This window comes from Lemur catta, chromosome 1, assembly GCF_020740605.2.
Source record: "Lemur catta isolate mLemCat1 chromosome 1, mLemCat1.pri, whole genome shotgun sequence".
In the NCBI taxonomy this organism is placed as follows: Eukaryota; Metazoa; Chordata; class Mammalia; order Primates; family Lemuridae; genus Lemur; species Lemur catta.
In genome coordinates, this window is record NC_059128.1 from 210,632,748 (window position 1) to 210,752,853 (window position 120,106).

At 41.8% G+C, this 120,106-nt stretch overlaps 2 protein-coding genes across 2 annotated transcripts in view; one reads left to right on the forward strand and one right to left on the reverse strand.

Moving 5' to 3' along the window:
- The window catches only part of LOC123646694 (nmrA-like family domain-containing protein 1), an 11,666-nt gene extending 3,010 nt beyond the window's left edge, over positions 1-8,656 (forward strand). The window contains exons 3-5 of the mRNA XM_045563984.1: positions 339-588; positions 3,695-3,885; positions 7,937-8,656. Of these exons, the coding sequence (XP_045419940.1) occupies positions 339-588; positions 3,695-3,885; positions 7,937-8,143 (648 nt within the window). The 3' untranslated portion in view covers positions 8,144-8,656. The remainder of the gene's footprint in view (positions 1-338; positions 589-3,694; positions 3,886-7,936) is intronic.
- Positions 8,657-55,576: 46,920 nt separating this feature from the next.
- ETV5 (ETS variant transcription factor 5) lies at positions 55,577-116,079 on the reverse strand. Its single transcript, XM_045539864.1, has 13 exons — positions 115,903-116,079; positions 112,719-112,837; positions 112,495-112,582; positions 112,315-112,362; positions 112,171-112,221; positions 88,711-88,840; positions 87,514-87,789; positions 76,522-76,781; positions 74,421-74,480; positions 68,008-68,076; positions 67,665-67,834; positions 61,525-61,626; positions 55,577-58,091 (listed from the first exon to the last, which is right to left on the reverse strand). The coding sequence occupies exons 2-13, from the start codon at positions 112,761-112,763 to the stop codon at positions 57,870-57,872; spliced, it is 1,521 nt and encodes a 506-aa protein (XP_045395820.1). The 5' UTR covers positions 112,764-112,837; positions 115,903-116,079; the 3' UTR covers positions 55,577-57,869.
- Between the last annotated feature and the right edge of the window lie 4,027 nt (positions 116,080-120,106).

Consider the following 120,106-nt stretch of genomic DNA (forward strand, 5'->3'; position numbering starts at 1 on the left):
AACTGTTCCCTGACAGTTCCCACCCGGTTGTCTCAGCTTCAGATGGGTTCCTGGGAGTCCCTTCTCCTGTGCTCCCCTCCCCAATTTCCTCCTCTACCACCCCCCGCAAGCCCAGAATCCCGGGTCTCACGGCAGAGGGCTCAGCATCTCGGGGAGGAGCCTCTGCTCGCTAATGCTGGTGGCCTCTCAGTACTTGCATGTATTTCGATGGTGGAGGTGGTTCCTCCCGCAGGGATGATGGCGCTACGGAAAAGAGGGGCTGGAGGGGACCCAGCGCCTAACCTCTGTTCATACGCAAACGCATCGCTCTGTATAAAGGACCTCCTTTTGTCCCCCAGGGGAAGACGGTGGCAGACGTGGCCAAGCGCCTGGGCCTGAAGCACGTGGTGTACAGCGGCCTGGAGCACGTGAAGCGGCTGACGGGCGGCCAGCTGGCCGTGCCGCACTTTGACAGCAAGGGCGAGGTGGAGGAGCACTTCTGGGCCGCCGGCGTTCCCATGACCAGCGTGCGCGTGGCCGCCTACTTCGAAAACTTCTTCATGGCCTGGAAGCCCGCGAAGGCGCCGGACGGCGATTACTACACCTTGGGTAAGTGGAAGGTTGCCGCGGGCAACTAAGTTAACTAAGCACCGGGCCGCCCTCTCCGCCCCTCCCGCCCGTTCCCTCTCCAGTGGACGCTTAGCATGTGCGCGCCTGCTATGTGTTTAGCTCTGAGTGAAGTGCTGGGAAGGATGCCAGATGCTCCTGGAGACTTCCTCCAGGCAGTTGCTCTTCCAGGGCAGAGAACTGGCTGGGCACAGGAAGCACAGAGGTTTATATTTCCAGTGTTAACATTCTGACCCTCCTTATGTAAACACTGCAGTTACTATGTGAACTTCAGCCTCTGCTCCTTATGTCTAAGAGGAAAGCTGGACAAGACGACTTCTAAGGACCCTTCTAGCTCATCCGTCTGACCTTCCGAGCCAACAGGGAAGGAAAGGCTTTTCCTCCTGACCTGGGTCCGGCGGTCAGAATTAGAGCCTGGAGAGACTGACCCCACCTGCACGGAGTCTGATTTTGCAGGTTTGGGCTGGGGCCTGGGAGAGTAGTTTTAACAGGGACTCCTGGTAATCCCAAGGCTGCTAGTGAGCCGGCCTGCATTCCCCTGCCCTTTGGGGACACTTTCTTTGGCCATAGTCAGAGATGGCCTCTGCGGAGTAGAGGGAATGTGGGAATATCCATGGCAACAATTCAGTCTTTCTTCCTTGGCACTTAATTAAGGCTCATCAGAAGCCAGGTGTGGTGGTGCATCTGCTGTCCCAGCTACTCTGGAGGCTGAAGTGGGAGGATTGCTTGTGTCCAGGAGTTTGAGCCTGCCATGCACTATGATTGCGCCTGTGAATAACCACTGCACTCCAGCCTGCACAACATAGTGAGACCCCCATCTCTTAAAAAAAAAAAGAAAAAAAAAAAGACTCATCAGGGGCATAAGCAGTGGCAGTCAAAGTAGACCTGAACTAGAGCCAGGATCGCCTGCCATACAGCACAGATGACTTAGGTGACAGTTCAACAAATGACTAGGAAAATGCATAAACGTGACACGTCTCTTCACGCCATTTCCTTCCTATCCCCCTACTGGGTTTCAGAAACCAGCTCACCTGACATTTCCCAAGTCCTGAACTAGAGCACTGTAATCTACGGATTAGAGCAGCCCTGGGTAAAGAGGAGATACCTTAAATTTCTCCTAGTACCTAGTCCCATTTGGAGGCCCCAGATCTGAAAAACTCAGCCTCAGGTTTCCCTGAGCCTCATTCTCTACTATAGGAATAGTTAACATTTACTAAGCAACTGTGAGGTGCCAGCACTGTGCTAATTACTGCTGTTTTACAGATGAGGAAACTGAGACACAGAGTAACTTTCTCAAGATCACCAATAAGGCAGCACCAGGATTTGAACCCAGGCCGTCTGGCTCCAGATCCCATATTCTTTACCACTGTCTCTTAGTTATTTTAAAACTGAGCCCAAGACCCTTAACTCTCAAATAAAAATAGACCTCAGAGTCACAGCAGACTTGACTTTGAGTGCTTCAAAAAGCTACAACTGCTTTACAAATATAAAATACAATTATAATTTAATCTACAGAAGGAGCAGACATTTTGCTTACCAAGAAATTCAGGCAGGAAGATGATTTTGCTGCGTAAGACAAAATAGGGTATTTAGTCCCTGGCTGCTAAGACTGAGGTCACTTTTACATTGGATTGAAATTCAGAGACCTTGATTCTTGTCCTGGCCTGATGCTTCTAGCTGTGAGGCCCTGGGTGAGTCTCTAGACTTAGTTTCTTCATTTAAAAAACAAGAGCACTGGGCCTAGATCGTTTCCACATTGGATTCTAGCCCCACAAATCTAGAGATCTATGAGGGGCCATAACACAGTGTAGGAAGGACACGGGCTTTGGAGTGAAGGATGTGGGTTTGAATCCGCTTCTGCTGCTTGCTGGCCAATAACTTAGTACTTGGTAATTCCTGATAATTCCTCTGTTTCAAGGTTGTTTCCAGGATTAAACTAGCCAATATGTTCATTCACTCAATAAATATTTGAGGGTCTACTATGTGTTGGTCACTAGGTAGTCAGTAATGAAGAAAACAGACAAAGCTCTGCCCTCATGAAGCTCACATTCTTGTGGAGGAGATAGACAGTAACAACAGCACGATAGATGAGTAAATATATTGAATGTTAGAAGGTGGCAAGTGCTACAGAAAAAAATGGGGCAGCGTAAGGTAGACATGGAGTACTAGCAGTAACAATTTATACAAGATGACCAAGCGGGTCTCTTTGAGTACCTTTTTTTATCCTTAAGAGAAGGGGTCTCACTATGTTGCCCAGGCTGTACTGGAATTCCTGGGCTCAAGGGATCCTCCCACCTCAGCCCCCTGAGTAGCTGGGACTACAGGTGCCTACCACGGTACTGGGCTGTCTTTGAGCACCTTCTGATGAAGGTAGATAGTGAGCTTTGTGGGTGTGCAGGGGAAGACGTGACATGAGCTGACTTTAGTTTTTACAAGATCACTTTGATTTTGGTGTTGAAAAGAGACTGTGGAAGAACAAGGGTGGAAATAAGGAGACCAATTCTGTAATAATCCAGGTCACAGATGATGGTGGCTTAGACCAGGGTGGTAGCAGTGAAGATGGTAAGAAGTGGTCAGATTTTGAACATACTGTGAACAGGATTTCCAAAAACATAGGATATGGCACGTGAGAGAAGTGTCAAGGTTGACTCCAAGATTTGTGACCTGAGAAATTGGAATGACAGAGTTGCCATTAAATGAGATGGGGAAAATTGTGGTGGGGGCAGGTTGTGAAGGAGCATAGAGTTCATTTTTGGGCCTGTTGAGTTAAAAATGCCTATTAAATAGCCAAGGATGCTGAGTAGGAAGTGGGACATGTAAGTCTGGAATTCAGCATAGGTATCTTGGCTGGAAATATATTTATTCATACTTTACACACTGCAGACATTTAGTAAATGATTGTCCTTTTTAATCAATATGCAGACACTTTGGTATTTTCTCAAACAAAACCTATGTGTGCGTAGATTGTGGCCACTTGGCTTTACATTGCCTTCCTACACCTTTTGTTTAAGGGATTGATTAGGTTGGTGGGACCTACTGAGGATGCGATGTAATTAGCTATTTTTATCTTGTTTTCTTTTTAAACTAGTCCTGCCCATGGGGGATGTGCCGATGGATGGTATCTCTGTTGCTGATATCGGAGCAGCTGTCTGTAGCATTTTTAATTCTCCAGAGGAGTTTATAGGCAAGGCCGTGGGCCTCAGTGCAGAAAAACTAACAGTACAGCAGTATGCTGACGTTTTGTCCAAGGGTTTGGGGAAAGACATCCGAGATGCAAAGGTGAGTTCCTATGAGACATCAGTGTGATCACAAAAGTCCACCTTGGTTAACATTCCACTAACATAAATTCTGGTACAGATTTAGGTAGGATTGAGTTTAGAGTGTCAGAAGAAATTAAAAAGGACTGCAGTTCCACAAATCTATCTTCATTGCTTGATGCAGCTGAATCCCTCCCAAATGGCTTTATTTCTTTGGCTTAGGGTTAATCAGCTTGTTAAAGTAAGATAACTTTTGGGTGAAAAGAACTTAAAATCCAAAGACCGAGATACAGCTTTTTCACATGCGCTATCCCAGCCCCTCTCATAAGCCCTCGCTGCTCTGACCACTTCAGTCTGCCAGAGCTAGCTGGGGTGGGGCCAGGCACTTAGCTGTGAGCCTCAGCTTCCTCATTTGTAAAGTGGGGGAGGCTACTATGTATTTCAGGGTGTTCTTGTGAAATTTACAGAAAATATGTGTAATGGGCCTGCCATAGTATTTGGCACATAGTAGAGATGTATCGAGTATTTTTTATGAACCCAGTGCTACTTTAAGGAGTTTGCGGCAGAGTTGGGGTGAAAATGTTGATGCACATGAAGTCACTGTGATCATGATAACTAAGACATAATCCTGTAGGTGGTTAACTGTGTTTTTCAGACTGTCTGTGCTATAGGTGACCAGAGAAGGCTTCATGGAGGAGGTGGGTTTGATTGGTCATTGAGGGAGGACAAAACTGCATACAGGTGGAGGGGAGCAACAGGGCTGGCCTGGCTAAGTGCTACAGAAAACAGGAATGAACTAGAGGCAGTATGGGGAAGTAGACAAACCCTGTCTCTGCTCTTATCTGTGTAAAGAATCTTGGCAATGTACTTCTCTCAGCCTCGATTTCTTCATATGTTCAAAAAAGTTATTCTACTTCTCTTGTAGTATTATTGTGAGGATGAAATGAGATACTCATGGCAGGTGCTTGGCACTGGGTCTGGCACTTGGTAAGCCCTCAATAACTGACCATGCTATAAATCATGCAGAAATGGCCTTGAATAGAGTGTGGCTAGAACAGACTTCTTACAGAAAAGTGAGTCTATGGCCATACCACCCCAATTTTATATGATTTCGGAAACTAAGCAGGGTCGGGCCTGGTTAGTACTTGGATGGGAGAAAAGTGAGAATTGCTGATATTGGGCATTACCAGCTATTTTCTCAATCAGGTGTTCATAAGAGGAAGGAAAAAGAGGCCAGGCACAGTGGCTCATGCCTGTAATCCCAGCACATTGGGAGGCTGAGGCAGGAAGATTGCTTGAGGCCAGGAGTTGAAGAGCAGCCTGGGCAACATAGCAAGACTCCATCTCTACAAAAAAGAAAAAACAATTACCTCAGTGTGGTGGCACATGCCTGCACAGCTATTCAGGAGGCTGAGGCAGGAATATTGCTCGGGCCTGGAAGTTTCAGGTTACACCATTGTACTCCAGTCTGGGCAATAGAGTGAAACCCTGTCTCTATTTTAAAAAAAAAGAGGAAAGAAAAAAGAGAACAGGCTGTTTTCAGGATATAATGATAGACTGAGTAGTTGCAACAAAGACCTTATGACCTACAAAGCCTAAAGTACTTATATCTAGCCCTTTAAGAAATGGTTTTCGACCGCTGTTCTAGAATTAGGGATATAAGGTTGGTTCCTGTTTGCATCAGCAGCTCTTGGTCCTGTGAGTCTTGAGAGGATATCTAGATTCCCAGTTCAGCTTCAGCTACTGGAGTTGTGAGGAGGTGAAGAGATCTTTTTTCTGTTAAACTACTGTAGGTGTCAATCTAGCCACCTGCAAAGTCCCCTGTGCCTCGGTGCAGACTGACTTCTCAGTGACCCCTTTCTCAGGGCATTTGCATTTGGGTCATATATTGGTTTTGTCATGTGGGGTTTGAACTCTGCAAGGAAGGAAAGAAAGAAGAAGGAGTGTGGGTGTATGGGATACGTGTGTGTGTGTGTGTGTGTGTGTGTTTATTCTCAGAGGACGGGGTAGACATTGTTCTGGATGACTGAGAACCTCACAAGCATCTAGTATACCTGGTCCCTGAATGTTATTTCATAATGCAGCTGAAGCTTCTCTGGCACCAAAAGTTCTAGGGCATTGGAGGCTGAAAGCTCTACAGAGCGGTTAATGCTGTTCTTGCTAACTAGTCTGACTTGAAGCACTGCGCAAATTCTGGGGAGGGAATGCATCTGGCCACAAGGTGGCGCTCCAGCCCTGGAAGTCTGACTTGCACCTGCCTCAAGTGGTGTGAAACTGTCGGTCTGGCTGGAGCTGTCTAGTCTGAAAAAGAAGATGGTTCTTTCAGAAAGTGAGACACAGCAGAACTAATCTCTTTCCTTCAAAAATCTGCAGTAAAAGACCCCCATATTTTACTGAAGCATATTAGTTATCAAAGTCACAGAATGGAAGACTGACTCCAGGAGACAGACATACTGGAAGTCATTTTCTGTGCTTCTCACACAGACACTTTTACTTCCAAACTCACTTAAAGTCTAAACTTTTTTTCTGATTTAAAAAATGACAAATTATTAGAAAACTCAGAAAATTATGACAAAGAAAATAAAAATCACACATAGGTCAATCTCTCAGAGATAGCTACTGCTAAGATTTGACATATTTTCTTTCCTTTTTCCTGTATATATAAAAATATGGGCCAGGCACGGTGGCTTCTGCCTGTAATCCTAGCACTTTGGGAGGCTGAGGCGGGAGGATTGCTTGAGCTCAGGAGTTTGAGACCAGCCTGAGACCCCATCTGTACAAAAAATAGAAAAATTAGCTGGGTGTCCTGGCACACACCTGTAGTCCCAGCTACTTAGGAGGCTGAGGCAGGAGGATCGCTTGAGCCCTGGAGTCTGATGCTGCAGTGAGCTGTGATGACGCCTCTGCACTTTAGCCCAGGCAACAGAGCAAGACCCTGTCTCCAAAATATATATATGTATGTGTGTGTGTATTTACACAAAATAACACTAAATGTACCATTTAATATCTGTCCTTTTCACTTAACATTATATTATGAGCATTTATCTATTTTGTTAAACTTCTTCAAAAACATTCATTTTAATAACTGCATCATATTCTTAGAGTAGCACCACAATTTATTTTACCATACCTCTATTTTTGGACATGTAGTTTGTTCTTGATTTTTTCTTTATTGTGAATGGAATGTGACAATCATTGTTTTACATAAGTTGTTTGTGTCTTTTAAGGCCAACTGGAATAGAGAGGTCAGAGTGATCTCTGAGGGCTAAGGACAGATTATACTGGATAAGATAGTTAGAAATGATCTTTGCTAATTCAGCAGGGGGATTATCGACCTGTTAATGTTAGCAAGGGTTTAAGGAGTGGATTTCAAGGCAGCTCAGGAGGTGTGGGATGGGCTCCATTTCTGCTGGGGCCTCACCCTGGCAGAAGCTGGGATGATCGAAGGCAACATACAAATCTGTAACCAAGAGGGGAGTGAGGATGGATGAGACATCAGCCAGGTGAGAAGGAGGGCCTGGTGCCAGATGAGGAGACTTTGACACCGAATGGCAGGCCAAGGCGGTGGACTATTTCAGAGGGCTGCTGGGGGAATCCCACGAGGAAATGTAGACGAAAGCACTATGCAGAGGTATTCGAATGAAGGGGGTACAGATCTACTATCCCTTATCCAAAAGGCTTGGGGCTGGAAACAATTCAGCTTTCAGAATCTTCCAGATTTTAGATGGGTTATTGTCTACATATATTATGTAACATCACCAGTAGGGGCTGGGGCAGGAACCTATAACCAAACACATCTGTAGCTCTGCAGAAAAATATTTGAATATTCCCACTAAATGGAATAAAGACCATAAATAGCTTCCTATAGTTCGGATCAGGTTTTGCCACCAAATTAGTTCAAAGAAGTCAGTGTGCTGTCAAATGGCTCATGGAAAAAACTTCAGAGTTTCTTGGATTTGGGATTTAGGTTAAAGAATTGTGGACCTGTATCATCATTAAGGTGAATGGTATCCTTTCAGAATATTTTAAATGTGGGCTCTAACATTTGCTGCCTTTTTATTTGTTCTTAAAAGATCACCCCAGAAGCTTACAAGAAGCTGGGATTCCCTATGGCGGAGGACATAGCCAACATGTGTCTTTTCTATCAAATGAAGCCGGATCGTGATGTCAAACTCACCCACCGACTAAACCCCAAAGTCAAAAGCTTCAGCCAGTTTATATCAGAGAACAAGGAAGCCTTTAAGGGCCTGTGGAAAATCAGCAGCACAGACAGGCCCTGACCACACCGCCTTTCTTCCCTGATCTCATTCCTCTTTGCAACACAACATTCACAGTTACAGAACATGCTGGAATGCAATTATTTGCAATGCAAAAGGATTTCCTGCAGTCCTCTCTTCAGTAGGAAACACTGCATCGGTGATGTGATTCACATTTAACTTTCCAGCTAGTGATAAGGGCAGTGCACCTGTTCGGTTAAATGAGAAGCCCCAAATTCACATCACCAATTGTAGCTCTCTCTCTCCCCAAGAGCCAACTTCCCTCAAAAAACCCTGACCTGAGGAACTTGGAGCTTCTTTCCTAACATGAATGGGAGGCCACTCAGCCTTCTCCTGGGTGAGTGATCTCAAGCCCTGGCTCTGAGATTCCCCATGGCAGCTCCAGTTTTCTCAAAGGCATTGCAAAACTCTCAGTGAACTTTTAAGTCATTGGAATTTTAAAAAATGAATATATTTGTAGAGAACTTTCTGGAGAACATGGTCTTCAATGAACAAGCACAAGCACTGGAAACTCAAAAATTCAGTTTTGCTTCAAAGTTGGAAGTTCATTCTCTGATTCATTCATCAAATCATCTATTGAATCATCATTCAATTTTTTATTTATTCATTCATATATTCTTCATTTGTCCACTGCACAGACATTTTTTTTGTAGCACCAGCACTGGTGGGACATTTGTGGACTTTGCCTCCTTCCTATGTGTTTTCTTACTGGAATGATCCGTTCTCCAAAGGCCACTGTGGCTCCTTTTCAGTTTGTGGTTGGGTTTGTGTCATGCCAGGGCAAGAAGGGCCATCCACCCATTTAGCTCCAAGTGAAACTCAGAGGATCTGCAGTGGGCGAAGGCCAGGAACCTGGAGGCAAGGCCTGGCAGGGAAGTGGAGAGAGGAAGTGACGGGGGCTCCACACAACCTTTGCATATCTCTGGCTTAGCATTTTCTATACCATATTGCAATAATCTTATTTACTGTTAATAGTTTTCTTCTTGGCTGTAACTTACATTTTTCTTTATCCTGGTGCCTGGTACATAATAGATGGTCAATAAATGCTGATTGACTAAATGAGTGCATACATTTAATCAATCCTATCATTATAAGAAAAGAGAAAAACAGGTGCATAGGTTGAAGGGGGAGCAGAGATAAGAACTAGTAATGGATACTTTAAGGGTGAGAGATTGTCCGCTTCTGGGATGAGGGGAACCCCACTACCCAACGTGTGGTGCTGGGAGCAACAGAGCAAGGACAGGGATGGTGGTGCCCATGTGAGAGGAGACAGCATCCTGGGATCTGACTCAGGGGAAGGACACTTGGGGCTGCCAAACGTCAGCCTTTTTTCTCCTTCAAGGCATCAAAGGGTAAGTGTTTGTTGAATAAATGATGTTGCAGATAACTATCAATTCTTGGAGGAAATCACAATCAAAGTACATTTGAGGACCACTCTCCTTTTCAAAGCACAAAGCCCTCTAGCAATAATTTCTATGCAACTTAAACACTCATCCTTGGGAAATGGGCCTGGATAAATTTCTAAAAAGGGAAAAGAAAAAGAAAAACAAACCCTAAACTAAAAATAGATGGCATATTACTCATCTGAGTGGACCACACAGGAAGAATGGCTGCTGTTCCCTAAATAAACCACAGGGTCCCCCAAATTGAGAGCAACTATAGGCCCAAGGATCCCCTGGCCCCATTGTGTATTCACTGGGAGGGTGGATCGGTTCTTTCAGTCTGGAACAAGGCTGGGTAGCCATGGGCCAGCCCCAACCGTTGTTTCTGAAAAGTATGAGAAGTCCTTTCAGGATTTAAAACCAAACTTTACAAGCGGCCAGTCTGAAATGAGACCATGCACTTTAGGGACCTTGATCTCACATAATCAAGAAGGTAAAAGAACTTCAAAGGTTTGTGTCTTAAAATGTCTTTTAAGACATTTTAATATTTGTTGAAAGTGGACACGAGATTCCACCACCACCCTCTCCCCGTCCTGCCCAACAGTCTCCAGGCCAAGGGAGAGAACAGATTCCCTTTGGAGTTGCTCAGGGTAGAGACTTAGGACTCAGGAGAGGCTTGGGAGTAGGAATGGGGCTGTGCATCTCGGTGATAAAAACCGCCCTCTGTTGTCCATGAATGGGTTGGGGTGTTGGTGTGGGGTGAGAGAACAGAAAGATTTCTCTCTGGGATTCTAGAAATATCCCTAGAAACTCAAGCTATGAAGTCAGATAATTCTGGATTTGATTGCCTCTGCCACTGACTAGTTGTAGGAACCTGGTCAAGTTACTTGGCTTCTAGGCTTTAGTTTCCCCATCCTTACAAGGGGCTGCTGGGAGGACTAAAAGGTCGAAAGTATGAGAAGCACTTTGTGTAGTCTTCGGCAGATAGTAAGTGCTCAGGAAACAGCTGTAATTATTCTTGAGCATAATTCCTGCCCTTGCCTCTTTCATATGGCTCTCCAAGTTCTGAGGTGCCCACCAGGCTGCTCTGCATGTCCCCTGACCTGCCCACCCAGTCTTCACTTCCTGGACTGCAGGCTCATCATGCTCTGACCGCCACTGCCACCAGGTGTCTCTTCTCCCGTCCCACCTCCCTTCTCCTCCCACTAGATGGCAGCCGAGTCTAGCATGAGAGTGAGTCGCTCCAACCTCATCCCAGGTAGATTTTTCCAGGGGCTTTTTTTGGGACAAAGCCAAAGGAGATAGTTATATGGTGCATATTATAGCCTATGTGTCATTGGTCTCCCTCCATGGTCATCTCAACAGACATGCACTGGGCACTTTCTCTAGGCCTGGCACTGGGATGAAGAGCCTTCTCTGTGCCTGATTTGGGATCAGGGGAACGAAAAGAAGAACCAGAGCATTATCCAGTGGCTCTAGTTCCAGCTCAACTCACAGCAGAGGGAGCCCCTTCAGGCCAAAGGTGAGCCTTCTGCTAGGGCCTGCTCTTCACCCGGCAGCAGGGGCAGAGCCTCACTCCGTGTGCTGATGCTCCTGCATCTGGCTTCTCCACCTGCCATGCTGCCTGTCATCCTCTCTCCCACCAAGGGACCCTTGCAACTCTGAGGTCCCATCGAAACTACACTAGAGGCAGAGACAGTTCACCAAAAGGAAACTGGGGCACTGTTAAAAAAAAAAAAAAAAGAAGGAATGCACACCTGGTAGCCTTCAAACCTTGCTCTCCAAAGTAACAGAGTAGAACATGCTGGCAATACAGTCATGTCTTGGACCTCTTGCATAAGTGAACAGGAAGGCAATAACATGAATTTTAAAACATAGAGTATAAGTTGCTGTAGCATTTTTGAAGGGATACTCAGCTGAGTGTTGCAAGAGGATTAAAATTGTGCACACCTTTACTTGGTAATATTTCTTCTAAGAAACTGTCTTAAGTAAATAAACATAAATATAGATAAAAATAAAAATTTGAGGATTTTATGTGAACATGAGAACAAAAAAATGGAAGTAACCAAAATGTTCAACTGGCATTTAAGGAATAGATAATTAAATTATTGAAGTGTTAAAATTCCTTTAAATTTTAAATTCTTTAGAACTAGCATTTGTGAAGAATTTTTATTGAAAAACTTATAAGTGAAAAATACTGTACATAAAATAGCATTGTATCTGGCCTAATCCCAATTGAGAAACTATACATGTACCTAATAAAATATTGGAAGGAAAAACGCCAAAACATTAATAGGGGTTTTCATTGAAGTGAAATTTTGGTTGACTTCTATTTTTCTTCTTTTAAGTTTCTCCTTTTCCCCAGTTTTCCATAATAAAAATATATTACTTTAATGTTGCCCTTTATGTAAACAATCATTTTTAAAATTTAACAAATATTATAGATTGTCTTAATTCTTCCTTATGACACATATAAAAATTGTTATTTATGAGTGTTTGCTATGTTCTAGCCACTATGCTAAGAGCTATGTATACATACTTTCACTAAATCTTGTACCAACACTGTAAGCAAGATTATCTCCTGATTTTACAGGTAAAGAAACATACTTTAGAGAGTTTAGGTAACTTGCTCCAAATCATACAGCTATTGGGTGGTAGAGCCGGGTTTTAAATCTAAGTCTGTATGCCTCCATTTCCATGAGCTTTCACCATATCAGAACCCCAATCTCTATGCGGTTCTCAAGTTATGAAAGGATTGGATCATCAAATTCATTCAGAGTTCAGTTGTTTGGAATTTGGACATATTTTTCTTAGAAATAATATCTAAATGCTAACCTGCAACACTGTATAAAGATCAACTCTCCAAAGCTGGTGAAACCACATCTACTCATACACTGTGAAACCACGACTTTCAATAGGATGTTGCTTGTGAACCCTGTCTCCCAGCTGCACACACGAGAGAGTAATGAAACTAACACTGGGGTGAGGATGAGGCAGTACTGGGGGGCTGGGTCACAAAGTTCGTGTATGTGTACAGAAAGAGGAAGCAGAGACAAGGTGTGCCTCAGGGTACAGGCAAAGCCCCGGATCCGGTGGCTGAGTTGGGAGCAAGGCAGAAGTCATGGGGGTGCATGTGGGAGCCCTGCATGGGCATCCAGCAAGCGCTCAGGAGGTCTTGGGGCGTCAAACCCAAATGTTTGCAAGAGCGGGGCTAGTAAATGCAGGAGCAAGCCAGATGTGATTCAGAGGGAACGGTGGTCACCATGCCCACGCGAGACTGTATGACCCACCTGCAGGCATTAAACATCAACTTTAATAGAAACACAGGGACAACCAAACGTAACTTGCCCAGTTATTACTAAAATGGGGTTCTCTGACCTCAGGGATTAACCCCTGGGCCTTCTGATTTTGTGGAAGGGCAGGGACTTGGTGAGGCTGTTGTGGGTAGGTGGACCAATCTGGAGGGGTAGGAGCCTCACAAGACCCCAGGGCCCCTGCTTAGCAATGGGGAAATACTGGGCTTCGGCCGTGGGGGTTGAGGGGTCAAGGAGCTTGCGGCAGTTGCTGCTCCCATTGTGTGTCATCACAGATGAAGCATTCCAATTGCTTTTAGCCAATGTTTGGCCATGGGGGAAGAGAAAGAAGCCAGGAACCAACATTTGTTGAAAACCACACTGTTTCACAGTCACTATTTTATTTAAGCCTATTATTTTCCTGAAAATTTCATGTATGTGGCAAAAACTAGCTAGATGTTTACCAAACCTGTTTCCTTGTCTTCCTTGGTGAGCAGCTGGACCTATTTCCCAGTGTTCTTTGCAATTAATTGCAGCTCTGGGGCTGTTCCAGACACGAGCGCGAGAGTGGAAGTCATGTGTGACACTTGAGGCCTGGCATAAAGCGCTGCCACGTGCCTCAGTCCTCCATCATCCTCCCCTACCTTTGAGCTAATGTCCACGAGCCTGATAACCTTGGAAACCATGTTTAGAAAATGGTAGAGCCCAGGCATCTACACTCCCTCTTGGAGGAGAAGGGCCCATAGATTACGAACACCTGTTTTGGACTTTATATGAATGACAAATAAACTTCCTTTCATAGAGGCAATTTACATTTTTTTGGTGTGTGTTTATTACAGCAGCTAGCATTGCCTTAATCAATATAGTATTTTTATGCCCATTTTATAGAGAAGCAAACTGAGGCTCAAAGAGGTCAAGTAATTTGCCCAGGATCACACAACCGAAAAGTAAGAATTTGAACCCAGATTTATCCAGCTCCTATGTCCGGCTCTTTCTATGACAACATACTGCTTCCAAGGTAACCAATAAATTCTGTAGTGCCTACTTTGTGGCTTCACATCCTATTGTAACCCACCTCCCAATCTGATGAGAGCCTCCAAATTCTAAGCAGGTAGGAGGAAAGAGTTGCGGTAATGGGGGTGAGTCGTCAGGATTGCACTCTAATATCAAGCTGCTTAGGGGGAAATCCGCAGGCGGCTCACAGGTCCTCCTGAGAGCCAGGTGGGGCCGCGGGCAGAGAACAGGGCCTGCAGCCCCCAGCCTGCCAGCAGGGGCCTGAAAATCCTGGGGAAGTTTTTGATTCCCAGTGGCACTCTTGCTGGTCCTCTTGTTCATTAACATCTGTGTCCCTCCAATTTGGGCTCTGGCTTGAACTCTGTGAACTGCTCAAAGAGCCTCTTGCTACCTCTTTGTTCAAATAGACAATGGCTGCAATAACAAAGAGGAAAATCAGATGCAGGTGAAAGTTTATTTTTAACATTTCCGAGGCCAAATGAGGATTTAACATGAAAATCAGAGCTCTCACTTCCGCCTGCTCTCTCCAAAAGTGGCTCGGGTGCTTTTAGCTGGCCAGGACTCCGACATGCTTGGATCCCTTCCAAGCAAGTGCACCACTTGATGAGGTAGACAGTTCAGTCTTTCTGAGCCTTCTTTTGGCAAGAAATAGACATTTTGTTTGGAGATAAGGTTAAATGCGGGCCCATCGGGTGTGATCGGCTTAGGAAGCCAGGCTGCTCTGGCCACTCCAAATATATGAGGTTTCTCTACAGTTCAGTCAAATCAGACTGAAGCCTGAATGAATGTGTAATAAGGTGAAAATTCTTTGAAACCATTAGGCTGAAAGCTCCCTTGGGAATGAACTGCTAGCTTGCCCCTCCTCTGTGGCCCCTATGGAGCTCACAGATAGCAGAAACCCGGAGGTTTGTGAAAGAAAGAGCAAGATCTGCTGGGAACTGGTATACCTGGAGCATCTACATTGTGCACAGTACTTAACCCCTTATCTCATCATCACAACCATCGCCTGAGCTGAGATCGTTATCATTTGATCAGGGAGGGAACCTGCTCAGAAGGGTGAGGAGTCAGCCCATTAGTCGCAGAGCACACCTGAGATTATTCCACCCCCAAACTGATTTTCCTTCCATTGTACCACACTGTGAATGAGCATTAGTTTTTTTCCCCGGATTTTCCACCTACCAGGGGATGGCAGAAATGTGCAGAAATGGTTCTGTGCTTTCTTTTCCTAAGGACCCCAGCAGCAGCAGTTCTCCTGCAGAAATTCAGAAAAGAGAAGTTATGGGTTCACGAAAGCCACGATTGTAATAAAATGTTTCCACAAAACAAAACAAAACAAAACAAAAAATGAAATGGCTTGCTTGTATTTTTGTGTTTCCCTTTAAACTAAGTTGGCTTTCTGAGATAAACTGCTCTCCTTTCTGTTCAGTTCTTCCATTGGCAGGTGGATTGAGGAAGAAAGGAAGACTCTCATTTTTAACAGGCCCACTGTCCACGTCCAGGAGCCCCTTGGGAGCAAGATACCTGGTGAGTGTGCCCTTTTCTTGCTTGTATTTTATTTTGTGTTTTTCTCCGTGAAGCAGGGAAAAGAGGGGGCACTGACAGGAAGGGAAGAGCAGAGAAGGGCAGGGTGAGGGGGTAGAGTGAAAGAGGATATCCGGGCAGGGCCAAGGCTTGGCTTTAACGCTAGCTCTGCCAGAGGGGTAGGGCTGCCGGGGCCAAACTGGCAGGCTGGGAATGGTAGTCCTTCCTGCCGCCTGTCTGCTCCCTCTCTGTCCCAAGGCTCCTCCCCAGTCCTCTGCCTGACCAGTGCCACCACTCTCCTCTTTCCCAGAGGAAGAGGCACTCACTGAAGGTTATCGAATTGGTTCTCCCCAAATCCCCATGTCCAGGCAGTACCTCTCACTCCAAACTGCCCTGTGTTACCCCATTTTCATCACCTGCAACTTCAATAAAGTTCAAGAAAGACAAAGTCAAGGACAAATTTTCTCCCTCAAATCAAATTTCCTGTCTTTCTTCTCATATTTAGCAGGGCCATTGCCCACGTCCAGGAGCCCAGGCTTAGGTTCAAGGTGGAGTCTCCCCATCCCATGAACTCTCTTAGTCTCTCATTCACAGAGTCCTGTTGTCCTTTCTTCCCAATGCCTCTTTTTTTTTTGAGACAGAGTCTCACTCTGTTACCTGGGCTAGAGTGCCGTGGCGTCAGCCTAGCTCACAGCAACCTCAAACTCCTGGGCTCAAGTGATCCTTCTGCCTCAGCCTCCCGAGTAGCTGGGACTACAGGCATGTGCCACCATGCCTGGCTAATTTTTTCTATATATATTTTTAGTTGTCCCTGTAATTTCTTTCTATTTTTTTAGTAGAGACGGGGGGTCTCACTTTTGCTCAGGCTGGTCTCGAACTCCTGAGCTCAAATGATCCACCCGCCTCGGCCTCCCAGGGTGCTAGGATTACAGGTGTGAGCCACCTGCCCGGCCTTCCCAATGCCTCTTACATGTCTTACTTTTCCCCACTCTCTGCATCCCTCCTAGCCCAGAGCCTTGTATCTGCCTCTTGGCTGGTCTCTGTATAGACTCTTCCCCTTCTAAACTATCATTCCACTCCATTCATTTATTCATTCCTTCATTCATCACAGGAATATTTGTTGAGCACCTACTAAGTACCAGACACTGCACTAGACACTAGATGTACTGGTAACATGGACATGGTCCACTGGGGAGGCAGGAATTGACAGGCAATTACAGTGTCGTGGGGTGAGTGGGGCGATGGAGAAAGCCCTCAGGTGAGGCCCCAACCCGGATGGGGAGGTGCTGGGGGAGGTGTTAGAGAGGCTAAATACTTCTGCCAGATTCATCGTCCTAAAATAACACTGTTATCCTGTTTCAGCTAAAATTGGCCTTCGATTACTTTTGCTTCTTCAGGTTCCAACTTGCAACCGGAGATTCGAAGGCCCCCTGTGTTGGCCCAGCCTCATCCCCAGGTCTCCCCAGTGGTAGAAGAAGTAATAGAAGCAATAATGGCTAAGACGATATATATCCCAGGCCCTCTTCTAAGTACTTTTCCTATCTTGACTCTTCACAACATTCTCTGTGAAGGAGGTACAGGTACTGTCATTGTCACTACTTACAGAAGAGGAAACTGAGCACGGGTAGGCTGAACGGTAGAATCTGAGTGCAGATCCAGGTAGCGTGGCTCCAGGCCCGGCACATGTGGCCATGAAACCACGTGTGTCAGTATAACCTGTCTCTGTGGCTCTTAGACTCCCTGCCATACACCCTAAATTCTCCCCGAGGGCCTTTTCTCTCTGGTCCTCTGTCTCATGGCCTCAAACTCCTTCCCTCAAGCTATCCTGTCACCTCAGACTCTCAGAGTATTGGGGTGACAGGTGTGAGCCACTGCAGCCAGCCAGCTTTCTCCTGGGAGTGCCCTTCTCTTTCTTATCAAACTATTTTTTTTTAATAGAGCCTCCCTCTATGGAAAAGGAACTGGGTCTGGACTCAGTTCTATGTTCAAATCTTAGTTTCCAGGTGTCAAATCTCTTCTCCTCCCTGACTCTCAGTCTCCTTAGCTCTACAATGGGAACAGTACTATCCCTCTCGAAGAGCCATTCTGAGCATGATGTGAAAATCATGCATGTGAGTGTGCTTCACAAACTCTAGAGTCCTATACAAATGTGCAGGAATCCCCATCATCTTTTCCTCTTGTTTCTCAAAGTAAGAATATTTGTATACAGTCTGAACTTCCCTATACCAAAGTTTGCTTGCACATTCCCTTGGGGATGTGACTATCTTTCTAAACCTCAGCTTCCTCATCTGGGAAATGGATATACCATCACCTGATTTATAGGGTGATTGTGAGAATTAAATGCAATAGGATTTTTAAAAAGAATTAGACACATAATAGACATTCAAGAGTGTGCATTGGGTATGCCCCCAAACCTTGACTTTTCTCCAGCAGCTGTGGATAAATAATTTTTGCCTCTGATTAGAAGGTGGCAATCCACAATTGTGTCTTCTCTCTTCCTCTATTCTTTTTGAGACAGAGTCTTGCTTTGTTGCCCCAGCTAGAGTGTAGTGGTGTTATGATAGCTCACTGCAACCTCAAACTCCTGGGCTCAAGCGATTCTCCAGTCTTGGCCTCCTGAGTAGCTGGGACTACAGGTACACACCACCATGACCAGCTAATTTTTCTATTTTTGTAGAGATGGGGTCCCGCTCTTGCTCACGCTGGTCTTGAACTCCTGAGCCCAAGCAATCCTCCCACCTCAGCCTCCCAGAATGCTAGGATTATAGGCCTGAGCCACCGTGCCTGGCCACTCTATTCTCTTATTAATAATAAATGAGTGGCACCTGTCTTCTTGGAGATTCTGATTTAATTCAGCATCAACAATGAATTATTTGTTTACCAAAGAAAAATACTTTTCATGCTCGTTTGACTGTGTCATCCATATGCACTGCCACCAGCAGCCCAAAGCCAGTTCTGAAGCAGAACATTTTGCGAGCGTAGCAACACTCTGTGACCCTTGGAGTGCTTGTTCAGCTGAAATTACTTGTGTCTGGCACAGACCTTCTCTTTTGATTTTGGCAGAACTTCAGCGAATGAAAAAGCTGGGTTAGTGTCAGGGCTGGGATTAGAATTTGGGACTCAACAGATCATACTGTTAACACTTCTCCTCTTTGCTAACTTTATGAAGTTCAAGAAAAGCTTTCTGGGGAATGGCACCAATTTATTTGCCAAAAGCTGAGATGGGCCAAGGAAGATGTAGTCAGCATTTGGAATCTCCTTGCCTTAGAATTTAACAGCCAAGGAGGGAAGAAGGACATGCTGGGAGCTGAGGAGTGGGGGCCATGTGGGTGGTGCTGGAAGGATTCAGGCTGCGGAGCAGGCTTGGCGGCCTGTGATCCCACCCCCACATCGTTTCCAGCCTTGTCGTTCTGTCCTCCAACACGGGACCCTGTCCGGACCCTCATCACCCTCTCCAACTAGAGCCACATTTTGTGTTGCACCTCTTTGCTCCACATTGATATGCTCAAGCTGACTCACCTCTTAGCAGCAGAGGTCAGAATTAAAGCAACCTAGCACCTCACAGTGCTGAGATACCATCCAAGGACAAAGTATGCACCTCTTTCTGGAAAAACAATCAGCTAAACATCTTTCTCCTGAAAGAGCAGCCTGAGCACTCCCTTCTAGGCTAGTCTGTGGTCAGAAAGTAAAATTCTCTGTGTCAAGCATGTTTGACGGGCCAGAGACATGCTGGGAATTGAGAGGTCCCTAGCCTCTTATAAACAGGCTAGGTCAGAGCCCAAAGGAGAGGGCTGTGATATCGTCCATCAGCTGCCAAGGGAACTCAACTTACTCTAGTAATTCTCTCTCTGATCTTGTTCCAGGCTGTGCCAGGAGTGAGGGTCTGTTGGAATGTGGGAATTCTGACAGGTTCTAGTAAACAAGGTGCGTGGCAGTCCTGGGGGCCTGGACTCTAGGTTTAATATTGGGCCCCTGTGCAAAATCTATAAGAAAGGCCTCCTTCTTAGTTGCAAAATAGACAGCTCTTGTGGAAACTGCTGCATTTCAAGGCCTTTTCTGTGCGAAGGTGGGCATTGAGATGGGTGAAACTGGCTTCTGTAGTCCCAACTGGAACTTTCAAGGTCAGCACTTGGTTATAACCCACGCTATAGCTGCGCTTATGACCAAAACCTGTGCATCTCTGCTGATGACCCAGGAAGGGTCCTGGCCGTATATAAGTAACAGCCCAGAGAAAGGAAAAAGGCTTTCCTAGCTACCCAGAGCTCTGGGGCCTGATTACAAATGTCTTTTGGAGGTAGCCTCAAGCCCATTCAAGAAACTCTGCTTCAGTACCTCTGTATGCCAGGCACTAATATGACTGCTGGGGACACAATTGCAGGTAAGATCTAGACTCTAGTTTCAAAAGCACACTAATTGCAGCAGGAGGGGTGAGGAATAGGACTTATCAGTTATTACCCTTTTGTTTGTACATGATGAAAATGCTGCGTCCATCTGACTTAAGCAAAGAAAGAGAAGAGGAACAGGAGGGCCCAGGGGACAGGGGCTCAGCACCTAGTTTTTCTCTTTCTGGGTTGACTCTATTCTCAGACACGCTTTGCCCTTGTGTTTGCAAGATGGTTCTTAGCAGCTGCTGGGCTACCTATCTGGCTCATGTCTTATGGGAAATAGAGAATAGTTTCTTTCCCAGGATTATTAGCAAAAGCCTCTTAATGCATCACTGGCTCTAACCAGGTCACCTGACCATTTCTCAACCAATCATTGTGGTGGGGCGGGGAGAGGAGATGATCCATTGATGAGCTTAGGTCTAGGTTACAGCTCGATCTTTGAACCAGGGTAGGACCTCAGCTAAAGCCATAGGCTGAAGGTTGGGGAGGGGAATAATGTTATGGGTAACTGGTTAACTGGCTATATAGGTTATACTCACTGCCTGTGCCTGTCTTAACTCTTTAATGTTCTACTGCAATGATTAGACTAAGCCAACCATAATATCCAAGTAGTAAGAGCAGATCGAAGGAAAACACCCAGGTCTTTGGTAACATTGTTCAGGTGCTGTATCAGCCAGCCCTGGAGCCCACTTTACCTCTGGTTATGTAAGAGATTTAATTTTGAACAGTTTTTTTTTTTTTTTGAGACAGAGTCTCGCTCTGTTGCCCGGGCTAGAGTGAGTGCCATGGCCTCAGCCTAGCTCACAGCAACCTCAAACTCCTGGGCTTAGCCATCCTTCTGCCTCAGCCTCCCGAGTAGCTGGGACTACACGCATGCACCACCATGCCCGGCTAATTTTTTCTATATATATTTTTAGTTAGCCAGATAATTTCTTTCTATTTTTAGTAGAGACGGGGTCTCGCTCTTGCTCAGGCTGGTCTCGAACTCCTGACCTCGAGCGATCCGCGTGCCTCGGCCTCCCAGAGTGCTAGGATTACAGGCGTGAGCCACCGCACCTGGCCAAATTTTGAACATTTTTAATTTCATTTTGTTTATGTTTTGAGTCCAATGTCTGCTATTAATATTTTTATCTAAAAGAATTCAAATTGGTACAGGCTCAAACAAACACATTTGGGATTCTGTATTTCATCTGGGTTCTCTCTGCGAGCCGGCTTTAGTCCACCGGCAGGAAGGCTCATAAGTGACGGGCTCCATACATACATCCTAATTGCTCTGAAAAATCATGGGGAAGGGCTCTGATTGGTCTGGCATAAATATCTTGCATGCCCTTTGAACCAATTATGTGCCCAGGGGCATGATATATTCTGAATGTTACACTTCAGGTTAATTATCTCTACTCTTAGATTAATCAGCCACGGGCAAGTGTTGAAGGAGAAAGAGAATAGACATTGCTCCTGGGGGTGGGTGTCCTACTGCATCTGTACCTACCACTACAATGATATTCAGAGCACGGTCCCCAGACCAGCAGTATCTGCATCACTAGGGAAATTGTTAGAAATGCAAATTCTTGGACCCTAACCTAGACATTCTGCATCAGAAACTCTGGGGGTGAGGTCCAGCAATCACCTCCAGATGTTCTGATGCACACTAAAGTTTGAGAACCATTATATCACTGTCATACAAGACCTGAAACCAAACACCATGGTGGTTCGAAGAAGCAGCAATAATATTTGGTCAGAAAATGAGGAAAGCCTTAACAAAAGAGGAAGTCTTTGAGATGGGTTTTGAAGATTGGGTAGATGGCTTGAAATGAATATAATTTCACAAATAATATTGTAATTACAATGAAATTTTAAAAATCCTTCACCTAGACAAATCAACTGTTTCCTTTTACTTATGGTCTTTTCCATTCTTGGTCCATGAGCAAACATACATTATTTATTTGTAACTAACACAGATAAAATTTTTTATTTTATTTTTTTCACTTAACATTTTCCTTTATAATACACTATGGTTTCTATTACATATGCATTTTAGCCATTTATACTAAATTTTGGGGAATTCAGTAAAGAAAATTTTAGAAGTTATCTATGGACTCACCACCCTAGCCCAATAATTATTATCATTTCCTTCTAGTCTTTTGCTTATGGAAATTATTCTCATAATTGGGATCATATAATATGTATTATATTAATACAATATGTATTATACATACATACTTAACATTGTAGCACAAGCATTCTTCTTCCTTCTTAAGCAGTTTCCATAGCCACAATTTTCATTATGCAAAAGAATCCAGCAAATAAATTGGTCATGATTTATTTAACCAATCTCTTATTGTTGGACATTTTGTTTGTTTCCAGTTTCTGCTGCAATAAACATCATTGTGTATGAAGTGCTTTTCCCCACATTTTGAGTTATTTCCTTAGAATAGATTTCCAGAAGTGGAATTATAGGGTCACAGGATACAAACTTTTTTTTATGATTCTTGATACATTTTGCCAAATTTCTTCCAAAAGGTTTGTACAATTTATATTGCCACCTGCAACGTGTGAGAGTGCCAGCTTTCCCACACCCTTGGCAGTTTGGGGTATTTTAATTAAACATTTTTTTTTTGCCAATTTAACACGGGAAGAACTTTACCTTGTTTTAATTTGCATTTTTATTACTTTACCTAATATTACTTAATAAATTTTTTTCCCATGTTGCTTCAAAGTTTTTAATAAGCCCTTTTATGGTTGCCAAGCTCTTTTATGGTTGAGATTTGATGAGTGAACCTAAGGGCAGGGCGATCCAGTTAACAGACCACCACGAGCAACCGTAGAGGATCAGGAAAGCCAAAACATGGCCCACCCTACTGAACTCATTGTTTTCAGCACCCTCCTCCTTCTGGGCTCCCCATCCCAGGGAATAGCTCCACCAGCCATCTGATTGCTCAAGCCCGAACCTGGGTGTCACTGTTGATCCCTCCATTTTCTTCATCACCAACATCCAGTCATTAACCAAGTCCCTCGATTTGCTCTCAAAGCAGCGTCTCCATCCTTGCTGCTACTCCCTGAGTGCAGGCCATATCATCTTCTTCTGAGACTTCGCACACACCTCCTGATGGATCTTGTTTTCCTCCAAGCCTTGCTCTACATTGCAGGCAGACCTCTCTTCTTAAAACCCAGCTATGATTCAAGTTTGTTTTCCTTTTTTAATAACTTCCCACTGCTTTCAGGATGAAGTTTCGAAATTCCTTAATCCATTTTACGAGGCCTCTGTGCTCTGAACCCTCCCCTCCTCTTTTCTGAGTAGTACAATCAGAGAGTTGTGTACTCTGTTTTCCCATAAACCGGCCATGTGTTGACTGTGCCCCAGGCCTCTGGGGACCACAGCCACATTTTCAAAATGGCTGACTGGGGCTGGGGTTAAATGATGGGAAGCATTACCTGGTTCACATGATTGGCCTCACTAACATGCCCTGTATCCAGACCAAATATCTGCTAGTGCTTTGCCCCAGAGCTACTCAAGGGAGCTCCAGAGTTACTGCACAAAGTGATTGTTATTGGTACAAGTTGGGGTTGGGGTAGGTACAGGAATAGGAAGCAGGCATTTAGAAACTGTTATATTATAGACACTTGATAGAGTAATTTTATGTTTAGAATATAATAATAAAAAATGAGTTTGTATTTTGTGTCTTTTAAAATTTCATTTGTCTAATAATTTGATTTTATTGTATTTTATCAAAGTATTGGTCTACAATGCAATGAATTGGAAATTTAAAAATAAAATCTCTTTGACAACAGAGTTTAACTTGAATTCTCTTGGAAAAGTTCAGTCTGGAGCAAACAATCTCCCCATAAGTTTATAAATGCACTTTCTGATGTAAAGAGATATTTGAATTCCCAGCTGAGAGTGTGTGCATCAAAAATGGAAGAAAATCACAAAGAGAAAGAAATCACAACTTTAGTTTATATTTTAACTGTTCATGATTTTCATGGAGGAACTGGTTAAAATAGAAAGTTCTGGCTTCTGACCATCCAGTCCAGATGTAACAGTACGTACTTGATATATTGAACAGGACGGTGACTTGGAACACTTAAGAGGGAAATTGGTTTCAAGCACATTCCTCCTGTAAAATAAGGAGGTGGGATAAAAAAAAAGTTTCAATGTTCCTTTTAGCTCTAAAACCATGTACTTTCATGATTCTATACTTGACTATTAAGTCTTAAACTTTTATAATGAAGGTACTTGCTGGTATATGACATGGAATAACAAGAGGGCTTAAAAAAAGAAGTAGATGGATAACCATTATTCATAGCCATTGTTATTATTTTTTACTTTCAACAAATTCAACAAATTTTTAATGGAAGGAACTGCCAAATACTAGATTATTTATCAGAGACTTGGGTGTTTCACCACTAACTAGCTGTGTGACTGAGGATAGATGGCTTCACTTGTTTGTGCTCTCTGCTTTGGGGGCATTGAGGGGATTGAACTGTGTTGCCAACATCCCTAAAGTGTCGAGGGGTGCAGGGGATAAGGATGAGGAGCCAAGCAGGTTGGGTACTTCTTGGAAGTTTCCTCACCCTCAGCCAGAAGAGCTCCAGTTTTTTGTTTAGAGATGGGCTTTTGTACAAGATGTTATTAGAAGAAATATTTCACTGCCATAAAAAGGTTGGGAAAACTATTAGGCTATGTGATTGCCAATGTCCCTGGTAGTCTTGTCTGGCTATTGGGAATCGTAGCAATCTAGTGGTAGACGCCTGAATTGCAGGCACAGTGTCTATCTAGGTGTGGGGGTTGAAAACTCAAATGTATGGAAGACAGACAAGCTATGTAAATGGATGAAGAGGCTGGGTGTAAGCCCAGAAGGAAGCAGTGGGGACTGTGGTGAGCTAGGAAGTGCATGCCCTGTCTAAAGGGAACCTGAAAATTCAGCTCCTGCCCATTGCTGCCATGTGGAAATGTGGGCATTGCTCTAGGGTGTGTGCATCCAATGTGTATTCTGGGAGCTAAATGTGACTTATCTGCCTCCAAACTGTGGTTCACCTTAAATTCTTAGACTTTTTTTAACGCTAAATAACTAACACACATGAACGAGCAGGCTAGTAGATCTAATCATCTTCTGAGCTGCCTAGCACATTATCTGGCACGTGGTAAACAGACTATGGATGTTAGCTGTCATTATTATTATCATCATCATTATTACCTAATAATGATGTAGCAGACTTGGATCTGTTAATAATTGCAATGGAATTGTAACATAATTATACAATTTTGTGCTATTCAAATTTAATTCCTTTAAAAGCCATATCATAAAACTGGAACATTTTGGAGAATTACTGACAACAGGAAAAAGGAAATAAATGAAGCCTCACTGTGAACTTGAATCGTAGCCAAGGTAGGTCCTATGCTACTCTGCCAAGTGTGGCCCTTTAGGCTCGTCATGGCTTACAATGAAAAACGTGTGGGTGTCCAGCACCATGGAGCACTCAGCTGTGCTGGCCCTGTGTGCATCTCACAGTCAGCCCTCTTCCAGCAATGCTCAGACAGCACAGTCACTCTGAGAGTCGTGTCTGGAGTTCTGGCTTCTTTCTCATTTGCATCATTATTGTAGCTTTAAAAGGAGTTAGAACATCTAGAGAAGAAGGTCCCCTTTCTTACTTTTTCCCCTCAGAATCTTTCATCTCAAGTTTATAAATAAATGTGCTTACTCCAGCTTAACTTGCTTACTTATATGGGATGTAAATGCCCAGAAACTGATTTCAGATACCACCGTGAAATCCTGTCCTGGAACTGGCTCTACCTTTTTTTTTTTTTTTTAAAAAAAGTTGTAAAACAAAACATAAAAGGAAATTAAAAAAAAATTCCCTTAGTGCCATCAGCCTAACAAAATTGTTGTATTTCTCTTCATCTCCTCCCATATATGTTTTTTTACGTTAAATAAACGAAATAAATCATGACTTTATTGAACTTGTTAGAGGCTGGTTGGGAGTAGGTGGTTACAAAAATGAGTTTTCTCATAGTTTCATAGTCTCATAGTTCTCATACTTTTTACTCTCTGGGGAGTGGTGGTACCGAGAGGTAAAAAAGAATCTTAAAACGGAATAAGGCAAGCAGAGGATGACAAGGGTGGGGGTGCCTAGGAAGAAGGACTTGTAAGAGGAAAGGCTGATTCATACCGACCACAGAACTATTTGGCCTAAAGTTTCCAAAACCCCTCTGAAGCCTGTTCTAGCTGTAGCTGGATCTGAGAGCGTGACTTATATCTACTATATGTATACAATTTGGTGTTTTCCTTTTATTAAATTTTATATTAAGAAGTAAAGCATTTTTATGCTGTTACAGAGACTTTATAATTATTTTTCACAATCTACTGAAATGTTTCCCCTGTATTAGGTATGTTTGCTAGATCCAGTTTATCACTAATATAAATAATACCGTGACAAATATCTTTATACATATAGTTTTTTCCTTCATTAGAGTTATTTCCTTAGGATAAATTATGTGAAACCGGGAATGCTAAGTTTAAAGAGATCTTTGTATTTGACTTGTGTCACATTGCCGGTTATCTTCCGACAGGTTTGTACAAATTTACATTCCATCAGAATAAGTGGAGTTTTAGTTTTCCTGCAGACTTCTGAGAATTGGATTTTATAAATTTTTGTTTTCATTGTTTTAATTATTGTGTCTTTGAAAGTTAATAAAATAGAGGATCTTTTAAAACTGCTTGTTTATTATTTTTATTTTTTCTTGTGTTAATTGCCTATTATGCCTTTCACCATTTTGTCTAATGGGGTTGAGGTGATGTTCTTATACTAATATATGTATCTCTACCTACTTTTATATAGTATATACACCCAACATTTTACATAGGGTCTGGCACATAATATTTGCTCCAAATTGCTTGTTGATATCTTGAAGAAAGAGAACATTTAAGTAAAAGAATTGAATGAAGCAATGTGCTGCAGTGATACCACCATTTTGAATTTCGAGAACTATAGGAGATCTGAATTTTCTTCTTTCAGTCAGGAAGACATAAGGAAAACCTCTGGCTGACCCTGTAGGGAAGCCTGGCAGTTGGAAAGCAGGACTTCCTCTCTCTCCTGGGGCCTCACCCAGGACTCTGAGATCTTACTTGGAGAGTCCCTGGGGGTCTGGGCGGGTAGCTGCTCTCCTTTGGCACCACTTTCTGGGCAAAAGCTTCCAGTGTTTGGATTTTATTAGCCAATAAAATTAAGGGAAAAATGCTGGAAAAAAATCACAGCACACTGTTATTACTCTTGTGAATGAATAACATAACTTGCAACTAGACTATTAATGGCTAAATGGATTTTCTGTGCTCCACGCCAAAACACATATCATAGAGTTGCACAGAGATGGTATCCCAGTTAATAAAAACAGTCATGGGCAAAGGACACACAGTCCAACAGAAGGGGAGCTGACTGATGCTAGGTTTCTGGAATTTTTGGATTTAACTGTGATTTTATTTTATTTTTAAAAATAAAACATCTTATTAAATAGTTGCACTTAAATGTTATTACCAAATCCTAACTCTAAAAAGTGTGTTTATTGAGAAAATTTTTGGAGCTATAAATATGTAGATGGAATTTTGTGAGTTATTTTGAATAATTTTCAATATTGTATTGTCAATCAGTTTGATCCAATTCTAGTTTTCCCCTAGTTGTAAATAGGGATGTTTCACTTTAAATCACATTTATTTGTTGAAGTAATACCCCTCCAAGATTAATGTATGAGTCTAGAATTTTAACTCAATACTTAAATCAAAACAACTACAGATTCTAACATCAGAGGACACCTTAGCTCAAAGAGTTATTTCTGTGATCACTTTCCTTCACAATCTATTGTGATAATATATTTCAGAGTTTACTTTCTTCAGAGCCTCCATTATATTCACCCAAAGAAGAAAAGAAAGAATGCAAGTCACCGTACTGAAAGCCTGAAAGACCCAGGACTTTCATCTGAAAAAGTTAACTTCATTCTATTCTTAGAAATCTTCCCCATCCCAATAGATCTCTTTAGTGGGGCTCAGTGGCTGGTGGCTGGATGTTGCTTGAAATCATGGTCGCCTCTTCCAACAAGGCTATTGGTAACAGCGCTAGGAAATATGTGGCACAGGACACAAACTTCTTGGACAAAGTAGGTAGAATCCTGTATATATATATATAGAACACATATTTTTCTCTTTTTCACACGTGTAGTACAGATATAATGTAGAAAAATTACAAAACACAAAAAATAAATTTGACATATATGGGAAAATATACCAAATGTGAACAGTGGTTTACTGCTGGGCCATTGACTTAGAAATGATAGCTATTGTTTGTATTTTTTCTGTAATAAGTCTGTACTTCTTATGTTAGGGAAAGAAGAGCTTTTTTTTACCTATGATTTTTTTCATTTTGGAAATTTAAAAACAAATATAAAAATAGCAAGACTAGACTAATGAACCTAGACTATTATTCAGACTTGTGTTCTGGATTTCAGACCTGCTTGGGACTCATGACACATTTTTTTTCCTTCCTATTTCTCTTTTTTGGGATGGAAATGTCTACCCTATGCCTGCCCACCATTGCATTTTGGAAGCAGATAAGTTATTTTCTGATTTCACAGGTCCACAGATAGGAATTTTGCCCAGGATGTACCATACCCAAGTCTCACTCATAACTGATTTAGATGATGGAATTTGGGGCTTTTTGAGTTAGTGGTGTTTAGATGAGATTTGTGGACTTAGAGTTGATAGCGGAGTGGCTTAAAACTTACAGGGACTTTGGGATCAGGTGAATGTGTAATGTTTTGCATGTAGGATGGACATGAACTCTTGGGGGCAAGAGGGCAGACTATACTGGGTTAGCTAGTGTTCCTCCCGGATTCATGTCCTTCTGGAACCTCAGAATGTGACCTTATTTGGAAATAGGGTACTTGTAGATGTAGTTAAGATGTAAATTAAGACAAGCTATATTGGAGTAGGATGAGCCCTTAATCCAATATGACTGGTGTCCTTATAAGAAGAGGAGAAGATAAATACAAGAAGAGACACACAAGGGGAAGGCCTTGTGACAGTGACACAGAGACTGCAGTGATATGTCTATAAGCGAAGGAATGCTAAGAATTGCTGGCAACACCAGATGCTAAGAGAAAGGCATGAAACAGTTTCTTCCCTAGAGCCTTCAAAGAGAGGAGTCCCTGCTAGCACCTTGACTTTGGACTTCTGGCCTTCAAACTGTGAGATAACAAATTTCTGTTGTTTTAAGCCATGCAGTTTGTGGTACTTTGTTATGGCAGCCCTAAGAAGGAATACAACTCGTATATGTGTTGGTGTATGGATATAGTATGTATGTGATAAAGCACACACACAGAAATTGAGATTGAAAAATATGTAAAGATGAAAAACCAGTATTTAAAAATTTTTTTATCTTTTTTACTTATACTATACAAAAGAGTTTTGAAAGCAATGATATTGAATATGTGCCATTTTAAAATTAACTTTTTATTTTGGAAGAATTTTACATTTATAGAAAAGTTGCCAAGGTAGCACAGGGAATGCTCCAGAGCCTTCCTGGTGTGTGTGTCAGGGGCAGGGGGTGGAGGCGCAGACGTTGCCTCTCGGATCAATAGGCAGCTGTGATACCCAGGAGAAAGTACTGACCAACTCTCAAAAGTCAAAGCCCAGCTCTGCTACCGCCGTCATCCTGCTTCAGTCTCCTCATCTGAAAACAGGGATGAAATTGTTGTGAAGATGAGTAAATCCCAGCTCTGTCCTGTGCTAGCTAAATGACCCTGGAGAAGACATTTGACTCTTGAAGGCAGTTTCCTCCTCTGTAAAGTGAGGAGGGTCGTGTTATAACCTCCCCCGCAAGGGAGTGGGCGGAAGGGTAGTTGTTCAGCTCTAGGCCACGGGGTCATTTGTTCTTCTCTTTCTTTACCCCTCAGCCACGTTTCCCAGGCTTCTCAGCTGAGTTCTTGTTTTTGGTTGTAAAAATGCCAAAAGACAGATCAAAGATCCACATGGCATGTTCAGAGGCACCAAGAAAACTTGCTCTAAACACAAAACTCACGGCACTAATATTATTGTAGCATGTGCACGAGTGTCCGAGAAAGAGAGAGAAAGAGAGAGAGAGAGAGACACAGAGATTGGCCACCCCTCATGGAACCCTCCAGTCTTGAGATTCTTTGTAGCGAGACAAGCAGAATCTAGGCTTGGTGTTTTTCTGCTGGGAGTAGTCCTCAGCTCTGTAGTCCTCTGGAAAATTCCAGGGGGAGGCTTCTTCAGCACATATGTCTGAGAAGCACTGATTTGTTCTAAAACGAGCAAGTGCGTGGGCTGCTCTGCACTGCTCCGCGGCACACTCCCCTCGCCCCCACCCTGCCAACACCAGCCCTGCCTTCGGCTGAGGAACCTCTGCTGCCACCCTCTGCTGCCACCGCCTGTTCCTCCCCAGACTCCCCTGGGGGAGGGGATGTGCCCCAGGGTCTGGTCCTCAGCCCTTTCCTCCTCGGGCTCCATGATGACAAAGATCACAGAACACCCACTTTAGAGCTGGTTGTGCTTTAGATCATTCAGTCAATGTTTCTCAATCCTGGTTACCCTTTTGAATCTCTTGGGGGAGCTTTTAAAGCATACAGATTCCTGGGTCCCACCCTCAGATAGTTTGATTTAATTGGCCTGGGGAGAGGCCTGGGCATTGTTTTGTTTTTTGTTTTTTTTTTAAAGCTTCTGGTGTGATGCTAACGTCCAGCCAGGATTGAGAACCATTGCTACAGTCCAGGGTTTCCAGACCACCTCTTAAAAAAGACAGAGACATTGTCTCTCTTGTTCACCACCGTTTCCCCCAGCAACACAAATATTTGCTGAATGAAGATCAGACTCACTCCTCAAAGCCCCGGGGAGTCCCCTTGGGCGCCTGGGAGGGCTGGGGAGAGGAGAGCCAATTTGCTGGGCTCTAGGCTCAGGCTACTTCCATTGAGCAGCTCACTTTTATCTGTCAATTTTGTAAAATGCTTCCAGATAAGATATGGAAACCCCTCATTACTGATAAAGTGTGGTGATTCTAGGCAAAAGAATAGGGAAAATTTCTCCTGATGCAGTAAGATGGCCTGAAGATCAAGTGTTCCTGAGATAAAACTTCAACACATACCCATTAACAAGGTAAGTTTTATAGTTTAAAAATAATTTAGTTACATAGTCATGGAGTTCAATACATTATAGCGATTTTCATAAGGCTTTATCCCTTAGAACAGTTTTAGATTTACAGAAAAGCTGTGAAGACAGTACAGAGAGTTCCCCCATACCCTGTACCCAGCATTCCCCACTAGTAACATCTTATATTAGCAAAGTACATTTGTTACAATTCATGGGCCGATATTGATATATTATCATTAATTAAAGTTCATACTTTGTTCAGATTTCCTTAGTTTTTAACCTAATGTCCTTTTACCTAATGTTCTCTTTCCCATCCAAGATACTAGATTATATCTAGCTGGCATGTATCCTTAGGCTTTTCTTGGTTGTGAAAGTTTCTCAGACCTTCCTTTTTTTGAAGACATTGACTAGTTTTGAGGAAACTGGTCAGGCTTTGTAGAATGCCCTTGCATTAGAATTTGTCTGTTTTTCTCATGGTTGAACTGGGGTTATGAGTTTTGGGGAGGAAGGCCACAGAGGTAAAGTGCCACTTTCATAACCTCACGTCAAGGGAAATACTGTCCCTGTTAACTTATCAGTGTGGATGTTGACCTTCCATCATCTGGCTGAGGCAGTGTGTGCCAGGTTTCTCTACTGTAAACTCACTCTTCCCATCTCCCCCACCCCCCTTTCATGCTGGACTCTTTAGAAAGTCACCATACTATGCACAGCCCACACTTAAGGAGTGGAGAGTTACATAACCCTCCCTTAGGGGGCAGTAACTATGTAAATTATTTGGAATTCTTTTCTATGGGAGGTTTCTCTCTCCCTCTTTTCCTTCCTTCCCTTTTCTTTCTCCCTGTCTTCCTGCCTTCCCCCTTCCCTCTCCCCCTTTCTCTCTTTTTCCCTTCCTTCCTTCCTTCCTTGTCTTTCTTCAATCATTTATATTAGTATGAACTCTGGATGTTTATTTTATATTTTGGATTATAATCCAATACAAGCATACATTGAGGATATTTCAGGTTTGCTTCCAAACCATTGCAACTAAGCAAATATTGCAATAAAGTGAGTCAGAACAATTTTTGGTTTCCCAGTGCATATAAAAGTTAGGTTTACACTACACTGTAATCTATTAAGTGTGCAATATCATATGCCTAAAAAATGTACATACTTTAATTAAACATAAATATTGCTAAAAATTGCTAATACTCGTCTGAGTCTATAGTGAATTGTAAGCTTTTTGCTGGTGGAGGGTCTTGCCTTGATGTTGATGGCCGCTGACTGATCGGGATGAAAGTTGGGGTTGGCCGTAACAATTTCTTAAAATAAGACAACAGTGAAATATGCCACATTGATTGACTCTTCCTTTCACTAAAGATTTCTCTGTAGCATGTGATGCTGTTTAATAGCATTTTACCCACAGTAGAAATTTCAAGATAGGAGCCAGTCCTCTCAAACCCTGCCACTGCTTTATCCACTAACTTTATATAATATTCTAAACCCTCTGTTATCTGTTGACAATGTTCACAGCATCTTCATCAGAAGTAGTTTCCTTCTCAAGAAACCATTTTCTTTGCTTATCCATAAGAAGCAACTCCTCATCCATTCAAGTTTCGTCATAAGATTGCAGCAATTCAGTCACATCTTCAGGCTCCACTTCTAATTCTAGTTCTCTTGCTATTTCAACCACATCTGTAGCTAATTCTTCCACTGAAGTCTTGAATCCCTCAAAAACATCCATGAGGGTGGGAATTAACTTCTTCCAAACTTCTGTTAATGTCGATATTTTGACTTCCTCCCATGAATCATGAATGTTCTTAATGGCATCTAGAATGGTGAATCCTTTCCAGAAGATTTTCAATTTATTTTGCCCACATCCATCAGAGGAATCAATATCTATGGCAGCTATGGCCTTACAAAATGTATTTTTTAAATAATAAAACTTAAAAGTCAAAATTACTCCTTGATTATGGGTTTGCTCTGGATTAGGCTTTGCCTTAAGGGAATGTTGTTGCTGCTTTGATCTTCTATCTAGATCACTAAAACTTTCTCCATATCAGCAGTGAGTCTGTCTTGCTTTCTTATCATTTATGTGTTTACTGGAGTGGCACTTTTCCCTCAAGAACTTTTCCTTTGCATTTACAACTTGGTTGTCTGTGCAAGAGGCCCAGTTTTGGCCTCTCAGCTTTTGATGTGCTTTCCTCACTAAGTTTACTCATTTCTAGCTTTGGATTTAAAATGGGAGATGTGCTCCTCCTCCTTTCACTTGAACATGTAGAAGCCATTGTAGGGGTATTAGTTGGCCTAATTTCAACATTGTTGTGTCTCAGGGAATAGGGAGGCCCAAGGAGAGGAAGAGAGGCAGCAGATGGATGATCAGTGGAGCAATCAGAACACACAGCATTTATCGGTTCAATTTGCCATCTGGGGGTGGTTTGTGGTGCCCCCAAATAATTACAATAGTCACATCAAAGATCACTGATCACAGATCCCCATGATGGATATAACAATGAAAAAGTTTGAAATATTGCAAGAATTACCAAAGTGTGACACAGAGACATGAAGTGAGCACGTGCTGTCATCGAGAGAATGGTGCCGATAGACTTTGCTGATGCAGGACTGCCACAAACCTTCAATTTGTAAAGACCATAATATCTGCGAAGAGCTATAAAGTAAAGCACAATAAAACTAGGTATGCCTGTACTTCTTTTTTTTTTTTTTTTTTTTTTTTGAGACAGAGTCTCACTTTGTTGCCCGGGCTAGAGTGAGTGCCGTGGCGTCAGCCTCGCTCACAGCAACCTCAGACTCCTGGGCTTAAGCGATCCTACTGCCTCAGCCTCCCGAGTAGCTGGGACTACAGGCATGAGCCACCATGCCCGGCTAATTTTTTTGTATATATATTTTTAGTTGGCCAGATAATTTCTTTCTATTTTTAGTAGAGACGGGGTCTCACTCTTGCTCAGGCTGGTCTCGAACTCCTGACCTCAAGCGATCCACCCGCCTCGGCCTCCCAGAGCTAGGATTACAGGCGTGAGCCACCGCGCCCGGCCACCTGTACTTCTTAATTTAGTTGCTTAAGTTGTTCCAGCTTTGGCCATTGGGAGCTCTTTCAGTTTAGCTCTTGTCCTTTGAAATATGACCCCCCCCCCAATTTTTTTTTTTGCACTTCTTTACCTTCTCACACTACAAGATGCTACAGGCTCATTGTGTATATTTCCTGCCCCAGACTGTAGCCATTTAAAGACGTATTTGTACTGTTCTTATGTACTCCTTAATTTCAGATTAATGTTGCATGTTTTCCTCAGAATAATCAAAAAATTTACAAAGTATTAGAGTGGTGTGTTAGGCAGTTAGGGTTTTGTGATATTGGTCAGCTTTAAAAATTTGTTAGTTGTGATTTTTTTCATTTGAAATAAATACTTTTATACCAAATTTGGTATTCATGATTTTATTTTTCTTTAAAAGAGCCTCTCCCAATTATAAAGTTTTAGCCCCAGATCTTCACCTGGTGAGCCACTGGTGCTCCTTGGCTGCTAAAGTGAGCCAAGGCATTTAGGAATGAGGTCTATGTCTTCAATAGTCAAGGTCAAGAGAGAGAGTGACAAAACTGGGATGTGGAAAAAGCTGGCCTAGCCCGTGGGCCAGGACAGCTGAGCCTTCCCTTAAACTGGTTGCTGACCAGCTCTTCTTTGCCAATAATGCAACTTGTTGTATTTATTATTTTACTAAGCACATGGTACTAGGGATTCATTCAGTAAATGTTCGGCAGAAACATCCTCTGTGTTTCAGGCATCTTGCTGAGCATAGCTGGAGATAGTAAGACAAAGTTTTCAACTCCAAGGAACCTACAGTGCAGAGGGAGAGATAAGATAAGATAGCATGTGGATAATTTCAAATGGAATGTGACAGGTACTCTGGGGTCATAAAATTCTCTAGGAGAGTCTTATTTTCTTTTAGGGTATCAGGAAAAGCTCCACAGAGCAGGGGATATTTGGATTGGGTCTTGACAAATGAGTAGAAGTTTGCCAGGCAGAGAAGGACAGGGTCATTTCAGGTTGGGGAGTGGAGTAGGGCTGTATGAGTAAGGCTCAAGGTCATGGAAGGTCCTGCCAGGCACACCAGGAACCCCATGGAGGTCAGTGAGCCCAAAATGTAGTTATGATTGTTTTATTATAGTATTCTGTCTTGGACTAGCAGTTCCTGTGCCAGATTCATCTTTGTAAATCTAGCACCTACACTGTTCATGGAGAATAGTAGGTGCTTCCGAGCATTTGTTGATTAAATAAAACATGCAACACTCAATCTAAATTGACTTTGTCAATGTATGTGAATATTTGACTATAAAGATGTCCAGTATAATATTATATATAACAATAAAAATCTCAAAAGAACTTAAATTTCCAACAAAAGGGAATTGGTTAGAAAAAGTGTGGTACATTAACTATACAACAGAATTTCATATAGCCATTAATAACAATGAAGATTATGTTTATGAATATGGAAGAGTATTTCAATATATTGGCGAGTAGGAATAGGAGACTACAAAAACAGAATGTACAACATGAACCAGTTTTGTAAATTTTATATATATGTGTATGTATATATGCATACACACATAAATATATATATACATGTATATATGAGAAATATATAGAAGAATTTTTGCAAATAAGTTATGGATTATTTCAATTTTCTCCTTTTGGTTTATTTATCTTTCCTAATTTCTCTATAATGCATATACATTAAATATATAACAAGAAAAATGTTTTTAGAAAACTTAAAATTTTGAGAAAAAGTGTTTACTGAAAAATTAACAGTAAGCAAAACCAGTTCCCTATTAAAAATGCAAATACTATGTGTCTGTGTGTGTATAGTGTAGCTATCTTGATATTTAGCACCTTGTTGCCTCATGCTGAATGGTCTTTTCCTAACCATTGTCTCATTTAATTCTCACCACAGCACTAGGTTAGAGGCAAGGCTGGCATTATTGTGAGTGAGAAGTTTTTGTGTTGGAAACTAAGGCTCAGAACTTCAATCTTGCCTAAATTTACACAGCTGCTAACTGGCTGAGCATGAAGTTGCTCATCCACAGGGCTCTCAACTCGAATGGCCAGGGCATTCTTCTTTTCTATGCCAGAGATTATCCTGGGGGAAGCAAAAAACAGCCGTGGTAGGGTTCAGGGCTTTTTACTGCCATCAAAGCCTTTGAAAATGACACTGTAGAAGAGTATTTGAAAATATGCAAAGATATGCCTAAAAATTCTTAAGTAGGACAAAGGATACTAAAGGCTGGGAAGGGAGGGATAGGGAAAGATTTGTTAAAGGATACAAAATTACAGTTAGATAGGAGGAATAAGTTCTAATGCTCTGTACCACTGTAGGAGGACTATAGTTGACACTAATATATAGTTTCAAAAAGTTAGAAGAACGATATTGAATGTTCTCAATACAAAGAAATGATAAATGTTTGAGATGATGGATATGTTAATTATCCTGATCTAATCACTATACATTACATGTATTGAAACATCACTATGTATTCCACAAATATGTACAATTATCATTTGTCAATTAAAAAATAAAATTAAAAAAATCTTAAGTAAAAAAGCAAGTTACAAAAGTATAATCCCATTTTAGTAAAAACTAAAATGTCTGTATAAACTTGTAAAAAAAATATGCAATAGGATATAGTGTCATGTCAAAAGCTAAATGTCGTGTGTGTGGCATGCTACCTTTTGTAGTAAGAACAGTGTAAAATAAGAATTTATGTTTGTACTCATATTTGCATTAAGAAACATTAGAGGCCAGGTGTGGTGGCTCAAGCTTGTAATCTTAGCATTTTGGGAGGCTGAGGTGGGAGGATCGGTTGAGACCTGGAGTTTGAGACCATCCTGGGCAACATAGTGAGACCTCATCTCTACAAAAAATAAAATTATCAGCCAGGCATGGTAGCAACCACCTTTAGTCCCAGCTACATGGGAGGCTGAGGCAGGAGGATCACTCGAGCGCAGGAGTTTGAGGTTACAGTGAGCTATGATGATGCCACTGCACTCTAGCCTGGGTGACGGAGAGAGACCCTGTATCAAAAAAAAAAAAAGAAAGAAAGAAAGAAAGAAAAGAAAAGAAAAGAAAGAAAGAAAGAAAGAAAGAAAGAAAGAAAGAAAGAAAGAAAGAAAGAAAGAAAGAAAGAAAGAAAGAAAGAAAGAAAGAAAGAAAGAGGCATCAGAACATTAGAAGGATACACAAACAATCTGGGGCCAGGAGCGGTGGCTCACGCCTATAATTCTAGCACTCTGGGAGGCTGAGGCAGGAGGATCGCTCGAGGTCAGGAGTTTGAAACCAGCCTGAGCAAGAGCAAGACCCCATCTCTACTAAAAATAAAAAGAAATTAGCCAGAAAACTAAAAATATATAGAAAAAATTAGCTGGGCATGTTAGCACATGCCTGTAGTCCCAGCTACTTGAGAGGCTGAGGCAGTAGGATTGCTTGAGCCCAGGAGTTTGAGGTTGCTGTGAGCTAGGCTGATGCCACGGCACTCTAGCCTGGGCAACAGAGTGAGACTCTGTCTCAAAACAAACAAAACAAACAAACAAAAAACAATCTGAGAGTTTACCTGAGAAGGTGGGAGTGGGTGGAAAACATGATGGAGGAGGATGAGGTAGGGGCAACATTTCTCAAGGAATATCTTTTTAATACCACTTTGATTTTGAGCCATTCAAAAAATAAAAATTGTAAAATGTGGTAGACATACCAAAATGCTTATTTTTGGGTGAAATAGTATATTTATTCCCTTGTTTTAGTGCATCTGTATTTTCCCAATGTTTTACATTTATAACAAAGGAGTTATTTTGAAACATTTTAAGTCTTTGTACCCATGGTTGAAAAGAGGAGTTGAATGAGATTTCGAAAAGGTTTCAGAAAAAAAGGCATTTCTGTAGGACACTGTAGAAATGAACCCTTTTTTTCACCTGAAACTTTATTACTTCATCCTGCCAGGCTGCAAAGATGCATTCTGGACTCAGTTTCCATTTTAAGAGAAGTCCTGGGGTTCCCTCTGGAATTGCATTTAGGATGCTGCCTGGCTAAAAGGTGAAATGCAGATTTCCCACTACAAGGCTAGTCCTTCCCCATCCCCAGTGTTGATTTAGATAATGTTTAAAAAAGAATCGCACACCACCTACTTTCAGGGAAATGGAAGAAGTCCAGTCCAAAGATATTCTCTGGGCCTTTAGCATTTTTGATTGATTTTGAATTTAATATATTTTTAACTCGATTCAAGTGCTTCTCTCTCAAGAGACTGCTCCTCCTCTGTTTCTCGGCTGTGTTGCCTGAGTTGTAGTCAGTGAAGTTTGGCTGGGTGTTTGTTGACACATTTTCTGGGCAAGGCTATTTGAGAAATACTGACATTTCCCCTAACTTCCTCTCCAGGCATCAACCCAGTTTGTCTCCTCATCCTTGTTGGAGCTGCAGTCTCTTTCTTGGAAAAGAAGAGTCTGCTTTAGTCTTCACAATCACTTTCAGATTTTTTTCTTCTCTCTTTCTTTCTTTCCTTCTCCAGACTTGTCTCCATTCCCTCCGCTTGGGCCTCTGCCCAGCCAGCTTCCGAACCATGCTGTCTCCCTAAGCACAGAGTCCTCTGCTCTCACATTTGGAAAGGACCCCAGAAATCTTTTTAATTTGCAAATCAGGAATCTTCTCTACCACATCTTTGCCAGGTGGTCATCCAATGTCTCCTTTTTTATTTTATTTTATTTTATTTTATTTTATTTTTATTTCAGCATATTACGGGGGTACAAATGTTTAGGCTATTTATATTGCCTTTGCCCCACCCAAGTCAAAGCTTCAAGCATGTCTACCCACCAGATGGTGTGCACCACACGCATTAGGTGTGAATATACCCATCCCCTCCTCCCCGCTCCCACCTGCCCAACACCCGATGAACGTCCCTACTACATGTGCACTTAAGTGTTGATCAGTTAATACCAATTTGGTGGTGAGTACATGTGGTGCTTGTTTTTCCATTCTTGTGATACTTCACTTAGTAGAATGGGCTCCAGCTCTATCCAGGACAATACAAGAGGTACTAGATCACGACTGTTTTTTGTGGCTGAGTAGAACTCCATGGTATACATAGACCACATTTTATTAATCCACTCGTGTATTGATGGGCACTTGGATTGTTTCCACATCTTTGCAATTGTGAATTGTGCTGCTACAAACATTCTAGTGCAGATGTCTTTTTTATAGAATATTTTTTTTTCCTTTGGGTAGATGCCCAGTAATGGGATTGCTGGATCAAATGGTAGTAATGTCTCCTTAAACACCCCAAGTGACAGAGTGTTCACTACCTTTAAAACCATTGTTGGTGTAAGAAACCTGTTTTTTAAGGAAGTTGAGAGCATACTGGGTGTCTCCTTGTTCACTCTTTAGTTAGTTTTCATCCAAGCAAAAAGAATGGCCTAAGGGAAGGAGGATAGGGAAGAGAGGATATCATTGCCCAGCCTGGACCAAAGGGAGCAGGTTCAAGACTGGCATTTGCCCCGAGGGCAGTAAGGTGGCCTGGAAAGAGCTCCACATTGGCTTCAGAAGACAGATCTTTGTCCCGGCTCCATCTTTCACTTACTGGCCTGGTGTGATCTGGGGCAAATCATTTGTACCCTGAGTCTAGTTTCTCTCATTTACAAAATTGGAGTTGTAATTACTTCATAGTGCTAATGGGAGGATTGAATGAAACAATCCAGGTGAAAATGCTTTGTAACTGTAAACAGTTTTACAAACAAGAGCATAGTTACCACCTAAGATGCTAGAAACCTAGCATAGTAAATCCGTGAACCAGCTCAGCCCAGGAAGGTCACAAAGTGGAGGGTTCGGCAGGGGATTGGCCTGCTCCTACATGTCCTTGGCTAAATCGGTTGTGACCACTGTTGGCCTCCTCTGAGGGGCCAACTGCAACATGATGACAGAATCTGTGCAAGTCAGAGGCTGGGGGATGTGAGTTCCCACCTGGAAGAAAACTCTCATTCTCAAGATGAATGAGAAGGATTGGTGACTTGCACAGTCACCTGGGTCAGTAACAGTGGGCTCGACTTTGACAAGAAGGCTGAGTTCTAGGCCCGGCTCCTGTGAGGTGTCTGACAGAGCTGCAACTGGTATTTTGGAGTCATCGTACTGGACTTCGTGGATCACTGTTGCAAGTTTAACATCTCTGGTCCTCATCCACTAACTGGCAGTATCATCCCTTTTCTTACGGCCATTAGAACGGCTCCCACACATCCGCCATTGCTTTTAGGGGGCAGTATCTCCCTTGGGTGACAAGCACTGGGAACTGCAATGATAGGTCCTAGAAAGTAGAAAGAATAGTGCATCAGGAGCTAGAAAATAATGTTTGTCCTTAACTAGCTCTGTGATCTAAAGAAAATAATTTCATATCTCTAAGCCTTAGTTCCCCCGTCTATGGAATGAGGGAGCACATCCAGAGGCCCTCGGGGGTGTCCTCCATGGCTCTGTGCTGCAGCCCTCCAGCTCTGGCCTGCCTGCACCCAAAATGCCCCATCAGTGAGCCTTCCTGTTAGGTCTTGGTACGAGGGGTGATTTGTGTTCTTTTATATATACCTTTCTGTATTTTCTAAATGTTACACATTGAACATACTTATTTTAGTCACAAACATTTCCTCATTCTTTCTATTCTCTCTTTTACTCTTGTTCTTGCCCTCACTCTTGTGTACTCTCTCCACCCCCAACCCTCACCCTCTCTCCCCTACTGGCATCTTTAAGTGTGTTCAAGTTTCCGTCATTAAAAAAGCAAACCAAAACCTTTGCCTGATGTATCTCGTATCTCTCTCCCTCGTTACAATAAAAGCTGTTTTTAAGAATTATGTGTGATTTTTTTTCTTTTTAACTTATTTTTTCATAATTCTTTGTTTCTTTCCTTTTTTCTTTCTTTTTCTTTCTCTCTCTTTCTTTCTTTCTCAGGGTGTCACTCTGTCACCCAGTCTGGAGTGCAGTGCATCATAGCTGCAACCTCAAGCTCCTGGGCTCAAGTGGTCCTCCTGCCTCAGCCTCCTGAGTAGCTGGGACTACAGGTCTATGCCACCACACTCAGCTAATTTTTTAACTTTTTGTAGAGATGGGGTCTCACTATGTTGCTCAGGCTGGTCTTGAACTCCCAGCCTCAAGCAATCCTTTGGTCTCAGCCTTAGAGGGATTACAGGCATGAGCTACTGGCCTGGCCTCATAATTTCATTCTTATAGCAATATTCAAGAATAGTACAAAGAATTCCCACATAATTTTCACCATGATTTTCCCAATATTTACATTTTACCATATTTGCTTCATCGATCTATCTACCTCCCTACCTATTGACTTGTCTCTATCTATGCAGTTTAATATAAACATATAAATATATATACTTTTTCCTGAACTGTTGCATACAGGACTCTTCTTTATACCTAAATACTTCAGTGTGTATTTCCTATAAATATAAGTACAATGATTAAAATCAGGAAATTAACATTAACATAACATTATCTAATCCACAGACCTTATTTCTGATTTACCAGTTGTTCCAATAATGTCCTTTACAGCAAAGGAACATTCTGGATCATGCTTTCCATTCAGTTGTCACATTTCCTTAAGTGTTTTTGTTCTGGAACAGTGCTTCAGTTTTTTTTTTGTTTCATGACATTGACATTTTTATAGAGTAGAGGCCAGTTTTTGTTTTTTTCTTTTAGAGATAGGGTCTTGCTCTATAGCTCAGGCTGCAGTGCACTATTATCATCATAGCTCACTGCAGCCTTGAACCCTTGGACTCAGGTGATACTCCCTCCTCAGCCTCCCAAGTAGCTGGGACTACAGGTGTGTGCAATCACACCTGGCTAACTTTTTAATTTGTAATGTTTTTTAGAAATGGGGTCTCACTATGTTGCCCAGGTTGGTTTTGAATTCCTGGCCTCAAGCAATCCTCCTACCTTGGCCTTCCAAAGTGCCAGGATTACAGATGTAAACCACTGCACCAAGCCTGGGGCCAAATTTTCTCTCTCTTTTTTTTTTTGGGTAGAAAATCCCTCAATTTGAGTTTATCTGATGTTTGCCTATGATTAGAATCAAGTTATGCTCCTTTGGCAGGAGCACCACAGCAGTGATGCTGTGGTTTTCTCAGTGTGTCCTATCAGGAGGCACATGATGCTGGTATGTCCTATTACAAGCATGATGAAATGAATGCTGTGTCACCCCTTGCCCCAAGTTCATATGTTGAAATCCTAACCCCCAATGTGTGGGGCCTTTGGGAGGCAATTAGGTCATGAGGGTAAAGCCCTCATGCATGGGGTTAGTACCCTTATGAAAGAGACCCCAGAGATCTCTCACCCTCTTTCTGCCATCTGAGGATACAAGGAGAAGGTGACAATCTGCAACCCAGAAGATGGTCCTCCTCAGAACCCAATCACGCTGGCACCCTGAACTCAAACTTCCAGCTTCCAGGACTGTATGAAATACATTTCTGTTGTTTATAAGCTACCCAGTTGATGGTACTTTGCTGTAGCAGCCTGAACGGAGACAAGTCATGTTAACTTTGATCACTTGGTGTTAACCAGGTTTTCTCACTGTAAAGTTACTATTGTTTCCATCGCAATTAATAGATATCTTTGGGGCGATACTCTGAGATTATGCAAATATTCTGTTAGTCCTCAAAAGTTTAACCTACTAATTTTAGCATCCATTGATAATTCTTAGCTCAAATGAATTATATCATGATGCCAAATGACGATTTTCTAATTCCCTCATTACTTCTACATTTATTAGTGATTTAAATGCATGTTTATAAAATTTTGCCAAATGCCAATTTTTAGTATTATGGAAATGATCTTTTTTTCCTTTGGATCTATGAATATGAATCATACTGATGGATTTTCTAGTATTGAACCATCCCTGCATTCTTAAACCTCACAGTCATTTCCTTCCTTCCTTTCTTCCTTCCTTCCTATGAAGTCTCTCTCTGTTGTCCAGGCTGGAGTGCTGTGGCTATTCACAGGCATGATCACAGTACAACATAGCCTTGAACTTCTGGACTCAAGCCATCCTCCTGCCTCAGCCTCCTGAGCAGCTGAGACTACAGGCATGCACCACTATGCCTGGCTTATTATTAAATATTATTATTTTTTTAATGCTGCTGGGGTCTATTGCTTTTTATTTAGGATTTTTCTGCATCCATATTTATAAATTAGATTGATAATTTTTGTATAAGCAATCTTTGTTATTTGCCAGCATCAATGACTATAAAAAATGTTTGCAAGGTTTCCAGTTTTTCTAAGCTGTAGTACAGTTTAAATGCCATTGGCCTTATCAACTCTCAAAAGTATGGTTAAAAATAATTCTCTGTGACATTTTCTGAACCTGCTGCTTTTTGAGGGAGTAGCTCTCTGATAAATTTTTACACTTCTTTTATGGAACCTGGTCTGTTTTCATTTTCTACCTGTCCTGGGGATTGGTTTGGGGGAGTTGTATTTTCCTAGGAATGTATCCATTTCATTCCGATTTTCAAAGTTTCTTTCGCCTAGAGTCAGTAATCTCATGATTTTTTATTTCCTTTAATTCTAGGTTTATTTCTCCCTTGTCAATTCTTATTTTGTAAAGTTGAACTTTCCCCTTGTATTAATTTTCTATTGCTGCTATAACAAATTACCACAAACTAAGTAGTGTAAACAATACACATTTATCATCTCACATTTCAGTAGCTCAGAAGTCTAACCTGGGTGTCTCCAGGCTAAAATCAAAGTGTTGGCAGGGCCGTGTTCCTTTCTGGATACTCTAGGAGAGAGTCTCGATCTTGCCTTTGCCAGTACTAGAGGCCATCTGCATTCCTTGGCTATGGCCTTCTTTTTTCCTCTTCAAGCCAGCAATGGCAGGTTGAATTCTCACATCACATTTCTCTGAACTCAGCCAGGGAACGTTCCCTAATTTGAATGACTCGTGTGATTATGATGAGCCCACCTGGATAACCCAGGATACTGTCCCCATCTCAAGATCACACACCTTAACACACCTGCAAAGTCCCTTTTGCCATGTAAGGTAGCGTAGTCGCAGGTTCTGGGGATTAGAGTTTGGACATCTTTGTGGGGGCTACTCTTCAGCCTGCTATCCTCCTTTATTTTTTTCCACAAGGTGGCTAAATTTTTATCTATTTCATTATTTTTTCCCTTAATTTATTCATTATGTCTTGGTTTATTCTTATTTGTACTATTTTTCTGATTTCTAACACATTTATGTTTTTTCTTTCTACTTTTCTTTAGTTTGTTGTTCTGTTTCTAATTTTGGAATCAGATGCTTAATCAATTTGTTTTTCTTCCTTTTTCTTTACCAATATAAATAAAGATATGGAATTTCCTCAGAACATTGTTTTAGCTCTATTCCATTGTTATTTTTATTATTATTATTTTAGGTAGACTACAACTTGTTATTTTTCTTTAAACCCAAGAAATGTTTAAGACAGAATTTTAACATTCTTTTTATTTTTTGAAGGTAGAAGGGTCTCTTTATTTTCTGATTTTCTTATATGGCTGGTTTTGTTGTATGTAGGTCTGAGAATGTTTTTTGTGCCCTAATATTTAGTCAAGTTTCATGAATGTTTTATGGGGTAGGGGGAATGTATTCTTTATTTTCATAGTACAGGGTTGAAATTTTATCTATCACAACTTCCTTACTAATAATTATACACATAAAGTCTGAACCGTCATTGCTTATTTGTTTGTCTGCTGGAACTGTCATGGTCTGTGGGAGGCGAATTAGTCTCCCACTGACGTGTTTCTATTTCTTCTTGTATTTTGTATAATTTATGGTATATGATGGCTGTTCTGTTGCTTGATGTATAGATTCTTATAACCATTATGTCTTCACTGTAGATCTTTCCTATCTCATTTGGTATGGTGTTTTCTTCATATACAAAATCTTTTAAGGTTTTATGTGGTCAAATTTTATCAATATTATCCTTTATGGTTTTTGTGTTTTGTGTCATGCTTAAAGAGGCTTTCTCTACTCCCAGGTTTTAAAATTTTTCGGTCATGCTTCTTTCCAGTCCTTCTGTGGTTTTGTTTTTTGCATAAAAATTTAAAAATCATCTGGAATTTATTTTGGTGTAAAGAGTGAGTAGCTGCCTAGCTTCACTCCTTATCCCCAATCTTCGTCTTTTCAAATGGCTTATTAGATGTCTAAACTTCTTTGTTGAATAGTCAGTTATAGTAGACATCTTTTATTTTTGCCTTCTGCCCAGCAGCCCTTGTCTCTTCTTCTTCTTCTTCTTCTTTTTTTTTTTTTTGGAGTAAAAACAGTCATTCTATTATTTTCACAGATTCTGTGTGTCAGCAATTCAGAAGGGGCAAAGTAAGGATGGGTGCGTCTATTCCACAATATCTTGATTCTCAGCTGGCTTTGGGCTAGAATCACCTAGAAGTTTCTCATATCTGACACAAGAGTTGGGATGACTTGAAGGCTAGACCTAACTGAGATTGTCAACTGGGGCACCAAATTACTGTGTCTCTGTGCTGTTGGGCTTCTCATAGCATGGCAGCTGGGTTCTGAGAGGGAGCAACTGGGCCCTGAGAAAGCGTCCCAAGAATAATAGGTAGAAGCTCCTTAGCCTTTTCTGACCTAGCCCCCAAAGTCACATAGCATTCCTTGTGTTGTCCTCTTGGGCAGACAGCAGCACGACCCAGTCCACATTCCAGAGAAGTGGACATATCTCCCCCTCTTGATGGCATAATGTCAAGGTCACAGGGGATGCAAGAAGTTGCACCTTGTCTCTTCTTTTAATAGTAGCCCCTGTATTTCCCTTGGGGAACCACCTCTCAGTCCACATAGTTTGCTTGGAACTGACACCAGCTCCTGCTCTAGGCTTGGGTATGTAAATCAACCTTGGTATCACCTGCCTGGCCACAGAGATTTAAGTTCAGGATGGGGCACGACCCAAGCTGAGCCAATCAGAGTCAAGGAGACTAAGCTCTGAGATCTTTATTGGTATTATTTCAGAAGAATGAGTCTTTTTCTGTTGGACTGTTTGAAGCTGTAAGCCTGTGCTTCCAGGGACCACCACCATCTGTAGTCCAAGAATAAATCCAACGCAGTGAAAAGCAGAGCTTTGTGTGATAGAGAGATTAGGTACTGGCGAAATTATTTGATCCTCTGGTCCCATTATGTCCTACCCTGGCATGTTTTGGTAATGTGAGCCAATTATATATATATATATAAAATTTCACTTGCAATCAAAAGACCCCTGACTCAAAAAAAATTCATTGATTTGAAATACTTTTATCATATGTAAAATTTGGATATGAATTTGTCCCTCTAATCTGTCCCATTGACCTGTTTATCTATTCCAAGGGTCATAAACTAGAGGAACTTGTTTTTCAGATGTCTTTTCAGATGTTTCGTTAGCTCAATGTTTAAAAACATTTTGAATTTGAATGTTGCTGTGAGTAATGGCTAATAACACTTCTTAGCTGCTCCCCTTTCTTCAGATAATTGCTCTTGGCCAAACAGAAGCCCTCTCACCACAGAGGCTGTGCCCCTGGCCACTCCAAACTCTAAGTGACTGAACTCCGTGGCGTCCAAAAGGCCAATCCCCTCGTTTCAAAGGGGGACTGCGTTTGTGTTCCAGAACATTCTTGCTTAGCTTTTCCTCCTTGTCATAGCCTACTACCTTTATTCCTCCTCTCCTGAAAGCACTTCCTAATAAACCACTTGAGCAAGAATACCAGCCTCAGGCTTCTAGGGAACCTAACCTAAGACAGAAAGGAATTCTTTTCAGGTATTCATAACATTCATCCCTAGGAGTTGTCACCAATGGGAAGAGGTAGCCCCTCTAAAAATAGAAGCAATGCTTAAGATTAAGCATGTTGATTCTTTAAAATGTATCTGCAGTTTCCTGAATCTACTAACCTTTCAAGATCTTTCAGATAATCAACATTGTGCAACAACCAATGTGTAGCTTTATTCAGGCAAGATCATCAGAGGGTGATAAAACCACTGGGTGAAATTTAGCAGGGGGATGGGTTATTAATTACATAAGGGAAAAGGCACTTTTATTATCAAAAGAATTGGCATCATCCCCTTAACAAAATGATCAAACTCAGCATCAGTAGTATTGGAGCAAACCATCATGTGCCTTCTGAAATTATGCACTAGGAAGTACACAATAACACTTTAAGTAGTATTCCTGCCAAAAATATATTCCTGCTAATCATGAGAAAATATCAGACAAATTCAGCTTGTGAGACTTTCTACTAGACAATAGGCCTGGAGAATGTCTTTGCACTTAGGAGCTGAAATTCATTCAAAAGTGTGTAAATAGACAGGAGGACAGATGAATTTAAGTAAAGTGTTTACATGTATTCATTATATTATTCTTTCTATTTTTCATAAGTTTGAAATTTTTAAAAAACAAATTTCCAAACAATAAAGTATCCTTTATATAAGCACATAAAATATATAATATATAAAAATCTCCCATGCTTTCAAATGTGGTGTGTATCATTCAGTTAAAACTTATTTTATCAAATCATATTATAAAATGTGCATTACAATCATAGTCAATACTCATCTTATTTCAGCTTATAATAAGATTTTATATCTCCTAATTAAAAAAAATAAAATTATATGCTAGCTGCCGGACCAATCGGTTTCAGCAGTATACACCTTTTTCATTAAATGCATGGGAAATTTAATCATGTCTAATGAAGTTAATGGAGCTATTTTGGCCTTTTTAATGCATTACTTAATTGCATTATTCCCAAAAGCTGTCCACTGGGATTCAATACCTACATGGACATACATTTACCAAAGGAGTACCTTGTGTTCCATAATACTCATCATGCTAATAATAATGGATAATTTTAGCCACACATCACACTGGATAGTTATAAAATAATGAGGACTTCCATTATCATCTTGTTTAGGTAACTTGGATATGATTATTGTGTTAGATCTGCATCAGTTTGATCTGGACCTGACTGCTTTGGTAATATTTCTTATAATACATGCTACAAAATGCATTATTTCAATTTTTAAAAATATTATTCTTTAAAATTTGTGTTGACACATTTATTTGAACTGAAAAATGACATCACACTCTTTCTGACAGAGTTGGAGTCCGATTTAGCTGATTGGTTTGACAATAAGGCCCAGCTTTGCCAAAAATGTTCTAGTAAACATTTTCCAGGATGTTTATTACTGAATGATCTAAATGGAATCTCTGAAGTTTTAATAAAATAGAGTTAAAGAATGCAATAAGAGAAAAGCATTTAAACAAAAAGTATGGAGTGATGTGGCAGAAAGATTCTAAGGTGGCGCCCATGATCCCTGCTTTCTGGTGTTCTTGCCTTGGGGTAATCGCCTCCCCTTGAGTGTGGGGGGCACCTAGGACTCACTGCTCACCCACAGAATACTGTAAGAATGATGGGATGTACTGATTATGAATATGTGATTATGTTGTATAAAATTGTAACACCAGTTTTTCAGGAGAGACTCCCTTGATGGCTTTGAAGAAGCAAGTGGCCATGTTGGGAAGACCCATGTGGCCAGGGGCTGAGGGTGCTTTCCCACTGACAGCCAGCAAAGAACTGAATGCTGCCAACCACCACGTGAGCTTGGAAGTGGATCCTCTCACAGGTGCCTCAGAGGAGACTGCTGTCCTAGCAGACACCTTGATTGCAGCCTTGTGAGACCCTGAAGTAGAGGACCTACCCAAGCCATGCCTGGACTCCTGACCCACAGAAATGTGTGTTGTTTTAAGCCACTAAGTTTGTGATAATATTGTTATGCACCAATGTATGACTAATACAAATGGCAAAGGTATGTTGATATTAACATTTCAATATTTGAACCTTTTTGGAATCTATCAGGTTAAATGAGAGTCCAGGTGAAATAATTATAGGTATAATGTACAGCAGTGGTTCTCAAATTTGAGCATGCATCAGAGTCATCCAAAAGGCTTACTGATAAGACACAGATTGCTAGATCCCACCTCCAGAGTTTCTGACTCAGTAGGTCTGGGGTAGAGTCTGAGAATTTGCATTTCGAACAAGCCGCCAGGTGATGCTGATGCTACTTGTCTGGAATCCACACTTTGACAGCCACGGATGGAGAGTCACTTGGTAGCTAAGTCTTGGTAAAGGCTTTTTGGTGTACTTCTCAGAAGTTGAGAAAATGATTAGATTCTAATGACTGGTAACAAATCCTTTTACAAGTTAAATTGTTTCCAATCTTTTATTTTCAACAAAATTGAAGGAGGACCTAATAGAATTGTCAATTGATAGATCATTAAAAGTAATTTCTGATAAAAGAATAGTATGTGACTTTTGGCATATTAACTTGGAAAGACTTCCAAAAATGTAGTGACATTTCTCTTAAAAACACACACGCAGAACTCCTTCCATTCTTATGTACTCGTTTAAATGAACAAGGTATATTGGTTAGGGTAGGTTAAGCTGCTGTTACAAATAGACCCAAACATGGTTCAAATATAATTGAAGTTTGTTTCTTAGTTGGCAAAGTATGGTTGAGACACCAGAAGAAAGCAAGAGGTGCTGGAACATATAAAATGGGGGAGAGAATGGTGCAAGATGAGGCTGAAGAGATAGGCAGGGATTACATCATAAGGCCAAGTTCAGGATTTTGGTTTTATCCCAAGAAATGACTATAAATATTTTCAGAGGAATAATTAACATAAAATGCACAGACTCAGGTGTTCAGTTTAATGAGTGCTGACAAACGTATACATGTAATGACCACCCAAACCAAGATATAGAATATTTCTATCACCCAGCATGTTTCTTCTACTCCTTTCTAACCAACACCTGACCACCCATCCCCTGCTACCACTTTCTGATTTCTATCACCATAGATTAGTTTTGCCTATTCTAGAATTTCATATAAATGGAATTACACAGTATGTATTCTTTTGTGTTATTTATTTCCTATTTAGCTTAACATAATGTTTTTGAGATTCATCCATGGTGCTATACATATTGGTAGTTCTTTTTTCTTTTCTTTTTTTGAGACAGAGTCTCACTCTGTCATCCAGTCTACAGTGCAGTGGCGTCAGCCTAGCTCACTGCAACCTCAAACTCCTGGGCTCAAGTTATCCTCCTGCCTCAGCCTCCCATGTAGCTGAGACTACAGGTGCACACCACCATGCCCGGCTAATTTTTTCTATTTTTTGTAGAGACGGGGTCTTGTTCTTGCTCGGGCTGGTCTTGAATTCCTGGCCTCGGCCTCCCAGAGTGCTAGGATTACAGACGTGAGCCATGGTGCCAGGCCCTGTAGTTCTTTCTTTTAATTGCTGAGTAAATTTGAATTCTGTTGTGTGCATACCACAACTTGTTTACTTGCTCTCCTTTTGATGGACATTTGGGTTGTTTTTAGGGGTTGTTGTGAAGAAAGCTTCTATAAATGTTCTTGCATAGGTCCTTTTGTGATTGATGTTTGTATCACTCAGGTAAATACTTAGGATTGGAATTGCTGGATCATAGAGTATAGTGTGTTTACCTTTGTAAGAAACCACCAAATAGTTTTCCAAAGTGGTTGTACAATTTTACACTCCCAGCAGCATTATACCCTTGCCAACATTTGGTGTTGATGGTCTTTTTTATTTTAGCCATCCCAGAGGGTGGGAAGTTCTCAAGCAGGGGAATGACTTGGGCTTTAAAACAGTCACTCTGACTACAACATGGAGAAGGGGGGAGTGGGGCAGGAGTAGGGGTGGTAAGACCTGTCGGGTGTGGACTGCAGCAGTTCGGGTGAGAGGGAATAGTGGTTCAAGGTACAGTGCTGATGGTGGAGATGGATTTGAGAGATATTTAGAAGGTAGAATTAATAGGAGTTGATTACTAATTAGGAACATTAGGAAAGGCCGAGATTATTATTTGCTGTTTGTCTGATTTTGGGGGTGTGGATCACTTGGCTTGGTTTGGGGCATAGCATATTTGTGGTGTCCTAATCTCTAGCAAAGGGGAATGCTTAAATATAGTATGTTACGTATGTACCGCGGAATAGCATGCAGTCATTACAAGTGGTGTTGGAGATGAAAATTTCTTGATACGGAAAGATGTTCAAAATATATTGTTTAAAAAAAGTTTAAAAACTCTGTATAATGTATAGTATGACCATTTTTAATATTTTAAAAATGGTATAGAGAAAAGCCATCTGGAAAAATAGGAAGTGTTAACTATGATCTCTAGGTTGAGTTTTCAGAATAGTTTTTAATTTGGGCTATGGTTTTTTCTGGTTTTCTACAAAGAACATATGCTAATTGTGTAATATGAAAAAAGTTATTTAAAAAACACTTAACATTTCAAAAATAGACATTTATTTTAAGAACACAAAACAAGAATAAATAGAGCCCCAGGGGGATGGGAAAGGTGGTGGTAACAGGATCTTGATCCTTCTTCCTTTATCCTCCAATACTCTTTCCCACCCTGTGCCTTAGGGTAAGGACACCTGGCTGGGATTCCTAGGCCTTTTTCAGAGCTGGAGAGTCTGAGAGCAGAAGGACTGGTGACAGAGGCTGAGCTGAACTCAAATCCAGGATTTTGAAATCCACAGAGCCTTCTTTGATCCCTGTCCCCAACTGAGGGTAAATTCAGACCTCCTTTGGGTTCCAGTAGTATTGATCAGTTGTTATCTCTGCCACTCCGTGGAATGGCTCGTGTAAGTCCCCTGCCACCTCCATGCTGCTAACCCCTCCCCAGTCCTCACTCTACTGTCAGGAGACACGTCAGGAGCATCTGCCATAGCTGATCTCTACTCCCTTCTGTAAACACCCTCCTGGTTATCCCTATTTCACTGGCCACTCTTTTTCAGTCTCCTTTGCTGGTTCTTGGTCTCTTCAACCTCTTAATCTTGGCATGTCCAAGGGCTCAGTCCTTAGACTTTTCTTTCTTCTATCTATACTTCTTCCCTTAGTGATTTCATCCAGTCTGAGCTTTAAATACTCTTTTACACACTGACAACTCCTAATTTTTATCTCCAGCCTGGATCTCTCCCTGAACTCCAGACTCATATCTCCGAATTGGTGCTCCCCTTTGGATTTCTAATAGGTATCCCAAAATTAACATGCCCAAAACAGAATGCCTGTTCTCTCCCCACCCCACCCCAATTGTCCCTCCTCAGTCTTCTCCGTCTCAGTAGATGGCAACTTCAGTCTTCCTTGTGCTCAAGCCACAAACCTTAGAGCTATAATTGACTCTTTTTTCCTCACTCTACATGTCCCAAACCTTTTGACTCTACCTTGAAAATATATTCATATATGCTCTCCTTGTGACCTTGGCCCATGCCACCATCTCAGCCCACCTGGATTGCTGTAGTGGCCTATGAGTTGGCCTTCTTGCTTCCTTCCTCGCTCCCTGCAGCTTATCTTCAACTTAGCAGTCAGAGTGATCCTTAAAATATGCATCAGATCATGTCACTTCTTAGCTCAAAAAACTCTAAACATAAACAGAGTAATGCCACAGTCTTCAGAAAGCCTTAGGATACAGCCCTAGATGATAGAACCCCACTTTTCTTTTATTTTTCACTCTGCTCCATCTGATTCCTTCCGATCCAGTTTCACAGCCCTTGCTAGTCCATAAATATTCCAAGCGCTTGTTCAAAGCTTCAGGGCCTTGCACTTGCTCTTCCCTCTGCCAGGAATGCTTTTCCTTCAGAAAGCCATCTGGCTGCTGCTTTCTTTCAAGTCTTTGCTGGACTGTGAGGCCTTCCCTGACCTCCCTATTTAGAATTGCAACCTCTACCCGCTTCAGTCACCATTTCTCTTCCCTGCTAACAAATGCTATCATTGATTTATTTCACTTGCTTTTTGGTCCCTTCCCCAGGCTTTGAAGAGGCACTATTTATTGGATGAGCAATACTCAGTATGTTATACCTTGTATTTTAGTTTCACGTGGAGAAATGTTTCCCCAACTAGCCTTGATCTGCTTAAGGGGAGGGTGGGTTTCACGTGGCTCCGCTATCCCTACCTGCAAAGTGTCTGTGACAGTGTCTTCCACATCATAGTGGCGAAGGCATGATAACTGCATGACAGAAGCAAAAACACATACTCACCTTAAGCATGGAGACAAGGACACAAGGTCCGAGGTCATCCAGGAGAGCCCTAATTGTTACAGGTAGGTGTAGCAGACACCACTGATGCCACTGCCATGTCCCCTAAGCCCACCTGAGCTAACCACACCCGAGAGCAATTCCCAGCACACTGACACCTGCACCTACCCTGTTCTTCTCTTCCTGGTAGGAAATATATTGAAGGTTAACATCCCTGGGGGTCACTATCGAACAATAGGGGCAGGAGTTGGTAGATAAATGCCCCAGCCTCCCCAGCCTCTGGTGAATGTGGTCAGAGTGAGATGGTGTAAGTAGTGTTTAAGTATGAGCTGGGAAGTAGAGCATTTAACTATTTAAGAGGTCATCACTTGTACTACTATACCATGAACATGGCTTTAGTTTGAAAATGCCATCTAAATCACTTATTTTCAGCATCTGGCAAGTGTCTGGTATTGAGGACATGCTCAGTGGATGCTTGGAAAATGAATAAACATGTGCCCTTAACTGTGGACTGAGCAATCTCCAGAGCTTTCTTAACAGTGGTGACTTGAGAATGATGTTCATAATTGCCCAACTTGCCTATACACACACCCCTGGACTTCCCTAGGAAACTCCTTTCTCTTATTGCCTGTCTGGGCAGTAGTACCCACTGACCTAGGCCCTTTGAGACCATCTAGTTAAATTGGGTCAATCACACGGCTGAGGCAAGAACCTAAACGTCCAGCCTCCAACCATCTAATCCTCTTTCTACAGTAGCCACTGTGAAAATTCCAAGGAAGAAAGTGATTTTGGAGGCCAGCAGCCATGAGTATTTTCAGATTCAATTTCAGCAAAGTGTTACCAATAAGAAAGCCTGCCAAAAAGATAATGGAGATGAAAAAGCGCTCTGTAAACTGTAAAGTGCTATCCAAAGGTTAGCTATCTAAGGTTCACTGCCAAGGTCAACAAACCCAGACTGGGTGTAGAGCCAGCTCTTAAATTGGAGGAGCTAAGGAAAGGCTGGCCATTCAAGGAGCATCTTCTGAATGGGACACCAGTGTACTTGCCAGGACCAAAAGGACAGTTGCTTGCCTGTGTACCACCCCACCCCCCATTTTAAGTACAATACGCTTATGCTGAATGGAATCAGTGCTTACATTATGTATTTGCATTAAAGCTGATGATCGTCTGCTCTTTTCTCCTTTCGCTTGTATCTCAGAGGCCACGCATCGAGCTCCAGCCACCTGCACCACTGGGCAATAGACTGTCTGTCCAAGGTTTCTAACTGTCTGGGTACACGAACGTTTTTCTTCTACATTAGTTTACATTTGTCCCAGCTGCATGAGAATTTAGATTCTGCACATACTCTGGCTCTCAAAACCACATTCTTTTGCCCTCACACTACCTCTTTGTCATCTAACAACTGAATACGCATTGTTCCCCGGCTGGGCTTGTGAAAGGGGACCCTGATGAAGAGTAAACTTCCCATTTTCTGGGCTTCCTTATCCTAGCGCCCCACACTAGACGGGCGGGCGGCAGTGTTTGGTGACCTCCCGCGTTAGGTTAACGATCTGGGCCTGGGCCCAGGCTGGATAATGAGCCGGTGAATAATGGGGAGCTGATTGTCAAAGGCTTATCACGATGAAGCTGAGCAGAGACGGCCTTTCCCTGCACTCCCCTGCCACTTCTCCCCAAGCATCTTTTCTTAATCTGTGGAAGCTAATGGGGTTTCTGTGGCAGATATTCAGTCCTCACAAGCTCCGATTCAAGCGGCTGTGCACTGATTCAGTCTCGGATGTTTCTACACTTACAAGGCTTGTAAAACAGTGAAAGACAGATAGTAGATAAAGTTACAGAAAGCCTTCTGTTCTAGGCTTGAAAAAAGGCTCTCCTTTATTTCTCTACTGTAATAGGAGTCTTGAAAAGCTCAAATTAAAGGTGCAGAAAAGGGTGAAATAAGAACACTAAAAGGCATAATATTGCACACAACCCTGCAACCTTTATTTTCTTCCACACATTTCCCAAGTGATGTAGACTCACAAGAAAGAGACAAATTTGGAGGAAAGGTTTTACTGCTGCTGGCCAGAAAAAAAAAGCCAGAGGCAAAAACCTTCCTAAGTTTGTTTTTCCGAGGGACCAGCCATTAGTAAAATTTTTACTTGTCAAGGACAAAACTTGGGGAAAAATTAGTAAATGAATGGTCTATTTAAGTTCTTACTGGTTTTCAAAGTATCTGTCTAAGGGGCTGGGCTAGAATAATTCGGGGACTACAAAGTCCTAGCCTAGTTAGTAATCTTTTCACACAACCCAAAGCCCAGACATGAGCTATGCTTTAAAAAACTAGTTACGAAGAGTTGGTGACTAGGTGGGCTCTAGGGGATGAGGGAGCTCAGCTCACCACTGGCTGGGAAGAGGGTCTCTCTACCTCCCACCCCTCTGGATACAATTTTTAGTTTAAGAGCAGTGCTATACTTCTGTTTTCAGGTGAGAGGTTCTAAACTACTCGCAACCCCAGGGTCCATTGGTAAGGCTAAACCTAAATCCTTGAGAGGGAGGGGCAGCCAGGGGGTGGAGAGGAATCCAGGTGGCTTCTGCTTGCCTTACAGTTAGACCATGTGGGTAAGAAACAGGCGGGTTTCAGGCACTTGGTAAACGAAAAGCAAACTTCTTTATTGTACACAGTACAGAATATAACGCAGCTTGGCAGGATGCAAACGGCCCTGCGCAGGGGAAAGTATTTCAAATAACTGGCAGGTTAAAGCCTTTCTGCACTGTAGACTTTCCACACTCTGGAAAAGAAGCAAACAAACAAACGAAACCCCAAAACCCCCGAGAAAAACAAACCATTCGGGAGGTGCATGAGTCCAATGGGAATGCAACGGTGATGCCGCCGTCCTATGTCCCGTGACAGCACAGGCCACGAAGTTACAGCAGGGAAGGGGTAGCTCAGGCTACAGAGGATTATTTTCATACTTGCTAAGGTAGCATAAATCCATCCCAAAAAAAAAAAAAAAAAAATCCCAAACCAGGATAAGTAAAGAAAGGAAAAACAAATCTATACAGCATTTACAACAAATAAATCTCTAGCCAGCTGGGGGTAAAATATGCATCTATGTATATACTATGTGTAGGTTAGAAAGCTATAAATATGGTTTAGAAGGAGTCCTTTGATTAGAGTAGAATGCTAACTAAGGCCCAAGCTATAAGTTCACCATCTTTATGGGCTAATTAGCTTCCACCAGAGGAGAATCTTATGTTTCCATAGCTATAAAGTGCACCCCTTATCCCTGTGAACCTTTTCACAATCGTGCTGTTGGTCAAAGGGGGACAGTTTGAGACTATGGAGCACCCCATTAATAGAAAAGCCATTCAAAGCATGTGTCTTACATTCACGGAGTCATCACTGCCTCCCTTCACACACGAGGAACAGCACAGTCATTCCTGATGTGGTAAGCATCGTGGGGAGCATAGATGTCTACCAACAGAGCAGGCAGCAAGGTACTACCACTTTCCTCTACTTTGAGCTCAACTTTCACACAGCTTTAGCTTGGTTGTTTAAAACTTTTCCAATATAATACAGCAATCAGAATAAACTTAAGAAAAAAGTGGCAGGAAATTAGAATGCTAGCGCTGTTTTACCTGTCAGTGTCACACGTAAGTCTCAAACCCTACTGAATCATAGGTAGGGCTTAAAGTCCAAGATTTAAAGAAAAAGGAAAACAAAACAAACTGATGCAATGGAAATTGTCATCAGTCATGCCCAGGGAAGAATCCCCAGGGTTCTCATCAGGTGACCAGGTTTCCAACGGACATGACATGTGTTATGTACATATGCTTTCCAGAGAGGGCATGTTAGTGAACACGGGGAACTATACATAGAGAATCTAAGGTTGTGTCCAGGCTGCCCTGCACACTTCAAAAATTTACAACTCAGGTGCAAATGTTCCATCAGTTTGTCTGGTGCAGAAAGCACTAAGCAGGCAACAAAGCGGGCTTTACACGGCTAAGGGGAAGCCCCCAGCAAAGCCCCTCTCAAGCTGCAGTGTCTTTGTAAGTCGGCACGGCCCTGGCTAGAGGACACAGTGCACAGTTACCAAAAGGTTTGTTTTTTTTTTTTTGCTTTAAATACCAAAACTACAAAAATCAGTTTATAAACTGTTTTTCCAAAACAACCACCAAAACAAAACAATCCCCCGAATCAAGGCAAAACAAAATACTGTCAAAAGTGTTAATCGCCCTTCTCCTAAAATGAAAGCCATCCACACTCAGCCATGTGATTAGGAAGAGAAAGGGTACTTGCTCTACTTGGTGGTCACATGGCCGGAAGGTTCCCAAGGATAGCAATGGTTTATGATTTGAGAACCATGGAGTGGGTAACAGCTGTTCTGACTGCCCCCCTTTTCTCTAGACCAAGGGGAGACATTTCAGATTGAGCTGGAAAAGCTCTCCAAATTTCTAGATATATTTTTAACCCTTAATGGTTTGAGCCTCCCCAGCTTAGCCTACCTACTTTTCTATGGGTTTGTGACTTCTTTTTCAATAAATTGTGCAAATCAGAGCCCTTCTGTGTAAAGGCATTTAGTAGTCCGTGATCAATGCAGATTGTCACACACTCTGTCCCATTTTGTGGGTACTAACCTGAACCAGGTATTGCTTTGCATATATTGTCCACAGTAAGGAGGCTCCATTTTGATCTCTTCCCAGAAACCTCATCAGAGTTGAGGCACCAGCCTTTTGGTGGTTTTCTGCCCCTCTCTGTTCCCACTCCCCAGCCAATGTGTCTGTCTTTAAGGGTACCAATCCAGAGACGGCTTAGGTTCTCCAGATAATACTCGAAGGGCAAGCGTTAGGAACAGCCAAAAACACAAACAAAACCACTGCCCTCATTTGCCTGAATGGGAACTGCTAGCTCTAGGGTTTGGCCACTCAGCCAATCAGAAACTTAGTAAGCAAAGCCTTCAGCGTAGGGGAGGCTGCTGCAGCGATCCATGTCCAGGAGGTAAGCAGGGTTGTCCTCGAAGTGGGTCAGGGGCAGGGTGTCCTCCTCGTTGAGGTGGCACTCGGACTCTGCCTTCAGGAACGGACGCTGATTGTCCGGGAAAGCCATGGAGAAAAGGGCATCCGGGTCACAGACGAATTTGTAGACGTATCGCTCCCCAGCCACCTGGGAGAGAAAACACAGCTTACAGGGCCCAGCTGGAACAGGGCACTGGGCTCAAGGGAGTCGAATGAGGCATTTCTTAGTTACCAGGCTCTCAGGGAGCCAGGGAGCAGAGGAGGCTCGTTGGGAGCCGATTTCCCAAATCGCTCAGGTTTATTATGAGAAATCCTGGGCACCTATTACCTGCCAAGTGTTTTATTGACACCACAGCTTAGCAGCTGAAAAAGAAGATATTTGAATTTCAAATTCACACTAGATAGGCTCTTTTAAAAGAAAATCCTCACTTTCTGTCTTACAGTGACAGCGTAGGGAGCACGATTATGCTGAGGCTGGTGCTTGGTGTTCCAAGAAGGTGTAAAGATTGAGATGTACAATGCAGAAGCCAGACTATGTTTTCAGTAGCAGTATGGCATTGTTATTTTGAAGGGTTACGAATTTTATTAGAGAGCCTGTGTGGAAATTTTAAGTATGTTCCAAAGCCAAAGAGAATTGTTTTTTGGCTTACCTGCAGTTTTAAATCACTCACTGCACGGTGAGCTGCACAGAAGGAACTGACGACTACCTTTACATGGACGTTGTGAATTATAATGTTAAAACCCGAAAGTCCTGATTACTCAGGCGCCTCATGGTGTAGCTGGTGAGCCATCTGGGTCAATGGGATCACCCTGTCTCTGCTGGTTGTTTAGCAACAGTACAACAGGGCACAAACACCAAAAATCAAACCCGACCATCGGCTTTTGTCAAGAAACCAGAGGGGCAAGGGAAAGGAGCTAAAATTACTGATAAACATTTTCAGACTAACAAGCTTGAATTGTTGAGTTTAATCCAGCCCTTCGGTCATTCTGCTGTGATTCTAAAATCTCTTTTTAACTGAAGACGTATGGCTTTGCTTCTAAATCTTGGGTTTGAGAAGTCTGTTGCTCCAGAGGCTGGTTGTAGAGAAACAGTACAATTATCCCAATAGGTCTTAAGGTTTATTGTACAGTGACACTTCTATGTTCAGTCACCAGGACCTGGGTGTCTGCACCAACATTCCCTGGAGCTCAGATATTAGGAATGAGGGACTGTGTGTATGAAACTGGACAAGTAGCGTCTTCACGAAAGCAAGTGTTAAGGGTGGCAGAGATATATACAATCGGCCATCCCTATCTTGTTTTTTAAGCCACAGTTTCACCTTTGAGCCCAACCCCAAAAGTAAGTTTGTGTTAGAGGGTGAGGCAGTAGGGCACAGTGGAAATAATACTAGATCAGAAGCCAGGAGCAGTATGGCTTCTAGTCCTGGTGTAGTCACTAATGAGTCTTAACCTTTGCGAACTTCAATTTTCCCTTCAAAAACTGAGGGTATGGGACTCCAGCTTTTCTAAGTCTCTGCACACACTGATAGCTATCATTCACCTTTTATTTAGTTCCCATTTACTCGTGGGTCATATAATAGATAAAATAATAATCCCCTACATTGGATAGCACATTATTATCTCTGGAACATTTTCAAATATATTACGTTATAAGACTAGAACAAGGATTGTTATCTACATTTTTATTAGAAATAGAGGCTTTGGGAGGTTGAATGACTTTATTCAAAGCATATGGCTAACAAAAGGAAGTGTTAGGATTTGGACCCACCCAAGCCTCATTCCTGGGCCTTCCTATAACTCTGCCTATTTTATTCCCAGAAATAAAGTTCTCTTCTACTTCCTTAGAAAACCTAGGAGCTGGTCATAGGGACAATTCATTTCCATTAGTTCAAGTTACTATGTCTTGGTTACACTCCATCATGTTGGATCTGGAGTTGGGGATGGCAAAAGAATAATGGCTCTCCCTCTTGAACTTAGGACTCAACACAACGATATTAACACTAAAAGGGGGAATAAGAGGAATTGGGGAAAATGGGGAGTCCTGCTAATCGATATGGGGTTTCTTCTGGGGTAATAAAATATTCTAAAATTGATTGTGCTGACAGTTGCACAACTCTGTGAATATACTAAAAATCATTGAATTGTACGCTTTAAAAAAAAGCTGAGGAGGTAGCATAGGGTGGCTACCCATCCCAGACCATTTAACTCTGTGCCAAGCACTGAAGTCAAACCTCGATTCCTGCCCCAAAGGAGCTTACACTGTAGTGGGAGATACTGACAAGGAGTAATTTATAGCACAGACATAAAAGCAGTGGTAGAGATAAGTACAGGTGCTATTAGAAGCAGAAAGGGGTACTACCTAACCCAATCCTAAGTGAAAAGGTGACTATTGAGGCAGAAAACAAACAGAAGGCGGCCAGGTGATGAAAGTATTAGGAATGTTCTAGTTCTTAAGTAGGATGGTAATTTAACAGATGTTTTCCCGTTGTATAGTAAGCCTGATAACTTACATGTATGTGATGTGTATTCTTTGGTAAACAAATTCTACATTAATTAAGAGAAAAGGTGGCTGTGCTAGTGAGCAGTCAAGTAAGAGTGAGGAAATGGGAGTTACACAGTAACCAGACTGGGAAAACAGCCTTAGAATCTATATGAAGCACTGGAAAGTCTACATTTTATTCAGAAGATCATAAAAAGCTGTTGAATATTTTTTTTCAGGTGGTGAACGGGACATGGGGTCACATTACCACCTGCCTATGAGAAAGATGAATTTAGCTTCTTTATAGACAAGTTCTCAGCAGTTACGCCCATATTCTTCTGCCAAGTTCATCTTGTTGGCTGCTACCATGTCAACTACCTAAATGTGTAAATGCTAGGATCTAGGGAACAGTACAGCATAAAATTTGGTGGCAAAGAAAGACCAATAAAAGATTTGCCATTCTCACCTTCTACTTATCCACAGGATGTTAAGATTGTGACCCCTCACTACCTATATTCCAACAAGGATTTTGTACTGGCTTCCTCAAAATACACTTCATCTTCTCTTCTGCAAAGAACAACCTGCTACCAGATAACTCTGCTGCCATTTTACAAATCTTGGGTTTTTCACTTGAGTTCCAGTTTCTCCAGGTTGTGAAAGAGATAAAATTTTCTTATGCCTCTAACTAACACTATTGAGCACATCAAACCAACAGATTGGAGGTCTAGGTGTTTTAACAACTAGAGACTTCAACCAAGCTCTTGAGGGAGTAGAGACGTACAACTTGGTTCCCTCACATGCTCCTTTATGGATACAACAGTTGGCCAAAGTTTCTGGGCATTTACATAACTGGAGGCAGTTTTAGTAAAGCAGAGGAACCTAATTTTCCTATTGTGTGTTCCACACACAACTTCTGGTTTCCACATACCCAACAGCACTAAAAGCACTTTGTTCTATCTCATTTGATTCAACTCAAGTTTGTTTTTCAAGATTTTTTTCCTACCATTTTTTCCCAGCTATTATAAACAGTCTTACTACAGAAGCCCCAGACACTGCCTTTAAAGCAGTTACAACGGTTTCATTTTCTCCTACAATTGCTCACCTTCTGCATGATGCCCTTTTCATAGTAATAGCGCAGAGAACGGCTAAGCTTGTCGTAGTTCATGGCTGGCCGGTTCTTCTGGATGCCCCAACGCCGGGCAACCTGAACAGACAGGAAAGCAAAGAGCAATGGAAACACATTCCTTGGGCCTAGTGGTTCTCTCCCAATCCCATCACAGCCAGTTCTGTAACCCAACTGCTTTGGTTAATGATCTATTTCTCTGACCCGGAAGAAAGAGCATTTAATTCCCTCAAGACCAAACATTCAACAAAGGTGATGATTCAGTCACAACTGTTACAAGGTGAGACCTAAGGTGGAAGAATCCTAGCACTTTAAGACTGCAGAGGACTTGGCTGACGTCCCAGAGGATGCAGGCTCTCTACTGTTTCTCCACGTATGAATTATTGACCAATACCCATAGACCATTAACATGTTGCCATTAAGTGCTATGGTTTCTGTAGCAGTCAATAAGGAATAATTAGAATGGTCATTCCTGAAACATTAGAAACACACTAGTGAGTTGTTAATGGGCCAGCAGAGCAAAAGTTCAATTCTAATAAGATTGGAGAGGGGCTGGGAGATGTTTGCTTATTGCAGTTCATGGACTAACGGGGAATCAGATCATTTCAGCCTGCTGCCATCCAATCCTCTGCTCCCAGCAGACTTGCAGAATGGACATTAAAGCATGTAGCACCATTATCCACTTAATGAAAAATTAACAGGGCTTTCCAAACAGTTCTGAAGTGCATTATGTCCAACCCAGTCCACCTGAGGTGCAGTGATGGGGCGGTGTAATTGGAGCTTTGGGCAAAGAAGCCTCATAGCAGGAAAACTTCCTAGTAGAGTTTCCCAGTTATCAGGGTGGCCAAGCAATTTCTGTTCTCAAGTATCTCCACTTCCAAAATCTTACTTATGAGGATGAGTGTCAAGGTAGGAGAAGAATAACTCTAGAAATATGAGTTTTCTCAGCAGTCTTTAAATGTATGCAAACCAAGGGGTCATGTTTTGAACATTTTAGGTCATTTGTGGAAACTTAAAATAAAAAACAACTAACTACATTCTTTTGATTTTCTGAAAACTAAATGTTAAACATGGACTAGGAAGTAGGGCGAAAACACCATTTCGCATAAAGTCTTTCCTTAAAGTATTTGGGCAGAATGAAAGCAACATCTCCTAAATTTAGGATTCTAACATGACCTTTAATAAATTCTAGGAATGATCTGATAAGGAAGAATGCATCTGTCTTAATTACATAAGAATAATTCAATAGCCATGATTCTACTCTGCCTTGCAAGAAACCCTGTGAAATTTAAATTTCCATCCAATTGCTCCATGCCCTTATGGCATACCCGATGTCCTGGTCTCCTCTTTTCTCCACATTGCACCTACTCAACTCTATCTCTGAAACAGCCACAAAAGCAAAATTAACCAAAAATTACAGCCTGGTTAGAGAAGATAAACATTTTAAACCAATAGAAATAGTGGTAGGAAGGAAAATCTGCAAAACCAATATATGTCCTTCTAAACTGCTAAAAAAAATGACATTTTATGAAACTAATCTTTAATTGCTGTCTGCTACAAGTGACACAGGGAAATTTTAAAAGAAGCTCAGCCTCATCATTTTACTATGTTCAGTGGTGGAAAACAATCCTTGGATATTTTTCAACTTCAGTGGCGACCTCTCTGCTGTCACTTGCATATGCAATTGCTTACTGGAGAGGGGTTTGATATATGCATAGATTTCAAAGCAGCTCTGGTAGCCATAGTTACTGACTCATCCTCTCCGGCCAGAGCCCTGATTCCGCAGCCCTCGCCACGGCTGCTCTACAGTAATGCGTGATGCGGCTCAGCTCCAGAGCAGCTGGGAATTAAGGCTACCCCTCTTCTGGGGTTGGGGGAATGGGCAATAGCTTGTTAGCAGTTCTTTCTTTCTTTCATCTCTCCCATTAGTTACTTTGGAAGCACACATCTTGAGGACTGAGGCTGAAGGAGTTAACAAATCCACCTATCTCCTCCACCCCTTTAAAGAGAGAGCAGTCACAGCACAGGGAGTGGCTCTTTCCAGCAGCCCATCCTTTAAAACCTCCAGGCATCAGTTATCTGCCACATGTTCAACAAACAACCCTACCCCCCAAAATATTCATTAATGCAGATTCACAGTTAAAATGGCTCCAGATTAAAGCCGAGTCAGACATAATTGAGAGGGTGCTAAGCTGGATGACTATCAAAAGACATTTGATTAGGGGGCCTGCCAAAGCACAGTTCTAAAACCACAATTTCCATGCACAGTGTAATGGGTATTATGGATAATTACCCAGAGTGCACTACTCAGCCACACAGCTGCCTACAATTACGTCCCCAGCAGCTTCCTCCTCCACTTCACCCTTCAAGCTCCCCCCATGACGACTTCTTCCAGCTTTTGCCAGGAGTTGGTACCTTCCTGACATTAATAAGAACAGGGCCCTTATACAAGGAGTAGAGGGGAAAGGCTCAACAAATGTTGCCTGCCCTGAGGCTGAAGTGTACAGGTGGAACCCAGCTGGTCCCGGGGTAAGAGAATGGAACACTTGGAGCTTGCGCAATGGTGGGGGACTTCGAGGTGGGGTGGAAAGAAGCCCTTCCTGAAGACACAGAGCTGCCCAGTCAACTGAAGGAAACTCTAGGCCACCACAGGCCTCTCACATGACTTGGCTGCTTGGCATTTATGAGCATTCTGGATTAATATTAGTTTCTTTATTAAGTAAGAAAGCAGGGGCCCTCTGCCATCTGTTCATCATTTTCTTTACCACTGGTAGGAGTGCAGAAGATTCAATAACAGTTTTGCAAAAGGTCATAACCAGGTTTACCTGCAGCTGGACAGCCTGTGCTTAGGCCTGAGGCAGTGGCAATAAAGTAATAAAAGCTCCTGTTTGTGAAATGAGATAAATCAATAAGGGCTGCCCACATGACAGACCTACTTTCCAAGAGCCTCGGTGAGTCTAGGCGACGTGCTTTCCTCACACTTCACATAAACCAGGCCACGATAGGAGGAAAGCAGTGAGGAAAAGGATGGGCCTATGTGGGTGCATAGCTCTCCAGGGGCTGGAAGCCTAAAACATGGCTCCATTTTTACATCACTTAGCCAGAAAGAAAGCCTTCAAAAAACACAGCAGCACTAAACTCTGGCTTTGAAGGTAGACTGAGCCTAAGAGAAGCTATGTATGGTCTAGATGTTGACAAATTTCCATTTTCTGTGAATGAATACAAGACAGGGAACACAAACATATATCTTCTTTTCTAAACCCCTTTAATGGAGCCTGCCTTATTCTCCTACTAATCAGGTTTCTTCATAAGTTTCCAATCCATACATTCTCCTCCTTTTCCCATTTTAACTGTCAGACCATGTCCTTCTTCCAAACCAAGTGCCAGGTTATTACCTCCTGCTGTTAACCCCCATGCCAGCGTATTCCCTTGGTGTGCTAAAGCAAGCCCTGCAGTTAACTGAACAACATCTAAAACTGTAGTTGTTGCTCAAATGCCTTCCAAGAGTGTTGTTCCCATTTTAATTATACCCAGCCCAAAAAGATACCTTTTGCTCTGCTGGTTTAATACACATGCCTAAGTACATGCTACCAAAAGAAGCATATGTCAGTTTTTGGGGGCACTTATTTGTTGTCCATTTATAATCTCTCTAGATTCTAAATCAAACAAATTAAAAATCAGCCCCTTTAGAATATGCTACACTGAGAGCCTGATTTAATTTACTTTGTTATGTGATATTCAGGGGAAAAGGATTCTATGGTCTTCTCCACTGAAGAAATGATACTGGTTCTGTCCATAGGCCTTACTGTCAATAAGTCTGGGCAAAAAACCCAGTAATAATGTTTTTTTCTTACTAACAAAATAATGGAGGTTTGTATCATCTCTCAAATACATTATTCTGATGCCACATAACACACTAAAAAAGAAAATCCAAGGTCATAAGATTGATCCATCTCTGATAATTTTATTTCTCCAGGTTAGAGCCATTTGAAATACACAGTGGGGTAGCTAGCTGCATCCTGTAATATGTTACCAAAATGTCATACAATATGTTCATGTAGCCCAGACATAGGCTATGACATGCAAGGGCTGAGACCAAAACGAGTCTGTATCATTGAAACAACACTTGCAAAAGACTTTCCAAGATAGAGAACATATCCTGTTTGAATAGAAGTTCTCATGGCCTCACTCCTCAGATTTTGTAGGAGTGTTAAAAACATTTTTTATGTATGCTATAGTGGAGAACTCTGCCTGTCCACGGATTGTAAACTGTTCTATTAACAGGAAGGGCACTGCCAAGCCCAACGGCCAGGCCAGAATGTGAATGAGAAGAAAGAGCAGAATTAACACAATAAAAAGCCTCAGTGGAAATCTAAACAAACATCATCATAAACGACAAATCAAAAATCATCTGCTAGCAGAGCATGCACGTAAGCAGGTGGAAAACCATACCATGCTCATGGATTGGAAGAATCAACATTGTTAAAATGTCTATACTACCCAAAGTGATCTACAGATTCAATGCAATCCCTATTAAATTACCAACATCATTTTTCACAGATACAGAAAAAATAATTTTACGCTTTGTATGGAACCAGAAAAGACCCCGTTTAGCAAAAGCAATTTTAGGCAATAAGAACAACATGGGAGGTATTAATTTACCAGACTTCAAACTACACTACAAGGCTGTGGTTATTAAAACAGCTTGGTACTGGCACAAGAACAGAGACACAGACCAGTGGAACAGAATTGAGAATCCAGATATAAAACCATCCTCATATAGCCATCTAATCTTTGACAAAGCAGACAAAAACATACACTGGGGAAAAGATTCCTTATGCAACAAATCGTGCTGGGAAAACTGGATAGCCACATGTAGAAGACTGAAACAAGACCCACACCTTTCACCTCTCACAAAAATCAAATCACAGTGGATAACAGACTTAAACCTAAAGTGTGAAACTATTAGGATTCTAGAAGAAAATGTGGGAAAAACTCTTATAGACATTGTCCTAGGCAAAGAATTTATGAAGAAGACCCCAAAGGCAATCACAGCAACAACAAAAATAAATAAATGGGACCCGATCAAATTAAAAAGCTCTGCACAGCCAAAGAAACTGTCATGACAGCAAACAGACAACCTGCAGAATGGGAAAAAATTTTCGCATGCTACACATCTGATAAAGGGCTGATAACTAGAATCTCTTTAGAATTCAGGAAAATCAGCAAGAAAAAATCAAACAACCCTATCAAAAAGTGGGCAAAGACATGAATAGAAATTTTTCCAAAGAAGACAGAAGTATGGCCAACATACATATGAAAAAATGCTCAACATCTCTAATCATCAGGGAAATGCAAATCAAAACCACAATGAGATATTACTTAACTCCAGTGAGAATGGCCTTTATCAAAAAGTCCCACAACAATAAATGTTGGCATGGATGCGGAGAGATAGGAACACTCATACACTGCTGGTGGGACTGCAAACTAGTGTAACCTCTGTGGAAAGCAATATAGAGATACCTCAAAGAGATACAAGTAGAACTACCATTTGATCCAGCAATCCCATTATTGGGCATCTACCCAAAAGAACAAAAGACAGTCTATATTATAGAGATCTGCACCTGAATGTTTACAGCGGCACAATTCACAATTGCAAAGAGTGGAAACAACCCAAGTGCCCATCAATACATGAGTGGATTAATAAAATGTGGTATATGTATACCATGGAGTACTACTCAGCTATAAGAAACAATGGTGATATAGCACCTCTTGTATTTTCCTGGATAGAGCTGGAGCCCATTCTACTAAGCGAAGTATCCCAAGAATGGAAAAATAAGCACCACATGTATTCACCATCAAATTGGTTTCACTGATCATCACCTAAGAGCACATTTAGGAATAACAGTAATTGGGTGTTGGGCAGATGTGTGTGTGGGGGATGGGTGTATACATACATAATGAGTGCAATGCGCACCGTCTAGGGGATGGAGACACTTGAAGCTCTGATTGGGGGGGGTGGGGCGGGGGCAAGGGCAATATATGTAACCTAAACTTTTGTACCCCCATAATATGCTGAAATAAAAAAAAATCATCTGAGTCCAGCATCCAGTGCTTACCTCCTCTGGCTCTATCAGCTTGAACTCCATGCCTCGGCCTGTCCAGGCGATGAAGTGGGCATTGGCAGGGTCGTCAAGCAGGGTGACCAGGAACTGCCACAGCTGAAGTGAACCTCGCCTCTGATAAGGGGGGCCCTCCCGATACATGGTGGGCTCCTGTTTGACTTTGCCTGTTTGGGACAAAGACACGTATGCAATACTTTAGTCCTAAATTTCTCAGTTAATTTGGTCAAAACGGCTTTGTTAACACTGATTTAATCATTTAGCATGGTAAGACTGACTGTGGTGTTCCAGCATCTCCAACCCTCTAGCTTAGCAAAAGACTTTGGATGGGGCTACTTACCTTCTAGTCTCTCAGGCACAACACAAGTGTCATCGAAGTACAACCGGGGATCCTTTTCATATGAAAAACCTGGAAGAGAATTTAAAAACAGACTACGTTGCTTAACCAATTCTCTCTGTGTTGTACTAAATCTGTGGATTTAAGGACTAAAATGGGATTCTATTATATCAGGTCCTGAGCCCTACTGCCGTCTGTATGCCACGCTGAATTTTCAGAGACTTCACAAGGACTTAGGGGTTCGAGTTCTGATGTAATCACCCGAGCCTCAGTCAGAGCAGCATCAATTCCAGCTATTCGCACTGAGACTGCGAGGAAGTGCTGAGTCACCGGTAAGTTCCTTCACATCTTGCTCATGAGGTCTACATGGATCAGTGTTGCCGTGACTAAGCCTTTACATCTGAAAAGACATCTTGTCTATTTCGGTTGCTTGGCTGGATTTGGTTGATCTCTACACAGCCCTGCCATTTTCCTTTTCGCTAATATTAATTTCAACCTTTCCTACAAACTTGTCTAGGCCACCCACATACCTAGTTCAATTATGAAAGAGCTTGGAGGGTAAAGAATGTTGACAAAATGAACAAGAACTTGGGCCTGCAGAGGATTTTGAAGAGAAGTGAAAAGCAAGTTGGAGGTATTATTACCAGACACGGTGGATAGACTCTGAAGAGACTTTCTAGCAATAAAACTTACTCATTATATGGAGGACAAAACAGAGGCCAAGAAAGGGGAACTGACTGGCCCAATGACACATGCCAAGGAAATGAAAGAAGGTAAGGCAAAAAGCTGCAGGGGTCAAGGAGATGGAAGGATGGCCTGACATTCTCCATCCACAAACCCTCAAGGATGGCTTCAGTGCTGACCACCATGTCACCAGGCACCCTGACAAGATCAGCAGTTCAAATCAGAGCCAGTTAACAGATAGCCTCAATGGGGATCACAAGCTGCAGGGTAGCCTGTGTCCGAGGCGTAAGGACTCCAGTGTCCTTCACTAGCACACTTCTCGGGAGAAGCCCCAGGAGCTCCTGTCTGGTCAGTGATGGCTATGGCTCCCTGCGCTCTGTTCTCAGGTTGCTTCACTTGGCTGTTCAGTATAGGCATACATGAGCTGGGTATGCAGCAGGGGCAGGCAGTGGAAAGTGTTCTGCAGTGAAGGGCTTTTAGCAGAGTTGGAGAGGGTTTCACTGTGACTTGAAAAATCCATGAGTAAAGACGCCAAAACATAATCTTGCTATTCTTTGTTTCTTTAGTCAGCCCAGATCAAGTAGCTTCTTGGCAGGACCAGCACCATTTTTAAGAGGTCTGGGACCAGAGAAACACTGTCCAACTGAGACTGTTTTGAGGTTTGTATTATTCATTTTTGTTTTCTCAGTCATTAGCATGATTTCTCTGATGCTTAACTACATCAAAGGAAGTATATTTTATTGGCATTTATTTATTATTTAATCCACTAAATAGTTATGCCAGACGTTGTGCCAGAAGGGGGTAGGTAGCAAGGAGAAGAATATAGACTCAGTCCTTGTTCTCATGGAGCTTACATCCCAACTGGGGGAGAGAGACATAAAGGAGAAAAAGACACAAACAAGACATGGTGTAGTGTGGAAGTTAAAGAAGGCAGGCCCTGGAGCTGGACTCATGGACAGCAATTAGCTGTGTGATCTTGAATAAATTAATCTCTCTGTGTTTCAGTGTCTTCATTGCAAGACTGGGGAAGATAATTCCTTATAGGGTTGTTATGGGAATTTAATCAGTTTATATATATTCTGTTTCATTGATCTATCTCTATACCAGAGTGCTAAGGATAGCGTCTAGTACATAAGTGTGTAATAAATGATAGTTTAAAAAACATATTAATAGCACACTATGATAAGTACTATTAAGAAATTAATTGGATAATGTGAGAGCTTTATCTTATATCCATCAGGGATTCTAGATTCCTTGAGGATAAGGACCATACCCTGGCTATCTTAGTGTCCTCATGGCACCTTACACATAGTAAGTGTTAAATAAATATCTGAACAAATGAGAGATTCTATAGTTCATAAAAAAGATTTTAAGAATATAATGCTAACTTCTAAGCCAGGGATTCAATGACTCCTGATAAATTTATTTTCCAATTTGGTAGCAGGAAACCTTTTGACTTTTATGACAAATTGGTATACTTTATATTATAAACAAGGGTTTCATAATCCATTATGCTTCATGCTTTTTGCCTTGGCTGCCAGGAAGCTATACATATTTCTCAACCTTCCATATGTATTTTGATATTCCAGTAAAGTTTTAATGATCTTATTATAAAGTCATTATAAGTGAAACTATTTCAAAGTTTACACACCTGTCAAACTTGCCATGTTATTTTTAGAGCTTTTCTTTCTCTAAGGTAAGGATAATTTATCCACAGTACAGAGGGAAAAAAACCCATAAATCTAGATTAAATTCTTGGTTTGGTTTTTCAAAACTAATCAGATGAAAGCCTGCCTATAAGAAGTATCATTTTAGTGTATTTTGTGGTTTCTAGTCATTGCCTCATATGTTCCTCTAAAACATCTGGTAGATGCTATTGGTTTAAGTGAAGTTAAAGTCAGTTAAATTTTCACCAACAGTTGTGGCCACAACCATCTAATCACTCAAATAAAGGTGGCAGGAAGGAAGAACCTGTTTGAGGGGCAAAATGGAAATGAAAGATTCAAAACATTAGATTCCAGGTGAACGCTTAAGGCAGGATGGCTATCTTAGCAATCATAGATGCCAATCAGAAACACTTGTTTCTCTAACTGTTTCACAGGCATCTGTGGTCAAGCCTGTAAAAGGACTGAGAACCGTGTCAGGGTAATTTGGAACAATTAAAAATACTGGTCTCTTTGAAACTAACTTCTTCGATGTGTGTGGAGTCGGGGAAAGGAATGGGAAAGAGTGGAGGGAAACACACACACAAACTCACCAGATAGTCTGTGTGTAGTGTGTAGTAAGTAACCCAATGCCTTACTAAAAATATTTCCTTTGAGAGCATGCTCTTTCCTAAATGTTGTAATTATGTAAAATGTTTTCCTCCCTCTCTTCCCCTACTCCCTCCTAGTCTGCCTGCTGCAGACATCAATTGCTGCTGTAGAAACATTTAGGAACCTGGAAGAGAGCCCCACACAGCTGTGCCCATCACAGCCAGTGGTCCTGTAGACAGCCCCTCCTTTCCAGTGCTGGACACTCACTCGGAATCTCACAGGGTGCCCAGGGAAACAACACTTGGTCTCCCATCTAGGCAAATCACTGGGAAGCAGCTACCACATACCTCTCTTGTGAACTCATCACTTCTAAAAACCAGCCAATGCTTCGTGGATATCAGCTCTTTTGATCTTCGTCTATAATGTTAGAGACCAGTGGTTCTCAACCTTGAATGAACACTGGAATCACCTGGGAAGCTTTAAAAACAACTAAAGCCTGGGTCCCACCCCAAAATTTCTGATTTAATTGCTCAGGATGAAGCCTGGACATCAAAAAAATTTCAAAAGCTCCCCAGGTGATTCTAATGTATGGCCAAAGTTGAGAATCACTACTCTGTAGTTCTCAAACTTGAAGGTGCATCAGAATCTTCTACAGGGCTTGTTAAGACACAGATTGCTGGGCCCCACCCATGGGGTTTCTGATTCAGTAGGTCTGGGGTGGGTCCTGAGAATGTGCATTTCTATCAAGTCCTAGGTGAAGCTGATGCCACAGGTTTGAGGAAACACACTACTCCAGAGATTTATGGAGAGATGTATTTGACAGAAAACAAGGCATACTTCTAGTGAACCTGTTCTAAGAGAAAAATCTTCCCTATTTCAGTGTTGAGAAGGGAAGTTCTGAACCTACCATCTCAAGTCATGCCTTTGCCCAGAAGGGTAACTTTAAACTCTGAGCCTACCTCTCAAGGCTTTTCGTGCCCCACAAACTCCATCTTGGTACCGAACAGGGCTCCTTTTTGTCAAAAGAGCCCATTGATTCGCTATTGTCATCCATTCATGCAGGAGCTATTCAACAAATACTTCTAGCAGCTTTGAAAGCTCAATTATTCTCCTCCACAAAAGGCTCCTTCTTCCTTTTGATTCACATCTAATTACTTCTTTAAAGAAATTCTAAATTTTAAAAATTCATGACAATGCACTCAAAATCAACAACAACAAAACACAGGCCCTCACAAAAACTGGTAGCAGATGCCTTAAAAATGTCATACCCCTTTTACCCAGAAATTTTTGGAATTTAGCTTTGAGAATTTATCAAGGGAATGTGAAAAGATTTAGCTAGATGAATGTTCATTTGGGTTTGGTTTATTTGTGAATATTCTGGAAATAACTAAGTTTTCAGCAACAGGTGATCAGCTAAATGCATACCCATGCAATGAGTACTGCGAAGCCATTTAAGAGGAAATCATAGAGGAATGTTTGCTGCTACAGAGATTACCTTGGCTATAGAGTGTGGAAAGAGATGAAGGTAGGGGCTCTGGAGTACACAGGGCTTGGCTCAGAATTCTGGCTGTACCCTCACTGCCATGTGCCTTGGGCAAACCATGTCATTGCTCTGAGTCTCAGGTTCCTCACTGTATTATGGGGCCCACAGAAATATCTATCCTATAGGGCTGCTATATAAGGAATAAACAGATCAGTGCATGTAAAGAACTTAGAACAGTGTTTGAAACATAGTAAGTGTTCAGTATGAATTAATGACTATCATTAAAAGAAAACAAAGACTATAAAACAATGAGTTCTGTATGATCTGTATAATTGTTTTTTTGTTTTGAGATGGAGTCTCCCTCTGTCACGTGGACTAGAGTGCCATGGCGTCAGCCTAGCTCATAGCAACCTCAGACTCCTGGGTTCAAGGAATTCTCCTGCCTCAGTCTCCCGAGTAGCTGTGATTACAGGCACACATCATGGCACCTGGCTAATTTTCCTATTTTTAGTAGAGACAGGGTCTCGCTCTTGCTCAGGCTGGTCTTGAACTCCGGAACTCAAGCCATCCTCCCACCTTGGCTTCCCAGAGTGCTAGGATTAGAGGTGTGAGCCACCATGCCAAGCCAATTTTTTTTTTCTTTTAAGGCATGCACAAGGTGAAGTTTATTGAGTAAAGTAAGATACATTCAACCACAGAATGAACCCTCTGTTGTAACACGAGGGCCTGTACAATTCTATATTTATGTATGCACAGAAAAGACTGGATGACTATATAGCAAGTTAATGATTATCCTCGGACAGTGAGATTTAATTTTCATCTTTTCGCCTATCTGTATTTTCTAAATTTTGTGTAACCAATATTTATTGCTTGTGCTAAGAATAAACTACAAAAGTTCATATTTTAAACAAAACTAGCTCAAAAGCAAGCTCCTCCAGGAAACTGAGATTCTAGCTCCATTCTGACCACTTCTTTGAAGTCATATGCTGTGTAACACTTATGCATCTTATTTGTTCTAAATTACTTTCACTCTAATTAGTAGGTCAGTGCTAAGGAAGGCAAAATCACAGGCTCAACCCTGCCCACTTTCCTGCTCCTAATTATAGTGAGATTATCTCAGAGATTTATTGAATTAGTTGGTCCCAAAGGGATTGAGCAAAGCACTTGAACAGACAGCACACCCTTGACATAAAACCATCACCTTCACATACAAACAAATGTCAGGACATGTGATAATCCAGGATTGTGGGTAAATTGTTTTGTATCTGTTCTCATGTTTCTCCTTTGAGGTATTTTTATTTATCCAATTAGAAAACATTTCTTTGTGACCTTCTATAATGCATTTTGTACATAATATATACCTCGATAGAGTCTCATCAACCACTCCATCCCCATCCCCCATACTCCCACCTCCCTCCAACCCTCTCAAGGTTAGTGAAGAACACCTTAAATTTCCCTCCCATGTTAAAAGAGGCAACCATTTATCACAGAATAAAAATTACAATGAAGAGTTATTCACCCGAGCACCCAAACTAAGTAAAACCTAGAAAACACATTTTAAAACTCCTAAGACATCCTTGGACCCATATAAAAGCACCCTCACTGATATAATTTCCAAATTATAGTTTAGGGCGATGGTGTCTTGTAACTATATAACCTCCATATCTGGAAATGCAGAAACCAGGTGGGTTCATTTTTTTCATCACATTGTCCTATAAACTCTTTTTTTTTATTTTTTTATTTCCCACTTCTCCCTCCCCCTATAAACTCTTAAAAGTTAGGGTCATTGCTATTGAAAATGACCGCAGCCCTCACAGTGCTTAGGAGCATGCCTCAAACCCTGTGTGCAAAATAACTGAAAATTGTTATCAATTAGCTCTCATATTCATGAGCTAAGGAAGGTTTAATCTATGATTTCAAATCTTAGCCTAGAAACTGAGCAATTTTAAGCTTGAGCATTACTTAAAAAACAAACAAAAAAGCAAGCTCTTTACCTTCATGGCTGCTGGAGAAATAACCCCCTCTCATGTAGGATGACTGGCAGTTAGGCACTTCTAAAAGGGAAACACAGGTGGACACACTCCTGTCAATAGTTTCTACAGTGGAAGCAGCACATCAATCAACTGTAGCTCTGTAAAAGCCCCTAAACCTCCTGCTCCAAGGTTATGTCGTTTTGGCCTTGTCCAGGGTAAGAGGTACCATCTCAATAAGCAACACGAGAAACACTATAATCCACCATCTGAAAGGAAGACACTCCTAATCAAGAGTTACAGGAGGGAAAAAAATGATGCTTCACTCTCATAATTCGCTCATTTTAGAAATTAGTTAATACCAAATCTGATGAGTGAGCTAATGGTAGGAAAAAAATGGCTTTCAAAAGGCCATGCTTGGCCTCCTGCCTCAACTGACTCCTGGGTTTTAAGGTGGGGAGGAGGAAAAGTATTATTGCTTTAGATCTTTTCCAATTTGCTCCCCCTTACTGTTGGTGGTCACATAAAATCCTTCTTCAAGTGGTGAGAGTATTTTTAGGCCAAAGGGATTAAGGGATCTGAAGTTATGAAGCCCAGCCAGAACTGGCAAGGGTGGGGGACTGTGGTTTGGCAAAGTACATTTTTGCCACGTTGGGACTGTTGCACCGAAACCAAAACACACTCAATTGATCACTTCTCTTTAGCCATCACGTTATCAAGGTGTCCATCGAGGGGAAAGACAGCGAATTGAGTTGTGCCCACATGGGATGAGTCTTTACCTTGGGAACACCATGCAGATCAAAGAATTACCAATGTGATAACATGTGTTGAGTATCCTGCATTAAGGGAGTGAGGTGGGGTGAAAAACCCTTCAGGACAGATTGAAATGTCAATCCCAAAGGAAAAAATGTTGCTGTGCATGCCTACTCCTGAGAAAAATACATCAAAGCCTTCAGGAGGAATGCAACTGGAAATTTTTACAAGTTATTGCTGCCTGACACTTGGTAATTTTTCTGTCATAAAGCAACAGATGTCTCCCTTCTGCCTACCTCCCAGCCTTTCCCATAACCGATTTCTGCCTGAATGGAGCAATCTATGTATTAACTCAGAGAAGGCCAAGCACAAATTCTATATCCCATTCTATTTGCAAAAACCAATCAAGTTCAAACTGCCCCAACTTGCCCCAGGGTCTCTGAGAAAACCACACAAGGGAAAAGCTGAAAATCTACCAACTACCCTCAAATTCCTTTAGCACCAATTGCAAAAAAAATACTGAAAAAGTTCAAGTCATTTCTGAAAGGGAAAGGGGAAATGAAAAGGAGGAAACAGTTTCTAAGTGTGCAAGCTCTAGAATTCTAATCCTCCTTTCCATTAATGGTCTCATTTAATACGCCTGGCCTATAAAATATGCAGGCAGTAAATGGGGAGGCAGAGGGGGAAGCTCTCCCAAGTACAGCTCAAACTTCTTGATATGCTTAGGTTCCTAGGCAAGAAGTATCCCATAACCAAACAACAGCTGTCCTAACATGTTAAACCTCTCCCTGCATATACTAGCAGCTGGTGCAGGACACAAGAACCTTCCCAGCTGCAAGCACTGCAATAGAGCAGTGAATCTCATGAGGCAACCAACAAGACAGCCTTTTCTGTGATGTATCCAGTACCTCACACAGCCATGAAATACCAGGTGCCTTCTCAGAACACCATTCATTTCAACAATAGAAAAAAATCCTGTCCTATCCTGGAAGCTTAATGGCTCTGTTGTACTAAAAAACAAAGCCACAAAACTAGGGACAGGACTAAAATACAGAAATAATGTTCCCTATGTCCAGTGACTCTTGAGCTAATAGGTCTTAAAAAGGTACCGCCCAAGAATGAACCCCAACAACCTTCGGTATTAGAGGTGTACTTTGTACCACTTTTGAATGCCTACTGCACTTCCTAGCATTTGCACTGCTTTTCTGATTTGTTTTGTATTCAGTTGTGCCTACACGTCTGCTTTACTAGTTCCTAAGTTCTTTGAGGGCAATTCTTATAAACTATTCCCCAAGGCTCTACACACACGAGACATTCAATGAGACAGCCGAACGTGAACATGAAGAACCAAAACACATGCTTTTATGCTAACCTGAATCAACGCAGTAATCCCGGGGCTCCTGCTTGATTCCCATTGGTGACTGGAACCCATGAGCTGGGGGGCCTGGCATGCCTGGGACCCCGTGTTCATAGAGTGGGTCATGGTATTCTTGTTTGAATCCCTGAGGGGGAGGGGGAGCTGCAGGGACAACAGGTTCTGACATTTGCCGGTGGTAACTGGGGCGATTATCTCCAGGAACTCCTGGCTGAGGAGGGAAGGGGTGGCAGGGTTCAGACAGTTGTCTCTGAAATCTGTAAGAAGAAAGAAGTTTTCTTGTTTAACTGAGACATGATGAATACTTACTATGATTGAGCATTGGGGACTAGAAGTTCAGATTAATGAAATTATTTGCAAAGTACTTGTTAATGCTTATTTCTGGGCATTTTACCCTTCTCTCAAAGTCACATTGCATATTTCAAAGCTCTTGAGTCAGGGAGTGACAAAAAATAATAATAATTGAAGAGATAACATGGTAGCCTCTGTCTTTCCATGTATATTTATTTCATGCACAGTCTATCTGTACAGATGGGTCAGATTATATATCTGAATATTATAATATATAAGAACAATTATTTGTAAATACCACAAACATATACATGAATTTTTAAAGACTAAAAAGTACAAATTAACCAGTTAGAAAATACAGTAAAAAAAGAGAAAATCCCACTTATAGCAATAACAAACATAAAATTCCTAGGAATAATTAGGAAATATATAGCTCATATAAATCTTAAAATTGTTTTCTAAGGAAAAAAAGAAGATCTAAGTAAAGATAAAATATTTAGGACTTCGAAGCTGTTGATTTGCTAAAAATTATTCTATAAAAGCAAATGCTTTTTCAACCAACTTGACAAAATGATTTTAAACTTTACTAGAAATATTAAATAATTTTTGATAAAACTACAATAAGACAGTAATACAAGGAATAAAAGACTGGTAGATCAAAGGAATTAAATGGAAAGTCAAAAACTGTCAAGTATATTCCAAAATTTACTACTTGTTAAGGTTAGCATTTCAAATTAGTGGGGAAAAAACTTAGATCCCATTGTATACCACATGCCAAAATATATTTCATATGGATTAAAGATTTCAATGTAAAAAGTGAAACCATAATATGAAAGTAAATATATATGAAACCTTACATAACTTTGGAGTGAGGGAAAACCTTTCTAAGTATCGTATTAATATTAACAGCAGAAATCAAGAGAAACATGAATATACCTCACTGTATGAATTTCTACAAGTTAAAGAGACATCAGAAACAAAACCAAAAGAAAAACATCAAACCAGGGAGAAAAAAATCTGTAATAATCAGAAAACACCAGAAACAAAACCAAAAGTAAACCTGACGAAAAATCTCTAACAGACATAGCAATGTTAGTGTTACTGACATAGAGAACTTTTAAAAATCACTAAAAGATGAGTATTTCAAGGGAAAAATGGGTAAAGGGCATAAACAGGAAAATTACTAAAGAAAAAAATACCAATGGTCATAAATAAAAAGTTTATCTTCATTAGTAATAACAAAAGGTACAAAGTAAAAACAGAAACATTTTTTCCTGTTAACGTGGAAGATAAGCAGGCAGCTAATAATTCTGTGCCTGGCATTTAAATAGCACTTGAATCATAGATAATTAGACACAGCTACCAAGATGGTCCCCAACACAAATGTCTAGCAAGGGAATGGGCTAAGTACGTTGTTATATAGCCATTTAGTTGAAAGCAACCATTAGAAATGATGTAACATACAAATATGTAAGGACCTAGAAAGGTATTTTTGACATATTAAGGCAGGTTGCTAAATGGTACAGAGAGCATCAAAGTTTACTAAAAATAAAAAAGTATTATGGTGTCATATAAAATTGTGGAAAGATGTACACCTAAAAGTTAACACTGCGTTATCTTTGGGGTGGTTATAAATTTAGGTGACTTTCGTTTTTAGCTCAACTATAGTTTAATAATAGGCATTGTCTTTTTTTTTTTTTTTTTTTTGAGACAGAGTCTCACTGTGTTGCCCAGGCTAGAGTGAGTGCCGTGGCGTCAGCCTAGCTCACAGCAACCTCAAACTCCTGGGCTTAAGCGATCCTACTGCCTCAGCCTCCCAAGTAGCTGGGACTACAGGCATGCGCCACCGTGCCCGGCTAATTTTTTCTATATGTATCTTTGGTTGTCCATATAATTTCTTTCTATTTTTTTAGTAGAGACAGGGTCTCCTTCTTGCTCAGGCTGGTCTCGAACTCCTGAGCTCGAGCGATCCACCCCGCCTCGGCCTCCCAGAGTGCCAGGATTACAGGCATTGTCTTTATAATGAGACACAACAATGAAACCTTTCGTTATTGTTATTCAACAAGTAACCAGAACACCCTATAGCTTGTAGCTGTCAGATAAATCCAGATATGTGCTAAATACCTTTTACTTGTTGGGAGGGGAGTGTAGTAGAAGGGAAAGCCTGCAATCCCTTACTAGGGAAGTGACTGAGAGCAAACTTTCTGGGCTCTGTTTCCTTACCTGTGACATGGGGATTATTACCCCTCCAATGATTCTGAAATGCTGAAATACAACCATGTGTACAAAGCATGGTTTCTGCCACAGCCACAATCACTGACAGACTGGGACAGACTTTAGAAGGGTGGGTGTGGAGGTTAGAGATGACTGACCCTCAATCCATGAAATATGCATCAGGCGCTAATCTATGTGTACAAAGAAAACAATTTGTGAATATATAGCTTCAGGTAGAAAGTAGGAGCCAGTGTTCAAAGAAAAATAAAGGATTTAGAACAATTAATTTCAATGAAGTTTAAAAAAAAATCAACAATATTTTATTCTCTTTTAGCTTGAATTCTACTAATAGCTTTAATCAAATAATTTGAATTTGATTTGAATCTGTGGGAACAGTTGGCCAACAGATTTCTAGAACATCAAAATTTAAAATCTTAACTGAAGAGATTTAGGTGCAGATAAAATACTGTTTAGATCACAGTATAGCATGCCATGATATGTTTTGGGTGAGTTTTTATTACCCACCAAAAGCAGAACCATAAGATCATTTTATAATATGAAGATCACTGAGCAATTTACACATACTTAGTCCTTTATCCCAGACACCAAAAGCCTCAGAATTTGCCTGGCCAACGTCTTAAACAAGTTTTGCAAACTGTATGAGGCTCAGTGGGTGCCAAGTGCACAACAGCAGAACTTCATCAGGTTGCTGTTATTTAGAGAAACCCTTTAATGGTCTTTGAAGAAGTGTAAATTTGCAACTCAGGTTTACACTTGACATTTAGAATACAGGCAAGAGCGGCACACTGCAAACCTGGAGGGAATTTGTTCAGAAAGGAAAGAAGATATTTGTAAGGCTTTATTTTTGTAAAGTGCCCAAACTTTATGCTATTTGTAACAAGGAAGAGTAACAAGGCCTTCCATTTTCTGTCCTTTTTCCCTCTGCCACCATTCTAACACCATCCAAGGTGACCTCTACAAATCAGTTCCTCTGATAGCTCCGAGATGGTGTGTATCATTCAGTTCTGTAACCAGAGCCCTGCAGCTGACAGGCCCTACCCCACTTCCGCTCAGCACTCAACTTCTCACCTTCCAGAATGAAACTCTAGAGTTGGCTTGCTGTGGCCTCCTCAGGAAAAGGTACTTCCATATGGGCACTAGCCAGCAACTGCACCCCCCCTACCCCCCCACAGCACAACTTTAAGGATGAAGCTTGGAAGCCAGTGATCTGCAGAACAGATTCTACAACTGGGATGGTTTGGCACTGGTTTGTATTGAGAGAGTGGAGGTGGCAAAGGGAATCTCAGGGAGATGTCACAAAACCAACATATTTGGAAGAAAGATTCTCTCAGAGAGCTTGCTGCTGATAATGGCTTTTATTTGCAGAGATAAGTAAAGTAATTCAGTTCTTGTCCTCAGAATACATTCTGTGAACTTGACTCACTGACCTTCATTTGAACCCCCCTCCCTTCTCACATGGTCCTTTTGAAGTATCTAAGAATGTGTTGTATACATATTACAGCTATGACAAAGATGCCTCTTATTTACCAAGGCAGGCAATCATTTTCAATGCAGGAGCAGGTTGGTTCTTAACAAACCTCTTCTTCCTCCCTTTAACCTCCTCCATTCCTCCCACCCCCACCCATTAGCCCAACAGAGCTTATGAGCAAGGAACTCACATTTGGTGAGCAAAGAGGACTTTTGACTACCGAATAAGCCTAAATTCAATAGGTCACAGATTAAGGCTTTTTCAGTGCCAGTTTATTTAAAGAACCAGTTATTTATTTATTTGTCAGATTTATATAGCGCCTTTCCTCCCGAGAGCTCACCCACGCTACCAACATTTGGTTTACGTTATGAAAACCGTTAGATGCTTTTTCTGCATTTCCTTTTCGGTTTCTGCTGCCAACACAGAGTAAGCACAATGCTTACAGGAAAAAAGGAGAAAAGTGCAGATTTGACGAAGGCTACACTGTGGCTGTGGGTGCCAGGTGAAGTAGGGATGGTTTAGAGCCCAGCGGAGAGATGGTATGTAAAAACTGATAGAAACCAACACCATACACTTAATATTTCCGTTAAGGCTAAAAGGAAGAAGAGGGAAAACACAGAGGCAGCATAGCTGGGTAAGAAGCAACAGCATAGCTCTGGCTGTGAAGTCAAGAGGCTCTGGGCTGAAATCCAGTCTTTACCACTTACTAGCTTTGTGACCTCGGGTGAGTTATGTGACTGTTCTGTGCCTCAGTTTCCTTACCAATAACATAAGGGTAGCCAGGATACCTGCGTAAAGATTATATGAGATAATGCATGTAGCAGGGCCCAGCACACTGGCAAGTTCTCAACATAGTTACCTTCAGCTGTCCCGCTGTTTCCCTGCAACCCCAAGCTAAAATCAGAAGCTGTGCAAATATAAGGGGAGACCTTAAGGAACTGGGAGAAGACTATCACACATATGAGCCACACACAAATCAAAAGAGCCCACTAGCTGCCTGCCCAATATCCATTCTCCTTTTTCAGAAAGAGAATGCTGATTTTTGTTACTGGTGGCAATGCGCCAACTTCATATTAACATTTATTTTTCTGCCGTATAACCCAAAGCCAGACACTGTCCCTAAAAGCACACCAAAGAACTCTGAAACAACTCCCAGGACTCCATGAAGCCCACTAATGCTGTTTAGACTCTAATTGGCCCATCTATGCTATGATAAGGCGTTGAGAGATAAGGAACCAAAAAAAAAAAAAAAAAGTCCTTTCTAGGCCAAGATGTTTGTCCAGTTTCTAAGATCAAACATGGGAGAAGGAAGGTGATGAAAATGAGACACGCCCCCAGGATATCTGATGGTGAAAGTATTAGTTGTACATATAATGTAAATAAGTTTGACAATGAAAAGATTAGGGATAAAGGCAGCTTTACATTTTAAAAAGTTAACATTAAACAATGAAGCAATTGAAGTTTCTAAGTTTGTGGTATCTACGTCATTCATCATTTAAGGAAGATTTCTTTAGTATGCTTTATGGAAAATAAAACTGATTTTTTTTTTTTTTTTGAGACGAGGTTTGCTTTGTTGCCCAGGCTGGAGTGCAATGGTACAATAATAGCTCATTGCAACCTCAAATTCTTGGGCTCAAGTGATCTTCCTGCCTTGGTCTCCCGAGTAGCTGAGAGTAGAGGTGCATGCCACCATGCCTAATTGCTTAAAATTTTTTTGTAGAGATGGGGATCTCACTATGTTGTCCAGGCTGGTCTAAAACTCTTGGGCTCAAGCAATCCTCCTGCCTTGGCCTCCCAAAGTGCTGAGTTTACAGGCATGGCCATTATGCTCAGCCAAAAATGATTTTTAAAAAGTAAAATTGTTGAAGAAGCTAACATTTACTTAACATCTTCTTTGTCCAAATGTGATTTTATTTAATCCATCCAGCGATTCGATGTGGTAAGTATCTATCATTCTCTCATTTTGAGATGAAGAAACCAAAGCTTACAAAGTGAAGTACCTGCCTGACAATATACAGCAGCAGAGCTGGGAGTCAACCCTAGGTTTGTCAGTGTCTAACGCCAGAGCCATGAGCCTATACTGTTTCTACAATTGTTTCTATAATGGTTTTCAAACACTCTCTTGATGACATTTAAATAAAAATCATACAGTCTAGGCAACTAGAAAAATGCCATATGTTTAGAAATTAAGAAACATATTTGTAAAGAACTTCAAGATTGAGAGAAATAATAGAAAATACTTAGAACTGAATTTTAAAAATACCACAAATCAGAACTTGATACAGCTAAAGTAAGACTTGGATAGGGAGATCAAATAACTGATTGTCCAAACCAGGATACTTTGGGGAGTCAAAGGGGAAGCTATTAGCAATTACTTCTAGATAAGGCATAAACTAGAAGTCAACTGGGAAAATCTCCATGTATGGTCATCCCACCCTTAGAAGCAATTTTATTTCATTATATGCTCATATATTACAAAGAACAAGGGCTAAGTATTGAGCTGATGATCCAACCAAAGAAGTTAAAAAAAAAAAAAACAGAGTAAATCCAAAGAAAGCAGAAAATAAAGTATTTTAGTAAGAGCAGAAATCAATGCAATAGATAACACCCAATAGAGAGAACAAGCAGGCCAAAACTCTATTTGTTGAAAAGACAATATTGTCTGCCAGGACTAAGAAAGAAAAAAAGGTCTAGATAAATAATATCAAAATGGAAAGAGACAACTACAGATGCTAAAGAGATTTGTAAAATGACATCAAGAATAACTTTATGCCAATTAATTTTAAAACCCACACAAAACATACAAATTCCTAGAAAAAAATTTATCCAACTAAATTCAGAGCAAAACTATAAAAGGTGAAGACACTAAGCCAATAATTAAAAATCTTCCCACAAAGAAAATACCACGCCCAAATGGTTTTACTGGTAAATTCCTCCAAAAATTCAAGGAATAAAAAATTCCAATTTCACATGAAATATTCCACAACATAGAAAAAGGAGGACAACCTCCACTCATTTGATGAGTAACTTCAATGCTAAAACTCAACAAGTACAATATAAGAAATAAAAATTATACCTTATTCTCAATCATGCATACACAGAAGTCCTAAATATATATTAGAAAACCAAGTTCAGCAATGTATAAAAGACAATACATAATAAACAGGTTTGTCATAATAATGCAAGGTTGGTTTCATACAAATCAATGCAACTCACCGCATTAAAGAAATTAAAGGAGAAAATAGATCATCTCAATAGAGGCAGAAAAAGTGTTTGATAAATTTCAACACTCATTCACATTAAAAATTTTCAATAAACTGAGAATAAAAGGAAATTTCCTTTAACTTGATACAAGGTACCCAAACCCTACAATAAACATGATAAAATGCTGAAAACAAGCCCTCTTAAGATTCAGAACTAAAAAATCCCTGCACTGCAACCATTAGAAATACATTATTCAGTCTGTCAAAGAAGGTTCCATCAAGCATCCATGAAAGTCAGTTTTAGATCCCAAAGTGAATTTTTGCTGCCACACGTAACATGCTATTAACGGGCACATGGAGAAGAGATACACCAAACACATTCACTTTATTCTAGATTAGGCTACAAATGTGACTCATAGTCAAGTTCTTTGCTCTAAAAACTACAAAATCTGAAGAACAAAAAGGACAGCAATGTATAATACTTTAGGAGTAATGGACTTTATGAGAGGAAGTAGAAACAAGAGAAAAACTCAAGTATATTAAACCTCTTAATTGATCTAGCATCTTTAAGGAATGAGTAGTTCCTGCTAAATCAAAATTCCAGAAAACTTAGCTCATCCCTTTGAGCTCTGAAGCCCTGATCATAACCACAGAGGGAGGGAACTTCCTCAAACAGGTTAGCCCACTTCCTCCTTCAGAAGATACTACACACAACTGATCTTCTCCTGAAGACCCTGGGGCACTATGTCTTGACTATCAATTACATCACGCTAGCAGCCTACTACAATCCTGATGCCTGGAAGGGCTCTCCAGAAGCAGAGGATTCCTCCACCACAGAAGGATTTTCTTAAATTTTGTTTCATTCTGCTTCATTCCTTTATAACGAGTGAGAGAGCAGTGGATTCTGTAATTCTTAGATGATACATTTCTTAGTGGAGTCTCTCCATTTGAATTAATGGGTCTTTCCTCAACTCAAGATGTAATGAGATATGGTATAATAAAAGCCAAAAATATATATGCCAGTACTATGGGCATAACATAGGAGTATTTTCTAAGTGCCTCCATTTGGTACACATAAGTATCACAGATAACACCATGAAAAAATTCACGAGATTGGGATGGATGAAGGAAAAGTACTCTTCTTCCCAGGAGCAACTGGTCTTTCAGGATAAATGAACGGAACATGTCTGAGCATGCCAAATTTCATGTTTTTTCCCCTCCTTGCAGAGAGGAAATTACCAATATAAATCATGGTTTTTGAACACAGTATTTATTTTCTAAAAATAAATTGAATTTTAAAGAATTATATACTAAGATTACATCAAACATTAAGAATGTAATTTTTTCCTTTCCTTATTATTATTTTTAGAGATGGGGTCTCCCTATGCTGCCCCGTGGCTATCAGAACAGGGGGTTTTGACCTGCTCTGTTTCCAACCGGGGCCTGGTCACCCCTCCTTAGGCAACCTGGTGGTGCCCTGTTCCAGGGATGTCACCACATTGATGCTGAACCTAGTGTGCACTTGATCGGCATAGTATACTACAGCCCAGAATTCTTGGGCTCAAGAGATCCTCCTGCCTCAGCCTCCCAGATTAGCCTCCTGAGTAGCTGGGACTACAGATACGTGCCACCATGCCTGGCAAGAATGTACTTTTGACTAGATTACAATTTAGATGTTTAAAGTATAATCCTAGTAAACTGTCATCACTACCAATAAACATACACTAAAGACAAATAAGATACAGAGCTAAACGTGGTCTAAAGAAAAGGCTCTAAATAATGGTTTTTATCCTCAAAGACCTTACTCTATTCAACTTCACCAACTTCACCCCAATTCTCCTAAGGATCTCTGTATCACCCCAGTATATATGAGGTCTTTTTATCTTAGAACCATCATTCCTAAGGGCAGAATGTAAAAGGAATTGAGCCCAAAATGGACAGGCAGACTTCAGGGAGGAATCGCCCTGAAAAAAAAAAAAAACCCCAGCTTCTGGTTCCTGCTTCTCCCTTTGGACACTTGAGGGCAGGTAACACATAAATCTCAGGCATCCAAACTTCTTTTTCTTGAGAAGCCTAGGTAACCTGGAGACAAACTTACTTCATAACTGAGCCTCAGGATACCCTGTCTGCTAGTGCCACAGGAAGACAAACAACCTTTAGCAGAATTAGGGTATTTCTCCCCACAACTCAGCCCATCAACACAGTATGTTATATAAGGCCCCTGGGTAAAAAAACAAATCTTTAGGGTGAAATATTAGTAAAAGAGATTTAACATTAAATACCATAAAGTTTACTAAGCATTTAAAAAACTGAATATATGCCCATCCCATCCCTCCTCAATTAATAACCCCTACAGAAAATCAGCAAGATGCTATTTAAAAACATCAAAAAACTATTGAAATAAAAATGGTATCTAGGCCAGAGTTCACAAATTGGCAGGCCTGCAGGGTAATTTTGCCCACAGAGAGGTTTTGTTTAGTCTGCAAAGTGTTGTTTTTAATTTGAATTAGTTGCCAAATTAAAAAAAAAAAATCTGCAATTTTTACATAAAAAACAAATTTTCAAATTCTCTTGAAAAAGTACAAAGTTGTTAATACATGGCAATAATTGCCAAAAGCTTAGTGCAGCTGTCTCCTCCAGATGAGCTCCCAGTCACGACACAGGCCCACTCCTGAGCCAGCCCCCCAGTCAATGCTAACCCTTGGGCTTTGTGCAGCATGAATGTTTGTGGCTCCTGTACTAACCAACAGAATAAACACCAACCAGCCACGTTATGCGGCCATAAAGATACAGTGACTTTCAGAGCAAGGGGGGAAAGGGATTGGAACTAGACAAAGGTGCGTTATTTTTTTCCCTGCATTTTATTTAGAAATAAAGGGACCTCCAAATAAATACTGGTAAGTATGTGGGTTGGACCAGGCCTAGGAATGGTACATTCATACATTCTCCCTTCTCCTGCCCTATTGCGTGCACACCTACCCAATGCAGACCAGGAAAGACAGAAATGAAATACAGTGGTCACCATCTTGCATCCCTTAGTAACATCATTGACAATTCACCTGTGGTTATCTCCTTATCCCAGAGACTGGAAATAAAAAGACAGCCTCCTGGAACATGCTATATAAAGGAAGGCCACAAGCATGCAAAATTCTAGAATACCACAGATGATGGACTTAGAAGGCTGGTACTTAAGAGATCAGCTTTGGTGTGTGCAGAACAGGTTCCCTTTATATCTTTTTTTAATAAATGAATGACCCTGGACAAGTTACCCCATGCCTCAATTTCCTTATTAGGAATGTAAAACAACCTGGAGTGTAATTAGGAGATTTTTATTGCAAAAGTAGATGAATAAATAAGGTCCTTAGCTAATCTCCTACTGTTAAGCTGTATTAAAATCAGATGAATAATAACACCTCCTGTCACTCAGCTATCCTTCCTAATAAGTTCAATTCTAATATGCAGTATCCAATGAGGAGCCAGGAACCTGCCCCTGGGAGGGTCAAGAATGTGTATCCTGGGCAAGTCATTCTCCTCTAGTTCTATAAGACCAGACAGTACTCATTATCTCTTCCTTACCTACTCCACAAGGATGTTGTGATGTCCATAAACCATCTGGAGTTCCTCGGGAACAGGGTGGTATAGAAACAGGTTATATTCACATTAGTGTTAGTCTTAACCTCACAAGATGCCTCCATGCAAGAACTGTTTAGGTACCTGGTAAATAGGACTAGCTGCTTTCCCTCTCCCAGTGAGGAAACGAAGGCAGAGAAGGAAGCCTAAATCAGCACCCACCTCTGTTCTGATGGATACTGGTTTTCAGGCATCATCTTTGGCATCTGCAGGGACTGATGTGGTGGCCGGGGGACAGCAAACGTTTGCGGCTGTGGTCCAGGCTCTGGAAGCGAGTGTGGGGCGGGGCCCACACCTTGTACAGGGCCAGCTGCAGGGGCTGAGGTGGGCAGAGTTGCCTGAGGTGGGGGAAACAGGGAATTCTGATGGGTGGGTGACAGCGGGGTGGAAGGAGGGGTTAATGGCTTGAACCCAGAGGGAGGCTTCCTATCATAGGCACTGTAAACAGAAAAAGAGAAGGAACCATTGAGCTGAAATGAAGTCATTAGCATGGTAACCAGGTCCAGCAGAACGCTAGTTTGCAGCCCATTGTTGCCAGGAAATGACAGTATTAACATAGTTAAATCGCTAGCAGCCCTGAGGGAATATTTGTACCTCTGAGAAGTGACAAACACACTGCGTCACAGGGACTTGTTTAACACTTCTAGTGATTTTTTCTCAAAGATAATTTTAGCCTCTGCTTCCGGTTTCCTTTTTCCCTCCTTCTAAAAGAATTCTCCATGTGTGCACGCGTAGGGGTGGATGGGTGAGGGGAGAATTCATGCTTTGTCAGGTGTTCTCTGATCCCCTCTCCCAAGTATTCCAGGGTTCCCAGGAATTAGAATCTTTGCTGAGGATAAATTTCTGCTGTTAACATTACTTGAATTAACAACTCTTCTCCCCCTTTCACGCCGATCTATGTTTATCTTCTAGAGCAAAGAATGATTTAAAATTAAAGCTTCATTCCTGGGGCCTGGATATTCTTAAGTAAAGGGCACAAGCATCAGGACTTTTTCATATATTCTGATTTGAAGATTACTTCTTTGGTGGTTAAAGTTCACATTAACATATGATAGACATGAAGTATATATTACCTAGCTTGAAGCCACAGATCAAATATCTCAGTATTAGAGGCTCTTCCCCAGAAGGACTCGGTAGGTACCCTATGAACCGAGTTCCCTGCTGAGCCACAAGGCTTTCCCAGTTTTGCGCTCCTGTGCAGCTCAGTGGCCCAAAGTGGACTAGGCTGCTCCTAGAGGACTATACTGCCATGAAAAAAGAGCATGTTCTATCCTGAGGGTCTGCAGGACAACACCTTGAACATGGCTAGTTCCAGAGCCTTTTTGGGCAGCCTTTCTTCAGCTCCACTTACCCACTTACCAATAGTTGTAGAGGCACTTTTCTCCATAGTTAGCACCAAGAGCCTGCTCGTGACTACAGGACGACAGCTCAGAGGAGGGGCTGTGCAGCTCCCGTTTGATCTTGGTTGGAGGTGGGGCATGAAGCACCACTGAAATCAGAAGAGGGATGAGGGAGGAACAGAGAGAGGACAGCTGATTAACAGGGAGCACAATGCTTCCTCTGCAAACCTAAATAACTGATTGTTCTTGGATCTCACGTCAAGTCACATGTCAGAGAAAGCGAAACACTTAAACACATAGCCTTCCATCTAAAGCCAATTAAAAGTTCTTTAAAGTCAAAAATCATCGTCTGACACTTTGAATTAGCCAAGTCTTTTTTCCAAACTTCTTTGGTCATGGGTCTTGCTTCCCAGAGGCTCTGAAACCCTTACAAATCCTGCAGGTGATGGGTCTTCAGGAAAAATACAGGTGGTGACAGAAAACCAAGAGTTGCAGACATGAAGAATTATCTTTGCAAAAAGGACAAAATAGCCAAAAATGTGTTGGTACACAATATACATTAGCTTATCAAAGGCTTAAAATTGCTGTGACAAATACATTTCATATTCAGGGGCGTATTTACAAATTAAATATACTGTTTTTAAAAGTCCTTTCTCAAGTAACTCTAAATATTAGCTCTGAGTAAGAAATACTCAACTTCAGAGGTATTACTGATTATTTTAAAAGCAAAGGAATAAAACAACAGACCAATCTACCACCTAGAAAAGGCTAACTACATACAGGTGAAGGCCTGGCTACCTTTGTGCTCGTAACATCTGCTCTAGGCCTGTCCCAGTGACCAACCTGCAAGGACAGGTTTTTATAACCAGTTTTTTGTAGATGGTAGCAATGACTTTTCCTGAATTCATGAAATAAGTACATGGAGTTGTTACTTTAGGCTTGGAAGCCAACTACGTATTCCAAACATGATGCTGAGAGGGCAAAGTAACAAGAATTTTTCAAATCACGGTGCTTTACATACAGTGGCTAAAAAAACCCCAAAGAACAGAAAACCAGGTTTGCCTTTTCTGTCTTAACTAGGAGCTAAATTGTTTCAGAGAGAGAATTTTATCCAAAGGAGAAGGACAAATTCTAAAGATGTTGCACTATGAGGGCTGTCTTCTAGCAGTAAGTTAGAATGGCCACTCTCTGTCTAGCAACCTTGGAGGGTGGGGGAGGAGAACACTGCCAACCACTTTCCACTACATCAAAGGTCTTGTTCAATAGCTAACCACAGTCAGTGGTTAGCAGCTCTGATAACCCGCTAACATTCTGTTTGGCTCCATGTTTACTCCTAAAACACTTTCAGGAGTTTTTTAATTCCTAGTGATTATACTAAGTAGAATTAGCTATATGAGCATCACTTTTCTGTCTGATAAGACTGAACTATCTTCCAGTGAACTGGTTTCTCAGGTGCCCCCTACAATCCCAAATTCTAGGCCCAGGCATGAACATAGGAGACAGATAATTCTATCATAGATGACAAGGTTATAAAGCAATGCCGCTGCAAAGTCCTGCCAGTGACTAACTAGAAAGGACAGGTTTTCATAATTCTTTTCTTGCATAATGCCAAATGCTTTTCCTGAATACATGGAATAAGTTGAGAACCAGCAGATTATATTTAGCAGTCATTAGAGACTCTCTTGTGATTTTTTGATGGTGACATCATGGCAGCCAACACTCAATTGTTATCAAATGTTTTCAGACATTCAGACACAGAAAACAGTTACGCTTGTTGTCTGAACGTTGTTAGTAAACAAAGAGGGGGAATCAGACGATCAGACACGGACAGCCATTCCTCCAATGTGGTAGCTATTCTGGCAGTTCTCAGCACTGTCCCTGGTCACTGTCCCCACCTCCTACTGGTCTTCTGCTATGAAAGTTTTGGCAAAAGAATGAAAAAAGTGAATGATACCCCAATTTAAACAAAATTTGCATGTCCTTGAAAAGTCTACTTTTCTTACCTAAAGATAATTATTTACAATCAATGCTTTACCTAAGTTTAGAAAGTAAACAATTGTAATATTATTCAATTTTCTTACTTCAGGTTTTAGAAATGTCTTGAAAAGTTACTAGTTCTGCTGACAAGACTAATACCAGAGGGTAAACCAAAGTTGCCCAGAAAGAAGTTTTATAATGGTTTCCGGAACTGCACATATCCATTTAAAAAGAGAACCTAAACTGCCAGCTAATTCTGTGTCTTGATTTCTTCAAATCTAGGAGGTACTCTTAGTGTGTACATCATTTTGGTTCTAAATTATATGGTAACTTCTGCCCCAAAATTGCCTTATATGTGGAATCTTATGTTCTCTATACAAAGGAAGAGTTCAAGAAATATTTCTATATAAATTCTATAAATATTTCATATATATTTCTATATAACCCATTCATTCTTAACCTTGGAGGCGGGGACCACATCTACCCTACAAGGCTAGGCACAATGTTAGTTATAAATACTTCTTCCCCCAGGAATTGACCATTTGAATGAAAGACGAAAATGGAACATGGGAGGAACGAGAACGGAAAGTTTCATAGATCTGCACTACAGGAAAGCCAACAGGGGCCCTGTGAGTGCTGAGGACAAAGGCTCAGCTCCTCAAAGGTCTGCGGGACTAGAGGATGTGTGAAGGAACCTAATTATGGCATGCCTTAGTCAGAGATAGTAGTGTATTTAAAGCAGGAACTCAGAATCCCAAGAAATGCTCCTTGCTTTCAGCCTGTTTCCTCATTTGTAAAATGAGGTATGCGATGCTGCCTTGAGAAATAAAGAAAATGGCACAGCACCTTGCAGATGGTGCTATGAGGTTGTGTAATTATACCCTGTGCTTTCAAAAATAGAGTATTTACATTTGCACAGCTGACTTACTAAACCATGACAGAGACCTAGGACTACAAAGGATGGCAATGAATTGGAATTAAAAGGGATCATGAACTCTTAAGGAAGTTTGAAAAGAAATGCTAAACAATTTGACTATTTGAGCTGACAGACATCTTCTACAATTGGAAACTTTGAGTTTAAGCTCAGAGTTATAGATGATGGGCCCACAAGGTCGATGGTACCCTGACAATAAATCCTGCTGAATATGGACCACCTTCTTTGTCATGAAGATCATTCATTCCTTATCATCCATAGGCCAAGCATTCTGGAGGTGCTGGGATATGATGGTAAACAAAACAGACATGGTCCTTTCCTCATGTCATGCCTAATTTAGTGAGGGATCTGACTTTTAGCATCTTCTTTTTTTCAGATAGTCTCGCTCTGTAGCTCACAGCAACCTCAAACTCCTGGACTCAAGCAATCCTCTTGCCTCAGCCTTCCGAGTAGTTGGACTACAGGCATGTGCCACCATGCCCAGCTAATTTTTCTATTTTTAGTAGAGATGAGGTCTCACTCTTGCTCAGGCTGGTCTCGTACTCCTGAGCTCAAGCAATCCTTCCGTCTTGGCCTCCCAGAGTGCTAGGATTACAGGTGTGAGCCACTGTGCCTGGCTTGAGCATCTTCTTAAAGATGCAGCTGGAGACAGACTCGGGCCTCAGTACACTTAATTCAAGCCCTTACATTTATAGATAAGGATCCTGAGGTTCAAAGGAGTTAAAGGAATTGCTCAAGGTCTTAGGGATGCTGCTATTATAGGGCAGAAGAGGCAAGGGCTTCCCACTGTCATTTCAGCAATCTTCTACCACACTGTCAGAAATGGGAGATATTCTACTCATTTACTTTGTACATTAAAAATAGAAGTCATAAACCTGTTTTTCAACTGAACCATCAAAAATATCACATCACACCTGGTTGAGAGAAAGTGCTCTAGAACAAAGGAAAATAGATGAGAAGAACTAATACCTCTGGAAAAGAACAAGGAAGACAAACCAAGAAAGAGGCAGCCAGACAGATCCCTTACCGTTTACTTTGTGCCGAGTTGTTCTTACATACCTTATTTCATTCAATCTTCCCAACTCAGTGAGAAAGCTACTTCCATTATCTCCATTTTACAAATAGGAAAACAAGGCTTAAAGTAACTTGCCACGGTCTCACAGCTAGGATTCCTACCCAAGCAGTTCCTACTCATTTCATTATATTGCCTCCCAGAAGGAATCTGACTGAACAAAGACTAAATAAAAAAGAGATTAAAAGAAATAGGGAAAGAGAGAAGGAAGACAGCACAGGAGAAGACAACAGAAGAATACTTTTTGCCAACTCTCAGGGCTGTGTCCTCACGTTTACTGCACTCTCCACCTGGAGGTACAACTCAGACACCTAAATCCACTCAAGGACTTATATTTTTTCCTATCTCTAGGACACCAAAATGCCCAGGATCTCTTTTACCCCTATCAGCAACTATCATTTTGGACTCCAGCAGCCTTCACTTTTTGTGATCCTTGCCTCTCGTTCTAGTGTTCCTTTTAAAAGGTCTCATTCTCCCTTCTATACTCCAGCTTATCAAACCTTTCTGCTCATTAAGACAGTTTCAGGCACTTTGGAAGACCTGGTATCTTCTATAGCCAGTCATTGACTAGCCAGAGTCCACACTGTTACCATGGATGGCACTTCTCTCCCTAGAAGCCCTGCCTCTCCCTGAAATTGCTCTGGACAATCCTCTCTTACTACCACCTCTGAGGCAAGAACACTTTGAGCTGTCTGGATTCCTATTTGCTACAAAAACTCTGTTAAGGATCCATGCACAAATATATGAGAATCTCTGTTTGTCAGGGGTGGGAAAGAAAAGGGTGGCTAGATGATAAGATTTAATTAAGTCCATACCTGTGGGTACGCACAACAAAGTACAATGTATTGCTTTATAGACCACCATAACACCATTTTAAATTTAGACATGACACTCACAAATCAACCAACTTCATAGCTGCTTTTCTTATCAAAAGGAACCCCTTAAAAGATTTTTCTGCCTGACACAAGGATCAAAAACCAGGCCTGGTCCTAGCCAATGCAATAAGGCAAGAAAAATAAATATAAGGCAAAAGGATTAGAAATGAAGAAATCTGTCATTATTAACAGATGGTCTGATTGGGTACATAGAAAATATAAAAATATCTACAAAGTATAAGAATCAGTAGACTAATTTAACAAGATCATTGGATACAAGGTCAATACATAAAAACAAAACTATTTCTATATACTAAAACAACATGAAATTTAAAAAAATACATTACAATACCAACAAAACCACCAATACCTAGGAAAATGTCTAATAAAAGACATGTAAGATACCGACACTGAAAACTTACAAAATACTAAGGAAAATTAAAGAATTCTGAATAAATGGAAGGATAGATCATATTCATGGATTGGAAAGCTTGACATTATAAAAATATCAATTCTTCCCAACTTTATCTATAAGTTCAATGTAACACCAAATAAAATCTTAGCACTAGACAGAAGTGAGAATGAAGAAATTACAATTATGCTTTACAACGTGGATAAATCTCACAAATATGCTGAGCAAAAAAAGAGCCAGACACAAAAAGGTACATCCTATATGAATCCATTTATATAAAGTTCAAAAAGAGGCAAAGCTAATCTATGGTGTTTAAAGTCAGGGTGGAGATGACCCTTGAGGGGATAGCGCCTGTTAAGGGGGCATAAGGAATCTTCTTGTATCTTGATAAGTTATTAATATTTTGTGATCTAAGTGCTTATACTGTTTGTGAAAATTCATCAAGTAGCTGCACCCTTATGATTTCTACATGTTACTTCCAATAATTTCTACTTTTTAAAAAAGCAGCTCTGTCCTGATTATATAACACCACAGGGTTAATACTATGATTTCCCAAATTTTAGAAAATCTTTCTTCTGTGATGGTATAGAAATAGTCCTTCAAAGAAATAACCCAACTGTTTTAAAATAGAAAAACAGATCAACTGGTCCATTCAAGATAAATATTAATAGTAATTCCTCCGCTGACAAAATCTGCTTCCTGCCCACAAGTAGAGGCCTGTGGACTCTGTCCAAGGCAGCGACCCCATGCCAGCGCTAACAGCAAACTTCACTACTACAGCCCCAAGGATCAAAACAAAGGAAAATTTTGCTTTTGTTGAATGTTATGATGAACGACAGTTCCATTCAAAAGGAATTTTTTTTAGAAAGACAAAAAGCACCTTGTCTAATAAGGGTTCCCTTTGGTGTTTCATAATCATCAAAGTTTCAATTTGCCACTGACTTTGTTGTGAATACATAAGATATTCTTGTAGCTTCTGAGTGTTAAAGAAATTGCCAATCAGCTATACTATGTCCGAGAGGGGAGAAGGACTAAACCCATCCTTATTTCCCTTGCTTCGAAACACAGGCTTTGCCTGCCCTCCACCAGTTGTCATCCTTCAGGTTTTGTTTTGGGGTTTTCCTTTTCCCCTCTTCAGTTTCATTACCTTCATCTGGGGCAGACTCATCTTTCCCAAATCAGCTATGCAGGCCTGACCTCGGGGGAGGACCTTATTTGGTCACACTCAGTAGCCACGATCCTCTTACTTTATTTACATGGAAAGTTGTGCCTCACTACGGAAGTTGACCCGAGCACTGACACCTGCTTCTGAATGGCATGTCCATGAGGCTACGTCTCAGGTGGCCAGCCTATGTCTCCAGAGCCTCCCATAGCAATTGTGAACAAACGTGATATGGAATGCACACAGTCATTGCCAGATATGTCTCAGGATTCCAGAGCCATAATCCTAAAGTACAGATCTACTCCTAAGCTTACTACTCTCTTGGCCACTAGCTTTGGGTCACTGCTCCTGTCTTAGACACCACCATCCCACTTCGTTTCCCTGTAAAGGAAGAAATGTGTCTTGTTTAGTTCAAGAATGGGCGGGGGATGGGGGAGGAAAGAAGCCTGAGAATCTGCCTGTATTATATCTTTGGTTGTGGCAGTGAGCAGAACGTGAGGAAAGAAGGCAGAAGAAAAGACTGTCAAGCAGAGGGACACGCAAACATAAAAATGGCACTGAGCTGGGCATGGTGGCACATGCCTGTAGTCCTAGCTATTTGGCAGGCTGAGGCAGGAGGATCCCTTGAGCCCAGGAGATTGACACCAGCCCAGGCAGCAAGGCGAGACCCCATCCCCCCCAAAAAAGAAAAAACAGAAAAACGACACTGGCAAAACAGAAATGAAGAACCCACCAGGGAAGAGCAGGTATGGCCTCTTCTCCCTTGATTTTACCTTTACTTCGTCTGAGTACTCAACTGGCAAAGACCAGAGGGCTTTAAGTCACCAGAGGGAGTGTACCCTGTGTTCTGTGGTTTGAAAAGCAAAACAAAGCCAGAAAGTCTACTTTCCAACATACTGCTGCCTATTCTTAGCCCTGGCCTTTTTTGATGAATTCTGAAACAAAGCTCAAATAGCTAGTTAGTAGGAAAAAAGATGTAGATAGAATAAGGCTTATTTGTTTAAGTTCTACCATTTTGCCAGAAGGGGTCAGAACTATTTCTTTATTTTAGGAATGAGTGGATTAGAAACTCATTTCTGGCATAACATATATTATTAATATCTCAATATTCTTTGGAATTGCTACGGAAGCACTAGTGAATGACAATGATAGTAGGTAACACCCTATTCTGGGAACCAAGAAGGTTCACAAGGAGATAAGGTAAGTAGATAGTTTCTAGTACTTAAAAAAGAACATCTGGAAAAGGAGATGACTTTGGATTTCCAGACCAAATAAGAGGCATGTTCAAACTCATTTGAATGGTTAACATTGATCCTGCCTGGCAATAGTTTTCAAAAATAAAAGTTGGCAATGTTATCAAATTTAGTTAGGGGGCACAACTTCTAAAAGCAGAATTGAGTAGGTATGGGAGAATGTGCTGTTGTCCTTAATGACTAACATAGCTAAAGCTTTGTAAGGATAAATTCTCAAATATAGTGAAAAAACATCCATAAATAGTAAAATCAACTATCGAGCAAGCTGTGCTAAAATTTTTTAATGAGTCCCACGAAGGCCCTCTCCTCAAACATGTACCCAATTATCTCCATCTATGTCACCCTGTTCTTTCACCAGTGTTTTAAGGTCCACACAATAACATGGACGTGAGAGGTGAGACAACCAACAATATAGAAGATTTCTAAGCCTAAGATAAGCATTTCTGGATGCTGTTTGCATTTCTATATATTCTTTAAAAATGTGCCCTAAAAAAGTCAACAACTACAAAACAACTGGCCAGAACTCTTGAAAAAAGTCAATGTTGCAGGGAAAATAAAAAAGGTAGGGAGACTGTTGTAGATTAAAGAAGATCAATGAGGAAAAAAATAAATACAATGTCTGATTCTTAACTGAATCCTAGATCAAAAACAATACCAACATCAGCTGTAAAAGACATTTGGGGACAATTGGGGAATTTTGAATATTATGGAGTAAAAGTTAACTTTCTTAGGCTATGTAAGAGAATATCCTTAATCTATGGAAATGCACACCAAAGTATTGGGGGTGAAATATAATGTATGCAACTTGCTTTCAAATGGTTCAGAAAGAAAAAAGTATATATATGCAGAGAGAAAGATGAAGCAAATATAGCGATGTTCTAAAAATAAATCAATAAAATAGATGTTGCATCCCATTTCCTCTGAGATATCTGGAGGAAAAAAATCCTTTATCTTGTGGTTGACTAACTTGTCAAAAGTAGAAATGCTAAGAACTTCAAAACCATGCATTCACACATGAAGAAAGCCACCCTTGGCCTATTACCAAACTGGAAGGATAATATAACCCTGGGAATCTAAAATTACACAAGCATAAATGCTAGTCATACTTAATGTCTAAGCCAGTGGTGCTCAAATATTTTATTGGCATTGGCCCACTTAGAAAGGACAAGGAAACACCCTCGAGAGGGTAAGATGAAAACTGCTGCTGCTATCACTGGGATGACTGCCCCCTGCCAATACATCCACAGCGTGGGTAAGAAGACAGCAACTACACAAGTACAAAATGATCAGCAAAAATAGCACCTACCTATAATGCCATTACATAGTAAAGCACATATAATAAGAACAAAAATATATGCCCAACTCAAGACCACAAAGCATTCTGGAGAAAAAAATGGAGAACTTCCACCCCTTGTGACTATACATGCATGATAGGAGAACATCTGGACAATTCATTAGATTTCATCCCTAGATCCCCAAGAGAACACAATGTAGACATCACCAACCTGTGAAGGCTGGCAGAACTAAAGTTCTCTTTCCTGAGGTTCTCCATCATTTTCTTCCCTCCCAAGCAGCTGGTTTGGCCTCTTTTACCCATATAAGGCTGAGCAGGGCTGGGACCAGGGCAAGGAGAAGCTGGAAATAGGTGGCCTAGGCTTTTGCTGCTCTGAGCCTTAGGGTGAAAGGGCACAAGAGTTTCTGGGGGTTCCAACTGGCTCAACTTAGCTTATCAGGCTAGGAGATCAGAAAGGAATGTGGAGCTAAAGACCTAAATGGTTTTAAACAAAATACATTGGCTGGGACAATCTCTTCTACATTTAAGTCTTAGGAACCAAGGATGGCAGTAGGACACTGGTGTGGAACCAAGGCCCCCCACACAACTCATGGGAGATACGACAAACACCTGGTGCAGCCAACACCTAGGTGGGCATACCACATACAGGGGCTGAGCTTTCAGGGCAGGCTCATTCTGCAGTCTCAAACTACAAGAATGGCTGCATTCGTCCTGGGCAAAATCCTACATGAAGAAAGCAAAGCTTATGCTCTGGGATAGGATTTCCTATTAGTAGGTACAGGGAAAGATCGCTTCAGGATTAGCACAGCTGCAGTATTCAGGATTTTAGATTGGTGATTAATCAGGGTAGTGGCAGGGGGTTATGGTGTTGATGACTCCAGGACTGTCACCTGGTGGTCTTGTTCAGAGCTCCAGGGTATAGAATCAGCCATGAGGTAGCAGAATTCACCAATGAATAATTGTAGAATAGAAGCTCTTCCTATACGGCCAATTATCATCTTCTGTACAATAAATAACACCAGAGCCAAATTAGGAACTGGTAAAGCCAGTTCCTGGAACATTTGGCTCTGGGAATCAGATTTCTCCTATGCAGTAGGGAAAAAGCTACAGTCAGCAAAAAAGAGGCTTCAGGAATTGGTTTGTGGACAAAAAAACCCCATCCTATTGTTCATGATTCAGACCTAGAAACTTGGGGTTAATATGATTAGCTCAAGAAAAAAGGTTTTGAACTTATTAGGGTTAGGGTTAGGGTTACATTGGTACACGAACAGGACCAACCTAAGATCAAGATTCAAGTTTTTGAAGTTTTGATGCCCTTGCATGAAAATGGCCGGGGATATCAGAGTGAAATAATAACCAATGAAATTTGAGCCAGGTCCTGCCACAGTGGGAAAAGAAGTGAGGGAAGGAGACACCTTTCTTGCCCGTAAGAGTAGATGAGGTTATATCAAGTGTTTGGAAATTCAAGAGCCAGGATCTTTTTGGGGAGGATTTTTGAAATGCAAGCTGAGGAATTTTGTTTGTGAGCTCCCATTAAAAAATGCAAGGCACCTTGCTCAAAAGACAGTATAAAGACAGTGTCTCCAGAGAGCCCACTCTCAAATCATAAATGGGGAGGGAGAAACACACAATTATCAGGGACACTGGGAGATTACAATTCTGGAAATGGAAACCCAGAGTCCTTGAATATGTGAGTTAGAAATTAAAGGGATGAAAAAGAGCTTAGAAAAGAACTAAACTAACTTTGAAAATGTATAAATAGCATTCGTAGAGAATGGTATCTGAAATATCTCTAACAGGCCACCTGCACAGGTAGTGGAATTTCTCCCAGAATACAGGAATCAAGAGTTATTGATAGAATATCCCCCGTTTGGCTTTTAAATTGGACAAGAGAACTGATCACGTGAAGAAGTTAAAACCATGAGGCCATGCTCTGAATTCTCTCTTGCATTTTCTATTTACCTCAGATAAACCCTAAATCTCTGCTATGGACTCAAGCTGACAAAAGCAACATAGGTCCAGGTCGTGATACACATAATGCCTTGGGCTGGGAGGATGTTGCTTTCTCTGGGGAAATGCTGGCTGTATATAGAATTGGTGCTTTGACAACAAGATCCTGCAGAGTTCACTTGGTTCTGGAGAATGAGGTGTTTGTACAAGGCCGGTGTTAGGATATTTTACGCTCTTACTGTTCCCTGGAATGTGGCTATGTGAGATACAAGATAGATTCAACAGTGGGGAAACCCAGCTCTGAAGGTGCCAAAGCACATCAGCAAAGCCTGCCTAGGAGGCTCCCAGGTTGTAGCTTCTGTTAGACTAGAGAACAAAGCCCTTCTGCCTAGGGTAAAAGCAGGAAAAGATGGAAATGGTGGTTTTACACATATAAAGGGATTTTAATTTCTTTGTGAAAGGGGGAATTGACTTGACAAGGCGGTTATACTCTATAGGAAAGGGCACTCTTACACTGTTGGAATCATATTATTTGAACTATAATGTTTATATTATCTAGTGATGTCATATAACATGGGGGCAGAGGAGGTGGTTTAAAGGTTTGTTTCTGCTAGGCCCAGCTCAATGATTGCAATATTCAGCAAAACATTTCCTGCCCACGCCCCCACAGCCTCTTCCAGCCATGGCAGCAGCTGGCCAGCACAACTAGCACATGTATCTCACAATCGAATCAGCAACTGCAATACTTTTGGTCAGAAGATAGAAAACTAAATTTTGCCCATGGAAGTCAGCTTGGGAGGTCACTGTAGAACATACAATTGTAACCTAACAGGTGGGATAATACCACTCAGGCTAACCAGCCAAAGGTGGGGGGCATCCCAAACTCCAGGGGGAACTCAAGGCTTCCCCTTCCTCTGTACCCCCTTCCAGAGAGAAGCAATGTGATCCAGGTCAAGGATGACACCCAGGTCCTAAAGGACAGACAGGAGGACAGATGGTGGGGATAGCTTGGGTTAGGGGGGGCAAAAGTGGTCCTCAAAGCTGTCTACCTCTTGCATTGCATGAGGCTGAAAGCTGCTCCCACCCTCCAAAGGCTGAGAAGGCCCAGGACCAGCTCAGGGCAATGGGCCTGTACACAGGGAGGCACAGACTGGCCTGTTGTAGGCCTTCAGAGCAGAGGAGTCACCAGGGGTGACATATGGAGCAGTAGCCAGTTTGCCAGGAGAGAAGCTGGCAGGTCACGTCCTTGGTCATCAACTAAGAGGGCTAGTTGCTAATGGATTTTGAGATACTGGCCTTGTCCTTTCTTCTCCTCTCTCAGTACTAACAATAATGACACAGGTGATTTCAAACGTTTCTATTCTAAGTCTGGCTAAAAGGGAAGGGAACAGATTCTTTGTATTAATGCTTCACTCCTCCTCCCAAAAGAAGTGGTCATTTAAGTAAGAGGAGCCCACCTTGGGCGTATGTACTAAATCAGGAGCATTGTGACTCACAGATGGTGACCTGCGGGTAAGAACGACTGCATATATCACTGAATAGCTGCATCTCATTCTTGGGACAAACTGCCTCTTTCAAGTAGTCATTTCCAAACAGAAAACCTCTGTTATCAAATACGAAAGAAAACTGAATGCCAATAGTAATGGAGAGATTTTTTTTTTTGACCCAGATGAACTAGTTTCAGATTTACTTCCTTAAAGTTCATATTCTTTCCACACTTCGGCATTTTTCTTGAAACAGCCTGGACTTGTACAGTTCCTTTTCTTCAAAGAATTCATTTATTCTAACAGTTTAGGATTTTTGCTCTAGAATTCTGAAAACAGAAATCCAGAGGCCTTGAATGTAAGAGTTAGAAACTAAATTTTGGGAAATGAACTTAGAAAAGAACTAGGCCAACTTTGATTAAGGTAGGGCTCATATAGTAACAGACATGGGGCTCTCCCATAAAAAATACTTTGAATAGAATGCCTATTTCTACTTGCATAAGAGCAGCACATCTCAGAACTTATGGGCCGTGGAGAAACCTAAGCATTTAACAGTCAAATAAAAGGCTCTGAATATACACAGTTGACTATGAAGAGAGTCAAGATAAAAAGAAGAGGTTTCTTTGGTTTCTAATTCACTACCCCCTTTTGACTACCATGGGCTAGGGCTTTTCAGACCTACAGCCACAGGGCTGGCTCCCACCAGGGGTGTTTGGTTGCTTTCATGCTTAAGACATTAGCAGGATAAAAATGTGACTGATTGGCCTGATTACACTAAAAGGAGGATCTGAACATTATTTGAACCAATGCTTTACTACTTTCATTGGGCAGCTGTTCAAAGAATTTTAATATTCAACCTGTACAAATATGATAGACAATTATTTGTTTTATTTTCAAGATTGAGAAAGAGGTCTCAAGAGAGCCCTGTTCTCCCAAGTCCAGGGTTGTTAGACATGACAAGATGGCCTCCTCTGCAGTGGCCTTCTATCAGCCACAGAGGCTTCTACCAGGAAGGACTGCTTACAGTGCAACACACAGTCAGGATAAGGGGGAACAGGATGTTTTTCCTGAAAGAAAAGAAAATGCAAAACTAATCCTTAAGCTTTAACATCCTTTCTATAATTTACTCCCAACTTATATAATTCTCATCTAAACTGGCACTACTAAAGTGAAATGTTAACAGCACTTGAAATAGGATTTAAGCACTGTGGAAAACCTTATCTTCAATTTCAAATTTAAAATTCATCTTGAAAATCTGACAGGAGAAACTCCAAACCCTGAGGAAATAAGCTTCTCCCCCAAGAACCATTCTCTCCTGTCTACAGTCCCTTCTCCTAAGAGTAGAAATTCGGCAAGTGCGTCAAGGGTGCTAAACTGTGACTTGCTCTCTCGCACATGCAGTCTTGCTGGGAAACATAGCATTAGCTGCTCAAAGTCTAAATGCAGCCTAGCAACACTTGGCTAGTGTGTGTGTTTAAAAGAGGAAACAGAAAATGAGAAATAGCCCTAACTAGTTTTTTTTTTTCTATTTATCTCTAAGGTCATCCCAAGGACTCTCAGCTTTTGAGACCCTTTATAGAGTTTCTTCCCTTCCAGCTGGAGGCTGGTGTTGGGGCTGTAGAAAGCTGGGGCGGGAAGGGAACCAGCAGAGAATGTGGTGGCCCATCACCTGCACTCACCAGTGCTGACTGTGCGCAGGGCAGGCACTGCACTGAGGTGGGTATAAAGAAACACATGACAGGGCTCCTTTGCTTTTGGAGACACTTAGAGCCTAAGAAACACGGTTTGTTTCCTGTTCCGACAGGAATGGAAATTGGGAAGCAGGGACTAAGTTTAATATTCATTGAAATATGGAATGTATCAAAACTCTATGCTGTTTTCTCATTATTCTTCAAGAAATAAAATTCCATGGCTGGTGGGGAAGGAAAGGAATGAAAAGGGAGTTGAGGAAAGCAGAAATTTTCTAACTCAAGATATTCCTCAGCACTGTGAAGTTATCCCCCCTCATTATTCTCTATTAAAATTCAGATTAGGAATTTGGGGCAAGCTCCAGATCTGGTCTTTTCCATGGGTGACCATGGGGAAGAGACATCCCCCTCTTCTATGCTACCTTTTCTATGGGAAAAGCATAAAAGACCCTCATTAAGTGCTCTTTCAGGCAATTACAAAGCATTTCCAGGCACTCAGCTGAAAAGTGTTTATGTAAGCTAAGTCCTCCTCAGCCCCTCTGGAGAAGCACACGTATCAGCATCCTCCTACACAGCTGATATCTAGGGTTACCTCCTGAGAGGTTTCAAACTCTCTCACAAAAGGACAATCTGCCCAGGCCTGTTCTTTTTTTAATAGGGAAAGGAAGACGTGCTTGTCAGACCAATTTACAGCAAGGGGAATAATTCTGGAAAAAAAATCCTTAGGGCAAACAGCCTTATTATGGTTGTGAGGATGCAGAGTAGGAATTAAGAAAAGCTCTTTAAAATCCTGAGGAAATTGCACTGGATCATTACTATTAAGTTATGTTTTGCTTTTTAACTGATTGTCCTTTTTATGCTTATCATGCCTGGGCTAACCCACACAGCCCTCTACGGGTGTGTCTGTGAGCTGTTAGCTAAGACGCTGGAAGATGTGTGAGGGTGACACTGTACTGAGGCACGTGTACACCTAGAACCTGGCCTTGTTTCGGTGTGAGGTCACTCTGGATTGGGGCCTGCACAGAGGATGGGTTTTTTTCTGGTACTCCCTGCTATGTTCATTTTGGGAGGAAAAGCATTTGATTAGTGCCCAGTAGAAGGACTGCAGCCATAGTGAGGTTCCCCCATAGCTGAGTACCAGAGTTTGGGAAGTGTCATTTTTATTTATTTGTTTATTGTGATAAGGTCTCCTTCTGTTGCTCATGCTAGAGTGCAGTGGCATCATCATAGCTGACTGCAACCTCAAATTCCTGGGCTCAAGTGATCCACCTGCCTCAGCCTCCGGAGTAGCTGGGACTAGAGGCACACGTGCCAGCACGCCCAGAGAATTTTTTTTTTTTTGTAGAGACAAGGTCTCACTATGTTGCCCAGGCTGGTCTCAAGCGATCTTCCCACCTCGACCTCTCAAAGTGTTAGGATTATAGGCGTGAGTCACCACAACCAGCCCGGGAAGTGTCATTGTAAAATGACACTTATCCGATCACAGTGGGAAATTAAACAAGAGAGAAAAGGCTAAAGAGTAGAGAAATCGCACCTTTGTCTGCACCATGTTAAAATGTCAGCCTAAGGGAGAAATATCTGCATGGTAGCATGCAAACACCTGTGGTCTTCAGGCCTGGAGTACAGAATGGAGGTCAGAGCAGAAAAGCTGGCAGGAATCTTCAATGGGGAGCTAAAGCCACAACCCCATGGGAAGGAGATAAAAGGGTAATATCCTCAGATCAAGTCTCAACACCTCTTTCAAAGGGAAGGTAAACCACCCTCTCCTCTATTATCACTCACTTTAGACAGCTACAGTCTAAAATGGGAGACAAAGAAAGGGGAGTGGGCTTCACTGGCTTTGTTGGTCAGTAGCAGCCCTTCCCCATAATCCCAGGCCATCAGCCTGGCAGTTTGAGGGTTAAAGTCAGCACTTAAAAGAAAACTCAAACCCCATTAAGCCCAGGCTTGGAGAACAGGGAGCAGCAGGGAAGCCAAAGGAAACTAATTTTGGAGGCTCTCCAAGCTGCCAATCACAAGCATATTTCTAACAGTCCCAGTGTTGTTTGAGTTGGTTGTTTTTCCACAGGCTGCACAATGGGGTCTGGTTATTCATTGAAAAAGTCTGCAAGTGAGCCCCGCCCTCCATTCACAACCAATTTGGAATGCTCCATTCAGGCAAGAGGGGGAATCTGCAGCTCAGCTAGCTGGGGCAGACCTAATAGAGTCCAGCGCCCAGCTGTCGCCACAGGGACGCTTGCTCGCCCAGTGCGCTATGTTTATGTAAGAAATTCAGACACCGCGGGGGCGCCTGCTCACTGTGCACCCTCCCTAGGACCCAAATGACCAAGACCTTTGCTGAAATCTGCAAGGGCATGCAAGTCCGCTAGAAGTGAGGTCCGTAAGTACCCTCTGGCAAAAGAAAAACTATCAAGTGCAGCCCCGTTCAGAATCAGACTGTAGCTACCAGCTGAGAGAAACAGACTTCAGTGGTATTTCTCCTGCCCCAGGCGAGCTGGTATGCATTAGGGGACAGCTCTCTCTGGAAGCCTGCCTCTCCAGACTTTCCTTCCCATTCATTGCCAGTAGCTACACTGTCAGGAGCCACCTGGCTTCCTCCCCAGGGGAGAAGGACTCTGGAGACACTTACTACATTTTCTGGCTGCACAGGAGGAGGGGACGAGCCACCTATTATGACTGTTTCACAGTTCCTTTCCTTGGCTTCAGATCCAGCCTGAAGGATTTAGAATACCATCCTGAATGCCCATGAGACATCAAAAGGGAAGTGTGTGGAGATCTGAGGTTGAGGGGGTGAAATCTATTCCAAGATTCTGCAAAGTACAAGGCTAAAAACTGGTTTGGTTTCTTAGAGCTTTTTCCAAACCTTCAACTATCACCCTGAAGGAGAGCTGCCAGAGCCAGTCTGACAACCAGACTTCATTTATTTCAAGGAAAAGCATACTTCTTTATGAAAATCAAATCCAGGAGATAAATGTGAGCTCATGGGTTGTTTCCCTTTTTTTATATGTGGCTATTTTCAAACGTCTTATGTTTATGTCTTCTCACTGCCTGCCCCCACACTGCCCCTGGATGCTTTTCTCTGAAGTCTTTCTGACCACAGAATCCCTGCTCCATGCCTTAGCTGTTCAGCAGATGAGCCTGTGTGAACTTGTGGCCTTTTAATAGCTGGATTTTATCCTTCTCCTTGGAATCTTGCACTCTCTGCTGCAAGTTCCCCCTAGAAGCTTCTTCCTTCTAAACAGGGGAGCCCCCATTACTTGCTCTGCAGGGTCCTTTTATATGGGGCTCTTCTCCCTTTAACATCTGAGTTGCTAGTCCATTGTCATCTGCCTGCCAGGCCCAAAGGTGTATTTACATTATGGTTACAATTTATACACACACACACACTTCCCCCCTCCCCTCTAAGAGTGCACGTACATACTAGGGGCCTAGTATCTTGCCACTACTTTAAGCTGAGCCTAGAGGGATAGGACAATGATAGAAACTGACGACCAAAGCCTCTGTTAAATGAGCTTGATGAGTTCACAAAATGAATTTTTAAAAAAGCAACCTAATCCGGTAATGGCATCAGTATGCCTGGCACTTGTCCAGGAGCTGGGAGCTGCAACATGACAAGCCTCTGAGCTCCTTGGATTCCAAGTGGAGAAGCACTATGTGCCAGGGCACAGATGGGGCCCAAGCTGCCTCAAGGGCAGCCGTATGCCCGGGAGGGGGCTGTCAGCCTCTGAGGCTGCATGTACTTTACCACCAAAACCCAAGAAAAGTGTCCTTCGGTAGAGACTCACACACCCCGCTTCACCCCAGCACGAGTAACATTTTTTGTGACACTGAAATTAAAACAATGATATTACTAGATGGTAGAAATGACAGCACAGATTTTCGACTTCATTATACTACCCATGTCTTAATCTTGTAAAACTGAAGAACGCTGAAGAGCATAGGATAAATGGTAATTTTTTGATTGATGCCAGGATTTTGTTACTCCTGGCACCCACACAAGTAATCTGCCTGGCCGACACAAATGTAATTCCCCAGCCCAAGTCTTTCTCACCAAATACAAAGGACTGAAAAGCCTACTGGGTTTTATTAGAGGACTAAGAACGAAGAGACATAGAAAAGTAAGAGAAAAATCCATTGTTTTAATAAATAAGCCTAACTGAATTAAGTTAGATGAAAGCAGATTTTGTTAAACATAGGGGCTCTTTTAGATAAATGGGTACTCTAGGTCTTGGGTCCTTAAGAGCCCTGGATCTAAAGATCTTAGAGACTATCAAAACAGGAAGGATTTCAAATCATTTGGCACCCTCTCAGCCATAAGGTAAGTGGGCTGGCTCACAAAGATTTTGAAAGTAACGCTGTAAAACCTAGAGTCAAAGAATCTCTCCTCCATGTTTCCTCATGCTTTATTCAGCATTCTTTTCTTCCTTCTTCCTACCTTCAGAAATACTGGCTCCTGAAAAGTATACACTGAATAGCCTCCTCTCCCTCAAGCCTCTTATTTCTAAAGTATCTACTGTTTTTTCTTACCTTGCAAAACAAAAAGACTTTAAGATGATCCTTTCAAGTAGAAACTGCCCAGGACCACGTAGCAAGCGGATGTGGAGTTTTGCTATACCACATCTCGAACCCAGGTGATATACCCTTTTCAAAAGAAAGGCATTGCCTCTACTATATTAAGCTCACAGGTTAAAAAAAAAATTCAGTTGAATAATCTCCTAGTGAAACAGGATTAAGATCAATGTGTTTTAGGCTCAAGGGCTGTCATAACAGTTAATCCTATTTTCCCAGCCATCTATTGCAATGTATTTAAGAAAAGTCGATTTTATCAGTTAATTAGCCAGTCCTTAGGAAATGACTTGAACTTCCTTCAGCTGTCCCATTCTTTTTGAAACACAAATCTAAAAAGAACACTTCATGGGGAAAATGGGGTCATTTGGATTTTAAAATAATTCTCTAAATTATATTTGGTATGGAGGCCATGATTTTGAAATAAGAATTTATCATACCCTTTCCTCAGCATAAAATACTTTAGTTATTTAAGATGCTGACAGGCAAATATTCATCATATCACAACTGAAACAAATTAGTGAGATTAAAAAAATTAGGAATTAATTCTGCATTTTAAAAAAACTGCTATTTATATATGCTAAAGTCTGGTAACATACCCTTAAGTACTCACACAGTCAGTTCAGAAAAATGAATGGAACATATCACCTGACATCCACATCAAAGCACTCTGAGGCCAGGCACAGTGGCTCACACCTGTAATCCTAGCACTCTGGGAGGCCAAGGCAGGAGGATCGCTCGAGGTCAGAAGTCTGAGACCAGCCTGAGCAAGAGCAAGATCCCCATCTCTACTAAAAAAAAAAAAAAAAATAGAAAGAAATTAGCCGGACAACTAAAAATATATAGAAAAAATTAGCTCTGCATGGTAGCGCATGCCTGTAGTCCCAGCTACTCAGGAGGCTGAGGCAGAAGGATTGCTTGAGCCTGGGAGTTTGAGGTTGCTGTGAGCTAGGCTGACGCCACGGCACTCTAGCCCAGGCAACAGAGCAAGACTTTGTCGCAAAAAAAAAGAAAAAAGAAAAAATGTTCCAATCTTAACTTTGATTTGTACTTAATTCTGTGAAAATATGCAGTAAAGATGTATAAATTGTGCAGGCACTGTGGCTCATGCCTGTAATCCTAGTACTTTGGGAGGCAGAAGTATACCTTGAAGCCAGGAGTTCAAGACCAACCTGAGGAAGAGCGAGACCCTGTCTCTACAAAAAATAGAAAAATTAGCTAGGCATGATGACTCGAGTTTATAGTCACAGCTACTCAGGAGGCTGAAGCAGGAGGATCACTTGAGCCTGGGAGTTCGAGGCTGCAGTGAGCTATGATCACACCACTGCACTCCAGCCCGGGCAACAGAGTGAGACCCTGTCTGAAAAAAAAAAAAGTATACACATCTATGTACTGACCCAGATTCCCTTGTTTAGTGGCTCTATTTGTTAATGTACATATTTAGCTACACATACTTTTACATATATATATATATATATATATACACACACACACACACACACACACACATTTATAGATATATAGGATGTATGTACCCAGTTTTATATGCACACATATTAATGTATCTTCTAGGAAACGTGTTAGTTTTTATAATTTTTTTGCTTCATAATTTCTCTCTTCCAAATACTAGATGGAAAAACCCAAAGCACCAAGATATTTAAGAACTTTCTCAGGATCACAGAAGGAAGAGAACAGAAGTGTTGTGCTGGATACTCGTCAGTCTCCCTGAGGCTTTCCTGAGAGCCATCTCCAGGTATGTGAAATAACGGAGAGCCTGGTATAAATTCTTTTTCTTGCTTCATCTAATCTTTCTAATTTGCCCCCAAACCACTGATCAGTCTCTCCAGCTATCTGGATCTTACTTGCATTATCTCCTCTGTAAAATGAGAGGGTTGGGCAAGACTGTCTCTACAAGGGACTTCCAGCTTAATCTGGGACCCTCAGAATGACTTCTCAGGACCAAGGGACAATGGGGGGACACTGGCAGAACCCCTATGGTGTATAGGTTTCCATTCCCTTGAATTTGATCTTTAAGAGTGTCCAGTGGGGGAAGCTTTACTAATTTCTACATTTGTGAGGTAAAGGTAAAATCTGTACAGGTAGAAAGAAGCTGGACATTTCTGTAACAAAAACAATGGTTTCACCTGCTCACTTAAGGATGGATGCCTATGGGCAGGGAACCCAAATCTGAAAATCTTAATAAAATATAATCGTTTTAGAAGTTGAGCTTATAGTGCTTAGGGGGAAAAAAAGCCATAATCTTTAAAACTAATATTCCAAAATAAAAGTGATTACCCACATTACTTAGTATTTCTCTTTTGTTCACACACAAACACACACACAAAATGGAAAATTAACCAAATCATTGTTAACAGGAAAGTCTGGCTCTTACCAGTGGCCACTGGTAAGAAATTTGTTACAAATGTTTCTGATACTGTAGGAAGAAGGTTTGCTTTCTCCTGGGAAATATAAGTTTGGTTTATAGTTCACTGATTTGAGTCAGTCAAACCAACTCAAAAGGTTTCATTAAATTTGAAACTCCTCAGGGTCTTTCCCTCCTTTGGAAAAATCATGGGCTCTTCCAGAAAATGTCTGGAATGGAACTGGTCCACAATACTGGTATTGGGGAAAAAGCCCAGAAAGAAGTAAGAGCGGGCAGCCCAGCCGTGGGCTCTGCCTGCTCCTCCTATGTGTCTGTGAGGTCTGAATTGCAGTCAAATGTACCCCAATAATGAATGGCTCAGGGATGCACCACTCCACATTCGTTTTCTCCCCTAACCTCTCAGGCAAGTCAGTCTATTTGAATCTATCCTTCAAGCTTCACCTCAAGAAATAAAGAGTCAGAGAGAGGGAAAGAATTACTACAAGACTTCTCTAGGCTACTCAACCATCTATATTATCCTTAAAAGACAGAAGAGCTCAACCTTAAGAAGTTAAAGCAAAAAGCAAAGTAAAAAACATCATACTTCGTAAACAGAAACATCTCCCAAAGTACCTTTATTTAAGGTATGGTATTTTAATTAAAGAACTTAGCACATTCTATATGCTAAGCAGCAATTATTTCTAAGGAGCCAAAACACATTTATTGATTTCTTCACATTAGCTTATTCCCACAGATAAATATATCTCCAACTATAAATCCTGTTTGCTGACAAAGAACATAATACCCTTGCTTCAGCACATGCAATCTTTGAATGCAGTCATCTCATCTCCCTTTTAACTCTTTTGGGTTACAGAGAAACAAACAAAAGTGTCATAAAAGCATTTCAAAGAACCTCTGCCAAGAAAGCCACCTCCCAAACAGACTGCAGTTTATGCTGCTCTGAGCAAGAACTGGAAAGGCTCGGCCAAACTGTCAACACAGAACAAAGTTGGATTACAAATCCTGTCTTTCATCTTGCAAACACACACACACACACACACACACACACACACACACACACACACACACACACACACACACCCTCACGTACTTGGGTTATCTTTATTTAGGCTTTCACTGGCAAGCTTCCCAATCACTTGAAAATAATCAAAGGGCAATAATTAACACGCATTTACTTTCCTATAGAAAACATTCACAGCAAGCTGTAACAAAGCCAAGGTAACCATGCGAATGTGGGTTACAATTTATTCTCTTTTAAAGTTTCATGGCATTGTGCCTTGGACATGAGGCCTATCATTAAATAATATTTAGCTGGTACCTCTGTTCTTTCATTTAATAGAATTAGAATACCCAGTTTTTACTAAGACCCCAGAATACCCTCTCTCCAGTGGCATTTTTGCGCGCCTGCGTGCACACACACGCACCCCAGAGATAAAACAAAGCTGGGAAGAATTTGTTGGTACAAAATGAGAAATCGAATCGTTGCATGGCTCAGGTGCTTGCTATTATAAACTATGACTAAGAGACATGAATTTCTCTATGATGCAACTCTCAAGAGGCAGCATTTTCTTCCAGGCCTCTCTTAAACCTGCTCATTCGCCAGTGACTAATGCTCTCTGGAGCAGCCCTGTGCTGCTCAAATTTCATCAGCCAGCTTTGTCCTTGATAGCTCTGCCCACCACCCCCCACCACCGTAAAAGCTCCCAGACCTGTTGAGGACAGCCCCAAAAGATCAGTGCAAAGCTAACCATGCCCCTGCCAGTATTGAGAGCCACCTTTTGAGATTCCCACAGCATTTTATTATCTCAAGTAATGAGCGGTTAATGACCATTTTAAGAAAAAGTTTTACCCTTCTTTGAACTGAAAAGCCATAGCAATTACGTAAAAAAAAAAAAAGTAAATCAGGCCACTCTTTGACCACTTCTTGTCAACTTAGAAGTAGAACAAAACTGACAACATGTTGGGTGAAACCAATATTAACTGGAATTTTCCATTTACTATTTTCTGCACCTTAAAAGAAAGAAAAATGTCAGTTTCATGATTCATATCAAGAACTTAATTTATAACACAAACAAAAAGAGCTATAAAGTAGTATCTGTCTACTAGATGTTTGGTCCAACATCTTATATATTACATCAGTTAATTTACAATTTTGAGCTTGAAGCTTTGCAATATTCTTAAGGCAAAAAGAAATGTGAGGTGAAATTATGTTCAGTAAATCTTACCTGCAATAGAGTAGAAGTACTTTAGAAATAATTTTAATAAAGAATAAAATAAAAGTTTTCAGGGTTAACTCTGAATTATTAAAAGAAACTAAATGCATACCACTGTCCAAATCTGCTGGCTATAGCTGTAAGGAGTATTCTAGACATGGTGTTCAAGACCAAACAATTTCAGAACAAATGCGCCACCACCAGAAAGGTACTTACAGTTATCAGACTGAAAATCTGGGACAAATTGTTCATCATCAGGAACTTGTGCTGGAAAAGAGATTTTTATTTTAGACTTTTAAGTTTTATTAAAAAGCACAGTAAAATGTTTTATATGGAAAATAGGACATCCAAGAAACTTGCCTTCAGCTAACCAAGCCTCTTGAAGTTGACTGAGATCCTGAAACAACTCTGGAATTGAAAACAGAAGACCCCAGAATGAGAATATTTCTTCTGCTAGGGAAAGGAGGGGGAAGATTCTACATGCTGCTGGTTCTGGGAGTGACGTGAGGAAGCCACAAAATAGGAGGGGAAGCTCACTACCTTCAGAATCATGAGCCAGATCTGTGTCCAAAAACTTCCTCTTTCTGTCAATCACAGGCCGCCCTCTACATTCCTCAGACCGAGATTTCTGAAAGAGGCCAACAGACAGTGAAGACTCAAGTGCAGTAAAGAGGTCCAAAGGGGTTGACCCACTAAATCAATAAGGAGAAGACTCATATTCAGAAGGGAGGACAAAACAAACCAAAAGCCACGTATAAACTTACCCCTGGGACCATAAAAGGGACTTGCTGATCATAAAACCCATCCATGGTTCTTCCAACGTCTCTAATATCACTTTGGAAGATTTCAGCATTGATTAATTTCTGGGGGAAAAGGGATCCTCCTGCAATATGAATTTGGTAGATTTAACTGAGACGAGGAAAAAAAGAGAAATGAAACAATTTTTTGGTCTTTTTTGGGGCCTCTGTAAAATCACTATCCTTCTATGAGGTACTTAAACCCTATTCAAGGTGTAAGCTTTACAGGCCAATGCCAGACTTGATATAGTATTAGAGGTGCACAGTGTACTTAGTGCCAAAACCATTTACTCAGTCATCATTTTCTTTTTTTTTAATCATTAAAATTATAAATTTGGTACTGCCTGTCCCCTACAAAAAAAAAGACCTTATTTTTATTAGAAAAGGGTGATTTTAAGACTCTCTCATATAGAAGATCCTTCCTTCAGGGCATTTGTAGTAGGGTTTTAAAAGAATAGATAATTTAATTTTTGACAGCACAGTGAAGGGAAGTAGAGAAACTGGGTTTAAGTATTCCAAAGTACTGTCAATTAAGAACTTGACATACATGGTGTTTCTAAAAGTATTTTGTAGGTCAGTGGTAAAACACTATATATAGTTCCAGGAATAAATTGATCAGAGGTATACTTATCTCCACACACAACTATTTAAAACCTAAACCTCTGTCCAAACAAGTGTATTGTCTGTAATGTCACAAATATCTCCATGGCAACTTACGGAGATATCTGTGCTATCTCCAACTTCTAAAGGAATAAAATATCTGTGAAAAGTAATGGATAAAGGAAACTAAATTCCATTGCATGTATTTAAAGTACATCTCTGCAAAAGGTCTTTTACAAAGTGTTAAAAGCAAAAGATTTACAAAAAGAAAACGCAGTTTGTTTCTTACAGCAAAGTCAATTTTCCTAGACATACCAAAAAAATAAAATTAAACTCATTACAGCAATGGTAACTGTTTTGGCTGGGAAGACAGGCTGGGGGTCAGAAGGGAAAAGAGAGAACTTTTTCTAATTTGGGAGGAATAATGTAACAATTTTAGGAAGGTACCTATCTTCCTGAACACTTTGTTTTATTCTCCAAATAAAAATACAGTTAAGTCAACAAAATGGAGGAAAACATTTATTTCACTCACTCCAGCTCTAAGCAATGCAAAATGCTTAAAGGATTATTTCTTCTGTTTAACTTGTATACAAATTTTAAATAAAAAACTTTTTTCTCCAGTGGGCAATTCCATCCAATTTGTTTTTCACACTGTGTAGAGCATATCAAATTTTCATAAGTGAGCAGGATACAAGGAAACCCTTCACAGCCAGCCTCCTCCTCAGCAGTTTGGCTCAAGTAATCAGATATTTTCAAAGTCAAAGGAAAGAGAGGAGCAAAATAGCACACAGTTCATAACTTCCTAGAAAAACACTCCCGCCAGCCTGCCTTCCAAACAGCATAAAAACGCTCAGAATAAAGCCTCTCTCTCAAATGTCACCAACCCTTAGACAAAACCTGAGAAACCTCAGCAGTGAGTTGGGGAGCATGAAAAAGAGTTCTCTGTCGCCGATGAAAATCTGTCAGATTAAACAGTGGCCTTACAAATCCTATAAATGTCAGTTGGAGGGAAGGGACGAGTAGGAGACCGGAGGGGAAGGTATTTTCAGAGTTTCATGATGAAATACTTCACCTTGAAGAGCAAATATATCTTTTAAAAAATTAAATAAAAGAAACTGCCGTGCGCGAACCCAAAAGAGGCATCGAGGATCTTTAAAGCAGCTCTCCGAGTTCAAGGGCTAGAGAAACTGTGTTCAAAGTATAATTTTTTTTTTAAGCCTTAAGGGAAGGCTCGAGTTTATCCAGGAGTTTAAACCACTTCCTTTGTGCCCCCCCCCCGCCGCCCCGGGTGCCCCCAGGAAAACTTTATCACGGCGCCGCGGCGCGATCAGGCCCCTCCCCCGTGGCGCGCAGCGGGCCCGGTTTTATGAATGGGAGAGCGAGCCGCGGCCGCCACATCAGGTAGAGGCTGTAACTGGATCTCTCGCGCTGGGCCCCATTCACAAAACAAGACACACTTCCACCCAATTCCCAGCCTTCCCCATTCATGAAAACTCCTTCAGCTGCGCCCCCGCCCCCACTCCCAACGCACGCCCAGCCTCCGATGCAGGCCCCTCACCCCAGCGTTTTAGGAAGAAAGCTCTATGCTTCATTCACAAAAAGGGAGAAGAAAAAAAAAAAAAGCCGCAGGGAGCAGCGGGCCAACGAAAGAAACCCGCTTCATTCATAAAGTCACCCACATTCATAAAAACGAGGTGCGGCGCCCAACGCTACCAGCCGCCTCCAAGCCACCCCCTCCCCCAACATCTCTCCTGGAACCCCCTCCTCGAACAGGAGTTCGGTTCCCCCCGAGTTTCCTCCCCACTCTGAAAATGCAGCCAGATCCCCAACCCAGCGCGAGGCTTCCAGCACCTCTCCGTTTCCCCTCCACACCCGCTTTCTTCCCACCATCTCCCGGCTGCTGTTTTGGTGCTCCCCGATTTTTCTCGGGAGTCGCCGCGCAGCCCAACGCCCTCAGCCTGCTGGGGTGGGAGCAGGGGGACTGGGTGTCCACTTCCCACAACCTCAAACTTGAAACGCCAGCATAAGTTCCCGGCCGACCCCCAGCCCCGCGGGCTGCACATGCCTATGTCACTTCACCCCTCCTGGTGCCCTGGGGGGCAGCACCTCTCAAATCTTCCCCCGCAAACTGCTTCCCGCCCCCTCCTCCCAACTGCAAAGCTCCGCCAAGCGTCTCTTCTCGCGAGCCTCCAAGTCCCCTCGGGGCTCTCAGATCTCCAGAGACTGCAAAAGCCTCGCAACTCCGCGCTCCCCCATCTCCACCCCGAGCCCCCGCACCTCGCGCTCCGGCGCGCCTCCCCCACGGCGTGCGGAAACCCGCTCTCCGCGCGCTCCGGAACCGTTAGCCGCACCCGGCCGACGCCTCCCAGGAACCGAACCGAACCGGGCCGCGGGGGGAGGGGGGTCAGCCCTGGGGGGTGGCTCACCCCAGACAGTGCACCCGACTTTGAGGATTCCCAATCAGCCCGTGAACTCTCGCCGGTTGGGCCTTTCGGACCCATTGCTGGATGCCCTCTCTGAATGCCCCCCTGCCCCTTCAACGCCCCCTCACCTGAGGCGGCCGCTCTCCTCCCCTTGCAGCGGCCCCGGCGGCGCAGGCGCGCTCACGCACGCGCGCACCGGACCTGGGCGCCTAGGCGAAAGGCTGGCTGGGCCGAACCGCTCCGGAGACCGAGAACCGCTCCGCGCACCAGCGGCTGGACTCTGCGCTGCAGCTGCCAACCAGGCTGGAGCGCTGGCCCGGCCCCCCGCGGCCCGCTGCTCCGCCCGCCGCCATTGGCCTGGGGCCTAGCCCAGCCTCGTTCCCATTGGCTCGAGACAGTTCCCGCGGCTGTCCATCACCTCTTGTTTACCCTTTCTGAGGGCAAATCCAGCCGAGCCGCCTCATCAACTTCGGCCCCCATTGGCCAACAGTGCGTCTCTCTCCACCCCTTCAGGGGCCTGTTTTGCATAATTTATGCACCGGGGGCCTTTGGCCAATCAGCACAGGGTGTTTATATAATGAATGTAAGGACGTTTTTCATTCATAAAAAACGCGACCTGAGGGGGAAGCTTAGCTGAGTCAGTGAAGCACTTAAAGGGGCCGAGACCAGAAGGAGCCGCCGTTACTTCCCTTCTCGCCGCTCTCCCGACTTTTCGCCAAGGCGTGACTCTTCCTCCTTCCCCACTTACCCCCACATCTCCATCCAGCAATGCCACGGCCAGTTTGGGTCGCTTGGCGCCAGACGTTCGCAGCTGCGGCACCAAGCAAAGTTATCATTTTAGAATTCAGGCGAGAGGAATTCGTCGTTCCACACAGAGAAACTCGCTGACCGACCTGGGTGTTTGGCCCACAGAAACACAGAAAACGGAAACCGAGCCCTCTAATCTTAGTTACCTTTAAGAGAGGGCTTAATTTCTTTTAACCAGGTTTCCAGTGGGAAGAATAAGCAGTATCTCCCTTTAAAATCTGAGCTCTCAAACAGATTTTAGTTGCTATTTTATACTGGCGAGGCCTAAGGCCCAGCCAAATCGCGTTTTCTCTTTATGTTTAATTGCAGCTCATAACCTCCACCAGAGTGGGTTCTGGAGTCGAGGTGAGAAAGGGGGTCGGGGCCCAAAGAAATCCTCTCCGGGTTAGCACCAGCCAGTTAACCGACCTAGAAACATAAATCCTTCCGAAATGGGCATGCGGAGTTAGACCGCTTTCCTCCCTCCCCAGGCTGCTTGTTTTCCATTTAAGTGTTGAATGCAAGATGGTGTATTTGCGAATTAGATCCCGTGCAGCTGGGAACGATGAGAAGCAGCACTGCTTGCCAAACGATAGGGCACTAACTGCAATTGCTGAGATTCTTAACAGGGTGTTCCAGGAAACAAATAAACAAGCAATCCTCCACCGTCTGCCCCCGCTATCCCTCCTGTGAAGTCCGTGGGGCGCTCTATCCTCTCCCCTAGGATGCTGGGGGCTTTGTGAGGGAGCTCTTCTGCTGATGTGCCCAGCCATTCACCCCGTGTGCCAGCGGTGGGGAAGAAAGATGCCAAATGTTAGGAGAGAGCCCGGAGCAAAGGGGGTCCCAGGGTAGCCAACCCTGGCTCTGTCCCCACTCTGCACGGTGGAGAATACAGTGTGGATTTTTAGAGAAAAAGAAATTATTCTAAAGTCAAAATTTTCCCACCTTCTTTTCTACTTACACTTGTGTCTCTTAACAGAGCAGGCTCTTCGCCCATGGTTTATAGCCTTTGAAATGTTCAAGTGCACCTAAGGTAACTGGAGCACCCAGGTTGAGTCCTGGGCCCAGCAGTGACCCTGCGTGAGTTATTCAATAGACTGGAATGGGCATGAGTGGATGGGTGGAAAGCCCTCTGAACTTTTAACAAGCAGTTCCTTGATTTTTAATTTCCTGGTCGAGCATTTTGCTTCCATCTCCAGTTTTCTTGTAGTGCCTTTCTTCATTCCCCAGGTAGAACCATCTCTGTTTGGTGCCTGGAGATTTTACCCTAGTCTGTTTGTGCTCCCAGCATATTGCTGACGTCCCTGAGAGCTCTAGCTCCCCAGCTCAACGCAGGGCACAGGTTAGCTCCCAGATACTCCTCCTCCCAGCTTTGTCTACCCCTACTCCTACTCCTCCCCAATCTCATCCCATGTCATCCTGCTCTCTAATCTCTTTTTTCCAAAAGAGCTTTCTGATATCTCTTTGCTTAAGTATTTCAAGCTCCAGCCCTCTGGACTGCTTGTAGCCCACATGTCCTCACCATATAAACCATAGCACATCAGTCATACTTTATAACTTTGGCTACATGAAAACAGTGTAGGATACTTCATAGCAACTCTCTCCACAGGGTTGGTTGATGTCTGTAGTGTGGCTCTTGTGACCTTTGCCTCGAGCCAAGCCTCTCCATCCACCTTGGAAAGAGAAGTTGGATACTTCTGGATTAGTAGTAACAAAACGGTGGCTAAGGTAGGCGCAGGGGAGGAGTTGGGTGATAGATGTATTTTTTAAGAAGGTTGTCATGAGCATGATCCTGTGTACACATGATGTAGGGATTTACGCCAGAATAGAGCTATTACCAACTAGTTGTTTAGTCATCCAGTAAACATTTATTTTGTACCAAGTATTCAGTCAGACCCTGTACTAGACAAAAGAGAGATTAATAAGACCCAGCCTTTGCCTTGGAGAAGCCCATAGTCTATTGCATAATTTCAGTAGCTGGGGTTTACTGAGCACTTAATATATGACCTGTTCATGCTGTATATAATTCTCTAGAGATTATCTCACTTAATCCAATAAAAGTACCGAAGTGGGCAGACTATTAATATCTTCATTCCATAGGCAAAAAACTGAGGCACAGAGAGTTTAAGTAGTTTGCCAGTGGTCACAGAGCTCATATGTAGGTTGCTGAATCTGGGTAAGATCCAAGGTGGTCACATACCAGAGCCCATATGTGGGAGACATAGCATGTAGCCTCCGTTACTCAGCAAACCCCCAGGAAACATAATTTGAATGCTGAGTGGTAGAGGATGAACTGGTTGAAGTCAAAGGGAAGATTTGAGCTCAGTCTAGTATTAGGAAGGGCTTTCGAATGTTTGGAGTGGTCCACAAAGGAATACTGTATCCTGTCGTGGGAGGCATTTATGCAGAAAGATTTAGAGATAGTGTAGACAGACTAAGGTACTGGCCAGGAGAGATGAACTTTCAGGATTGTTACAGCTCTAAGAGTCTATGATTCTGGGAATTTGGAGCTTTGTGTTAGACAGGGAGGCCCAGCCTAGACACAGCCATGTTGCCTCATGAAAAGTGAGGGTACAGGCTGGGCGTGGTGGCTCACGCCTGTAATCCTAGTATTCTGGGAGGCCAAGGCAGGAGGATTGCTTGAGGTCAGAAGTTCAAGACCAGCCTGAACAAGAGGAAGACCCCGTCTCTACCAAAACTAGAATAAAATTAGCTGGATGTGGTGGCAAGCACCTGCAGTCCAAGCTACTTGGGAGGCTGAGGTGGGAGGATCGCTTGAGACCAGCAGTTTGAGGCTACAGTGAGCTATGACGACACCACTACACTCTAACCCAAGTGACAGAGTGAGACCCCATCTCAAAAAAAAAAAAGTGAGGGTACAGCCTGTGATGACCTATGTTGCCAGGCCAGCTCCTAGGCCCAGAGAGTTCCTTATTATTCAACATTTACTGATGTTTTCTCTCCACTCCTCTTCCTTTTCTGCTGCTTCTCCTTGAGATTTATTTACCTCCCCCACTCCGATCCCTATCCCACTCTTCTTCTCCTGTTATCTTTGCCTTTATAAGAGTTAAGGGTCAGTGTTTAGAAGTTCTTTGTCTAGTACATTGAGTCTTTCCTCCTAAGAATGTTACTTACACTGGAGGTTTAGTGGAGCATGTGTTCCAATTGTCATTCCCTCTCCTCCAGGAGAGAAACAAGATGGGAAAAGAAAACAAAAAGAGAGACCAGCCCTCTGGAACATTCACCTAGTGTCAGTCTAGCCTTTGTCCTCTAGCAGTAGCAAAACTCACTTAATCACAGTAAGATAACTAGATCCTTGTTCTTTAAACTCAATTTGCAGTGTGTTTTCAGGGAAACAATGTGGAAGAATAGGGAGAAAAAGTACCTTGCCCCAAGCCTGAGAGCTTCTGTTACCCTTTAGAAAACTGCTAGTAATATTTTCCCCTAAAATACCAAAAGCAGGTTAGAGTGTAAGGCAGGCAATCCTGTCTTGAGCTGATCACCAAAATGATGGTAGGAAATGTGCAAACATCACAATCTTGGTCC

Bases quoted from the DNA above. Each gene is read 5' to 3' on its own strand.
- ETV5 (XM_045539864.1), bottom strand. From the start codon at position 112,763: ATGGATGGGTTTTATGATCAGCAAGTCCCTTTTATGGTCCCAGGG. The intron at 88,841-112,170 runs GTAAGTACCTTT...TTCTGATTTCAG, and splicing joins AGATTTTCAGTCTGATAACT to TGGTGCTTCATGCCCCACCT. The intron at 58,092-61,524 runs GTGAGCAATTGT...TTTCTCTCCCAG, and splicing joins AAAAGGGCATCATGCAGAAG to GTGGCTGGGGAGCGATACGT.